The 142118-nt window shown below is 39.5% G+C and overlaps 4 protein-coding genes across 24 annotated transcripts in view; 3 read left to right on the top strand and 1 right to left on the bottom strand.

Moving 5' to 3' along the window:
- LDLRAD4 (low density lipoprotein receptor class A domain containing 4) overlaps positions 1-1979 on the top strand; it is a 433421-nt gene extending 431442 nt beyond the window's left edge. For all 21 annotated transcript variants that reach the window (XM_077778111.1, XM_077778113.1, XM_077778112.1 and 18 more), the window contains one exon: positions 1323-1979. In XM_077778111.1, coding sequence (XP_077634237.1) covers positions 1323-1853 — 531 coding nt within the window. In that variant the 3' untranslated portion in view covers positions 1854-1979. The remainder of the gene's footprint in view (positions 1-1322) is intronic.
- Positions 1980-20850: 18871 nt separating this feature from the next.
- On the bottom strand, positions 20851-47835 carry FAM210A (family with sequence similarity 210 member A). The gene is made up of 4 exons (XM_077778203.1): positions 47724-47835; positions 31716-32238; positions 25750-25861; positions 20851-22188 (listed from the first exon to the last, which is right to left on the bottom strand). Exons 2-4 carry the CDS (start codon positions 32189-32191, stop codon positions 21955-21957), a joined length of 822 nt encoding a protein of 273 aa, XP_077634329.1. The 5' UTR covers positions 32192-32238; positions 47724-47835; the 3' UTR covers positions 20851-21954.
- Positions 47836-47997: 162 nt separating this feature from the next.
- Positions 47998-81410, top strand: RNMT (RNA guanine-7 methyltransferase). Its single transcript, XM_077778088.1, has 12 exons — positions 47998-48044; positions 49786-49857; positions 50622-51076; positions 52638-52773; positions 56340-56465; positions 58701-58816; positions 59825-60006; positions 60573-60737; positions 63837-63954; positions 71735-71836; positions 73239-73272; positions 76821-81410. Exons 3-12 carry the CDS (start codon positions 50660-50662, stop codon positions 76856-76858), a joined length of 1434 nt encoding a protein of 477 aa, XP_077634214.1. The 5' UTR covers positions 47998-48044; positions 49786-49857; positions 50622-50659; the 3' UTR covers positions 76859-81410.
- A 39961-nt stretch (positions 81411-121371) lies between these two features.
- On the top strand, positions 121372-122349 carry MC5R (melanocortin 5 receptor). Its single transcript, XM_077778232.1, has one exon. The coding sequence runs from the start codon at positions 121372-121374 to the stop codon at positions 122347-122349; it is 978 nt and encodes a 325-aa protein (XP_077634358.1).
- Positions 122350-142118: the final 19769 nt, after the last annotated feature.

The following is a 142118-nucleotide window of genomic DNA, read 5'->3' as shown; positions in this document are numbered from 1 at the left end:
GGAATAAACCATTTAAACAAAATTGGTGGAAGGGCTAAGTGTATTACAGCATAGATTAAGAAAGAACACATTTCTCTTAAGGCACATGCTGGAACTTTGGTTAAAAAGGCGGAGAAGAGTTTTTCCTCTGGAATGGCCTAGGGATTATCTGTGCTCCTTAGAGAACCAGGTTGAGAATCACTGATCTTTACATGATCCCATAAGCTGCTAATAATGAGTCTTGGCAGATGTGGGCACAGTTTATACATACATCTCCCAGGTTAATAATATGACTGGCTCGGTCAGTTAAGCGTCTGAGCTCACGGTTTGTGAGTTTGAGCTCCCGGTCAGGCTTGCTGTCCCCCCTCTCTCTGCCCTTCCCCGTTTGTGCACTGTCTCTCTCAAAATAAATAAGTAAACCGCACGTTAAAAAAACTGATGTGGGTTTTAAAATAACATAGTTGTTTGCCTGTAAGTCAAAAATATGGTGTGAGAGAAATCAGTAGAGATGTGCATCTATATCTTTTCTCTAGAAGAAACTCGGATGGTGGAAGGAGCGAGAGGATTATGCGAGAAGTCCAGTACCTGGATTCATTTTGGGAAAACAGATCTGTTATCACATTTACTTTGGAGTACAGAATATTTTTCATGTTAATTACTAAAATATCAGGAAACTTTTATCTAGAATGAAACAACTGGAAAAGCCTAGAAATCAGAAAGAAAAAGAAGTCACGTGTTCTGTATTTTCTTAAATAATCGATAGAGCAACATGTTCTATAGTAATTCATAAATAGACCGAATGCCTTCTACCTGCTCCAAGAGCCATTGTGTGCAATTGAACTTACACCCCACTGCTCTGAATCACAGGTGAGAGAGCTGGCAGCCCGGTCCCCTCGCTCCAGGTGAAGGACTGGGGCCCAGACCCAGTCACCTGGCGGGCAGTCCCTCAGCGCCCCCAGCACAGTGCTTTTCCAATTTTTTACTGTTTACTGCACTCTGGAAACTGCTATCATATTCTAAAGGAACCAGCAGAACATGTATACACAGTAATTCCCATTAGCCCCAAATGCTCAGTGAACCGCGGTTCTCCATAGTGAAACAGTGCTAGATAAGCTATAGTTTAGTGAGTGAGTGCTGTTAAGTCACGAGGAATAAGGAAACTACTTTTTTTTTTTTTTTTTTGCCTGAAATAGTCTTTTCCTGTTGTTTCCTGTTTCAAGGACTGTTTGGAAGGTCTTCAGACTGCTGAGAACAAGACCAAGCATGACTTTCCTTGATACCATCCCGTTCGTGATCACTGTTGTGTCACGGATATCTTCAACCCTTTCCTTCTTCCCTTGCAGATCATGTACGCCCCGCGGTCCAGGGACAGGTTTACTGCCCCGTCCTTCATGCAGAGGGACCGATTCAGCCGCTTCCAGCCCACCTACCCCTACGTGCAGCATGAGATCGACCTTCCTCCCACCATCTCCCTGTCTGATGGGGAGGAGCCACCTCCTTACCAGGGGCCCTGCGCCCTGCAGCTCAGGGACCCTGAACAGCAGAGGGAACTCAACCGAGAATCTGTGAGGGCCCCGCCCAACCGAACCATATTCGACAGCGATTTGATAGACATTTCTGTGTACAGCGGGGGCCCGTGTCCGCCGAGTAGCAACTCGGGCATAAGTGCCAGCACCTGCAGCAGTAACGGGAGGATGGAGGGGCCGCCCCCAACCTACAGCGAGGTGATGGGCCACTACCCTGGCGCCTCTTTCTTCCATCACCAGCACAGCAGCGCACACAGGGGGAGCAGACTGCCGTTTCAGCAGGACAGCTCAGGGGGCACGGTGCTCCCCATCCAGGGCAAGGACAGGAAGCCCGGGAACCTCGTCTGACCCGCCGACGTGCACTGGCGAAGGCAGAAGCCGAGGAGGGACGAGGGCCGCACTGCCTCCGCTCCCAGGCACAGTGTTGTTCCGTTTCCCGTGCTACAGCGAAGTAAAACCAAATGTGCAAACGTGGTCTTTGTTTCTGATTCCTTTCAGGGGAATTGCATGCAGACTAGACTGAAATAATACAAACTTCCACCCGGTCTGACCACAAACAGTGTTTATTTGGGGACAGGCGCCAAGACGGGGGCTGGTTTTGGCAAAGGGCGGGCATGCATGGGAACACAGAGAAAGGGATGCTTTGAAGATATGAAATAAAACCCACAGAGGGATTTGATTTATTTAATTATGAAAGGAGACTTTGCAGAGAAAGAGGCCAGAATGGCCTGTTTTATAATTAGTTGATAAAGAAGGATGCGTTATTATATATTATCATGGGGAAGTATTGGCCAGTTTGCTTTTTCTCCCAAGGTGTGGAACTTTTATTTTGTTTTAAAAATATGATTCAAAATTCCCGTTTTGTGTGCCAAGGTATAAAGTGAAGAAGTTAGATGAGCGCAAGGAGTTCATTTGTGTCGTGATGATGTGTTTTTGAAAGTTGCACTATCTAAATGTTTATATACGAGGGGACTGTTCTGTGTGGAGTTCTGTATGTTGTCTTCTCACCTGTGGATTCCTATTAGGCCCAAGGAGCACCTGGAGTGTTCCCTGTACTCACGTGAGAAAAGGTGTTTGGGGGTGGAGCCCAACACATGCCAGCTTACAGAAACCAAGGCAGTGTGGCAAGAGTCTGTGGCACGTAGCAGCGCATCACTGAAGCGCTTGGAGACTTTTGGATGGGAGAGAGGAGATACTAAATCCCAGCGTTTCTGACTTGTTGAGTCTTCTGACTGCTAGTCTTAGGCTGCATACTTTATTACACGGAACCTGACACATGCATTTATGTACCCAGTATCATGCAGTGCTGCCCGTGTCCTCCAGCAGTGCAGTTTCTTCGGTAATTTAGGTGTTTTTTTTTTTCACTGTAGCATGAAATATACTCAGATACATACATTTTTTATGCAATAAATTGTTTAAAATGCAAGGTGGTTATTCTTAATACTGTTGAAATACGTGACTTTTCAGTGTATTCCCGTTGTCTCTCTCCTTTTCTAGATAGCAGATAGTTCAGTTCAGGCCTGGACAGCTGGTCAGTGCTCGAGAGGCTCTCGGCAGTGGTCCCCGCGTGGCCCGCCCAGCCGTGGTGTGCCAGGGACGCCACCGGTGGCTTCTCCACGCGCAGAAAGCCCCCGGAGAGTGGACGAGAGGACACCATGGTGCCGAGGACCCTAACAAGCCGTTGCACGTCACTCTTGGAGGAGTGCTGTGCTCAGGACCCGCCCCGGCTCCCAGGAGAGCTTCCTCTGCCCGTGCGGTGGCGGCTAGAACCCGACAGTCAGTTACTNTAAGAGCACAGGATTAAAAGCACAACACGCAGTTAAAATGCAACCCGAAAGCTAATTTTAAATACTGTTAGTCTTAGCTTTAATATTCCTGGTATTTACAAACATTTGCTCTCACGTGGAATTGATAACTTCCTTCTGCGGAAGCCGCCATCTGGTCTGTCTGGCAGCCACACGTAGCCCGTGGGTTCGAGGGCTTGTCCACCGAGGCCGGCGCTGGGCTGGCCGGGCCGTTTTGGCCTCTGCATGTAGAACAGTGAACGGACTGGGATGGTGGCTCGGTGACTCTGATCTCTGCGGTTTGAATGCTGAGCCGGGACATGTGTGTTCGTGTCTGTTTGTGGGTCTGTCCAGGGTGGTTTCTCAGGGAGGTGACTTTGTGATGTGGGCTGGGGGTCGGAGAGTGTTCTGAACTACGAGTCCTGTTGGCTGCTCCTTTCTGCTGCTTCTCCTGGTCAGTGACTGGCTGGTTTTTGTTTTGTCTTCAGGATTGGAATCCGTATTCGATTCCGCCATTTCACACAGTTAAGATCCACAAAACTAGTCAAACTCTTAAAAGGAGAGAGAGAAAAGGTGGGCAGCAGTTGCAACTGAGGCGTCAGACCCTGTTGGAAAGTGTGTGTGCCGGGCGTTGCCCCAGGGCATCCTGAGACCAGGCAGGGTGCTGGGAGCCTGGACTCGGACCTGGAGACTGCCTCCCCCCTTGCCTCAGCCGCTCCCGCAGCTCAGCCCACTGCCTGCTCGCAGGCCTGCACCTAAGGCAGCTTGGGCACCCCCTGGGCCTGAAGGCTCGCCTCACCCTGTAGAGGAATGTTAGTGCCCGGCTCAGGCTCGGTTATGGGTCAGATGTCCTGTCAGATGCAAAAGGAGGTTGGTCACCATTTCAAAAACCCTGCAATTTTGATAAAGGGTGAACACCCCCCATCGCTCTAGCTCAAAATGGTTTCACAATCCTTATTGTTCCATCTGCTACAAGAAATGAGCTGTGGTCGGGAACTGGTAAATGCCCTAGTCACTTTGCAAGTATATGAATGTTTTGCAGATGTCCACAGTATTGGCGAAGCAATTATTTGATTCAAGTAACTTTAATCATCCTTCAGAAGAGGTTCGTCCCATTCTTCCACCGTAGAGAATTGCCCTTTGAGTTAAATGGTTATTTAAAGACACAGACCTATCAAACCATGACTTAATGGTCCTTGAGGCTGGACCTCGGTAATGAATTAATTTAAAAGCCAAGGTCATGAATTGAATTAATAGTCAATTTCCTTCACCACAGGGAGAAGGTGACCCATAGCTTCTTGGAAAAGTGGCCTCTCTGCATTGCCCCTCACTGGCCATGTGTGGGCCAAGGGGTGCCGAGAGGAGGCAGCTTGTACGGAGGTGAATATTCAAGAAGCCCACATGCTTGGGGGACACACGGGTCTGGCTTGGGAACCAGAGTAGGCAATCTGTGGTAGGTTTATCATGTCAGTGGGGTGTTAAAGTAAAAGAATTGAATCATTCAAAGGAGCAGTGGGTGGGAAGGGGTGCCTCCGGGTATCCCGCTGTGACGTTCCTCCATTGTCTCGGGACTTCCAGGAGCATGAACCCCAAGGCATGTTGAACCCCATTTCTAGGAACACAGTTTTCAGGAGGATATTTGTTTTTTCAGAAAGTCTAGTGTTCTTCAGTCACCAAAGCAGTCCTTAGTACAAGAGAGATTTTGCTAAACAAATCGTGTACTTAAGTAAAAGTTGCTCCATTCTCTGTGGCCCTGAGGAAAATTGAGTGTTAAAGGAGCTTGGCAAGCATGCCCTTTGATCTTCCCTACCATGTATGCACATGGACACACAGCCCACAAGAAATTTCAAGATAGCCGAAGAGCATAGTTAATGAAACTTTACCAAGATTTGTCATGAGGACTATACTTGTACCTGCTGATTTCAGCTCAAATTCTTGGTAGCGCACGGGGTGAATGGCAGAGCGGGAGGCCTTCAGAAGCACCCGCATAGGAATGTGGCGCACAAGTGACAGCGATTTGGGCTTCTGAATATCTTCATTGATCTCCTTTGTCTGCACTTTGTAAGAATGGGACAGGCTCACATGCACGCGCTGCTAGCGAGCTCTTCTGACCTAGAAGCCGGGCAAATGGCAGTCTTCCCTTTGGAAGCAGACAGGATGCCCCTGTCAGGGGGCATCTTCCATCCAGTTGCTTTTCTGCCTACGAAGTGTCTGTAGGAGGGTCCTGGGGTTGGGGACTTGGAGGCAGGGCTGGGGGCTGCTCCCCAGCACGCTCCAGCTGTGTTTGCCGAGCTGGGGCCCCTGAGTGAGGTTTGCCGCTTAGAGTGGCAACATTAACTGCGTGTCGTCTGATATTCCTTTTTTCTTCGGATCCCAAAGCTCGGCAGTGTGCAAAGGGGAAAAAAAAAATGGGAAGGACACTTGGTTTTTGTTAACTTTTTGATTTTGTCTATGTGACTAAAGACATATGCCCATGCCTGGCACCAGCCCCCCCCCCCCAAAGCCCGCCTCCTCGCTCTGCCAGCGCCCCCGATCCTCGCTGAACGGCCGTGACGCAGGCTCTGTTCTGCTGATGTTCACCTTGGCCTTGGTGAATCTAAATAAAATGACATGATTGGGGGACAGGCTGGCGGGTGTCCCCTCCTTAGTGGGAGCAACACCGTAGGTACCAGTTGCCAACCCACGTCACAGACGAAGAAAGTGCTCTCACCCCAGATCCCAAAAGTTGGTCTCAGCAGCTTTGCTGCTCCCCAGAAGGCAGATGCCAGAGCCCGGGCCAGAGGTCAGTGACGGACTGTGTGAAATAGCTGCCATAGCCTACGTTTTTCAGGAACCAAGATTTCAGCTGAGGTTATTTTCCTACCCAAAGTACTGCATCTTTTGCGTAGCTCAAGTTTGTAATTTACTGCCAGGGCTAGACGGTTGTTTGCTGCTGCTGCTGCTGCTGCTGCTGCTGCTTCCCAGGCCGGCCGCGTCAGGAGGCTGGTGTGTGTGAGCCGAATGCCTTGCCAAGAAAGCGCTGCCTTCCTTTCGTCCTTTCCTTTTCCTCTGCGCGTGCTTGTCTGTGTGCAGTGTGCTGGGGGTCCCGACGCACTACTCGCATGTCGTGTCGCCCGTGGCGTTCCAAAGAGCTCCGCATGCCAGTCGCTTTGAAGCCCCCACGGGGTCTTGTGCTGACTTCAGCTGACCCAGGAACTGAGCCCCCACCGCCGCACTCCGCTCCCACCTTTGTTGTGCCTCACTTACAATGGTGCTTTTTCAGTTGTCTGTTCTTTGTAAGGTGCTGTATATAACTTGAATATATTATGCACATATCCTACCCAATGGGTAGAACAAAAAAAATTGTTAATAACTGTAATATAATGTATAGATACCGATTTTAACAGAAATGGCATAGAATTTGTGAATGCCTATGTGCTTTGTCCTCTTTTGTAAGGAGATTTGCAAATGGATGCATACAGATAAAAGTCTATGTAGTTTATTTTCCTATTAAATATCAATATTATAACACAAGGGAAAGAAGTCTGAACAAGCAAGCCACTGTTTATGACCAGCATATGTATAGCGATTGAGAGTTGCATCTTTGCTGTGAAAACCCTTTAAAAAACATCCTACAGCTTTTTGGTTGCCATTAGATGCTCCTCATCTTAATCTCTTCAGTAATGCTCAGTTGGACCAGTGTCATAGAAAATTTTCTGCAGCTTGTTTTATGAAAAGATGCTATGTTGTAGAATAATGAAGACGTCAGCCCCCAGATAAAAGTGCACATTTTGTTAAAATTGCAAAAAGTATGTCCACGTTAAGTAAATCAGCCTGCAGCAGAGGACTTTGTTCAGTACAGAGGCCTCTGTGGCCATCTGTGTCCCTAGTCTCTCTGTGCCTTTTTTTCTTTGACAAACCGAAGCTGTGGAGCCAACGAACTAATCCGTTTGTAGGGGAAAAGTATCTCAGGAAGAATAAATCCACTTAGGAGAAGACTCCGCTCCTAGAAAAACTGTTTCCGTTTGGGTTGTCATTCGCAGAGAATTAGCTATCAGCCAGCCAAGTGAAGAATCTTCTATCCATTCCTGTTGGCTTCTCGTGGTGACCTTGTCAAGCTAGGTTTTGCTGGTGGTCAGGGGTTACGTTTTCAGCTGCATGTTCCGTCACACTCTTGCGCAGCGTCTGTCCTGCCAGCTCAGTGTCGGTGTCTGTTAGGGCCTCTGCATTTATCTTCAGATATTCTGATATTAAGGAAAGAAAAAGAGAAGCCTAGCACGTGTTCACTAAAACCACTGTTGAACCACGGGTGTGCACCTCCTTTCCAGTGTTGTCCGTAAAGGCAGTCAGTGAAGTTTTGCCCATCTGATCGGCAGTTCCACTCGATTCTGTCACCAGAAGAACAAACTCCATGTTTTGATTTGCTCTGTGGTGTATGTTCTGATTTTGAAAATCACAAGCGAATCATGCCCTTATCCTCCAGAAAGCAAATTATTACCGATTATCCTTAAACTGAAAACACCTCTACAGTGCAGCTTTTGATGCTGAAGGACTAGAGACCAGCCCTTCTCTCACTGTCTGTTCTGGAAGGGGCATGACAAGATTGTTAACCTCGTGCGTGCTCTGTCCTGTCCGCCCCCCGCCGTCGTCTGCTCCCCCGTGTCCTGCAGGGGCCCCTGGTGCTTCTGGTTCGGCATCAGGAGCCAAGGCTCCCTGCTCTCAGGAGCAACACTTCCATCCTTCCAGGTTCCATCTCTTGGGAGAACTTCTGAGCGTGAGTGTCATCAGAGAATGTTCTAGACTCAGAGGTACTAAAGTGTGTTACCGCACCATTGCTTCCTTTCTACAGAACTGAGGCTTAAACTTTACTGTTAATGATACTGGTTTATTTTAATGTGCTTGTCAGTATATTGCTATTTTTCATTTCACGGCTTTCAAAAATCACGTTTTCTAATTGTATTTGTCTAGCTTAAAGCTATTTTAAAATGTGTACAACACTATTCACAGCATTTAGTTCATTTAATTTTTATTATAAAGCAGCCTACTTAAAAAGTACAAACTGTGTATGAACTTTTCAGTAGTTCATGGGAGCTCTGATAATCAGAAGTCGTTAAAGTGTTTAACAGCCATTTGTGCTTACTTTCAACATAATTTCCAGTTATATACAGAGAAATATTTCCAACTGTTGTGTATCTGCCTCTTTTAACTGAGCAATGGTGATGTAGTTCTTAGACCTAAGGTCTGTAATTGCAATACTTTTAAAGATGTTGCTCTAAGTGCTGTTAGTTATTAAATCAGCTTTTTCTGCTTGTTCTTAGTGCTGTGGTCAAACCATAGCACAAAACCATTAAAAATAATCAGTGATATACATGTGTCTCTTATTTTTCTTTCTTGTAATCTTTTAAAAACAAAGCACACACGTGGGGAGAGAAAAACCGCATGTGTTTTAAAACCTGGTCTCAGAGAAACATTCGGGGATTGTCCTCAAGTCTCATCATGGGAGAAGCCACTGAGAACTACTTCGCTTGAGCCCAGGTGCCCGAGGGGTGGCTGTCACCGAGAAGCCAACTGGGTTCATTAGCCAACTAATGAACAAGATTTCTAGTAACGGGAACTGTTCAACCAGGGGACAGATGCCTCAGGGGTTAAGGTTCTTGGCATTGGAAGTTGTCAGTCTGTGGTCATGTAGCAAAAGGACTCTAAAATTTCCTTCACTCAGAGATCATAAACTTTCTTCATGGACAAAGTTCTGCACAGGAAGAAGGGGGGTGGGGGCTTGAGATGCCTACTTGATCCCGTTCAGTAAACCCCCGAGGTGTGCCTGTCACAGCAGAGAAACAGCTCCCCCCAAATCTCCCCTCTGCCACAAGGAGTCTATACCGGGTGTCACCTGTGGGCATCCGTGGGGGTGCCCTGAAAGCAAAAGCTGAGGTGAGGCTCTCCACAGCGGTAACTCATCTGGGAGCTCTTCCCAGAGGATGAAGCAGGTAATGAGAGAAGGGAGACAAAGTGTGCGCCCTCATTTCCGCCGTAGGTGATTGGGGCTCAGGATGGTGCCAAGAAGCAGGGGGAGGTGGGGACACCATTCTCCACTCTTGAGACTTGCCCTTTGCGATGATCTTCCCAGCCAATCGCCCTGGGTGAAAACAACCCGAAGACTTCTGAAGAAGCCCTGAGGCAGAAAAATCCAGACAGCTGTGGTCTGGAAGCTGCCAGCAAGCGCAGGAGCTGTCCCTCCTGGCTGGAGCTGAAATGACAATGGCCACGGAGCACCGGCGCGGAGCGCTCATGCTTCGGCCACAGTCATACCACATGCAAGTGGGTCCTTAGAAGAGCCAGGCAGTGCTGGCTGGGGAGAGACACCCCCAGTTCTGGACCCACTGTTTTCCCAGCCAGGCCTACACTCAGCACCGGACGTGAACAGACCCCAACACCTCCTCTCTGGGACAACGGTCCCTCCTTCTGCCTGGGCTTCCCTGTGTCCCCACCTGGGAACCTGGGGGTTCTCTGCTGTACTTCAGTGCTGCCCGCAACTGCCTCCAATCACTGGCTTCCTTTGACTAACTCATTCTGTCCATTAGCTTATTTGTGACACAGTAGAGCTGCCGGCTGCCGCGCAGAGCACCGGCTAATCACACTCCTCAGGCCGCCCTCTCCCTGCCCCCTTTAGGGAACATTTGGAAACACAGGGCGTCCTCCTCCGGAGATCCACGCATAGCGAGCCCTGGAATAAAACACCGCATTTCTCTCCGTGATGACACTTGCACATAACAGTCTATAATGAGTCTGTTACTTAGAACATCATAATTAGATTGCTCATTATGCTGTTGTGCTTTGAATGGATTCTAATTTAAATGTTCATTTTAAAATAGCAGCCAAAAAGTAAAAACTTAGCGTTTGCGAAGTTCTTTGTTTGAACATCATGGTTCTGTTCAGACGTTAGCTTTCACAAACCTCACTCACCCTGCTTTATACACACACTTTTCTAAAAAATCAGAAGTGTCAAAGCTACAATTGTAATCATTTGAACATAGCACAGTATGACTGAAACGCAGACTTTCAAAATGCCTTATGAAGATGCATACATATTTCCATACAAGTCACATATAAATAACATAAAATCATATATATATTTACAGACAGTTGTATATAGGAGCTCCTGTATAACTTACCTGTTTACAAAGCCATTGGCATTTAGCGTTGTATCGTGGCCGCCGTTCCCCTACGTCTGTAAGCATGCGTTGAAGCCAGAGTACAAAGGTCAGTCTCCCCGATGTGGTGGGCCAGGGGACCCTGACCCCTCATCTGCTCTCTGCCCTGAGCTGCTGCCGGGGCGGGGGCACGATTTGTCACTCCCATCTTTGGCATGGGCTCTATGGTGATTTGGCATCTGTCTCACCTCTGAGGTTTCCCACTTAAAATTAAAGGGCAGCACAGGCTTTGGAGCCTACAGACCTGTAGGTCCAAGTATTAGCCTGATCTCAAATTAATGTCCCTGACGGGCAGTTGCTTTTAAGTGTTACCGGTCCACCAGGAACACCCATGGGAAGCCGGGGGGATGGAGAGTGCTTGCCATGCGGGGCTCTAGATGAAAAGAGCTGCTATTGTTATAACATCCATATTCTAGATTTAATTTAAAAACATTTTGCCCGATTACTATAGACCTACAGACAGCACTTTGCATTGGAATGCTGTCTACACTAAGCACTGTGGCTTAAAATGCCAGTGAAAGAAACAAGCACCAGAGTAAATTAAAGGAGAAATTTAAAAGTTTTTTTGAGGGACGTCTGGGCAGCTCAGTGGGTTAAGCATCCGACTCTTGGTTTCGGCTCAGGTCATGATCTCATGGTTCATGAGTTCGAGCCCTGTGTCAGACTCTGTGCTGCCCATGTGGGGACTGCTCAGGATTCTCTCTCCCTCTCTTTCTACCTCTTCCCCACTCTCTCTTGCTCTCACATTCTCTCTCAAAATAAGCTTTTCTTAAAAAATACAAGTTTCTGGAGACAAACAAAAATGGAAACACGAAATCCCAGAATCTACAGGATGCTGCAAAAGGAGTTCTAAGGACATTCATAGCAATAAACACCTACAGTAACAAGCAAGAAAGATACCAAATAAACAGCCTACACCTCTATGTCTTAAGGAACTAGAAAAAGAACACATTGAGCCCAAAGTTAGCTGAAAGAAGGAAATAAAAATCAGAGCAAAAATAGTGAAACAGAAACGATTAACCAAACTAAGAGTTGGCTCTTTGAAGAGATAAACAAAATTGAGAAATCAAGGAAAAAAGAGAAAGAACAAATCAACAAAGTTAGAAAATTATAAATGAAAAGGGAAACTGATACCACAGAAATTCAAACAATCCTAGGAGGCTACTAGGAGCAACCATATGCCAACAACTTGGACAACCTAGAAAAAAGGAAACATTCTAGGAAACATACAACCTACTAAGACTGAATCAGGAAGAAACAGAAGATCAGAACAGACCAATTACTAGTAAGGAGATTGAATCAGTAATCAAAAATGTCCCAACAGAGAAAAGCCTAAGGCCAGATGGCTTCACTGGTCAATTTTACCGAACATTGAAAGAATTAACCCCATTCTCCTCAAACTCTTCCAAAAAGCTGAAGAGGAGGGAATACTCCTAAACTCATTTTATAAGGCCAACATTACCCGGATACCAAAGCCAGATAAGGATACTAGTAGAAAATGAAACTACAGGCCAATATCCCCAATGAAGAGAGATGCAAAAATGCTCAACAAGATATTAGCAAGCCAATTCAACAACACTAAAAGGATCATTCACCATAATCAAGTGGCATTCACCCCTGAGATGCAAGGATGATTCAACAGAGGCAAATTCACCAAGGTGATACATCACATTAATAGAAGGAAAGAAAAGTGTATCATTATCTCAGGAGATGCAGAAAAGGCATCTGACAAAATTCAAAATCTGTTCATGGGGCGCCTGGGTGGCTTAGTCGGTTAAGTGTATGACTTGGGCTCAGGTCATGATCTCACACTTCGTGAGTTCGAGCTCTGTGTCAGGCTCTGTGTTGACAGCTCAGCTTCAGATTCTGTGTCTTCCTCTCTCTCTGCTCCTCCCCCGCTCATGCTCTGTCTCTTCCTCTCTCAACATACTACTGGGAAGTCCTAGTTAGAGCAATCAGGCAAGAAAAAGAAATAAAAGTTATCAGAATTGAAAAGGAAAAAATAAAATTGTCTCTATTTGCAGATGCCCTGATTTTATATAGAGAGAATTCTAAAGTCACAACCAAAAAACTTGTTAGAACCAATCAACAAATTGGGTAAAGTTACAGGATATAAAATTAACATATAAAACTGGTAGCATTTCTATATACTAATAATGAATTTTCTTCCTTCCTTCCTTCCTTCCTTCCTTCCTTTCTTCTTTCCTTTCTTTCTTTCAGTTATTTTGAGAGAGAGACAGAGAGAGTGAGCAGAGGAGGGCCATAGAAAGGGCCAGACTTTGAGCGATAAAGAGAATCCCAAGTAGACTCAATGCTGTCAGTACAGAGCCGGATGCAGGGCTCAAACTCACAAACTGTGAGATCTTGATCCGAGCTGAAACCAAGAGTCAGATGCTTAACCAGCTAGGTGCCCCTAACAACAATGAATTTTGAATTTTCTGATACTAATGATGAATTCTCTGAAAAGGCAATGAAGAAACCGATCCCATTTATAACAGCATCAAAAACAATAAAATACTTAGGAATAAATTTAACCAAGGAGGTAAAAGATCTCTACTCTGGAAACTATAAGACACTGGTAAATTTAAGAAGACACAAATAAATGGAATAGCATCCCATGTTGATGGACTGGGAGAATTAATATTATTAAAATGTCAATACTACCAAAAGCCATCTATAGATTTAATGCAGTCTTTATAAAAATTCCAATGGTATTTTTATAGAAATAGAAAAAAAACCTTCCTAAAATCTAGATGCAACCACAAAAAAAAAAAAAAAAATAGCCAAAAGAAATCCTGGGAAAGAAGAGCAAAGCAGGAGACACCACATCTGATTTCAAACTACACCATAAAGTTATACTCATTAAAACAGTATGGCGCTGACATAAAAACAGACCAATACAGCAATGGAACAGAATCAAGAGCCCAGAAATAAACCCAAACATATATGGTCAACTAATATTTGACAAGGGAGTCAAAGACACACAATGGAGAAAGGACAATCTTTTCAGCAAATGGTGCTGGGAAAACTGGATATTCACTGTGAAAGAATAAAACTTGACCACTATCTTTTTTTTCTTTTTTTTTTTAATTTTTTTTTTTTATGTTTTATTTATTTCTAGGAGAGCGACAGCATGAGCAGGGGAGGGTCAGAGAGAGAGGGAGTCACAGACCGAAACAGGCTCCAGGCTCTGAGCTGGCAGTCAGCACAGAGCCCGACGCGGGGCTCAAACCCACGAACCGCGAGATCATGACCCAAGCGAAAGTCGGACGCCCAACCGACTAAGCCACCCAGGCGCCCCAACTTGACCTCTATCTTATACCACACACAAAAATTAATTCTAAATGGATTAAAGACTTACAAACCAAAACCATGAAATTCTTAGAAGACACAAGAAAGAAGTTAATTGGCAGAGGACTTAGTAATGATTTTTTGGACACCATGCCTAAAGTGCAAGCAACAATATAAGATACAAACAAGTGGAACTACATCAAACTAAAAAGCTTCTGCACAGCAAAAGAAAACAATCAACAAACTGAAATAGCAGCCTACTGAATGGGAGAAAATATTTATAAACATATATCCAGTAAGAGGTTAATATCCAAAATATATAAAGAATTCCTACAACTCCTTAACAGAAAACAACCCAATTAGAAAATGGGCAAAGAACCCAAACATGTCTCAAAATATATATGAAAGGCCAACGAGCACATGAAAAGATGCTCAACATCACTAGTCATTAGGAAAATTCAAATTAAAACCACAATGAGATATCATTGTCACACCCGTTAGAATGGCCATCACCAAAAAGACAAGAGACGATAAGTACTGGCAAGGATGTAGAGAAAAGGGAACACTCGTGCACTGCTGATGCCACTGTGAATTGAAGCAGCCACTATGGAAAAATGTATGGAGGATCCTCAAAAAATTAAAAATAGAACTACCATATGACCTAGCAATCCCACTTCTGGGAATATATCCAAAGGAAATGAAAACACTAATTCAAAGATACGTGCCCTCCTATGTTCCTAGCAGCATTATTTACATTAGGCAAGACATAGAAACAACCTAAGTGTCCATCAATGGATGCATGAATAAAGATGGTGGGGTACTGGTATTATTCAGCCATTAAACAACAACAACAAAAAGGAAACCCTACCATATGTGACATGTGACAACATGGATGGATCTTGAAGGTATTTTGTTCATTGAAATAGGTCAGACATAGAAAAACAAACTATATGACCTTACTTACATGTAGAATGCTAAAAACAAACCAACCAACAAAATCCTACCAAAGTGATAGAAAAAGCGTATCAGGTTTGTAGGTTACGGGCGGAGGGGAAACGGGTCGTGTCGGGGAGGAGAATTGGAGGAAGCTGGTCAAAAGGCACAAATTTACAGGCACTAGGATATACTGCACAACCTGATGACTGTAGCTAACCCTGCCTTGTGATACAAAGTTTTTAAGAGAGTAACACTTTTTTTCTTTTCATTGTCTCTCATCACTTTTTTTTTCATTCTATCTATATAAGATGATGAAAGTTAACTAGACCTATTGTGGGGATCATTTCATAATATATTACAAATCAAATCATCATGCAGTACACCTGAAACTTATACAGTGATGCATGTCAATTATTTCTCAATAAAACTGGAAAAAAAAAATAGTCACTGATTTTAATGCTCTAGCAACTAGTACGATGTAGGGTTGAAGTATCCAATGTCAAGGTAAAAACTAAATCACCAGCCCTAAAATTTCCTTTCCATAGATTTTATGTAAAACACGTTTCTCCCCACACTATTATAGACATATACAGATTTGCTGGTTAATGAACCTCATTGCAGGGCAGGAGGCAGGCTCTGTGGGTGTCTCTTATAGTCTTAGAAACAAAATGTGGAAATCCAAGGAGAGAATAGATAGTTTGGGGTTCTCCGTCTCTCACTCTGATGCTTCCTTCTCCGTTGGCTGGTCTCTGCCCGCCAGTGTTTCAGCCAAGCACAGCAACAGGGGCGGCAAGCCCCGATCTGGCAACCTACCCAGCGCTCTGCATTCTGACGGAGGGACCACTCCCCGCCAAGAAGTGTGTATCTGGCTCCCACCACTTTTGCTGTTGAGCCGTGAAGGATGCATGCGTGCTATGGGAGTGACAGAGGGACACAAGGCAGGTGCAGCAGGGCAAGTTTTAGCCAATCAGGTCCACTAATGTCTCAACATGTCTCTCTGCACTGAACGTGTATAACAAGACCACACTGAAGAATACAGCTTTTCTCTGCGACACTGCACCATACTGCATAGCTGCTGCTCACTGGTGTACGCTTGGTCATTTTCCTGGGACTCAGTAAGCCCACCTCTGTCCTTTGGTGAAAGCTGTTCTTAATGAGGGATGCGCTGAACCTCTCAGTGCTAAAAACGTCTACAAATGCCAGCTTCTGATCACTTCAGATATTCCAGTGATTGGCCCCCAAGTAAATGGAAAGTTCCAATCTGAGCTGGCTCTAAGTATGCACAGATACAGGTTCAGACATCATGACCACTAATGCAACAGCCCCCACCCCCCAGGAACAAAAGGAAAAAGCACCTCCCTTTTACCAAGGGGGTAATGGGGAATTTCCTAAGGTCAAAGCCTCTTTGGATATACGAAATATTAAATGTGCAGATGTATAAAGACTAGATCTAATTACCAAAGTTTTGATTACTTGCTCTCCAGTATGGATTTAGGAGTTTGAAAATAGCTACTAACTGCTTTGCCAAGGTCAACCTGGATAGCAATAAGATGCCAGCATTGCCTGGCCCCGGGCAAACCTCCCTGTGTCACATGCTGCGGGAAATGAAGCTGGAGCACAAGAAATGAAGCAATGTTTCTTTTCTGTAGCCAAATATGAAATAATGGAATAGCTACTCTTTCCCCTTCCTGCCACTCTAAAGAGAGAAGGATGAAAATAGTAGACTGAGAAGGAATTAAAGAAAAATTATAAAGTTAAAAGCCAAAAGAAGATGGAAGGCATCAGCAGAAGAGAGGGTAACGAATGTTAATAAATGGCCTTTAGCTCCAAAAAATACAAAGAATTTCAAAAGACCCGGAGCATGGACTTACTTTATTTTCATGCCTGGTACAAGAGGAAAAATTAAATAAACTGGAAGTTGGGGTCTGATATTCCAGACCCAGCTCTTCCGTACCTTTTTTTAATTAAAAAAGCTGGTTTCAGTTCTAAAATGCCCCACTAAAGGCAAAATTCTATAAAAATTCGCTGCAAGCCTCAGGTACATGACTCAGAAAACTCCTATTAATCTAAAATGCTTCCAAAATAGTGCAGTTACTTAATGATCTAGATTTCTCAATGAAAGTTGCATTAGGACAAAAGTGTTCGATGATATTTCAACTTTTTGGGGAAACTATGAAACTTGTCCCTTATTTCTGAACCGAAAGAAGTAATAATGTAAATTATGGCACACCATATCTTGCATCCTCTTTAACAGCCGAATAAAAAGTGCCTGTTTATGGAACACCATGGCAACCAAGCCCTGTAATTCTATCTCCAGAGGTAACTGAAGGGCAGTCAGAGCCATTAGTATTTGAGGACTTCACAGACCTTGCTTTTAGCGCCCTTCGTATAAGGGAGAATGAAAGCAGCCACTATTCTTAGAAAAGTAAAAGCAACAGTGACAATTAAGTCACCACATTAAGCATCCAAAGAAAATATTGACTCATATTCAATAAAACACAAATTAATTAAAATATGCTTCAAACATTACAGAATTTCAAATCTAGTACTTAGAGGTTCGTGAAAGGAAATAGCTAAAATATTTGTGTACATTGAGAAAATGCTGTATGATCCTTTAAAAAATGTAATTTAATTTTAAGGAGCTAAAACACCTAACTGGCTAAAGGGAAGATACAGATTTGCCATAATTTCATATGTCACATGCTTAGAATAACATTTAAGGAACTATCAAAACAGAGTAAAAGCTTTCACCATGTATTTGATTGAAAGGTCAGGGAACTGGAAGTTTACTGTCCCACGCTTCCTGAAGCCTGGGCCATGTGGACAGACAGGGAAAACTGGCCTGCACCGCACAGAAAATCAGGCAAGCTCACGTGCACACTCGCTGTTTCCTTTTTCACTTCAAAGAGAGTTTTCTAACATTTAAACTGATCAAAACTCAAAAGATAAAGAGCTGGACAGAGAGAGTGAGAGGGAAGCTCTCCACAATCTGCACTTCTAGGAAGAATGAAGATACATTCTGGCAGCATGTGGAACATCTTCTAACAGTCCTGTACCTTCTGCCCTCATGGACCATGTTGTCCTAGAGAAAACACAATGTGAAAAGCGCTCTTCTGTCTTATTTTCCATGAGCACTCCCATCTGTGAAGAGAAACTACATGCTCTGAGAATGACTCTTTGGCTGCCTGTGCACTTCCGCATCATGGCTGTCCAATCAAGTCATCAAAATAAAGAACAGGCTCAACATTATACCCTGCCCTGAAGGTTTCCGAAATCAAGACGCATTCATTCTACTAAGAAGATCATACTTATCAAAATAGCCAGATAATTGCCACAAGATAATTATGATCTGTAATTATTATTGTTGGTGATTGTCAATGATGCATAGGGAAGAATACAGCTTGATTTTCAAAGCCTAACCCTGAAGAAGCAAGACAATCAAAAACTTGTTTTGACTAGTTAAAATGAACCAACATGACACAGAAGTCACAAAAGAAAAATCTCACAGAGGGAAAAATATATCCAATTGGCCTGACTCAGCTTTTCTCAAATATAAGTTACAAGCTCAAATTGTAGGAGGATCTTTCAAGTATCAGAAGCCTAGACCAAAACTCATGGCTGAAGATAGGTTCTGGAAAGGAGTGGGAAGCCTAGGCCATTCCAGTCTGTAAGTGAGAAGGATGAAGTCTGAACTCTGCTGTATCTTCAGGTACATACGGCAGAATCTTGTGGAATCGCACTGAATGCTAACTTGATACCACATGACATACGGATGGACAATAGAGACCGGACAAAATATTTGCAGTGAATAATTAAAAGTTCTCACCACTAGTTCTATAGATTTCTGGTTCAAGTTGTTCAATTCCAAGGTGGCAGAGAGGCTCATACTCTATTTGAAAGCTCCTGTGCTACTTCAGCTCTAGGCCAATATGATTTGGAGCATTTTAGACCATCGCATGGATAAAGTCAATGCAATAAGCTTGTAATATAGCAAAAGTTTTCAAACCAACTTTAGTAACATTTAGTCTGTTTTACTTTAGGCTCTATAGAGACCCAATTTTGAAAATCTCAGATAAACGAAGATCCCCATTTCAAAAGATGAACTATAGCCAAGAGAAGAAATGTGTGTCTACATTACCATGAAAAAAAAGTATTTTTCAGAAATGTAGATCTCACAGATATATTTTACAAAAATGAGTTTTCAAAAATATCAGGAAAGATGCACTCACTTTTTCTGCCTCATTTGTTAAAATCACTTTCTGTCCATTTCATCATCATCCCTATATTCTACCATACAGTGGCCTTTGTTTACAGTGTCTGAATGGATTAAGAAATCCTGAGGCTTCAGTGGAAAGAACACAGGATAAAGCTAGATGTGTCTAATACTTGCTTCTTTTCTCCCAAGACAACTTCTGCCCGAACTATTAAGATCTCTCAAATTGCTGCAATTACCTAAGATCACTGAAGTAGGACAGCCAAAAGCTCCATTTCATCCTGGAGCATAAGGACTACAGTGGGATCTTTCATTTATAAATAAACAGCGGTATACTCTGTAACAAAAAAACAAATCAAAGATTACATTTGAAGGCATAACTTTATTATGTTCACTACTGGGAGAAAGGTAATCTCAATATACGCATTCCTTTTCTACTCTGTTGAAATCTAAACAGTACACTGTTGTATGCAAAAGGTTGTTTCAGTGAAAGATATTTTTGGTACTTTAAAAGGCTGGTTTTGCTATTATTCCTGAAAAAACTAAGTTTTATTCTTAGAAAAAACTAAGTCTCTTGTCTATTTTTCATTTCTTTTATTAATTTGCTAGGCAAATCCTTTTCATCCACTTTATATATAAAGTATGTAAGTTAAATCTCAGTCATAGCTTCCTATTTGCCCTGACAACATATCTTACTTAAAGACAGATATGCGTATCAGACTTGGGGCACTGCTCTGCCTCACTGCTCACATAAGATAGGGACAAATTAATCCAAAGTACAAGGCTGACTGTAAATGAAATGGGGTTTACTATATATAAGCAAACTGTATACATTTACTGTGTGTGGTATACACACACACACACACACGTATCTTGGTAATTTATTTAACTTGATACACATTACTATATTCTGTTAGTCTGCTATTAATATTCCAAACATTTACAGGTATTCCCTTTTAAGCTATTTGTAGCTTCCCTTAAAGACTAGGTTAGCAATACGGAAGAAATAGCATTTGATAGGATACAAATATTCCTGATGCCAAAAATGACAAAAGAACTCATATCTTCAGAGAATATTTTGCTAAACAATTTCAAAGTACTCATCAGTGTCTCACTTTCTATAACTGGATAAACACAATACTGGAGGGCAACAAAAGTCAAATGGATTGAACAAAAAGTGGATGGTCAAGAAGAGCAAATTTTAGTCTCAGGATTATTAATGACCTTTAAGAACCCCAAATATTTTCCTATTGGAAAATATGCCTTATGCAGTGTGAAAAATAAAAGTAATTTGTTTTAGAAGAGTTTCATGTAAGATTTTAAAACACAGGCATAGTCTCAGGGGTTAAAAAGTAAGAAATTTGTTAATATCTTAGCATTTACTATCTATAAAACCGTGATTAATAAACAAGCTAAAACGTGTAAACGGTGTTTAGATTTGAAAATGTGCTGTCAATAAGGAATCGTGTGTTCAATTGTGTATCAGGAGACCACACTGTTCTGCCTGAGTAAGAGTGGGTGTGACAGAGCAACAGTGACCCCCCTCGCTGCTCCACCCTGCCCCCCCAAAGGAAAGATTCTAACCCAGCATATAACCTATAAAGTGTTCCAATAAAATGATTAGGTGTATCATATGTAAGTATTTTTTCCTTTAACTTATTCTCCAAATTTGGCCAAACTAAACATTTAATACAAAAATCCTGCTCAAGAGCAGTGATCCCCACAGGGTTGTGTCTTGCAATCACCCTGACATTCTCTTGTCTCATCACATCACTCAAAACCATGATAGTCTAGAAAGAGGCCATTCTCTCTTAGGAATGTCAGCTCAAGGGTTAGAGCTTAAGTAAAAGCAGTTAGAGCAAAAGAAAACAGACACACACATCCTCAAACACACTCACACAATCATGGCAACTCTACTGACAATGGCTGAATTTCATTTCAAGCAGATTAATTTAATGATTCTTTGCTATTAAAAAAAATTTCAAGTCAAATGCTCAAGCATATTTCAATATTAGGAAAAAAGGGTATAAGGGAAAAAGCAGCTACAATTTAAAATTGTACTCCACAATGAAATGAACATTAATTGTGAAACAAAGACACCGAGAGAGTGCTGGCCAGTAGACACAAAGGCCTGCAACGTGGCAGAGAGAATGACTCAGCTCTGGGACAACCTGACGGCACTTTCCTTACTCCCACACCTGCAGCTGCTTGACTGGAGTCACAAACTGGAGTCATGGCTTAAGAATATTTGATTTCAACAATAAACTGAAGGTAGAATATTATTTTCACTTTTCCTCTGAAAGATTAGTTGAAGAGAATACAAATGACTCACAATAGAGATTTATGCTCTAGTTGAAAACATACCATGGCCATATATATTTGCTTTAAAAATTTTGATTATGACAAGTTTCAGGTAAAAATCATTTTTAAAGGTCAATTTTTCATTTATATAGAACCAATACATCTTATTTACACATACGACTCAATTTTTATTCAACTTCCTTCATATAAAGTAATGGTATATAACTGTTCTATACCGTTTTTACAGAAATACTAAACATCCTCTTATTCATTAGCAGCTTGGGCGATAACAGTTTGTCTCCACATTGAGAAATGAATATAGTTAAAAGCTCAATGAATAACATAAAGATGAAAACCCAGTGTTAACATCCTGTCTAGGGCCACATCAGTTATTCAAGGAGTCAACTGCCCCATCTGCATAAATTATAGCTGCAACAAAACACAAAGCAAATATGATTCTGAAGACCCTGAAAAAGATCTCTGACTTATAAGACATTAACCATTGCTTGATGCTATTGATGTTCATTCTTAAACTGGGTTCATTTTTTCTTTTCAAAAAAAACACTGATTTTTCTAGTAATATTTAATCTTAAAAAGGTATCTTAGGTCTTTAACCCTCAGAGAACTTGTATATTTCGGCAATTAACCAAAAAGATAAGGAACATGTATCTTTGTGCACAGTCTCCAAAGGGTTAAAGTGCAGAAATTGTCTGTCACCTGTTATATAAGGCACCCTATTCCACTTTTTTCTTAAAAGAAACTTTTCCTTTGGTTTCTTGTAATTTTTCAGTGAGTCTATCCTTTGTTTCTTCCATTTTCTCTGTGAGAAGCTCCTTGGTCTCTTCCATCCTGTCTTGAAGATACTCCTTAACAGGAGGTGGCGTCGACATGTAGCCCCGACTACGCAAATACTTCACAGTAAAGGAGGTTCCTCCCAAAGTCACGGTATATCGAGCAGGGGTTGCAATCTGAGGAGAAAACACAGGCAGATCAATAGCTGATCATGATTACTGCCTTAGGCAAAAACAATTTGAAATTAAAATTCTTAGTAACAGCCAAATAGCACAAACTACTTTGTTGCTGACCAGGCCAAAACAGTTATGGCCTACATGGTTTTCCCTCCTAACAAGGGATGCTTCTTTTGTAAATGCATTTTACAAATATCTGTCACTTAGACACTGACCCCAGGATGACAGAATATTTCCAGTAGAAGCACTGGAGCCTATACCCATGTGCTAGTGAACCTGGGGACATGCTCATTGGGAAATGAGAAAGATGGCTCAGGACCACTACAAACAACAAACATGCAAATGCTTCTATTCCTTAAAAACCTGGCCAATCTACAGACAATGTGTATCTAGAACTAAACCAGAACCAAACTACTTCAAATGGGCAAGAGGAAAACATGGGCCAAATGTTTATTCTTTACTGAATTTAGTATAGTTTCACTTCCAAATCCCTTTGACTTTTCCAGGCCTTATGCTACTTTCTCATTATACCCTGGGTCTGAAATCCCAACTGGGAACATTGGGGAGGCCAAAAAAGTGATTGGTACATATGCTGCAGACATACACAGATTTAACTGTGACCAGAGATTTAAAGACTAAAGCTAAAAAGCAGACAAATTGGTCAAAGAGCAACACAAAAGCGGAGAGAATATGTATCACATTCTGAGGCTTATGTGTTAAAATTCAGTACCAAAACTCTTTGGAGGAGCCACCTCTGTTCTCTACCTCCAACTTCCCTCTTCATTCTCTCTTGAGCTTAACTCTAGCCAAGCGTTCACTCTCCACCTCTCATCATAGTCACTGTAGAGGCCTGTGAACCATTAAGCCATGGAGACAGCCACTGCCCCCACCCCCATCTACTCCTTGGAGCACATCCTCACCTGGTTGCTACACCCCACTTCCCTGGTTCCCTTCCACTTAAGAGGCTGCCCCTTTCCAGTCCCTCCTGCCCATTCCTCCTCCTGTTGCCTACTTCTGAGCGCTATGGGGCAGCAGCCAGTCACTGTACCCCATCTTTTCTCTGTCTAGCTCACTCCCTTGGCAGTCTTGTCCAGTTTAATGTCTGTAGTGCTATCTATACATTAATGATTCTTAGATTTCCAGACTGAGCCTTTTCCCTAAATTCCGGTATATTCAACCTCCTACTCATTTCTAATTGCATGACTAATAGGATCTCAAAATGTCATTTGTTCAAAACTGATCTCATAATGTTCAGTGGTCCCACCTCAAATCTGCTCCTCTTAAAGCTGTCTGCATCTCAGGAAACGGCAACTCAATTCTTAAGTTGCTCAGGCCAAACATCTATAAGAGAGCTTCCACTCCTTCCTCTTGCATAATTTACATTCATTCTATTAAAAAAAAACTCATCAGCTCCACCTTCAAAACATATCCAGAATCCACCTACTACTTACTGCCTCTCCTGCTACCACCTGGGTCCTAGCCTCTACCAGCTCTTACACACACAACTGCAATAACCCCTCCTCTGCCAGGTCTCTGGGCTCCTGCATTTGCCCTGCTATATATACAGACAATACAGCAGCCAAAATGATTTTGTTAAAACACAAGTCAGATGCTCAAAACTGCCCAGTGACTTTCCATCTCCTCTGAGTAAAAGCCAGAGTGCTCACAGCGGCCTGTAAGGCCACCCTGATCTGGCCTCTGCTGCTTCTCTACTACTCACTCATCCCAGCCACAACGGCTTCCTCCCTCATATACTCCAGGTATCCTACAGCCTCAGGACCTTGGACTTGGCTTTCTCCTCCTTAAATGCTCTTCTCGCATACAGCCACCTGATTAACTCACTCACCTTCTGGCAACCATTCCTCTGAAAAGAAACAAAACAAAACCAAAAACCAAAAATCCCCAAACACATCCTCTCTTGCTGGTTTGTTCTCTCTTCTTAGCACCACTTACCATCATCTAAACACCATGTGTGTTTGTGTGTGTGTTAACTTCACTTTCTTCACCTAACTGCCTCCCACCATTAGAATATAAGTTCCATGAGGGCATGTACTTTGTGCCGTTTTATTGAATTACAGTATTCCCAGTACCTAGTATGGCATTTGGCACACAGTAGGGGCTCAACAAATTTTTGTCAATTCAAAGAAAGGTGCAATTTCAAGACACTGCTAGGGAGCTGGAGGAGTGTGTCACAGTCAGGGCCAGAAGGTCACATGCAGGTTGTTCTTCTCCTCTTTGCCACACTCTTTTTGGGGCTTTGCCTTATTGAAGCAATAAATCTCAGTGTATGTTACTCTACCTAAGAAACTGTGGGTTACAGAAAATACCCAGGAGAATCCCCTGTGCATTTCCCACCTCACAGAGGAACAGTGAGAGGGAAGAAACACTGCAGATAATAACCTAACTACATTTACAAGTTCATGTTTCAATTCCCACCCTACAAACATGCACTGAGCATGGATGTGCCTACAAAGCACAATACAAGTCATAGTGAAAACAAAGAGAAAGATGAGATGGCTCTGAATTCCCATTCCTACACACTTAAAATTAAATACAAGAACCAAACATCAAAACAAACAAAAACTAACACCAGATCATGATATGAACACACATACTATGAGAGTATAGGATAAGGAGCTATTATAATTAAGGAAATGATAATCATACCCATTATAACTAAAAACTTGATAATTTATGAATTTAATAAGCTTCAATGTTGAAAAACTCAGCAATTAAGCTTTAGGCCTCTAGTCGAAATTACAATAAAAAAGGAAATCTCCCAAGATTTCAGAGGATTTTAATGAAGATGACAGAATAAAACAATGTTACTTATACTATAAAACCATGATTCTAATTATTCTTATACAATAGAATTAAAATAACATCTAGTTTCCAAATGTTTTCTACTTGTTTTCTTTCTTAGACTGAAGACATATAGAGCTTTATAACTATCAACTGAGAAAAACAAGATTAATATGGCTAAATTCCACAATTTACAATGAATCTCCTCTTCCAAAATAAAGACTCCTAGATGCAGAAACTCTATTTATAAAGATGTCATTGTCTCAAATCCAGAGAACAGTTATAAAAACTCTAAACTTCTAAAATTAAATATATGTAACAGCTACTGATCTAAGGCTTACACCATAAAACAATTTGAGCTAAACTTTACTATTTTACTTATTAAGAAGATAAGCTATTATAAACTGTAAAATAAATGTTAAATATCACTGAAAGTCAGGTGGCACGTGGGTCTGGAATAAGGAAAATTAATATACCATAAGTGGGAGAAATGTCAAAAAGATGACTTCTGGAAATCTGTCTCACATTTGTCTGATCATAGCCAGTTAGGAACGGTCTACCTGTTTTCAAGACCCTTGAAACCATCATTTTATTTATACTAAAAAATTTAAAACTTAAAATAATATTTTAAACTTTGCCCAACAGACATGCATGAAATTGGGTATTTTAAGTTACAAAAGAACTAATATGGAGTTTTATGAGAGTCCGAGCACATCATTGGTTAAGTGTGAAGAGCAACTGATTTATAACAGTACTTACCTTAAACAAGGCATATGCTGTTAGTGCATTTCCACTCTGGGAATTTTTCAGAATGTTTACTACACTGTCAGGTAACCCAATGAGTTCTAGAAAAGGAACGACATTCACTCCTCTAAGAAAGAAACAAAGTAATTTAGATATATATACACACAAACTTTAAGGGGTAAATATTTTCAAAAAATTTTCTGAAAACACCAAAACCAATTTTATTTAAAAGTCACTTCTGCAGTGAGCGCCTGAGTGGCCTCAGTTGGTTGGATGTCTGACTTTGGCTCATAATCTCATGGTTTGTGGGTTCGAGCCCCTCATAGGGCTCTGTTGACAGCTCAGAGCCTGGAGCCTGCTTGGGATTCTCTGTTTCCCTCTCTCTCTGCCCCTACCCCGCTCATGCTCTATTTCCGTCTCCCCGAAATAAATAAATGTTAAAAAAAAATTTTTTTTCAGTCACTTCTGAAATCACTGTGATTTCACTCTAGAAGAACATATACAGAACATCAATGTTGTACAGTATCTTGCTGTTTGAAGCTTCTGCTTTGCTTCTGCACATGGACATTCCTAATTACCGTATTTTTAAAAATAGAAGGATCTAGCAGAGTTAAATTAATTGCTTTCAATGACCTAAGAGGAAAGAAAGGATCAGAATCATTTACCTGGTCTTAGTTTCCTCAGTCAAATACCACTTTCTCAGAATGCTCCAATTCAAACTTCAAGACCTAAGCTTTTCACCTCTAAAATTGTATGTTAGGCTATACTGTTATTGTAAAAGCAATACTAAGTATCACTTATTGTGTTATTATGCAAAGAAGAAATAATTCTATGGGCTTGATAAAAACTTCAATTATTCTAAAAGGATGCCTAGCAGGCTTAAAAGGCAGGTGAAGAAGCAATTACCATAAATTGCAACAAATTTTTAGAGGGAGAGAAGGCAGAGAAAAGTCTCTAATATGAACTGTTAAGCCCTAATTTATTTTTAGTTTCCCTGATTATCAACATTTCGCATACTGGTGTGTGCTATTTCACGCTCTTGCTCTCTCACTGTGTGTTGTTTTACAGACACTGTGACCCTTCACCCCTAAATCAGGACAAGGTTCTTGTTCTGTGCTTTTCCTACATAAACATAAACATAACTATCATATTCAGGAAATGTAACATACAATAAGAGTATATAATTAATACACAATATATTATTTAATATTAAAATTTCCTGAATTGTCCCAGCATGTCCTTTATCAGTATCTTCTCATTTCTCTCTGGTCTCCTTTTCTCTAGAAGTACTCCCCAGAACTTTTTGTTGAAGAGGGCAAGACAGTCTTTGACACTGAGATTTTTGAAGCACCCAGGCCTGTTGCATGGGAGAATATCCCTCAATTTGGATTTGTCCACTTGTTTCCTCCTGGTCAGGTTCAGGTTAAACATTTTCCAACAGAAAAACCACACAGTTAATTCTGTCTGTCTTGGTGCATCGTAACAGAAGCCACATGATGTCACTTTGTCCCATCGCTGGTATTAAATGTGACTCTTGGTTAAGGTAGGGTCCAGAGGGTGTTCCACTATACAGGTATTCTTTCTTTTTGTAATTAAGAAGGGGAATTGCCTAGATCCATTATTATTACAGGTAGCTGTATCCTACATAACAGCTAGCAAACTCTTAATTTATTCTTAATATTAAAAAATAATTTGGGATGCTTAGGTGGTTCAGTTGGTTAAGTGTCCAACTTTGGCTTAGGTCATGATCTTGAAGTTCATGAGTTTGAGCCCCACATCAGGCTGTCTGCTGTCAGCACAGAGCCCGCTTGAGATCCTCTGTCTCCCTCTTTCTCTGCCCTTCCTTTGTTTGCACTTTCTCTCAAAAATAAACAAACATTTAAAAAAATAATTTAATTAATTGGGGGAAAGTTGTTATCCCTCTATGACTTCACTAAAATACTACAAAATCAGGGACTACTCTCAAGAACATATGGCTGATCATCATCAAAGAAAATTATGTATCATCTATAGGAGGAAAGCAGATAACTGAAGGAATCTTTAAAAAGTTTTATGAAGTCGACTCTAAGTCCAATCTGGTTTCTTCTTTCTCCACCATCAGTTCATTTTCAAATCTCTTTCTTAGATAACAAGAGAATCCCACTAAAGCAAGACTTAGTACTACAAGGACTTAGCTATTCTGTGAATCGAATCAAGTCACAATGTACTACAATATGCTAATTATATATTCTAGAACCAATACAATTATAAAATTATGTAATTAATCATTTCCTAGCCTGGTATGTAAAATCCACTTATTTAACAGCAACCATGAAGGGGAAAAAAGACAAACATTTGGCCAAAAATAAGACAAAATTGAGTGATAAAAAAAAAAAAACACTATCATAAAGATCAAACAATAATTACCCAAACACCTTGCACAAGTATCCTTTATAAAATAAAGAAGCAAATATTTGGTTCTATTTAATTCTAAAATATTGATTTGATGGTTTCATTATTTTAAGAATAAAAATAACTATAATTTCCTTTGAAACTGCTATATATGAAATACTAATGAGGGACTGATTTAAACAGTAATACCTACTTGTAGCTTTTTACTCGGAAGATTCCATGGCCTGACAGAAATCTGTGCTTCACAAACTGCCAGCTTTATGGATGTTTCAATTGATGAAGAAATACACAAGGGTACAAACACATTCACAGTACAGATAAAATGCAGTAAAAATTAGGCAGGATTTTGCTTCAGAATGGATCTATAACTTTAGAGACTTGAGGCCTAAAACACGAGGCCTTTGTCACTATATGGACAAAACCATCATCACAAAGCTACATTTGATCAGAGAACACTTCCGGTTGGAAGATATAAGATCTCTGCAAGTTTTGCCAGATAGAAGGGACACCAAAGCTTAGTTTAAAATAAAAATCTATTAACATGTACAATTTAGATCTTCCTGAAATAAAATGTTTCAAAAGTCTGAGATCTTTATCACTGAGTTAACTAAACACAAAATGGCATTTTGCACTATGATGTCTAGAAGGCAGTAAGGCTAGCTGTCAGAGTGACTAAAACAGACACTGGTCAGTAACATAGTGTGATGTCAAATGCCCATCTTCCAAGTTACAAACCATTTCTTCCCTTTCTTTTACTAGTTAAGTAGGTAATAAGCAAATAACAGAATTTGCCCCACTAAAACAAAATAAAATAAAGCCAATCTCTTGTCAGTTGAATTGAAAACCTGTATTTAATACAATCAACTTCAATCTAGTAATAAAACCACATTGCAGTGAAAGATACACTGGCATTAGAACATATCCTAAATCTTTATTTTGTAAGTATTACCCTTGATAAGATCTTTACTTAGAATAAATCAACTTTCTGAAGGGATAGGATTTAATAAAAACATTAGCAACTGTTCTGGGGAGCAACACATCCTACAAAATTGAAATTAACTGTGTGATGAACTGGACCAGTGCAGGGGTGGTAGGTCTGGCAACCACAGTCCCAAGCTGACAAACAGCCCAAAGGCAAATTGTGATGGATAAAGGGACATGACTTTAAAGTGGATGGTCTTAGGTGGGTGGCTCAGTCCGACCTCAGCTCAGGTCATGATCTCACAGTTCGTGGGTTCGAGCCCCGCGTCGGGCTCTGTGCTGACTGCCAGCTCAGAGCCTGGAGCCTGTTTCAGATTCTGTGTCTCCCTCTCTCTCTGACCCTCCCCTGCTCACGCTGTTTCTTTCTCACAGAAATAAATTTAAAAAACACTTAAAATTTAAAAAAATAAATAAAAAAATAAAGTGGATAGTCTTACCACCACATTTATACATAAGTATTCTGCAGAAAAAGCGGGGAAGGATAAAATAAGTGTGCATTCCACAGGAAACGACAGAATGTTACCACAACTGCCTCAGTGGCAGACAACATTGAAAAAGTCGTAAGGATAATTATTCATATCACTAGGTTACTTAGGGTCTGCTTTTTCAGTTATAGAACTCTTTTACATAAGAAGGTAAGGAAAAGTAAAAGGAACAAAAGTGCTCTTTTTTAACAGTCCAAACGAGAATCTCATATTCAATTAGTTAAAACCATAAATTTCTCCCTCCAAGGCCTCCTGGCCAAATGCTTATAAAGGGCAACCTAAAGTGAGCAGAACTATTACTCATATCATTTTCCAGAGTACTGCATCCAAAAACCATCAACGGCTCAAAAAAGAACTTTGACATGTACACAGCCATTAATTAGATACAGCTAAATCCTATAATAAATTTTATTCAAAATGGTACATGTTTTAAACCAAGGGCAATTTTGAAGACTTCTATAAATACTATACACATTCATAAAAATGTCACTAATGAAAAAGATACTTCCATAAAGTATACATACAAGGATCTTCTGTAAAGGATAATAATATATGATAAAGAAGGATATAACTAACTGAATATTAGGAAGATAATGGAAACATGTGAAGAGAATTAGAACAGCATCAACTATACAAGGTAAAAAATCCTTATAGAACTTTTGTAAATAAACACCTCTAATCCTGTGTTTTCCAAAAGTAAGTACAGTCTTCACTTCATTATCTTTTAATTTAATAAAAAATAACCTTGTCCCCAAAATGACATATTTTATTAATACCTTAATATTAAACCATTAAATAAAACAAAAAGTTTTAAATCAGTGGACTTTTAGAAAGAATAAAATAATTCTAGAGCCATAGGAGATTTTACTAAAACGTCAAAGTAGTATACATTGGGCCATTCCATTGCCCTCAGGATGGCGAGCTCCTTCAACTCTGTCACGCCCAGGCCACTACAAGAAAAGCCCACACAGTACGTTCAAAGAAACAGGCACACACACATCAGAACGCTTTCGTTGCCAGTGGCAGAAACAAACTGGAAATCATTGAGATCTGTCTGTTTCAACGTGTGCTCCTGCTCCTAAAATACCATAAATAATATAACTTACCTTAAAAGAAAGGAAGAATATTTGTACTTAACAAGAAAGGTACATTTAGAAATTCTGTGTATTACAATACCTGCATGCTAGGCCCGCCAAATTAACTATTTTTAAAAGTTAATTTTAGTTGTGGTAAGAACACCTAACATGAGATCTACACTCTTAATTTTTTAAGTATACAACAAAAATGGGGCGCCTGGGTGGCTTAGTCAGTTGAGCATCCGACTTTCGCTTAGGTCATGATCTCGCGGTTTGTGGGTTTAAGCCCCGCATCAGGCTCTGTGCTGACTGCCAGCTCAGAGTCTGGAGCTTGTTTCAGTCTGTGACTCCCTCTCTCCCTGACCCTCCCCTGCTCACACTGTCTCTCTCTCTCCTAGAAATAAATAAAAACATTAAAAAAAAATTTTTTTTAAGTATACAACAAATTAACTTCTGATTAGAACAAAAGACCTTACCTTGACATTTATCAGATGTGAATAACACTAAAACATAACTCTGCAATTTGCTTATTTTTGTATCTGCCAGGCTTTGGCAAAAATATCATCCTAACTTCCCACCAAAATCATACATATGGCAAAATAATAGGTATCTTTTTAAATTTGTGAACACTTCAAGAAATATAGAACTCATGGTGCTGCCAAATTTTTGCACTCTCTTATATCTGTGCTATGCTAAATGTTGACAGTTGAACATAGAGCAGGGACTTTGAAATAAGACTCCAAAATATTTTGGGAAAAGTTAAGTTATTTTGACTTACTCTTGCTTAATCTTATTAATAAAGTGGGAATAATTATACAACCTAGTTGTGAGAATTAAATAAAAGGATATAGTAAAATTTTAGTATGCCTGTTAAACTCACTAAGCAAATTTAGCTAAGAAAATATCAAAAACAGCTATGAACAGCAGTCACAGTCATCAGTTAAAGACATTAAAGCGTTGAAAAAATTATTTAAGGCTTTCATACTACAATTAAGAAGATTAATATTCTGATAAAACAGGGAAGGTGCTCAACCAAGCAAAAACTTACTTTATGGCTGCATAATAAAATGTTCCAAACCAAACACCAGAAGTTATTAGATGCACTGGAATCAAAACTTTTCCATATTGTCTAAATGTTTTCTTAAATCGTTGATAAAGACTAATAGATTTGTCTTGTAAAGGATCAGTCTCTTCCTTTTTTTCCGCAGGAGTTCCTGGGGATGTGGCATTGGATGATATAACCCTCTTGCATAAAATATCTTGCTCCCACTGTTTATGGTGAAGGACCCCCAGTTGGGGTGGATGAGCAGTGAATGGCTTCTTTTCCTTTGCAACACACTGGACAGCAGATAAGTGCAGCCATTGTTTTCGAGGGCCCTGTACCAAAACTACTCTGGATTCAGCTTTACACAAAAGTAATGGTCCCTTTATGTTTTGACAGTGTCCAAAAAGAACAGCTGTATGTGGTTCCATACATGTCCTATGTGCCAGTCGGAATACAGACCGTGGTATATTCCACTGCATTTTGAAGAACGGTGATTAGTGAATTTCAGCTTCTACAGAGACCAGATCTAAAAAAAAAAATTAGTATACATTGATTTCCATTTTAAACCAATCCACTTAAAAATAAATCATTAATTATTAGGAAATAAAAGACACTGTTACCAAATCTACAGAAATTAATGTTAAGGTATATAGTTCTAACATATCACAATTTTAAAACATTATACCAAAATACATCATTTAAATAGAATATAGTAAACTAGTCCAGCAGACATCACAGAGGATAATGTTTTGAGGTTATTTTATTGCTACACAAGGGATGTTTGTAGGGCTTCTGGTTTTCTACAAAGAAGCTGTGTAGTACATGGAAAAATCATAAGATCTAGAAACAAAAATCTAGGCCCTCATGTTTTGGGGACACAATTCCATGCAATCGCCTTTGAGACTTCAAGCCTAAGTCCACTAGTAAAATGAGGATTACTTCACAGGCTTGTTATAGAAACTACATGAAATTTCTGATGTCAAAGTACTTTTGTAAGCTAACAAGCATCACATAAGTTATTATTACAACTGTTAAGGTCTGAAAAATAGTTGATACAAGTATCATTAATTCTATAATACCTTTGGACTAAATCAATTCCTTTGGCCAGTGAGGAGATTATATAGTTTACCAGATATCTAAAACTTTTTGTCAGAATGACAGTATAATGTAATTTTAAAAGAATACAGATTTGGAATAAGATAGACACAACTGAGGTAACAGTGTTATTACTTCGAGCAAATTACCTAGCTTCTCTAGACATAGTTTCTCTCACTGGTTAAGTAGAATTACAATATGTATTACTATATAGCAAATTAGTTCCCTTCTCTTAATATCAGGCAGAGTCACCTGACCACTAATCTCCACTCCCAACCCACACCAGCAATCTTACTACTACTACATTGTGAATGATCTTATTTTTTTAAACTGTACACTAAATAAGTCAACAGTATTTGAGTTACCACCCCAATAAATCAACATTCCAATAAATACAGATATTCCATTTCACATGAATGTTATCTGGGGTACAAAGCTGTCTATCATTATATAAAAATATCTACTGATAAATTGTCCCGATATAAAATTAATCTCCTGACTCATCCCTCCCTAATTTAAAATTAACATCAGCTTCTGTTAGGCTCTTACAGATAATCCAACAACACAATGTAAATAAATTATGAAATGAAACTGCACATCTTGCAAATAGGCTCCCTGGAAACCTTTAAAGGGGATACTGAAGATTGCTGCAATGAAAAACAAGGTCAATGACAAGTAAGCTGAAGAATCAGACCAATTTAACAATTGGAAAAACTACAGGTATGATAACAGGTGCTTCAAATAATGACTTAAATATTAAATGACTAAGAAAGACCATAGAGAAAATGATTAAATCCTTAATTATTTTTACAAAATTGACTTATTATTTGCTGTGAAAGTACAACATTACGTAAAGGATGTCTTAGTGTGCTTTCTTACAGTCCATATCCTACACTGTTTTGTTTTCCATAAATCTATGCTGTACCTATTCAAAGGGTGAAAAACATCAACTGCTTATTTAGTCTGAATAGCTCAGGTGGAATTATAACCTAAAATTTGTCAAATAAAATGTTTCGCTTCATTTTTCACAAAAAAAAATCCTTTTGAATATTTTACTATATTTTTGGTCTCTATTTTTTTGTCGGATTTGAGGATTTTCTCCAGCACTACTATCTTTGAATTATTCCTGTCTGTGGCTTTATCGGTGTTTTCTGGACTCAAAGACTTTGTTTCTTTTTAAATCTACTTCCTTTACAAGGCAGTTTTCCAGGAGTCGAAGTTCCCAGAAGACTAACTTTCAGATAATTAATTATGTGTTTGTGAATAAAGTAGAAGAAAAAAAAAAGATTAAAAAAATTTATACAGTAGTTTTTAATTTTCTAAGTTTTATTTTATTTTATTTGAAGGAGACGGAAATAGAGTGGAGGAGGAACAGAGAGAGGGAGAGAAAGAATCTCAAGCCGACTGCATTATGCCAGCACAGAGCCCAATTCGGGGCTCCAACTCACAAAACCGTGACATCATGACCTGAGCCGAAACCAAGAGTTGGATGCTTAACTGACTGAGCTATCCCAGTGCCCCTAATTTTTTTTTAATGTTTATTTATTTTTGAGAGAGAGAGAGAGAAGGAGCACAAGTGGTAGAGGGGCAGAGAGAGAGGGAGACACAGAATCCAAAGCAGGCTCCAGGCTCTGAGCTGTCAGCATAGAGCCCGATGCAGGAGAGGACCCACAGACTGCAAGATCATGACCTGAGCTGAACTTGGATGCTTAACTAACTAAGCCACCCAGGAGCAGCCCCCCCCCCAATAAGATTTTTTTAACAGTCTCTTTCCACGCTTCCAGCTTTCAACCTTTCCCCTGGTTTCCCCAACTACTCCCTCCTTTTTAAGGAAAATATTTTTATCCTATCCCACTTCTTATTGCCTATTTTAAAAAACATCTTTATTGAGATACAATTCACATACTCATTTAAGGTATAGAATTCAATAACTTTTAGTATATTCACAATTGTGATGCCATCCCCACAATCTCAGTTTAGAACATTTCATCACCCCCAAAAAGAAACCCCATATCTATGAGGAGTCACTCACTATTTCCTCCCCATCCCAGCCCCCTGCAACCATTAATCTATTTTCTGTCTCTCTATATTTGTCTATTCTGGAGGTTTCGTATAAATGGAATTATATTACATGGTCTCTTGTGACTGGCTTCTTTCACTTAGCATACCACTTTCAAGAGTCACCTCTGTATTATCTTTGTTCCCTTAGAAACCAATCTTTAGGCTAGTGGTTTCCAAAACTGGCTACACATCAGAATCATAGCAGGTTGGGGATGTTGAGGGAAAGGAGAGGTAGTCTGAAAAACCAGATTCCTGGTCTCCATCTAGACCTAATAAATTGGAATCTCCTATTGCCAGGCCACACTTGACAATATGAATTAGGGGATCATTTCTCTAGGCCCAGCAAATGGCTTCAGTGCCAGAGGCAACATGGTGGCATTAAAATAAGTAAAAACAATAAAACCAAAACAAAGTAGGAGTCATCTTGTCTCACAGCAAGCACCTGTGTATAATGGCCTCAACCCACTGGCAGTTTCTATTTCTGGATTTTAGTAGCCTGTTCATCTTTTCAATTAAAGATAAAAGTTTTCAGTTATCGGTCAATGATGGAAGTGCTACTCCTCATAAACACTACTCAGATGAAATCAGATATATCTGGACAAGTGGATGAGTGGCCTGAAGAAACTGTGAACTAACAGGCCTCTAACTATTTCTGATACAAATGCAGAACCTGGAGGGATGAACAACTTAAACTTGAATTTCTTCCAATGAAATACAGTAATTTCAGTAACACATTCTTTAAATCATTAGACATAGCATATAACAAAAGTTACCTGTTATTTCCTACCCCTAGATATGAAATTCTAATATCTATAGATGAGGCAGTGTTCTAAACTGCTTATTGCTTCAGTTATGGAAATAAATGCATTACTGGACCCAAGAGAAGTGATACGATTAGAGTGCTTGTTATGACTATCCTTTTCCACTTTAGAACTATGTCATAAAAACTGATAACACTGCAAGTGGCTGGCATATGATTAATGGTGCCTAATTCTCAGTACACAATCCTACCCTGTATGGTAGGGACACTGATTCTATCGTGTCTTAATTTTCGCAAGCAGGCAATAGAGTTTAACAACTGATAGCCTGGAATCCAATTGGTCAGAATGCCCAAGTTCACATCCTGAAAACACTATAACTACAATCTATCTAATAATAAACAAGTTAATTAGCCCCCTTGTACCTTGTTTTCCAATTTGTAAAGTGGGGTTAATAACAGCACCTACTTCATAAGGTTATGAGATTAAAATAAATGCAAAATGTTCAGAAAATGACTAGCATGTAGCAAGTGCTCAGAAAATGTTACAAGTTATTCTGATAAGTAAACAAGGTAGGCGGTTGCTCTTATTCACAGTGAAACAGTCTAAGGATCAGTGCCTGAGTTGAATGGGGATTAGACAGAATAAAAAGTTGCTTAGGATGGCTCTGGCACAGAACTTGAAAAACTATATGAAACTTAACTAATCAATCCAATAATGTCCAGTCTCTTAGGACAGGATAGGCCCAAGACCAGTCATGAAGAAGCAGTAATATACATGTCTGAAGGTTGGGCTTCTCATGTAGCAATTCGGAGGCAAAGAGAAGATGAAGACATAGTGGTAAAGAGTAAAGGTATAAAGCTTCCAGTTACAGAATGAATAAATCATGAGAATAAAAGACACGGCATAAGGAATATAGTCAATGATATGGTAATAGTGTTGTATGGTGACAGATGGTAGCTACACTTATGGGAGCCTAGCATAATGTACAGAATTGTCAAATCGCTACCTTGTACACCTGAAACTAATGTAACATCCTATGTCAACAGAAAGAAAGAAAAGAAGAGAGAGAGAGAGAAAGGAGTAAAAGTATAAGGAAGCCGTGGGAACCAAAATAAGAGAAGCCAAGCTAAAGGAATGATGGAGAAGGATGAATGGATTGAAACAAATGCCAATGAGAAAGCACAAATGTTAGAATGTTATGGAATTCTAGAGAAGCTATATCCTCAAATTGCAGTTCCATGACGCAAATGAATCAGTTCATGACATTCCTTTACCCCTTCTGTATCCTAACTAAACCCACACTGTTTAAGATTTACATGAACGTGTTTCTGTTCCTCACAGCCTGGAACACTAAGACATTCAAGCAGCACTAGAAATACAATAACTAGAAATACAAAAGGAATTAAGTAATTTATATTCCATTCTTATATAAGAAAAGCAGCTAACTAAAAGGACAGTTGAGACAAATTCCAACAGCAAGATTTAGTGCTCTATTGGGCAAATTAAAAAAAACTCTTGTCATATAAAATCTTACTTAGAAGTTCAATCAACCAGTCAATCAATCAATCAATAAATGCAAAGTTGCTCAGGTTAAAGTGGGAGTGAGAGGAATGAAGTCTTCTGGCTTGTTTCAACTCCTCCAGCCCACGGGGCATTGTCACAGATGCCCTATGAAAACAAAATCACAAAGTAGACAAATCCTCTATAAACAATGGTCCTACTTTGGGGCTCCTGGGTGGCTCAGTCCAATTTCAGCACAGGTCTCGCAGTTCGTTGGTTTGAGCCCTGTGTCAGGGTCTGTACTGACAGCTCAGAGCCTGGAGCCTGCTTCAGATTCTGTGTCTCCCTCTCTCTCTGCCCCTCCCCTGCTTACATTGTGACTCTTTCTCTCTCAAAAATAAACAAACATTAAAAAAATGGTTTACTTCATCTAACTACCATTTTCCTGCAAGTCACAGCATAGCACTAATTCCTTCTGAAGTCCCTGAGCCCCGCAAACTGCACAGAAAACTGCACTGAAAATGTAGATATTAGAATCTTCTTTTTCTCTGTGGACTTTATGTTCCTGAGTGAGAGGTTTGTCTGGATTCCCAGTAGTTACAGGGACTAATGCAAAACCTGGCATCCAGTTTGTGTTCAATCTAATTCAGTTCCATGAATGTCAACGATCTGTCAGTGTTTAAAAGACTCAATTTATCTCTAATAAATGACTTCTAAAATCAATGCAGCAGCTTCAGCTTAGGAAGTTTTGAGTACTTAATAACTATAATATTTTAAGAGCTTGAATGGGAAAAGTAAACAACATACAATGTAAGCAAAGTGGAAATTCAAAGCATCAAAAGGAAATGCCACAAAACAAAAATATTGTAACAGAAATGAAGAATGTCTTTAATGCATCCACAAACCCAAGGAAAGAATCAGTGAAGTCAATAGAAACTTGCTAAACTGAAATGCAAAGTAGAAAAAAAAAAAGTACCCTCTCCCCACACCAACACACATATAAAAATACCAGAACAAAACATCCAAGCATATGAGACAACTTCAGAAATTGTTACACGATAGTAATGTTAGAAGAACAGAGAAAGAAGTAAAAGAAATATCTGAAGTAATAACATATAAGAATTTTCCAAAATTACTAACAAATACCAAACCACAGGTCGAAGAAGCCCTGAGAACCAAGTAGGATAAATATCTAAAATCCCTATCTGGGCATATCATATTCCAGTTGCAGAAAATCAAAGACAAAGAGAAAATCTTGAAAGAATCTGTAGGGAAGCGGGGAAACCTTACCTAGGGGAGAGCAGGAATAAAGTTAAGGTCAATGTCTCATCAGAAACCAGGCACAAAAAAGAGTAAAGTAAATATTTAAAGTGCATACAGAAAAACTGTCAAAGTAGAATTCTGTATGCAGCAAAATTATCCATCAAAATAGAAGAGAAATAAAAGTTTAAAACAATGGAGGGAATTCATTGCCAATAGACTTGACCTTCAAGAAGAAAACAACATGAAAATATAGATCTACATAAAAAAAGATTGACAGAGAAATCAACAAAGGCAAAATCTTTTTTTATTATTAATTGATGTAGAGGATAACAGTTTGAAGTCATAGTAGTGATGTGTTAGATGATTAATAGCACATAATAAGTGAAATGAAAGACAGCATTGTCACAAGGAATTGAGAATACTCTATGATAACATTCCAGAGTAAGGTACTTGCAACTACATGTGAAGTACTATAGTATCATTTGATGATGGACTTAGATGAGATAAAAATGTATCATGAACTCTAGAGGTAGAAATATACTATGTGATCTCACTTATGAGCAGAATCAAAGAAAGAAAGAAAGAAAAGAAAGAAAAGAAAGAAAAGAAAGAAAGAAAGAGAAAGAAAGAAAGAAAGAAAGAAAGAAAGAAAAGGAAATTTGAACTCACAGAGAAAACAAATTAGTGGCTGCCAGAGCCTGGGAAGGAAAACATATATGGTAATGGATGTTAAACAGATTTACTGTGGTGTTCATTTTGCAATATATACAAGTATTGAGTTATTACATTGTACAACTGAAATTAATATGTTATATTCCAATTATTTATCAATTAAAAATAGATGTTCAACATCATTTGTCACTAGGGAGTTACAAATTAAAACAATAATGACATACCACTACACACCTATTAGAATAACTAGTATTCAAAACACTAACAAACACCAAATGTTTGTGAGGATGTGGAGCAGCAGGAATTCTCATTCACTGCTGGTGGGAATGCAAAATGGCACAGGCATTTTAGAAGACAGTTTGGGAGTTTCAAAGAAAGCTAAACGTAGGCTTACCGTATGATCCAGCAATAGCACTCCTAGATACTTACCCAAATAAGTTGAAGTTAGGTCTACAGAAAAACTTCCCACACAAACATTAATAGCAGCTTTATCCATAAATGCCCCAAACTGGAAACAACCAAGAAGTCTTTGAGTAGGTGAATGGATAAGCAAGCTGAGTACCTCCATACAAGAGAATAATATTTACTTATAAAAAGAAATGAGCCATGAAGCCATGAAAAGACATTGAGGATTCATGTTGCTAAGTGAAAGAAGTCAGTCTGAAAAGGCTATATAGTGCATGATTCCAACTATAAGACATTCTGGAAAAAACAAAACTATAGAGACAGTAAAATCAGCAGTGGTTTCAGATGCTGCACAGTGAGAGACGGAAAAGATGATTAAGTGGAGCACAGGGCCTTTTTAGGCAGCAAAATATATGATCCTGTAATGGTGGATAAATGTCATTATACATTTGTCAAAACCTACACAACTAGCTGTACAACACAAAGAGTGAACCCTAATGCAAACTGTGGACTTTAGTTAGTACTTCAATTCTAACAAATGTACCACACTACCACAAGATGTTAATAATAGGGGAAGTTGTGGGGGGAGGGTTAGATAATATGGGAATTCTCTGTACTATCTGTGTTCCATGTTTCTATAAACCCATACTTCTCTAAAAAATAAAAACCACTAGCTTTTTTTAAAAAGTACACTATGCAGCCTTGCCAGATACAACTCCTATTTACTATAGCTTTAACCTGAAGCATAGGTATGAAGAAGGGATAAATTGTAGAACTCATCAGGCTGAAACATAATAAAAGAGATGGGAAAAGAATTGCTTCTAGTTATACAAGCTCTCTCAATTACCACCAAATAGGAGGACACTCAAATTTTCTTCTTTCAATAGATTAATATTCTAATTTATTCATTTCAATCTCTGGTCTTAATCACACCTTGACTAATGCTTAGAAAAGGTAAAAGCATACAAGTTCATTTGCAGTATTTTCTGGGCTGTTCTTCTACTCTTTAACGCATTTGATCCCTTCAATTCAATTTCTATTATAAAATCTACCTCTTTCAACCTATTCTGCTTTTGAGCTTTCTAATACAGGAGCTGAGCGACATACACAAGATGTGGTAATGATGGAGCCACTGTTAAATTCTTAATCTTCAAGAAAGGTTAAATTATGCCCCCTAGTGAATTCCCAAAGAATTGCCTTAATAATTCATTGATTTCCAGAGCAGTCTTAAATGTGAAATGTTATCATTTATATAGAAAATCAGTGATTTTTCCAAAATTACCATGTAAATATATTCATTTACATAAAATGTTTATATTTTTACGACTTTACAGAAGATCTAAATTTCACAAGGCAAACCATGGTGATCTGTAATCATAACATTCGTCCAGAATCCACATGGTTCCACTTCTACTCCCTTCTTTTCTGGGTCTGGCAGGTGTTATCCCATTGCAATGGGGAAAATGTAGACTTTGCAATCAGAAAGATCTGAGTTCCAACTTTTCTGGTATTACTTTACTTAGTTTTTTTCCTTATCCCTAAAATGGGGTTAATTACACTTTTATCATATGGTATTTATGACAATGAAATGAGATAAAGTATGTTAAGCCTCTAGCATTTAGCATGCTGTAACAATAATTAGTTCTAGTTTTCTTTCTTTACCTTCTATCGACCTACCTTCTATCTATCGACCCAGCCAAATCAAGTTCATATTCTTCCTTCATCTAAACTTTTACCATTATTCCATTTGGATGACCCATGCTAAATCCCAGCTTCTTTAGCTACGGCTTCCATCTTGAAATCATCTGATTTTGCTCCACAGCTGAAATCCTGAAACTACACTATCCCACTCTCTGCAGCCTCTACTTTGAGCCTTCACTCCCTGACCCTCTAGATTCTAGTTCCAAGGCCTAACGCCACCCTACCTCCGTTTTTCTTTCTAATCTAACAGCTCCTCCTGGTTTCACTCAGATGTCTTTATCCAGCCTTGACTCTATAGAGCATTACTTGAATTACTACTCAGTCCATCTGTAATACCAGCCCACAAAATCTAATCTGGAATTAGTCCAACTACTTGTTTTTCCTAAAACTACATCTCAGTAGCTGAGCACTAACAAAAATCACACAACTGAGTAAATTAGTATCGGCATACACTGAGGGTACATCACCTGATCTCAGAGAAAGGTTCTGAATGTCATGTGACAACCCACATGGTTCCTGATCTAATAAGCTTCCCTTCACTTTCCTCTCAGTGACTATTCCACACCTTTCCCAATCTCTTCAAGCCTCTTATACTTTATTTTCAGCCTGTAACATAAAAAAGATACATAAAATCATCTCTCTACTAAATTAAAACTCTGCAATTTCTCTTACAGGAAGGGCATAAGTACTTTTGCCTCACATAATCTCCTTCCTTTCCCTCTCTGAATGCATCGCCCACTCTCAGTCTTCTCACTCTGCTCCAGCCATGTTGGCCAGCCTTGCAGCTCTTCCAACATATTAAAAAGAGTGCTGTAGGAATTTCGCACGAGCTGTTCCTTCTGCTTGGAATAGTCTTTCTCCAGATGTCTGCATGGCTAATTCCTTCACTTCCTACAAGTCTTCTTTCTTTCTTTTTTTAATGTTTATTTATTTTTGAGAGAGAAAGCTTGCGTGTGCACAAGCAGGGGAGGAGCAGAGAGAGGGGGAGAGAATCCCAAGCAGAATCCACACTATCAGGCCAGAGCCAAGTGCAGGGCTTAAATTCACAAACTTTGAGATGATGACTAGAGTCAGATACTTAACCAACTGAGCTACCCAGGCACCCCAGTACAAGACTTTCTTCCACTCAATGGCATCCACTCAATGAGGTCTGTCTTAACCATCGTATTTAAAATTGCAATACCACTTCCAATCCTCCCCTCCTTCCCAATATCTCAATCTTCCTTATCTTGCTCTATTTGTTTCTTTTCTCATAGCACTAATCTTCTAACATCCTATATAATTTACTTATTTATTGTGTTTACTACCTAAGGGTCTCACAGGATAGACAGAACTATCCCCCCCCTTTCCTTTAAAAATTAGCCAGTTATTAGGAGTGAATTTTCTCAACTTCAGCCTTCCCCCTTCCAAAGTTAACTACATCAACACCCGTCTAAGAATCCATTAACTTCCTCAGAAAAGGAACTATCTCAGCCCTCCACCTGTGTTCCACATCTAACCTCTTCCTGTCTTTTCCAGGACTCCACTCAACCACATTTTCTTTCTATTTTTCTACTGCTATTCTCCTTCCTGTGTACTTCAACTGCCCTCTCCTCTGGCTTCTTTCCTTCAACATATAGAAATGCCATTAAAAAAAAAAAAAAATAGGTCTCTCTGTAATAGCTGCCCAATTTCCAATGACTTGCACTGTACTTAAGGATCCCTAGTTCAGTGGCAGCAGTTTCTGCTATAACTTCTGACCCACAGAGAAGAGCAATCCCACAGTTCTTCATGGATGCTGGGACTCCCCTCATCAATTTATTTCTCACTCTCATGGTGAAAGATATCTCCTTTAGACCCTCCCAGAGTGGGTGAGTTGGTCTTACATGATTGAGTCTGTCTACCATGCCAATCTCCCTAGGTCTTTGGATCCCTTCCTCTGTAATACAGCAAGACAGGTCTGGTATTTTAACTTCATTTTGGGGAGGTCACCTCTTGGTCCATGCTTCAGCCAACCAACCAACTAACCCCTAAGGTTATAACAGTGAACCCAGAATCACTGCTTAATCCTTCTCTCTATTATCAGTAAATTTGGCCTTGTCCAACTTTATGCGCCTTCCACCATTATCCCCCATCTTTAATATCCATTCGCACAAGAATTCCCCAGATTTCTACAAGTATAAATCAAACTAAATCATGTGGTTTTTAAAGTACAGCACACCTCCTCCTGGAAGGTACACACTTATACCTTCCCCTTGAAGGCCTGCTGGGACTTGGGTCTACTTATAGGTCTAGAAGCAAAGAAGGGGGGTAGGGGTAGTTCCTGAGGAATCAGTTGTTTTGCAAGGCAATTACCTCAGGGAAGGCCATTACAAGTACTTCACAGAAAGCAAGGTTAAATTCTTCAAAGAGGAGTAAAAGGACTGCTTCTAGTGGCAAAGACAATGGATTAAAATTTAGGGGTTCAGTATCCCATTCCAAATTTGAGGATTACATTCTTTCTCAATCAATGCCCTCATTTTAATAGCAGATACTCTGCTATACATTGTAAGTCAGCCACTTTGCAGGATGAGACTTTGGGTTTGATTTTCAGCAATCTCAGCTCTGCAATTACAGGAGATGAGTTTCTTTAAGGCAGATATAAAAAATTTCAGGTTATTTATGTAGAGCCTGAGCTGGGAATCTGAAGATCTGAGGTCATCCTTTTCTTTCCCCTTTCCCCAGCAGTTAGTAGCCAGCAGTCAGCAACCAGTCAGTCTCACTATACTTGTTAATTTGACAAAAATGTTTTACGTCATCAAATATGTGATCATCCCATCCTCAACTTGTATAAATATTGCAAAGGATGGTGACATTCTGGGTTTTGTATATCTCTGTTGCCACATCACGCTATGGGCTATCAGTCCCCTTTTCACTTATTAGTGCCTTTAAATCTAATCAGATCAGGGAAGCCATTCCAAGAAAATCATAACTAATTCAGAAAACTCATCTTTAATAATCTACTCCTCTAGGGGCTCCTGGGTGACTCAGTAGGTTAAGCGTCCAACCTCGGCTCAGGTCATGATCTCACAGTTCGTGGGTTCGAGCCCCGTGTCAGGCTCTGTGCTGACAGCTAGCTCAGAGCCTGGAGCCTGCTTCACATTCTGTATCTCCCTCTCTCTCTCTCTGACCCTCCCCTGCTCACACTCTCTCTCTCTCTCTCTCAGAAATAAATAAAAACATTACATAAATAAATAAATAAAAATAATCTACTTCTCTAGAACCACTCTCAGCACCAAAATCTTAATCAAAAGTTTCTCCAGAGATACAGAACCAAGAGAAAAAAAAATTATACATATATTTCTAGCTATCTGTCTTTAGACTTATCTGTATTTAGATAAACAGACATTTCTATCTATTAGAAACCTATTACTATTGGGGCGCCTGGGTGGCTCAGTCAGTTAAGCATCCCACTTTGGCTCAGGTCATGATCTCACGGTTCGCAGGTTCGAGCCCCGCATCAGGCTCTGTGCTGACAGCTAGCTCAGAGCCTGGAGCCTGTCTTTGGATTCTGTGTCTCCCTCTCTCTCTGACCCTCCCCTGCTCATGCTGTCTCTATCTCTCTCTCAAAAATAAATTAAAACATTAAAAAAATTTTTTTAAAAGAAACCTATTACTATTTATCTAAATATATAAATATTTATTTTAAGACTGGCTCACAAAATTGGGGGACTAGCAACTCTGAAATATGTTGGGTAGATATGCCAGGTTGGAAACTGGCAGAAATCAATGTTGTAGTCTTGAGGAAGAATGTTTTCTTCTTGAGACACTTCAGTTTAAAATTCAGGGCTTCAATTGATTGGATGAGGCCCATCCACGTTATCGAGGGTAATCTCTTTTACTTAAAGTAAATTGATTGCAGATGTTAACCATATCTTTAAAATACCATCATAATAACACAAAGATTAGTGTTTGATTAAATAACTAGGTGGCATAGCCTAGTCAAGGGGACATATAAAATTAACATCACACATAATAAACTTACATTTTTCAACCAAATCCTACTTTCAACTATACCAAAAACCTTGTTAACAAGAATATCTTACAGGATCCAAAAAGGCAGTAAAATTTCAGCAAGAACACTTTGGCAAGTGTACTGAAGGAACAGTCCTTCCTCCAAGATGGAAGAAACAAACCTTCCATAAACCAATTCTTTCCCACCTCGAAGAATACCATCATGCTTTAAAATTTTTTAATTTGTTTTTATGTTTCAAAAATGTGATCTTGAACTACACTACAGAAATCACACTTTTAAATTATACTTCTGAGTGCTGTTACTTGGGAAATTACTTTAAAAGAGGGATGGTACCTACTGAACCTGTTGCTTACCTTTACTTTGACCAGAAAACTTGGAAGTTACTACTCCATTTCCTTTCACTGACAAAAGTATAATTCAAACCAGGAGAAATCCAAAGCTGGCTGGATGAGTAATGAACCAAATAATCAAAACAGTGCATAAAGAAATCTTATAAATGGTTTAAAATAAACCTTGTATGTCGTTTAAAAAAAAAAGATTTGTACAAAACTTTTCTTGGCAATTCATCCATTCAATAAACAACCAAGTATGCCAGGCACTGTTCAAGGCACTTAGGTTAAATCACGAAACAAAATGATGATCCTTGCCTTGTTGGGAGCTCATAAATAACATCCTTATTAAGTTATTTTTTTTCTGAACATAATAACCCAAACATTAGGAGGAATCAAGAAATTTTCTGAAAATCCATTATGTGCCAGCCAACTTCTAGTTATGAGCCTGGCCTTCTAGCAAGCACGGCTTCATTATTAGCACAGCTTCTGGTCTCTGGAACCAGCTTGCCTGGGTCAAAATCCTACTTCATTACTTCCTAGCTTCATGACCTTGGCCAAGTTACTTAACCCTCATCTATAAAAATATAAAAAAATAAAAAATCATAGCAACTACCCCACTGGATTATGTAAGAATTAAATGAGTTCAAATATGTAAAGCACTTAGTCTGGCACACAGAAGGTATCAAAATATTTGCTATTATTATTTTAATTCAAATTTCAGGCAATAATGGGGGGGAATAACAACAATAGTAACTTTTAAAACATTTTTGTCAGGGCCATTCACTCTTTCCACTACTACTACATTCAAGCGTTCTTCTATTCTAACTCAATTTACATGATTTTCAGTTAGGTTTTATAAAATTCACAAAATGTGATCTCTATATATCTCATGCAGGACATCAGTTCACGGTGGAGTTTGCATCACACATATTTAAGAGGTTTTTAATCTTATGAAAAAATTTCTTAAAAAGTCAAAATTAGATTCATTTTCCCTAAAATTACAACAGCAATTATCTCAAGAAACTTTAGCATCAGAATCAGCAAAAATGGCCACATGATCACTTAGTTTTAATGCACAGATATGTACATAGTACATTCAATCCCTAGGACCTATACCTTCGCAGTTGTCAATATCATGAACTAGTTAATTCTCAAAACAGCTCACTGCATATAATTAAAAATACAAGCACAGTAATCTAAAATTGACAGCTCATCCTCATTTGTTAAAAATAGGCCTCATTCTTGGTCCAAAGTTTATAGAGGGTCAACAACCTCAGAAAGGTTAATGCCCACAATTTAGAAGGGACTACATTGTAAAGTACATGCTGCAAACGCTGCCACCCCCAACGCCGTCTCAATAGAACTCTACCTACTAGCAAGGTAGGCCAGTAAAACACGTTTTCATAGCTGCTTTTAAAGTGATCAATTTTGCTGAAGAATTCAAGATGAACTGTAAATCTCATCACGTTTTTACACCCTAAAGATGGAGAGGTGCTGAGGCACAACGTTCAAATGTGCACGCCATCAGTAACCTCAGTTCACAGATACAGTTTCCACCCTAAGTCCCTGGTTGAAGACCCGAAGTATGGAAATTCCAAGTTTCAGTACAGTAGGTGCCTTGGACTCTCCAGTGGAAACGTGAGAAGATGGACAAAGTGAGTTTTCTCCCCCAACTATCCCATGCCAAAGTGCAGCCAACACAGAATACGACCATAGCTATTCTAAAGAATAGGGATGGGTTGCCCCCTCTCCAGAATCTGACAGATGAGAATGGCCTCCCTGGCGGGTGGTATGGAAGGTCTTCCCAAATACAGCGGTAAGGAATGACCTGCCAGTTCCTAAGAAGTAAAATGTTGTTCATTTTTAAAACAACTCCAAGGGAGGGGGCTCCCAGGGCCCTCCCTCAGCCGTCTTCTGAGGAAAGGAAGAGCAGAGGGCGAAGGGTTAACAAAGCACAAAGCTGAAAAACTATCCCCAAACCGGATTTGCCAAGCCTGGGGCCTAACAGAGAAGGGCGGGGGTGACCTCTTTCGGCCGCCAGGGGCGGTGGGGAAGAGAATGTGCAGAACCCCGGCCCAGCAGGAGGATTCCCGGCATGGCCCGAGGAGCGGTGGGCACCGGGCAGGTGTTGGGTTCGCGCCCCAGGTCTTCTCTCTAACGTGCACCAAGTTGAAGGTGCCCTCTCGACCCCTCCCGCAGTTCCTTAAAGCTCTTGGGCCCAGGCTACCTCTTAGGACGTTGAGGCCACCGCCGTTTCCCGCCGCACAAGCCGAAAGACAGCTCCTCTGACGCCACGGCGGTGTCACTCAGGAGAGTGACCTGACCAAGCGTGGCTCAGGATGCCANGCCCGTGCCGTTCCGCGCGTCCCTCCGCAGGCCCTCGCGCGCTGCACGCCGGGACTCGTAGTTCCGGCGCAAAGGTCTTACGACGCTCCACTCTCCGCAGAGAGCGAGGTCACGTGACCGTCCACTCCCCGGAAATGGCGTGACAACACACGCGTGGCGCCGAAGGTCGCTTCCGCAAACAGAACCGTGGATGGTTGTGCAGGTGAGTGTGGCGGCTGGAACGCTGGCTCTTCTTTGACTTTAGGCCCTCTGCCGCCTTCGCTATTGAAGGAGCACTCTGACTCCTGACGTGCTCTCGCTTCTCGTTAGCCCTGTTCCTTCAGTACCAGTAGCAAGGGGTTTATTGTGCCCTCAGCCAGGAGCCAAGTGGGCATTACTTGTGGGAGTTGGCGGGCTCTGTTGCTTCTCCAGACCGAACGAGCCGGCATCTGGAAGAAGCCAGAAGTGGAGCCTCAGGCCGCACCTCAGTGGTGCCGAGAAGGCGGGTTGGAGAGGGTTTGTCAGATCCAAAGAAGTGTCTGTAATATCTTGAGCGGCAGTCGGTAAATATAAACCGGGGATTTAGTAAAAGCTAGGCCGCGCCAATGACGGAAGAGGGTGAAGTTGGCTGAAGATTTCTCTTCTCGCCTCTGTTGGGTCCTCCTAGGTCCCCGAGTTGACCCCCATCTAACTGGCGGGTCGGGGCGTAGAGCTTACCTGGTTGAGTTTAAGCCTGGCGGCCCTGGCTCCCTGTTCCGTCGTTCTTTGAGAAACTGAAATGACGGAGATATGGCCTGCCTCAGACTGGATTTCCAGTCACATCTATTTGGATAGTTAATAAACTTCCATCTCTATCTCAGTTTTATCATTACCCTAAGCTCTTCCTTGAGGATCCCGAGGGGCAGCCCTCTTTAGTTTGGAGTTTATTCATTATTGCACTTTGATGCTCGCTTTCTACTCTTATTACCCACCTCTGCGGTCCTTTGGAATTTTATATTGTTTATTCTGACCGATTTGATTTTTTTTTTTTGACATCCCTTTTGTGGTAATAGAGTTGCTTGTAAAATACAATCCACTCTTACTCCTAATACTAACTTTAGGCGATAATTGCAGCCGGCGATGTTAAATCACATTGGTTTGTTCGAATTTAAACCAATTTCTGTTCCCTTAATAGGAAATAAGTGGCAGGGTGGGAAAGATAAGCATTTGATAATTTTGTGACCAATATTGCTGCGTACTGATTTTAAGTGGTTATTCTGAAAATTACATTTCTGGGTGATTTTTTTTCTTTGATTCAGTTCTTCCTAGTTTGGCACATCTTGGTATTTTGTTACCTACACCTTCGGTATTGAAAGCTAATATCCCTTGAAACCTTTCCTGGTTTATAGTGACTTGTTTTTACCTATTCCCTTAAGCAACCTCATTTCCTACTGTTTCTTTACTCAAAAGACCTTTTCCCCCTTCTTCATAATTTTCAGGTTCTGAATTTGCTGAATCTCATGGGTTTTTTGGCATTTGCTCTCTCATATCCATTTGGTTTGAATAATACAGGGTAACATTTTGAAAGTGGTATACAGGCTGTAAGCTTCTTAAAGACTAAATAGTGCCTTATTAAGATCCTTTGTAGTAGGAGTATAGTGAAATTGTCAAATGACTTATATTAATTCCTGTCCCAAGGGTGCCTGAGTAGCTCAGTTGGTTAAGTGTCCAACTTTCTCTCAGGTCATGATCTCACTGCTGGTGGGTTTGTGCCCCTGGTGGGCTCTGTGCTAACAACTCAGAGCCTGAAGCCTGCTTTGGATTCTGTGTCTCTGTTTCTCTCTCTTCCCCTCCCCTGCTCGCGCGCGCTCTCTCTCTCTCTCTCTCTCTCAAAAATAAATAAACATTTTTTTAAAAACTCAAAAAAATAAATTCCTCTTCACTATAGTTCATGTATTTCTCTCCCTCTTCCATTTTACACATAGGTCTGTGGACATTTGAAGGAGACTTAATAGTCATTAAGTTGCACGTTGGGTCTTGAAACTTCTTTTCCAAAGGTATTTATACTGCTTTCCTTTCTAATTCTGACACCCATTATGAAGGATTTCAGAAGTTAACTGTAGGTTCCCAGACTTTCTTGTTCTTGGTGCCCTTAGTGTCTCTGATTATTTTTCTTAGTTAACCATGAAGGATTACTAATGGGCTGTACACACCTGTTGGGTACTGTACAAATTCTCAAGCTTTGAAATCAGATTTGACACTGCCACCTTCACTTCCTGATTCACATTGATTTCCACTGGTACCACCAAAACCTCAGCTTCACAAAGTTCTGATGTCATTGAAAGGAATGTAGTGCAATCTGCTCAGTTGAAACCACTCTGTTTGAAGCTATATTTGTGATATCTTCCAGATGTCAGATATCACAGTTTCTCTTAAAATTTTAAAATACCCTGTTGTGCCTGTACAGTTTACTATAGTGTCCAGCTCACAATTTGGGAGCCAAAGCTATGAAGTAAAGATAAAAGTAGAAATGGAACTAGTGCTTGTATAATACCCCCACTTCATCTGTCACTTTCAATGGCAGTAATGGCTTTTATGGATAAGATTGTGTAAGTATTTAGGGATTATAATTAGTACTTTCATATTAGCATATTCAGAGATTCATTTGTAATGTACATCAGTGTTTTTAATATTCTCTCTATAATGAGACTTCTTTAACTCCTAGTTGATAACTGAAATTAAATGGCTAGCTTGTGGTTAAAATTATTTTAAAGTTTCAGCCTTGGTGTTTACAACTAATACCAAACATTTGCCATTCTAGTATTAGTTCATGACGTTTTACCATCTAAGTAATCAAAAATGGAAAATTCTGCAAAAGCAGAGTGTGAAAAGATCTCTCTTGAAGAGGCAAAAGCATCAATACATTCAGAAACAGAGTCTTCATTCGATATTAATGAAAACACAACCACTCCTGGGACTGGGCCTTCTGAAAAGGCTCCTATCTGTGGACAAGTAGACACACCAAAAAAGAGAAAGATGGAATTTGAAGATGATATTGTAAAGGAAAGTTCTAGTTGTGGGGAAGACATTACGACCAAGAAAAGAAAACTTGATGCTGAAATTGTCCCCGAGGAGAAAGGTTCTGGTGATGATGAAGGCATTTCAAGGAAAAGAAGAATGGAAACTGATGATTTTCCAAAAGATGAACCTTCTACTGGAGATGGCACACAGAAAAAGAGAAAAATAGAACTTGAGGATGTTCCTGAAAAGCAAAAAGTATGTTGAATTTATTTTTTTTTTTTTTACTCACAATGAAATATGTAAAATTGGAATGTAGAGCAGCTGTGAAATAATACTGTTGTTTATATAGCCTTAAACCTTAAGACTGTAAGTTTATAACTATATTTTATCTGTTTATAATAAATAATGTCTTAAGATAGAGTAGACTTTTAACTCTTGTAGTTGCTTTTATTTAGGTGAAATTTGTGCTAATTGAGATAATTTCTGTTATTTAAGAACTCTTATTTGACTAGAAACTTGAAAACTAGTTTTTATAGTTTGCTTTATCTCCGTGTTTTAAAAAATGAGTTGATACATTCTTTTCCTTTTTTGTTACATATTCATCACTTTCTTGTGTCCAAAATATTAGAGATGATGACTTAAAATGTTAAATTTCAGTATTACACCCCCCAGCTTTACATTCCTTTCTTAATGTGATTCTTTAAATTGTTTCTAACTTCTCATTTGGGTAGTACATTGCAATTTTAAGCCTGATATTTAGCATGGATATTCTAGAACAAGGCACAGCAAGTTATTTTCTTCTGGGAATACCTTATTATAAGGGAGTCTGAGGCAGAATCTGGATTTGAATGGAAAGAGTACTTCAGTGAATGAGTAAAAATTCTGCCATCATCCTTGAAAAGTAAAGTGTCAGATAGGTCAGGCATTTGTCATTGGTAGAGTGTGAATTCTTTTAACAGAGGGGAGCTTGTATTATAACCACAGTTTTCAAACTTTATTAGCGGCAAAACCCTTTTTTCAAGTGAAAATCTTAAACCAGTGTAAGATAGGTAAAAGATGAAGCACTTTGGTTGAACAGGAAAATGTGGGAATTTGAAGCCCTTTACCTACCATGGAATTTTTGCAAAACGCCTAGTATCAGGTAAGGGCCGCACACTGAAACTTTGGGGTTAGATGAAGAGTGCAAAAAAACAAAAACAAAAACACAGAAACAAAACCATTGACATGAATATAACTTATTGAGTTCTAATTCCCTTGTATTATTTAATGCTTATGTGAGTTGAATAAATCAGAACTCTGGAAGAGTACTGGTTTTATTAACCAGCAATGACATTGACACCAAAATTATACACATGAAAGATCAAGATGAAAATTTTAAACCAAGAGATGTTTTAAATATAGGGAACAGAGGGGGCCCCTGGGTGGCTCAGTCGGTTAAGTGTCCGACTTCGGCTCAGGTCATGATCTCATGGTTCGTGGGTTCGAGCCCCACGTCGGGCTCTGTGCTGACAGCCAGCTCAGAGCCTGGAGCCTGTTTCAGATTCTGTGTCTCCCTCTCTCTCTGACCCTCCCCTGCTCACGCTGTGTCTGTCTGTCTCTCTCAGAAATAAATAAAATATTTAAAAATATATATACGGAGCAGAGGAGAACAAATCTTATGTATGATTATTATTAGTAGGATTATGTGGTCAATGCCATTGCTTATTGAAGTTTACCAATTTCATTAGTATTTTATCCTTATATAGGTCAGATGCTCTTTTAGACTGATTTCTGCCATGTTCTGATCCTTAATTTTATTCCATTCTCTTATTTTCAGAACTTAGAAGAGGGACACAGTTCAGCAGTGGCTGCCCACTACAATGAACTTCAGGAAGTTGGTTTGGAGAAGCGTAGCCAAAGTCGTATTTTTTACCTCAGAAACTTTAATAATTGGATGAAAAGCGTCCTCATTGGTATATTTGATTGATTTTTTTACTTATAGTTTGGAATTTCTTATTTCAATTTATGTATCATTTTTTTTTTCTTCTCAAATGGTTATACATTAAACTACTAGGTCTTTCATTCCTATTCGTTTAATTATCCAACCTTGACTTTGTAAAATTGGAGCAAAAATTAAAACTAGGCCTTTGAGATACATTTTTTTCATATTTACTTTTGGACTACATACAGTATTTCTGCGTGTTTAATTGATATTAAATTCATAAGTTAGGGGCGCCTGGGTGGCTTAGTCGGTTAAGCGTCCGACTTTCGCTTAGGTCATGATCTTGCGGTTCGTGGGTTCGAGCCCCGCGTCGGGCTCTGTGCTGACTGCCAGCTCAGAGCCTGGAGCCTGTTTCAGTCTGTGACTTCCTCTCTCTCTGACCCTCCCCTGCTCACGCTGTCTCTCTCTCTCCTAGAAATAAATTAAAAAGAAAAAAAATTTCATAAGTTAACCAGGCTTTCAAAAGTCAGTATGCTCCTTTTATACTAAGACTTAAGGTTACCTAGTGCTATTAAGTAATTATTTTATATTACTCTAATAGTTTTGGAGCAGTGACTCATTGTTAGATTAAGCATTCAGCTTCTATTAAGTCAAGAAAATGGACATTGTCATGATTTTTCATCTGTAGGCCTTTAATGAGTTGGTAAAGATGGTGATATCACCACATATGTGGTAGTTTTTCATTGAACTTGTATAGTGTCTGAGGAAAAATAAAGATTACTTTGAGGCTTGATAAAGACATTCAACTTTTTGGAGCCAGCATTTTATTTACGGAAACTCATCCTTAAAATGTGGGGCGCCTGGGTGGCTCAGGTGGTTAAGTGTCCCGACTCTTGATTTTGGCTCAGGTCGTAATCTCGTAGGGGCTCCAGGCCCTCATCAGGCTCTACCTGCTTGGGATTCTCTCTCTCCCTCTTTCTCCTCATGTGCATGCTCTCTCTCTCAAAATAAAAAACATTAAAAAAAAATTAAAATGCAAGTCAGTGGCAGAAATATGATTCAGAATATATTTATTGCTCTCTATATCTAGTATATTAAATAGTCAGATTCTTAGGTGAATTTAGGGAATTTTTTAAAGCCAGCGTGTTTTGAAGTTTTTCACAGTAAGATTTTGGTGTGGGGTTTTTTTTGTTTTTTTAAAAACCCGCCTCAGGAAAAGTGAGAATGCTTTCGTGATGACACTGGAAAAACATGAAGTGCTAATTATGGCTATTTCTAGTAGTTTTGATGATAATTTACTAATTTTTATTTTACTTATTTATTTTTAAAGATTTTATGTTTTTAGTACTCTAAATCCAATGTGAGGCTTGAACTCAACAACCCTTAGATCAAGAGTCACATGCTTTACTGACCGAGTCAGCGAGGCATCACGATAATTTACTAATTTTTATTTATTCTGATAGTTTTTAGGAGTGGGAGCTAGGCTTATTATTTTGAACACATTAATATTTTCTATCTCACTTTTGTTTTTAATGCTCATTTTATTACAGAAATATGATTTACTTGTCTCTGCTAGTTTCCAGCTAGGGTAATTAAATGTTGGCTCCCAATCCTCCCCCCTCCCACCTTTTTTTAAGGTTAGTGTTATGGCATTTTTAGTCTATACTTTTAAGATAATCTTTGGACCCTAGTTCTAATTTCTTTTCAGTTTTTCTTTTCCATTCCTCCTTATCATCAGTAATGTAGATATCTTCTTGGGTATTGTTTCTGATGTGTCATTTCTTCTTATATTTATTCACTGAATAAATATTTTTAAGTTCAACTGTATTTTTCACATCGTTGTATTATTTTTACAACCAGGGAAACAGGTTATTTTCAAAAAGTCATAAGTCAGACTAAACAAATTTCTTCTCCCCCATATTCATGCTATTCTTTCTTCCTTCAGCAACTCTCTCATTGGGTGTTTTGCTATCTGCACCTGTCTTTCTGATTCTGGTACAATCAGTATGGTCTGTGCCAAGCTCCCTCTCTGGCTTTTTCCTCTCTCTTCTCAACGCCCATTCTTTGTCATTTATTTTCTTGTTTATACTTGCAGCTTAGTAACTGGTTGAGTACTATTCTTGAATGTGATAAGATATCTTTGAATAGTATTTCATGATTTTTCCTCTTAGTAATTTTACTGTATGGAAATAAAGATTTTACCATTGTTTTTCACTCTTTCAATATTATTTGTTATGGTATTTAAGTTTTCTGGGAGTAAATTAAATATAGAACACTTGTGCTTCTGTCAAAATTAACATTCTATGGACAGTGAAAGGCAGAAGTATTTATACAGAATATTTTAGCAGTCACATTAGTATACACATGACATAGGAAGTGTTAAACTCAGTAATAAGGACAAGAAGAGTAGATCTAGAGTTCACATTGTATCAGAGGTTTTAGAATTGCTGAATATTTCAGTTGTTTAAAATATTAATAGGCCTTTAACTGATATTTGAACCATTTGGCTATTGATGTATGGGACCTTACTGGTATTATTTGTTGGTTATTGATGTGATTTGGTTGATTGGGATGAAAGATTATTTAAGAATGGTTTAAGAATTCTGATGACAGTGGGGTGCCTGGGTAGCTCAGTTTGTTAAGCATCTGACTTTGGCTCAGGTCATGATCTCACAGTACATCTGTTTGATCCCCACACCTGACTCTGTGCTGACAGCTCAAAGCCTGGAATCTGCTTCAGATTCTGTGTCTCCCTTTCTGTGTCCCCCATTTGTATTCTGTCTCTCCCAAAAATAAATAAAAATATTTTTAAAAATTAAAAAAAGGAACTCTGAAGATAGTAAATTTAAGAGGTATGTATAGTTTTTTGACTGGTTCTTATATTTGTTTTGGTGGTAAGCCTGACACCTTTTAGGAAAATCAAGCCCTCTTACGACCCCATAGTTACTTTGATTTACTTAAGTATATTATAAGCTAAACATTTAGCTTTTGGAAAGAGAAAACTATAAAAATTACGAGTAGGTTTTTTTCTTATTATGAATAAGTGTTGGATTTTCTTGTATTAATTAGAATTTAAAATGTCTGAGTAGGTGGGGCGCCTGGGTGGCTTAGTCGGTTAAGCGTCCGACTTTCACTCAGGTCATGATCTCGCGGTTCGTGGGTTCGAGCCCCGCACCGGGCTCTGTGCTGACTGCTAGCTCAGAGCCTGGAACCTGTTTCAGAGTCTGTGACTCCCTCTCTCTCTGACCCTCCCCTGCTCATGCTGTCTCTCTCTCTCTCTCCTAGAAATAAATAAAACATTTAAAAAAAAAATTTAGAATTTAAAATGTCTGCTATTCAGTGTTGAATCAAATTCTGAAAGTAACCTTCAAAAACCTGCCTTAACTTTTTAAAATACCAGACACATACTCTTTATGTTTAATTCTAGAAAATGAATTAATTTTTAAAATGTTTACCAAAAGTTATGAATTAATTATATAAGTGAATGTTTAATTGTTTATAGTAAATGTCAGGCAGGAGTTAGTAGATTAGTAGGGGTTGCAGTTTATGCTGTAGTAAAAATGGATTAAAGATCATTTCTTATGACATTTCTTTTAGGGGAATTTTTAGAAAAGGTACGACAGAAAAAAAAACGTGATATCACTGTTTTGGACCTGGGATGTGGCAAAGGTGGAGATTTGCTCAAGTGGAAAAAGGGAAGAATTAATAAGCTAGTTTGTACAGGTAAGGTAAATAATGGTATGGGGAAGAATAATTTGTGATCAGTCAGGTAAATGGAAAATAAGGAGAATCTCATTATTACATGATACTAAAATATCTTATAAGAAGATATCTGGGGCTATGTGTAGATGGGTATTTTGTTTTTTAATGAATTATGATACTTTACTGATGGTATTATGCAGTGAGCCTGGTATAACTTGTCCTTGTCCTCCCTGAAAGGAAGGAAGTAATCAAAGATAGAGTCCTGTCTAAAACACAAACATGGAAAGACTTCCTCTGGCCAAACATAGGACAATTTCGTCATCAAAAAGAATAATGATTATAGTGGATTAAAACACATCAAATAAAGGAGGGGGAAAGCCTCATTATTGACCCTTGGAGATTCCTATAGGAAACTTACTCGTCATTCTGAAATTCATAAATTAAGGAGTGGGGGCTGAGTATCTTCTTACCTCATGCGAACTGTATTTCAACGTAATGAAATGGTTGAAAAGGGACATCCCTCTCTACTACAAAATCCTAATGAATAAATGCAGGAGGAATGATGAAAATCACTATTTTCCACCCTTGATGAAATAATAGATCCAAGCAACAATCATACAAGGTGCTAAATCTATTAGGTGAAAGGTTGAGGAATTTAATAACTGAGTGAATCAAGCACCTGAACCCACTGGTCAGTCTTAACACTGAAGTAGGACAAGGAAATGTTCTGTTCTTCCAGTGCAATGAAGTGTACTGCACCATCTATAAAGTTACCTAAATTGACACTTCTCAAATTTTTGGTTTCATGAGCGTCATACATCTTTATTTTTAAGATTGAGGACCAGAAAGCTTTGGTGTATGTGACTATATCTATTGATTATAGAAATTAAAATTGAGAATTTAAAGAATGTTTCTTGTTCAGTAAAAAATAAAGTTTAGTGAGACTAGCACTTTAAAAATATTTTTCCAAATCCGTTTAGAGTCTGGAAAAATAGAAGACAGCTAGATTTTCACACCTTTTTCTGCATTCAGTGTGTTGTGATGTGTTATTTTATTTGATGTGTAATGAAGGAGTATTTTAATATTTTAGATAATTTAGCGTATTCATCTTTGATATTATATCAAAACTCAACAGATAGTAGTTCCTTACAGATAGTTATAATGTGGCATCTGAATCTGTGTCAGTGAACTTTCTGTATTCTGTTACATTTTAATCCATTGGTCTGTCTTGCGCTTTGAATGGATCTTTTCCCTGTAAGATTTTGTAATATTTGGAAACTAATGCTCACCAAAGTTATGCAGATCTTCTAAATGTTGACATCAAGCAATCACATTTTTTTAATGTTGCCATCAATCAGCAAAGTTTTATTGGGAAGATGCCCGGCCCATGGTGGTAGATAGAAGTATTTCAAATTGTAATTTTCACTTGAAATCTCAAGTTTTGGGTAACAAATACTGTCCTTTGTTTTCCTTGAAGTGTTCATTTTCAAGAAAATGTCTGCCAAATTACCACCAGTTTATCTGTCACATTCTTTCAACTGAAAACAATTTTCTATGAAAAAAGTGGCCAGTACTGCTCACAACAGTCAAACTGGTCCTTTTCAGACTTTGTTGGGTAGCACAGGTATTCTTTTACTTTCTATTTCAACACACAGAATATTGAAAAAGAGCCGAGCTTTAATCGAATCAAATTTTAGCTGCTTTATCAAGAGCATTCTTAAATGAAATTTGGTGTTTTGGGGTTTTTATGTCCATGCTAGTTTGTGGTGGTAAAGAAGATATTAAGTATTACATGTACCATTTGGTGTTGCTGCCTTGTATTCATGATAAGGTGCCAACATTTTACTTTTCATTGCTTTTGCACCATCAGTCCAAATCTCAACATGGAAAAAGCAAATAACATTCTATTAAAAAAAGTAAACTTGATCTTTTCAGAGCTGGGCACGTAGTTTAGGTTTTATAATTCAAATTGGAGTCTAAACTTTCTACTTTAACTTGGAATAAGCATTTAAAAATAATGATAGAACTTTTCTGTTATCAGTACCTATTGAGAAAGCTTTTAATCCTTTTGAAAAGTAATGGGATATTTTCATTTGAACAGAGACTTCCTTTTGTTTTGAAGGAAATAGAGCCTCCTTGCTTTTACTAAGGGTCAGTTTGGATTAATGTCTAGATTTGTGCCATCTTTGCATTTACATTTTATCTCTGTGGGTCTTTGTTGCCAGTTACTAATGTCTGTCCCTGTCTACGTTTCAGATATCGCTGATGTTTCTGTCAAACAGTGTCAGCAGCGATATGAGGACATGAAAAATCGTTGTCGTGATAACGAATATATTTTCAACGCAGAATTTATAACTGCTGATTGTTCAAAGGTACAGAATTTTTTTTTAATTTGTCAATTATTTTTTTTTAGACGGGAGAGAGAGAGAGAGCCCTTGTCAATTTATGTTTCATATTTTTCATTTGGGTAAATGATGTGTTTTTAAAATCAGCTCATTCTTTTAAAATGTGCTTTGAAACATTAAAAATCTCAAGACATGCATTTTCAGTTTCAACTAGAAATTTTATTAATGATAAATTTTCTTAAGTGACCCACTGAGTATTTCTGGAAACTTTTTGGTTTTAATAATTTGAACTTTTGAAATCACTTGTTGCTTTTCTGTTCAGACAAGATTTATTTTCCAGTATTTTGAAATAGAACTGAACTGATGTTTTGTTTACCTTGTAATTTATCAGGGTAGTTTCCCAACATATCAGATTTTGGTACTTTCCACCTTTTTCTGAATTTCTTAACAACTGTGAAGTTTAAGAACTACAGTGGCACTTGAATAGTCAAAGTCTCACCTTGACCTTTAATACTTTGTCTGACTCATTTGCTCATTAAACTATTATAGCTATCTTTAATCCTACACATTTTGTTTGCAGCTGTGAAAGTGAGAAGGAAAAATGGTAGTGTACTGCTAGAATGTTGGAAACCTTTAAAAACACTTTTGCACATTTATAAAATATCCCAAAGGCCAGCTTTATGTTTTTTTAAACGTACTCTTAAAGTTACTGTTCAGCATCATTTTACTTTCAAGTAAAGCCTGATAAAAGCATCAACTCTTTTAAATGTCATATTTGGTTGATAAATTTTTAAACATGATTTCAGAATCCCTAGTTTTTAATTACTGTGAGAATGGGAATCAAATTATATTGAACCAGAAGCAAAGGATCATTTTATAATGGACCTTATTGTACATATTGAGAGAAAAGATAAGTGGTTGGGGGGAGCATGTCTACTTTTATTTTAAGGACCCTAATTCTACAAATTATGTTACTAAAAATTTGTTGCAAAATCTTCAAAATCTTGGCCCATTTTAATTTTTAATTTGTTTCAGGAACTTTTGATTGACAAATTTCGTGACCCAGAAATGTGCTTTGATATCTGCAGTTGTCAATTTGTCTGCCATTACTCATTTGAGTCCTATGAGCAGGCTGACATGATGCTCAGAAATGCTTGTGAAAGACTGAACCCTGGAGGTTATTTTATTGGTACCACTCCCAATAGCTTTGAGCTGATGTAAGTACTTTTAACATATGCTTATAAGCTATTCAGAATTAAGCTTTTTTTTCACTAAGTTTATTTATTTTGAGAGGGAAAGAGAGTGAGAATATGTGCACAAATGGAGGAGGAGCAGAGAGAGAAGGAGGGCCCGATGGCAGGGCTCAATCTCACAAAACGTGATAAGGGCTGAGCACTTTGATAATGTATTTGAGTGGATAGTCAATATTTAAGGTCAAAGGATAGATTTACAGACGAATCTTTAAAACATTTTATGTATAAATTGGAGACTGATGCTATATCCAGCCAGAGGTTATATAGTGCTAGACAAACTCCAGATCAGATAAGCAAAGTCTTAACCAGCAGTCATGATGGTGAAAACAATTTCCAGCCTAATTTTATGAGTGAAATTGTCAATTATCTTTTACTGTATTGCTTCTTAAAAGTAGCTCAAATCCAATTAAAAGGCTGATCATGTATCTTTTAAAAATTATATCCTATAGTTTTTTCACATGCATCAAAATAACTCTAAGCTAATAACAACTTTAATCTTTTTATTTTGTTTTGGGGATAACCTTTAACAGAAGACGCCTTGAAGTTTCAGAAACAGAATCATTTGGAAATGAGATATATACTGTGAAATTTCAGAAGAAAGGAGATTATCCTTTATTTGGTTGCAAATATGACTTCAACTTGGAAGGAGTTGTGGATGTCCCTGAATTCTTGGTCTATTTTCCATTGCTAAATGAGTAAGAATGTTATTAATCTGCTGTTCTTCTCTTTTTGCCTTAAGAGTAAAAGAAAGGGGGGAAAAATCAGTATTTCTGTTCATTCCTTATTTTACATAGAACCCAAAGAAAAAGTATAGCCTTGTAAAGAAAAAGAAAAAAAAAAAAAAAAGAACCAACCTCATATCTAGGTTTGTGCCATTGGTCTCTAATAGCCTTGTATATTTAGGTTTTTTTCATCCTTAGAATTACTTTATCCTGTAGGTAAGAAAGGAATCTTTTGCCTTCAACTTACTGACAGAAAACACCTCACACTGCAAATAGAAAAAGATTTTTTTTCAAAAACTATTAGTAAGTTTGGTAATATAAAATGATCCTCTTTTGACAAGGATAGGTATTAAAAGTTGTTTTACATTTCACTATAGCTTTGAAATTGCCTGTGTCTCACAGACAGTGTTGATAATAATATCCTTATTCAAGAATATATTCACTCATGCACCTGGACTTGATCAACTACAGACACAGGGGAAGTTGGGCCTTAAGGCCTTATGAGACCCCTGGGTCTTGGATGTTTCCCTGAGAGGGAAAGTGGAAGAGTCAACTTAAATGTAATGCCATGTCACAGTTGACCAAACCTAAGTTGATTTCGTAATTTCAAAAACAAGTCTTTTATTGAAGAAAAAGCTTTATTTGCTGCTTGTTTTGAGTTGGTGACTATTTGAGTTGTGCCTCAGTCAAAATTATAGATGCAAGATTTTTAGGATTCTACAATATATAAAAATTTTATACAACATTATGAGAAAATTAAGTAGCATGGGATTGAATGTGAAAACAATGTTATATACAATATATATGTATGTAAACTGTAAAATTTAAAACTTTAAATCACCTTTTTCCCTCTTAACATTAGTAAACTCTTGTGAAATGTTTCTGCTCTTCCTAAAAGAAGAAATTAAATGCTTTTAGTATGTCATTTCATATGTTTAGTATGTTAGGTTGATGTTTTTGGTTAACAAAGTTGGTAATTTGAGTAGAACCAAAAAGATAAAGGCTATAATGAAAGGTTTTTTTAATGCTAAGGAAGAACTAGCCATCTTTTGTACTTAAATTGCTTAATGGTGATGCACAGATAGTGTCAAGTCATCCCTATAATAACCTAAATTTTTAAAAAATTACTAAAACAGAGGTATACATTCAGTGGGACAGTCTAAAAACGCACAGGATTTTGAGATGTCCTTTTGCCATTTTATTAAGACACTGATTAAAAAATGTAATTAGCTTTTATATGGCAAACCTATTCAGATTGGTCAAACTGAGTCTCAGTTCTTTGTAAATACAGTATTTCTCAGACATAAAACTTGGTTTTATTTCTAAAGGTTTATTTTATAGATTTAAGAGAGAAAATGAACTGCCTAGAATAGAAGAGACTCTTTTCTTTGCGCATGCTGTCTTTCCAAGGAGGGCTAATTCACATTATGGGGAGGCCTTGCATGTGCCTTTTACGTACAGATCCAGTGGCTCTCAAATGTTTCGTTTCACATTGTTCCCTCAACTGTTACCTCCCAAGCCTTCTCATGGACCCTCTCAGAGTTATTTTCCCTTCATCTCTTCCTTTGCTGCCTGAGATCATGTATAAATTTTGATATATAAACATAAATTTTAACAACTGCAGTGAGGGAAAAAACCAAGTATAACAGGGAGACCTAATGTAATTGAGGATTTAAGGAATCCACCTAGGAAGAAGTGATATTTAAGTCAACATCTAAAGGATGTATAGAAGTTGGCCAGTTGAAGACTAGAAGGGAAAATGTTCCAGGTATAAGGGATAATATGTATGAAGACCCTGAAATGGGAAAGGGCTTGGCTCTTTCAAGGAGCTAAAGGAAGCCCATTGTGTGGGTCATAAGGAATCAGGGCCCAAGTTGCTCAAGTTCCTTTTTTTTTTTTTTTTTTTCTTAAAGTAAGCTCTACACCCACTATGGGACTCGAACTCACAACCCCAAGACCAAGAGTTGTATGCTCTACTAACTGGACCAACCTGGTGCCCTGAGGCAGCATTCCTTTATAGATGAGTGCCTTAGTGGCCATGCTGAAGCCTTTTGAATTTTGTGCTGGAGATCCAGTGACAGGAATAAAGGGGGAAAGTGACAAGCATGTATTTTTGAAAGCTCAATCTGGCTATAGTTGGACTATTCATTGAGGGAGAGTAAGAATAGAAGCATGGAAACAAGTGAAGTAGTACAGCTGGGTGGTGGTGGTGGTTAAAGCAAGACTGTGGCCAATGAAGGGTTAAGAAGACCTATTTGAAGTACATTTTATAGGTAAACAGAGAGGATGTAGTGTTGTGTTGAACATAGCGGACATTGGCAAAAAGAGGCAGAGGCATGGAGAACTCTGAGGTTTCTGGCATGAATCATTAGATGGATTTACTGAAATAAAGATTGGCAGAATGGTCTAGTGAGGTTCAGCCTTGGATTTGAAAGTTAGGGAATTCCTCTGACACATCCTGGTGGAGATTTCTAGGAAGCAGTGAAATAAATGAATGACAAGAGAGAGCTGAACTACAGATAGCTGTTGGCATGCTGTGTAAAGTCAGGGAAGAGAAAATGAGTAAGGCTCTGGGCCAAACTCTTCAGAACATTAAAATTTTCAAGATGGGTAAAAGAAATATGTAAAACAAACTGTGAAGAAGCAGCTGAAGATGTAGTATAAAAATTAATAGTGTATCATGACAGAGAATCCAAGAGATGAAAGAGAATATTTTAAGAAGGAATGGCAACTATTTTCAATGCCACTGTGAGGGATTAAGTTAAATAAATGGAATTGATAGAAAAATGTTCCTTACAGCTTTCATCCCTGTTTCACAGCCTTTCTTTTTATTTCCTGACCCATTTATTACAGTAATAGAGTTACCTGTGACCCACTGAGATTGAGAATGCATGTTTTCTTACAGATGTAATTATTGGTATGTTGCTCTTTGTTTTTGATCATCCTATTGTGAATTTATAATGATAGCTTTTTTGGTGATGCCCAGAAGTTTTCACTGTTGTGTGAAAGTAGACTATCGAGGAATTATAAATATTGTGGAAGCATTTTCATTAAGTAATCTGTTTTGGACAGAATGGCAAAGAAGTACAATATGAAACTAGTCTACAAAAAAACATTTCTGGAATTCTATGAAGAAAAGATTAAGAACAATGAAAATAAAATGCTGTTAAAACGAATGCAGGCCCTGGAGGTAAGTATTTAGAAATGGTATAAATATTCTAGGTCATGATAAACTTGTTTGACTGTTTCTGAGGTTCCTTTCAAGGCCATATAGATGCTCAATATTTATATAAATCACACAGATTATTTTTAACTACTCTAGACGCTCCAGCACCCAGGACAGAGCTTATTACAGGAACTTTCCTTGAATGAATAAACGAATGGCTCTGTCATCAAATTCTGTTTTCTAGATAGACTGTTTTAAAATAGGGTTTCTTAACCTCAAGATTGTTGACATTTTGGACTGGGTAATTTCTTTGTTGTGAGAGGCTGTTCTATTCACAAGATGTTGAACATCATCTCTTGCATCTATGCACTAAATGTCAGTAGTACCCCAGCCCCCAGTTGTGAGCCAAAAATGACTCCAGACATTGCCAAATATCCCCTGAGATGCAGGATTACATTACATCTTCACAATAATGCCCTTTGGTTACATTAGTAATTTAAAATCTTCCTGGCCAGGTTCTAAGGTGAGCTCATACCATGCCTAATTTTGTTCTTTGGTGACTGTCTAGCAAGATTCAGGTCTTTTAGACAGTATTGTTGCTGAGACCTGCTTTAACCCCTGGATTCCTCTCTGCTTTCCCAAATTGCAGCAATGATAGCTTCTATACAAGTTTTAAATACAGTGTACAGCTATTGACTCATTAGTTTTTATTATGTCCTTTTTCAGTATTTAATGAGATCTGAAGTAGTCAGTGAACATTATTGTTAATATCAACAGGATCATATTACTCAAATGGTTATTAAAGTTCTTTAGAGAGTTCATTCAACTTAGAATATTTTTTAAAATCCTGCAAGCATACTCTTACTTACTTAGCTAATTACCCAAGGAAGTAGGCAAAATAATCCCCTTCCACATTTTAAAATGGGCCATCTTAGGCTCAGAGAGGATACATGACCTTTTCAAGGTCACAAAGCTATAAACCTTAAGATATTCTTTAGTCTTTATAGGTGGTTTTCAAACAAAAATCTCCTGCTGTAATTGCATCCATACAACTTTCCCAATTTTGAGTGTAAGAGTTCTCTTTAAATCCTAAGTTATAGTTTGAAACCACTAACCACTAAAATGCTACATTCTTCATTGGTTGTATTTCCTATATTTTAGAATTAAGAATATTTGTATTTGCTTTATATTAGCAGAAGTTTGTTTTTGTTTTGAGGGAAAAAAGTAGAATATATATGTGTACACAAATCACCACACGCACATGCCTGTAGTTTTTCATCCCTAACTGGGTGGTGTTTTGCATGTGCAATGATCAGTTATTTATACTGTTCTCTTAGCATGTAGGTAATGAGTTGATAAGTGTAATTTTTTTGAAATTATATGTGGAGAATGGAATATGAGATAGCAGGGTCCCCTTCCTTGAAGGATCTTATGGTATATTGAGGAGATAAACATTCAAGCAAATTATTCAGGACAACATGAGAATTGCAGTAATGAAATACTCAAGTGCAGTGCATATATGAAAGGGTCTTTTTGTGAAATCAGTAAACTAAGAGTGAAGGCAGAGAAGCAGGAAAGAGCAGGGGATGTTTGAAGAAGTATGAAAAACTTTGGCACAGTGATTCTCCAGTCTTCCTTCTCCACTGGTGTTGCCTTTAAGGATATGACCTATCCCTCTGAGGACATTCATGAATGTAATACCGTGTAGTTTAAAAAAGTCCTTTGGTTTTTCCTACTTCTTCACCAAGGCACTTCTGCAAGTCTATAAAGGACTTTGAGCAGGAGAGGACATGCCCCACAAGTGGGAACATGACTCAGGTGGCAGTATGGAGGATGGTTTGGAGGGATGTGAAGACCAGAGACAGAAAGAGCAATCAGGATGCTAATTGTTTTAGTCTCTGTCGGAGATTTAAATGGATATGTTTTCTGATGTTTGCTATAAAAAATTTTTTCCCTAAAGCCGTCAGGCTTGAGCTGACCTAGACTTTTAGCAAAAGTCTAGGTATATTGAGGAATAAACATTTTATCTCCTCAATCTACCCTAACTTTGCTCTCCTAGAGTCCTGTAGCAGAGGGAAGGAAGAATCAAAAGACTCAAGTCAGGGCACTATGGTTATAAAATCCTGACACCAGTTTTCTTTTCTCTCACCTGTTTTGAAAAAAGTAATCAGTTTTGCAGCTTTATAATCATATGTTGTTTGGCCTTTTAAAGTGATTGAGAGGGGAGAGAGATTATATGTCCACTGACAGGCAGATAATCACATGGAGGAATCTTATACTGATACGTTGAAGAGCAAATTTACAACAGAATAGTTTGCAGTCATTCACATTAAAGTTTTGAAGATTTGTAATATGATGAAACCACAAGATGTGGGATTAAAGTTTCAAAAACACTTAATAAGTGATGTTTTTTATATCCCTTGTATTAAGATACATATAAAGTAAGGTTGCAAATTATAGCAATATGGGACTCCAAAAAGCTAAGTACTTTTTTGATAGCAAACAACCAAATTTCTAATGTCTAAGCTTGCTGTGGGATGATTATACTTAGAAAGGGGAAAAAGGAAGATAGCAAAGTAGACATTCCTGGATCATTTTCTTTTCTTTTAATGTTTGTTTATTTTTGAGAGAGAGGGAGAGAGCTCATGTGTGCCAAGAACTGGGGAGGGGCAGAGAGAGGGAGACAAAGTATCTGCAGCAGGCTCTGTGCTGACAGCAGAGAGCCAGATGTGGTGTTCGAACTCATAAGCCCTGAGATCATGACCTGAGCTGAAGTCAGATGCTTAACTGAATGAACCACCCAGGCGCCCCTGGAGCATTTTCTTAAAAACTCATTAGGTAAGATGTAGGTCTGAAGTGATGCGTTGCTGGCTGGTTTCTTGTAAAAAGACAAAGGAATTATAATATATAACCTTTGTAGAGTAGGTGGTTGTTAAATATTATGTATTCTGTGTAGTTCATTATGGTTTCATTTACATTTTTTACAAAGCATCACACTTCATAGTATAAAAGGGTGTTACTTGAAATGGATTAAAAATAGCACTGAGGGACACCTGGGTGGCTCAGTCGGTTAAGCATCCGACTTTCGCTCAGGTCATGATCTCACGGTTCATGGGTTTGAGCCCTGTGTCGGGCTCTGTGCTGACTGCCAGCTCAGAGACTGGAGCCTGTTTCGGATTCTGTGTCTCCCTCTCTCTCTCTGACCCTCCCCTGCTCATGCTGTCTCTCTCCCTCTCTCAGAAATAAATAAAAAACATTTTAAAAAAATAACACTCGAAATAATTTGAATGAACATTTGGCCAGCATTGCCTTAAAAACAGCATTGTTGTGCATGGGTAGCCCTTCTTCAAATTCTCAGGGAAATATGTAAACTGCCTGTGTTTTGGAAGCTGGATTATTTTCCTTACTTTCTTGAACTCACAGGGTTTTCTGTTAATTTGAGTTTTTGATACGTATTTTTACGTTTTTATTTTAATCACCCGGTGTTCATCAGGACAAGTGCACTCCTTACCCATACCCTATTCCACCCATCTCCCCACTCCTCACCTCCCCTCAGGTAACCATCAGTTCTCTATATTGAGTCTTTTTCTTATTTTACTTCTTCCTTACTGATGCCTTTTAATCCTTTTTGTTTTCTGATTGCTGTGGGTAGGACTTCTCATTCTATGCTGAATAAAAATGGTGAGAGTAGACATCCTTCTCTTGTTCCTTGTTTCTTAGGGGAAAGGCTTTCAGTTTTCCCATTAAGAATGATGTTAACTGGATTTTTCATATATGGCCTTTACTATGTTGAGGTATGTTCCCTCTAAACTTACTTTGTTGAGGGTTTTTATCATGCATGGATGTTGTACTTTGTAAGATACTTTCCTGTGTCTCTGAAATGATCATATGGTTTTTATCCTTTCTCTTATGTGATGTATCATAATTGATTCATGAATATTGAGCCACCCTTGCAGCCCAGTAATAAATCCCACTTGATTCTGGTGAATGCTTTTTTTATACTCCCTGTTAGTTGGACTTGGTTTGCTAGTATTTTGTTGAGGATTTTTATATCTATGTTCATCAGAGATAGTGGCCTACAGTTCTCTCTTTTATGGTGTCTTTATCTGATTTTGGCATCAGGGCAGTGCTGGCCTCATAGAATGAATTTGGAAGTTTTCTTTTTTCTTTCCTTTCTTTTTTTGGTGGAGGGGAATAGTTTGAGAAGTATAGATTTTAACTCTTCTTTAAATGTTTGGTAGAATTCGCCTATGAGACTACCTGTCCTGCACTTTTGTTTGTTGGGAGTTTTTTGATTACTGATTCAGTTTCTTTGCAGATTATCAGTCTGTTCATACTTTCTATTTCTTCCTTTTTCAGTTTGGTAATTTATATGTTTCTGGAACTTTATCCATTTCTTCTAGGTTATCCCAATTTGTTGTCCCAATTTGTTGTTCCATAAGGTTCTCTTATATTTTATGTTTGTATTTATATCAATTTTACTGATTTTTTTCAAAGAACCAGCTCCTGGTTTCTTTGATCTATGTTTTTTTTAGCTTCTATATGATTTATTTCTGGTCTAATCTTTATTATTCCCTTCTTTCTGCTGATTTTAGATTTCATTTGTTGTTGTTTCTCTAGGTCCTTTAGGTGTAAAGTTAGGTTGTTTATTTGAGATTTTTCTGTATTGCTATAAACTTCCCTGTTAGAACCTCCTTTGTTGCATCCCAAAAGTTTTGAATCATTGCGTGTTCACTTTCATTTTTTCCATATACTGTTTTTATTCTTTTATTTACTGGTTGACCCATTGTTTAGTAGCATATTATTTAACATCTTTGTATTTGTGGTCTTTCCAGATCTTTTCTTGTGCTTGACTTCTGGTTTCATAGTGTTGTGTTCAGAAAAGGTACATGGTATGATTTCTGTTTTTTTGAATTTGTTGAGGCTTGTTCTGTGGCCTAAGTGTGATCTGTTCTAAAAGAATATTCCATGTGCACCTGAAAAGAATGTGCATTCTGCTGTTTTAGGATGGAATGTCCTGAATATATCTGTTAAATCCATCTGGTCCAGTGTGTCATTCAAAGTCATTGTTTCCTTGTTGATTTTCTGTTTAGATGATCTGTCCATTGATGGAGGTAGGATGTCGAAGTCCCTGACTATGATTGTATTATTACCAGTTAGTTCTTTTATATTTGTTATAGTTTCATGTATTTGGGTGCATTCATATTGGGGCTATAAATATTTACAATCGTTCTACCTTCATAATTGTCCCTTTTATTATCTAGTGTCCTTCTTGGCCTCTTGTCACAGTTTTTGTTTTAAAATATATTTTGTGTGTTGTAAGTATTGCTACCCCAGCAGTCTTTTGACCTCCATTTTCATGATAAATGTTTCTCCATCCCCTCATTCTCAGTCTGCATTCTTAGGTCTAAAATGAGTCTCCCATTTTTTGTTGTTGTTTATTTTAGAGAGTGTGAGTGGGGTAGGGGCAAAGGGTGAGAGAGAGAATCTCAAGCAGGCTCCCACTCACCATGGAGCCTGATGGCAGAGTTTGATCCCATGACCTTGGGATCATGACTTGAACCAAAATCAGGAGTTGGGCCCTCAACTGACTGAGCCACCCAGGCACCCTGGGTCCTGTTTTTTTATCCATTCTCTCACCCTGTGTCTTTTAACTGAAGTGTTTAGTCCATTTACAGATGGAGTACTTAGACCATTTACATTCAAATTATTGATAGATACGTATTTATTGCCATTTTATTACTTGTATTGTGGTTGTTTCTGGAGATTTTCCCTGATCTTTTCTTATCTTTTTCATGGCTTGCTGGTTTTCTTTAGTGATATATTTGGATTTCTTTGTCTTTATTCTTTGTTTATTTATTAGTAGTTTTTTATTTGTGCTTACCATTAGGTTTTTATATAACATCTTCTGTATGTAGCATTCTGTATTAAATTAATGGTCATTTGAGTTTGAACCCATTCTTTATTCCTCTCCTCCCCACGTTTTAGGTATATATCTTTACATCCTTTTATTTTGTGAGTTTCTTGACTGAGTTTTTACAGAAATACTAATAAATACTAATTTTCACTGCTTTTGTGTTTCCTACCTTCATACTCTCATTTTTGGTCTTTCCACTTTAGGAGTAGAGTCCCCTTGACTATTTCTTGGTGAGCTGGTTTAGTGATCATGAACTCCTTTAGTTTTCATCAGGAAACTATCTTTCCTTCTTTTTCCTTCTCCTTTTGTCTAAGTCTCTGTGTATTAGGAAAGTCAGCTGTATCTCCTGTTCTTGAGCATAATGGCTTTAGGAAGGACAAGTTCTGTAGTACCCCACTGTATAGTGTCCCCTGGGCCCCTGGCACTTCCAGGAATATCTCCATTGTGTGCTGTGTATGCTCTACTAATGTGTCCTGGTCTTTTTAACCTTCACACCAGTCATTTGCAGAGGTTTTCTTTTCCTGTTAAGAGCAAGGTTTGTTCCCTACCCTGAATGTGGGACATTTTATGTAGGTGTGCTCTGGTCTGCTTGTGAAATGGGACCTCTTGCCACTGCTGCTGGAACCAAGGCCTTGCAGAACTCATGGGTAGAGAGGTGCAGTGTGGGCAGGGGTTTGGGCTGCCCTTTCTGCGAAAGGGGTCCTGCCTCACTGGGACTAAAGCAAGCGTGACTGAGAAGGGTGGTTCCACTAGAGTGTAGGCAGGGCAAGACTTGGTGTAAGAAGTTAGGTAGTAAGTGTTGGAGTCCATTGGTTCCAGCAGATGGCTCTGTCTTTATGCTGAGGGATGGGGGAAGGAAATGGTGCCAGCCAGTTCCCTGTTCCCTTAAGAGTCTGTTTGTGAACACAGTCTCTTTGGGATACAACTAACCTCCCCTCTGTGTGCTCCAGGCAATTTTTAGATGATTGTTTCCATACTGTATGTCTGCATACAGTGCTGCTTTGCCCTGCCTTTTCTCCAGTAGCAGGTTCAGTGTCCTCTGAGCTCTCCCAGAGCCAAGCATGCTGACCTTTAAAACTCCAGGCTTTAAACCCCACTGGTTGTACTCATAAAATTCAGGCCCCATTTCCAAGCCAATTGCTATGGGCATTTGTTCTTCCTGTGCATTCCCTGTGTGTTGGTCTGTCCCTTGCCCTTTTCCACGACTACCGCTCCCTCCCCACCTGAGCAGCCACTGTTGGTTTCTCTCCCAGACCATGTCTCTGCACTTTTTACCTTCACTGTGGCCCCTTCTCTACTTTAGTTTTGCAGTTTGTTTTGCCAGTCTTCAGATTGATTTCTGGGGTATTTAGGATGATTTGATAGTTACTTAGTTGTATTCATGGGACAAGGCACACCTAAGGGCCTCTCTCTCTCCACCAGCATATTTCCTCCCGGCATTTTGAATTTTTCATCTGTATTCTAATTTCTGTTCATGCTTCTGATGGCTGTTATATCACCATAATGTTTAAATTAATATTTAGCTCTTTTGATCATAACTTCCTTCAGCTTTGTGTTATAACAGAAAAACTCTTTAAATGGGAGTCAGGGAGATGCAAGTGTTTGCTGCTAAGTGGATCTTGGAGGTAATTAAGTAAATGGTACCGTTTTGTCCAACTGTAAATATCCTATGATTATCACCAAAGTTGACCATAACAGCTGCTTTATTAGGAGAGGACTCCCTTCACCCATTTTTTTTTTCACATTTGAAAAGTATGTTTAGTTTGTATTCCTGAAATAATACGTAAGGATTTTCTTAAGTATTTTATTTTACTGATTTAGTGTTTTTAATTCCAAATTGTAAGTTTCATTTAATTGCCTAACTAGGAATCTCACTTGCTTCCCTAGCCATATCCTGCAAACGAGAATTCCAAACTTGCTTCTGAGAAGGTGGATGACTATGAACATGCAGCAGAGTACATGAAGAACAGTCAAGTAAGATTACCTTTGGTAAGTTTTCATTTGTAGCATGTTTTATAGAAAATGAAAAAAAAGCATATAGTATATGGAAACTTATGAAATTATTTCACTGGTTTACAAATCACATACATGTTAGTCTCTTTCCCCTTTTTATAGCCATGGAATATAAAATACAGTGTATTTCAGTTCTGAGAATTGAGTCCTATTTCTGAGGCAGTAAGGATGGGGAGAAAGTTACAAGCTTGATTGAAGAGTTCCTTGCTATATCATTATATCTTAACCTGGGCACTGCTGATTCAGTGTGTTCCATAGATAAAATTCAGGAGCCCATGAACTTTCATGGAGAAAAATTACATCTCCATTTTCAACAACTTCTGCATGCGAGTTCACATTTTCTTTCATTAAGAATGCAACAGTGCCATAGCGGTATTAGATATAGCTGTGACTGTCATCAATAGAAATTACAGATATTTGCATAACACGTTTCTGCAGAAATCTTAAGAGTGTTGTTTACATTTATCACTTCCTCAAAATCACATTAGTTACTGGAATGGCCACTCTATCTTGTTAGTCTAAGGTCGTGGGCAAAGTCATGGGCACATATGTTACTATATCAATGTGTCTTTTAGTATTTTTGTAACTTTAAAATATAATTTATTTCCTTTGTATGATATGTATTTTATGATTTCTTTGTAAAAACACAAAAATCTTATGTCCTCCTACAATGCTATTGGATGTTTTAAGAGAGGCTTTTTAATGTTTTTTTTTTCATTTTCCAAGTTAAAAATATAAAATTGATGCTTTTTCCAATTATACACACACACACACACACACACAAATACCCTCTTTACACGAATTTACCCTTTGGTTGAGAATCTGTAGTTTAGAGAATTAGGCAGAGGAGCAAAATTGAGAGGATAACATTAAAATCTCATTGACTTTTTTGATATATTTAGATCACAGTAATATTAACAGTAAATTATGTGTACAGTTGACCCTTGAACAATGTGGGTTTTGGGGTGCTGACTCCCCATGCAGTCAGAAGTAAGCCAATAACTTTTGATTCCCCAAAATGTAACTACTAATAGCCAACTGTTGACTAGAAGCCTTACCAATAACATGATCAGTTAATACATATTTTGTATGTTATATGTATTGTATACTATATTCTTATAGAAATGTAAACTAGAGAAAAGAAATATTATTTAAAAATCATAAGGAAGAGGAAAAACATTTACAGTATGGATTTATTGAAAAAAATCCACATATAAGTATACCTACACAGTTCAAACCTGTGTTGTTCAAGGGTCAACATATATTTATAGTGAAGGCAGGGTTGTTTGGGCACTTCTGCCCATTATTGAAAAATGTATTCATGTACTTCCATATTCAATCTAAAATGTTCTCTCTCTCTCTCTCTCTTTTTTCTTAGGGAACCTTAAGTAAGTCAGAGTGGGAAGCCACAAGTGAGTATACCGTCAGTGTAGATTTACAGATTTTCAAAGATTGTTTCAGAGTAATCATTAAAATTTGAAAACTTTGGAATTTTTTAACGTACATTAGGGGGTGTGTTTATGTTTACACAGAATCCCTATATGTCTACTCACTCTTTCTTGCACAGCTGTTTAGTGCCAAGAGAAAATATATGCAGGATGTTCCTTAACATAAATTTTCATGAGCATTCCTTTTTTTTTTTTTTTAAGTTTATTTATTTTGAGAGAGACAGACAGTGTGAGTGAGGAAGGGGCAGAGAAAGAGGAGAGAGATAATCCCAAGCAGGCTCTGCACTGCCTGTGCTGAGCCTGATGCAGGGCTCCAACCCGCAAAGCTGTGACATCATGACCTGAGCCGAAATCAAGAGTCAGTAGCTTAACCAACTGAGCCACCCAGGCACCCCTAACATTCTTAATTAAACATTTTCATTACCTGCTTGTTACTACTAGCCATCTGTATTTGCTGTTTTTACCTCAGACTTCTGTTGGAAATTTTGGCTAATGGAACACTTCCATGTATTTTGTTTCTAGCCACTCTGATGTCAACACTCTGATGTTGACAACAAAGGGCATGGTTAGTAAGTACAAGAACATTTAGTGAAGCAGCAACAAGCAGGATATTTTAGAAGGATGTGTGATTGGGAAGGGCCTGGTATAGAGACATTCTGAAGTGTGCCTGTCTTTGGAAGAGAAGTCAGAGGTCTGGCAAATCTGTGAAGTCTGTGGTTCTTCAGCAAATAGATGCTGAGGAAGGCAGCACCCAGGACCTCAGTGTTAAGATAATAAGACCCTTACGTTGCTGCTGCCCTGAGGACATCAAAGGTAGTTCCCACTGTTCATTTAAGTATTTGTTGATGATGTTGAAGGCATAAGTGGTAATCAGAGACAATCTATTTGATAAATGTTGAGTATTAACTTATATAAAGTTCTGTGAAAGGGGTTTGAGGAATAAACAGAGTAAGCAGTTGCAGTCTCTACTTTCCAGATGTTTACAATCTGATGGAAGAAACAGACACAAATAAATGCAGTGCTGGGCAAACTGGTTTAAGTGCTGAAGTTTCTTTAATAGGGAAAATAGCTGTAGGAGAGCCTAAGGAAAAGTAGTAAAATCTGAGAAATAATAATAGTTGGTATAACTGAATATTTAACATGTGCTCAAGCATGACTAGAGCCCTTTCCTGTGTTGTAACTCATTTAGTCCTCACAACTTTAAGGGTAGACTAGTCTTACTAATATCTCCTTTTCACAGATAAGATAGCACTTAAATAACTTGTCTGAGGTCACAGAACTAATCCAAATGATTCATACTTGTACCTATGGCTTCATGGAAGCCTCTGTGAAGGGATTTTTCTTAGGACTTGAGGAATTGGAGAGAGAAGAGAAGAAAAGAATACAAACAGAGCCAACACGTTGAGCCTATTCGTGTCAGAATATTGGTGCCCTTAGTGGAAATGGGATTAGAGGACCAGCAGACTGAGAAATGTGTGCCTAAACCTGTACTTTTCCTAGAGTTGAGACTTAGATATCTTGCCAGTCCTAAAGTTTGATGTAAGGAAAACAGCTTTGGTCACAGGGCATGATGGTGACTATAGCAAGTACTGCTATAGTTTAGAACTGTATTTCTGTACCTCAGTGCGGACTTTAGTGATAGCATGCAGATGAAGAATTAGATGCCCACAGACAGCGGAGGGAGAGATGGGTTAGAGACGTGAAAAGCAGTAGGAAAGGAGCATGGCCAAGATCTAGCATGTCAGGATCAGTGTGGCCTTTCATGAATTACACTCTAAACTAGAGGGCTTTGTGGGCTGGAGTCACAGTCTAATAAGTAGAAGAAGCTATACTTCAAACTCCTATTTTTCTAATTAAGCTCCTGTTACCAGAACCTGCTACTCCTCTAGAAGATTCTTTAAATGTGAAAGGAAAGTAGAGAATTGTTGCTTATTTGCTTTTAGAAGTGGTTCAAGATTTATTTCTTTAAATTCCAATTGAAATGCCTGCACAGAAGGCATGTTAGAGAGGGAAGAAAGTTATTGTCAATCTGAAGTCAGACACTGCATCTTAGTGGTTTTAGTGACCTAGATTTAGGGAAGGTCAAGGTACCAGTGTGTTTGGGGTGGGTTGGACTGCAGAAAGATCACTTGGGGCAAGCTAAGTAACGCTGCCTGCTCCTAAGTCTTGTGAAATATTTACGGATATCTTAGACTGCTTCCTTGTCATCTGGAAGAATCTGCTGTGTTGATATCACCCTGACTGTTCTCTGTCCATCTTTCTACTGTGTTGCCAGGAATATCTCATTTCTTTCTTTTTAAGTTTCTTTCTTTTGAAAGAGAGAATGAGCAAAGGAAGGGCAGAGAGAAAGGGGGACAGAGGATCCAAAGTGGGGCTTGAATTCACAAGCCGTGACATCATGACCTGGGCTGAAGTCAGATTCCTAACCAACTGAGCCATCCAGGTGCCCCAGTATTTCATTTCTCTTAAAAGAAATTAGGAACCAATAGATAAGAAACAGAGAATAGTAATGCCAAAGTAGCATTTTGGAAGGACTGGTGTGGTACTCCTGAACAGGTTGAGTAAAAAGCTAGAGGATCAGGGGTTCTTTCATGGTCTGTAGTTATTCATCTGTACCCCATTCAGAAGTTAATTCGTGAAGGGAGGACACCAAGGTACATGGCCTACTATCTTGACTCACTGGCTCAGTGTCCTAGCATATGCCCTGAGCATCCTTGCAATGTTTTGAGGATTTATCTTTTTTTAGATGTTTGCTCACCATAAAATCTATTGATATCTTAGAAGAGATAACAGATTTGAACTTCACTGTGATCCAGAATGAGGAGCCGTAGACACACTCAGGGTGTCTTTGAGTAAACACACAGCCAAAGCAGGAAACCATATTTAAAGGAGAGTATTATTGGGGCTGGAACATCACTGTTGGGGCCAGATAAATATCTCTAAGCATCAGTTATCAGGATCATAATTATCAGTTATGTAGCAAAAGCTACATAGCTTTTGGCTTCCTTGTCAGGCCCTACAACACAAAATTGGATAGGTGGATAGATTTTAACATGCACGTCATGTATGTTCCTTATAATTCTTAACTAGTGTTTTACTGAATAGAGAGCCACTACCAAAAGTCCTCAAGGTAGTGCGGCTATCCTACCCATCTCACTCCAGACAGAAAGAATTCAGTTATAAGATTTTTTTAATTTTAATTTTCTTTGTTTTATACTTTTAATTTTTCTTATCTCAAACTGGTTTTAGAACTGTTTAGAGCTGTTGAATTGGTTTTCTCAAGAGCTATAATGTCACTTAGTATTACAGTAAGTGGATATTTTCAGGTAAACAGATATAATCCCATAGCTACTTAAATATGACTCAAAATAATTGAGGACCCTTAGAAATAATGGGATTTTTCCCTTCAGAAGCTTGAAATTTTTCCCCAAATTATGAACAGGACTGAAATTGTACTGTTTAGCCTGACCATATGAGAAACCAAACTCTCATTTTTATTATTTTCTTTTTAGGTATTTACTTGGTCTTTGCATTTGAGAAGCAGCAGTGAGCACGTAATGCAGTAGCCCCAGGACAGCTGTGGCCCGTCCTGTACAGATTTGCGTGATCCGTCCTAGATCTGACAACTTTGTTTGTTTTAATTCTAAATGTGCAGGATGCTGCCGGAAACTCCAGTGTATAAATTCAACATTTGCTGTCTGTGACAGATGAACTTTGGTGTGTGTAAATAAGAATGAGTTGGGACCTTCGTCTTTAAAAATCTATTTTTAAGTAATGTTCTAAGAATTCCATTTGCCTCTCTTAGTGCATAAAAATTATAATATGACTTGTTAAAGCTGCTGGACCCTTTCCACAGTGCTCTGATTTGTTCAATGTTTGTTTATAGTATTAAATTTATTGTAGTTGTAGAATTGATGAGGGAGCATACTGGTTTGCAAGGGGGGGTGTGCTCATTTCTGTAGTTTTGTTATATAGTGTTTTTCAAGATTACATGGATTGTGTTCTGTACAACTGAATGTGTTCAATATACATCGCTAAAGTTACAAGTTTAAAACAAAATTGTAGATGACCATAAAGTTATTTACCTAGAATTTTAGCCAGTTATTACATTTCATTATAAATATTAACTATTTTATTTGCTAACACTATCTAATTCTGGAACTGTTCAGAACGTTTTAGATGCCAACATAAAATTGTTTTGGACATTAGGGGCTTTATCTTAAAAATCTCCTTCCATGGCAATTAATGCTTCTGTTATCAAGAACGTAATTAGACAGATTTCCCTTACTTCATAAAGCAAAAATGCCATAGTTGCTTTTCTCAAGATTTAATGAACCTGCCCCTAGTGCACCTGCTGCACATTTTCCTCAGATTTATGTATGGAACTGCAATAGGAGGATGTGACTAGAGGAAACTGACAAGCAGACTTGAGATGAATTCTCCCTAATGTCAGAGATTACGGCACCGTATGCTGTCCCCTTCAGCCCAGAGAGAAGCAGTACTGGTTCTTCTATTACAACGTACTTTGCACAGTAGGATACAGCATCTTACCGCCATTCAGAATTTGTATTTGCCATTTCAGAACTGTTACTGTTTTCAGCCCTGGCTTCTTGCTTGACTCCTCTCCCAACAGACACCTAGGTGAACAGTTGTCCTTTATGTAACTGTTGAAAAAACTTGCCAGTGTTTAGGTAGTGAAAACCTTACAGAGAACAAAGCAGAGCAATTATCGCATATTCTTTTAAAAATCGTTTATTTAATGGCACGGGTTTAAAAGTTACCACTTTCTGTAACTATCCAGAGTACTTGTTTAAAAGGTAAAGTTTCTTAATTTGTTTATATATATTGATTGTTAGAGTGTTAGAGTAATAGACCTTTTAACAAGAGAACACGGGTTCCCTAATTTCTGTTCCTTGTGCAATCTGTCAACCTCCAAACTATTACCAGTTTATAAAAATTAAGTCTTTTTGCCTTACGCAGTGGTTTGCCATAGTCGTTTGGAGACATAAATAATAGTACTTCTGACTGTGGTGGCTGCTGTTAGCTAACAGGTTTGGTAATGGTGCTGGGGACGTAGGGATGGTGAGCTCTTAGTGTGCTATATCCAGGTTCATTTCAGTTCTGGGGTAGGTATCAGAAAGCATTTTGATAGTTCAATAGAGGTGTAAAGCTTCTTTATCATTTCCTATCATCATTCTCATTTAATGGTCTTAGTTAATTTTAAGCAAGTAATAAAACATCTTTAGCCTCCTGCTCTTTTCATTCCATGATGATTTGTGGGAGAAAAGGATCCCGCTGAAGGATGGAGTGATTGGTGGTGATACAAAGCAGAAAAGGAAGGTGGAGTCCCTGGAGCTTTCACTGAAGGGGTAGAAAGGAGCAAAGAAAACCCAAGTGGATTGAGCAGATCTCTTCAGTCTGCACAAGCAAGCCGTTGTGTTTGCAGGAGGCACACAGAGCCATACCCAGAGGATGCAGAGTTCTAGCATTTCCCTTGCCCTTGAACTTTGTTGGTCTCATGGCCACCTCTGCTCTTCCCCCCACCCCACCCCCCTACTCCCTGATACGTTCCTGCTGCAGCTAAGTGTCTGGGCAGTGACTCAGGGATAACTGTTAGGAAAAGGTGGATCCTGACCATCATCTCCCATCACCAAGGTAAAAGCTGGGAGGACTTAGCACCGCCTCCACCCCCCCACCCACAGGTGGAATGTTTGGGGACTTTGCATTCAAGACTTGTTGTAACTGTTATGAAGGGGACATGGCTCTTCACTGGCAGGTCAGTGATGTGAGTAGTTGTGGGAATGACTACAGGTACTCCAGTTTGTCCTCCAAGGATGAAAGTGAAATGATCAACCATTTGTGGAGAGGACACAACCTAAGGTCTGGGAACATGGCTGGATTAGGGCATAACAAAGAATACTCAGGTTGAATTCTTTGGGCCTAGAATACACTAAAGGAGAGGTGCTGTGTAGCCACAGTGTTCAGGGAGACAAACCGGCCACTTCCAGCTGCATCCAAGGTCCTAACCTGTACACTATAGCCATCTGCAGGTAATGACTGCTCATCCAGTGCCCACCAACCCTCTGGTTCCAGTGTTACTCCCCAAAGAAATTTGCCTCCAGGGAGAGAAGGCATTGATGAGAAAGACCCTTTGACTTCTGTTAACTAATGTGCATGATGATTCTGAAAAGTAGATTACCAGTACAGAGTTTCCTAGCCTCCTCAGTCCCCAAACTTGGAAATTGAGGAAATGGGATTGCTGTTTAAATTATGGTAGCATCAATAGGGCATCAGAGCAGAGGTGAATAAAATGACAGGCTTTGAGACAGGGTCCAATGTTGGTCACCAGTGGAGACACAGAAAAAGCATTGTCCACTATCAGAGGTCCAGATTTTCATTGTCATTAGTTCTTCTGGGGATGTGTTCTTCAGCCTGTCTTAGCTTATCGCAGCTAGCTTATTTTTTGACAGATCTTCAAATATCCTTCTGGTGAAGATTTGGCGGCTTCTGTAGGTCTGCCTAGGAGAAAATGCCAGTGTGAATATTCTACGTACTAATTATTCTTTTTCATTGTTGGAAAACTGACTTTTTATTGTCTACCTCAGGCTTTGTATGTATTGTGAGCCAGTCACTGCCAAGGCCTCTGCATCTTCAAAGTAAAGGTCAGATCCAGGACCCGGGGCCCTAAATAAAAGTTGTACCAAAATGCCTGTGGTGTTTAATGGCCCTTTGGTCAATAGGAAGCATACATATATCATATTACCACCTCCCTAGATGCAGTTATGTCAAAACCAGTCACCTGATCAGCAATTTCTTCATTTCTCACCCTCTGACAGAACAACATTCCTGAGTCCTTGAAGGCAGTCAGTGGAGTAGCTCCTACAGCCAGTTCTTCACCTTCTCTATTTCTCCTCTGGTCCCACATAGCCCTGAAGCATGGGTGCCTGCTCCTCACTGCAATAATAAGCAAGTGTGGGACACCCAGGAGTACCCTCCTCAGTTTGGGGAGACTTTTGGGTTAGCCCCAAAGCCCTCCGCTCTCTAGATTAATCCTGAGTCATGCCTGGGGACAGCATACCTTGGATAAAGCCAGGTTGACAACTAACATTTATTAGGTCAGTTGTTTTTCTAAACCTTTTATATGTGTTAATTCATTTTGATCCTTATAATGATTTGAAGTAAGCACTAATCCCTATTTTAATAATGAAACTAAGGCACAGAGAGGGTACAGATTTGCCAAGTCAAGGCCAAGATTTGAACACCCATATTCCTCAAGTCTGGTCTGCAACCCAATCTCCTGTTATATATCTCCAGGGGTGTTAGAAAGACCCAGATGACTTCTCACCCATGCACTACCCACAACTTGAAATGTTAACTGGTTGGTGCTCCAACCATTTGGTTCAAACCTTTGATAAAAATGTTACCTGAAAGGAACTATTTATCCGGAGTAAGAGGCTTTGGGGCAGAGAGAGCAAAAGGGCATTTGAGTTCACTAGGGGAGGAGGGTAAGAGTGAATAGTCAACAGGCAGGAGGGCAAAGATCAACTTGGACTTCATATTTTGGTAGACCTGCTTCTTTAGCAACCAGTCCTGTAGCAAATCTAGTTTAGTCTGCATGTCAGAGGATGGGGGATCTTTTCCCACCCTCACCATTCTGAAGTGGCAGGAGGTGGTGGCATAAGTGTGAGAGAGGGTAGCCAAAGGGAGAGGCCAAGGGAGAAGGAATCATTTTTTTAGTCGGAGTTGATTATCTAAGCAGAGGCAAATAATTTTAAGTTTTAAGCAAAAAGTAACATACACTAGTCGATTTTTCACAAATGGAACACAAACACAATCAACAAACTGTTACCACCATCCCAGATTGTCCCTCATGTTCCTTTCCAGGTACTCACTCCCCAAGCATAACCACTATCTGACTTCTAAAAATATAGGTTAGTTTTGTCTGTTTTTGGACATCGTATAAGCGGAATCAAATAGTATGTATTCTCTTATATCTGGCTTATTTGCTCTATATTTGTAAGATTTTTGTTGCATGTATTTATATGTGGTTCCTTCTGTCTGTATAGTATTCCATTGTGTAAATAAACTACCTATTTATCTGATGGATGTTTGGTTCATTCCCAGTTTGGAAACTTTTGATAGTACCACCTCAAATATCCTAGTACATGAATTTTGATACACATAGGTATCATTTCTGCCTAGCAATGGAATTACAGGGTCATGGTATGTACATTACATTCAGTTTTACTGGATAACTGCCAAATAGTTTTCTAAAGTTCCAACTGCCCCACACTTGGTAGTGTCGGTCTTTTTCATTTTATTCTGGCAGGCATGTAGTGGTATCTCACTGTGGCTTTAGTTTTCATTTCACTGATTGTTAATCAGATTAAACACTTCACATAACCTTTTGATTATCCCCTTGTTAAATATCTGTTCAGGTTCTTGCCCACTTTTCTATTGGTTGGACTGTCTTTTGTGGTTTTCAAAAATATATCAATTCTGGATACGTGTCATTTGTTGAATGTATTGTGTTGTCAGACTATATGAAATATATGTATAATACATATGAAAAGAAACTTAATATACTAGTATTTAAATTTAGTATACTGGTGTACTTTTTCATAGTTGGTATATTTTGCTTAAGAAAGGTTTGTCTCTTCTGAAATCATGAAGATGTTAATTGTTTTCTTCAGAATCTTTTTTGTTTTACCTTTTAAATCTGAATCATACTGATTCTTTTGTTAATAGTGTGAGGTCGGGTTTAAGGTAGAAGTTTTCCTTTATGGATTTCCAGCACCGTTTATTGATTTAAAAAAAATATCTTGTTTCTCCTATACCACTGTTTTTCACCTTTTTGATGTATAAGGTGGTCACACATGTGTGGGTTTGTTTCTGAACTCTGTTCTGTTCCACTGGTCAGCTTATTTATCCATGCACCAATACCACACTATCTTAATTATATCTTTGTAATAGGTCTTGATACCAATAAAGAAGATAAAGGTAGTTTTAGCTTATTAATTAAGTTGAGCAAAGTGAAGAGTGGTACATGATAAATGCATAGAGATAGGCAAAGGTGGGAAGAAACCTGGATATTATTCTAAAGTCACTGGAAAGCCACAAGAGGATTATATCAGTGTGGTAATCTATTTTATGTTTTTAGAAGATAGCCCTGATCAATAAAGATGGAAAAGATTTAAACAACCCTATTACCAACTTACCCTAAATGTCATCTATAGAAGACTTCAACAACAGCAAAATAGACATTCTTTCTAGGCATAAATGAAATACTCTTCAGGTTAGACCATAGACCAAATGTCCATAAAATTAAAAGGATTAAAATCATACAAAACATTTTTCCTACCACAATAGAATTAGAAATCAAAAGCAGAAGGAAATTTGAGAAATCTACAAATATTTGGAATTAAACCAAAGTACTTCCTAAATGGCCCATAGGTCAAAAAAGGAATAGCAAGGAAAATCAGAAAACATTTTGAGCTAAATGAAAATAAAAACATCAGGATGTATGGGTTGAAGCTAAAGCAGTACTTAGCTATAAAAACCTATATTGGGAAGAAAAAATATAGGGGATCTCCAGTCAATAACCTAAGATTCCACTTATGTAACTAGAGGGGCTTAGGGACTGGAGAAGAATAAGCCTATTAAACCCAAAGCAAGAAGAAAAAAGGAAATAAGAATGAAAAAGAAATAGAAGACAGAAGCCATAGAGAAAAAATAAAAAACTGACCCTTTGAAAAGATCAACAAAGCTGATAAACAGACAATGAAAAAAATAAGACAAGTTACCAAAATGAGGAATGAAAGCAAGGAACTCCTTTACAAACAAACAAAAATTATAGGGATTGTAAAGGAATAATATGAACAATTTTATGTTGAGACCATTTGTATTAAGACAAAAAGGACACAAAATACTGAAACTGACTTTCAAAAATAGGGAATCTGAATAGTAAAAAAAAATTTGAATAATTGTTTAAAAATCTACCACGAAGAAAAACTCAGCCCCAAATGGCTTCACTGGTGATTTCTCTGAAAAATATTTAAGAATGAAACAATACCAATCCTTCATAAACTCTTCTACAAAATAGAAGAGGAGGGAGTGTTTCCCATCTCCTTCTATGAGGCCTTGATACCAAAGCCAGGAAAAGACATCTATGTGCCACAGTTAGGTAGGATTTATTCCAGTAATGCAAAGATGGTTTAACATCTGAAAAGAAAATTAATATAACTCACCATATTAATAGAGTAAAAGAAAAGCCACATGACCACTGCAATAGAAAAGTATTTTATAAAATTCTAACATGCCTGATGATAAAACACAACAAACCTGGAACAGAAGGGAACCTCTTCAGGCTGATCAAAGGCATCTACAAAGACCAAGAGCTAACATCATGCTTAATGAAGACATAAAATCAGGAATAAGACAAAGATATTCACTCTCACCACTTCACCACATTATACTAGAGGTTCTAACCAGTGTAATTAGGCAAGAAAAAGGAACAAAAAGCACCCACATTGAAAAAGAATGAATGAAACGGTCTTTTATTTGCAGACTATGTATAGAAAATCCTAAAGTATTAGCACACATAAAAAATTATGAGTTCAGCAGTTACATGATGCAAGATCAATATACAAAAAGTAAGTTGTATTCCTATATACCAGCAATGAACAATTCAAAAATGAGATTAAGAAAAAAATCAGCTCACAATAATAAAATACTTAGGAATAAGTTTAACAACAGAAAACCCCTAAGGTTTGTACATTGAAAACTACAAAAAATTGCTGAGAAAAATTAAATACCTAAGTAAAGAGGCATTTCAAGTTGATATACGCAATATTGTTAAGATCACAACTTACCCCAAAATGGTCTATAGATTCAACGCAATCCCGATAGAAATTTCAGTAAGCTTTCTTTGCAGAAATTGACAAACTGATCGTAAAATGTATATATTAATGCAAAGGACCCCACAGCAATTTTTTGTTCTTAAATATTTTATTGTCAAGTTGATTTCCATATAACACCCTGTGCTCAACCCAACAAGTGCCCTCCTCCATGCCCAACACCCCCCTTCCCCCTCCGCCACCGCCATCAGCCCTCAGTTTGTTCTGAGCATTCAAGAGTCTCATGGTTTGCCTCCCTCCCTCTCTCCAACTATTTTCCCCCTTCTTCTCCCCCATGGTCCTCCGTTAAGTTCCTCCTAATCCTCCTGTACGTGCGAACATATGGTATCTGTCCTTCTCTGCCTGACTTATTTCGCTCAGCATAACACCCTCAAGTTCCATCCATGTTGCTACACATGGCCAGATTTCATTCTTTCTTTTTGCCATGTAGTATTCCATTGTGTAGATGAACCACATCTTCTTGATCCATTCATCAGTTGATGGACACTTAGGCTCTTTCCATGTTTTCGCTATTGTTTTTTTGTTTGTTTGTTTCTTTAATACTTTATTGTCAAGTTGGTTTCCATATAACACCCAGTTTTCATCCCCACAAGTGCCCTCCATGCCCACCACCCCCTTCCCCTCGCCCCCCCACCCCCNATGGCTGATGCTAGGACTTCCAGCACTATGTTAAACAACAGTGGTGAGAGTGGACATCCCTGTCGTGTTCCTGATCTCAGGGGGAAAGCTCTCAGTTTTTCCCCATTGAGGACGATAGTAGCTGAGGGCATCTTATAGATGGCTTTTATGATATTTTAAGTTCCTTCTATCCCGACTTTCTCGAGGGTCTTTATTAAGAAGGGATGCTGTATTTTGTAAAATGCTTTTTTTGCACCTATTGACAGGATCATGACAGGATCATATGATTTTTTTCTTTTCTTTTGTTAATGTGATGTATCACATTGATTGATTTGCATATATTGGACCAGCCCTGTAACCCAGAAATGAATCCCTCTTGATCATGGTGGATAATTCTTATATGCTGTTGAATTCGATTTGCAAGTATCTTGTTGAGGATTTTTGCATATGTATTCATCAAGGATATTGGCCTGTAGTTCTCTTTTTTTGCTGGGTCTCTGTCTGGCTTGGGAATCAAAGTGATGCTGGCTTCATAAAATGAGTCCGGAAGTTTTCCTTCGATTTCTATTTTTTGGAATAGCTTGAGAAGAATTGGGATTAATTCTGTTTTAAATGTCTGGTAGAATTCCCCAGGGAAACCATCAGGTCCAGGGCTCTTATTTGTTGGGAGATTTTTGATTACTGATTCGATTTCTTCACTCGTTATGGGTCTGTTCAGGTTTTCTATTTCTTCCCGTGTGAATTTTGGTAGTGAGTGTGTGTTTAGGAATTTGTCCATTTCTTCTAAGTAGTCCAGCTTGTTGGTATATAATTTTTCATAGTATTCCCTGATAATTGCTTGTATTTCTGAGGGGTTGGTTGTAATAAGTCCATTTTCATTCATGATATTGTCTGTTTGGGTGCTCTCTCTTTTCTTTTTTGAAGTCTGTCTGTAGGTTTGTCAATTTTGTTTATTTTTTCAAGAAACTAACTTTTGGTTTTATTGATCTGTTCATCTGCTTTTTTGGATTCTATATTGTTTATCTCTGCCCTGATTTTTATTATGTCTCTTCTCCTTCTGGGCTTGGGGTGCTCTTGCTGCTCTCCCTCTAGTTCCTTTAGGTGCACTGTTAGGTTTTGTACTTGTGCTTTTTCTAATTTCTTGAAATAGGCCTGGAGTGCAATGTACTTTCCTCTTAGGACTGCCTTTGCCCCATCTCATAGAGTTTGGATTGTTGTATTCTCATTGTCATTTGTTTCCAAATATTTTTTAATTTCTTCTCTAATTGCCTGGTTAGCCCATTCGTTCCTTAGTAGGGTGTTCTTTAACCTCCATGTTTTTGGAGGTTTTCCAGACTTCTTCCTGTGGTTGATTTCAAGTTTCATAGCATTGTGATAGGAAAGCATGCATGGTATGATCTTAATTCTTTTATATTTATTGAGGGCTGCTTTATGTTCCAGAATATGATCTATCTTGGAGAATGGGCCATATGCACTTGAGAAGAAAGTGAATTACATGGCCTCAGGATGTAGAGTTCTAAATATACCTGTCAGATCAATCTGGTCCAATGTGTCATTCAAGCCCATTATTTCTTTAGTGATTTTCTGTCTAGCTGATCTATCCATTGCTGTAAGTGGAGTATTAAAGTCCCCTGCTATTAGCACATTCTTGTTCATAAGATTGTTTCTGTTTGTGATAGTTTTATGATTTTGGGTGCTCCCATATTCAGTACATAGACATTAATAATTGTTAGCTCTTCCTGATAGATATACCCTGTAATTATTATATAATGCCCTTCTTCATCTCTTGTTACTGCCTTTACTTTAAAGTCCAGCTTGTCTGATATAAATATAGCTACTCCAGTTTTCTTTTGACTTCCAGTAGCATGATATATATTTCTCCACCCCCTTACTTTCAATCTGAAGGTGTTCCTCAGGTCTAACATGAGTTTCTTGTAGACAGCAAATAGATGGGTTTTGGTTTTTTATCCATTCTGATACCCTATGTCTTTTGATTGGAGCATTTAGTCCATTTACATTCAATGTTACTATTGAAAAATATGGGTTTAGAGTCATTGTGTTCTTTGTAGGATTCATGCTTGTGGTGGTGTCTCTGGTATCTTGCGTTCCTTGCAACATTTCCCTCAGAGAGTCCCCCTCAGGATTTCTTGTAGGGCTGGTTTAGTGGTGACGAATTCTTTCAATTTTTGTTTATTTGGAAAGACTTTTATCTCTCCTTCTATTCTGAATGACAGGCTTGCTGGATAGAGGATTCTTGGCTGCATATTTTTTCTGTTCATCACATTGAAGATTTCCTGCCGTTCCTTTCTGGCCTGCCAAGTTTCAGTAGATAGGTCTGTCACCACTCTGATAGGTTTCCCTTTGTATGTTGGCGTTTTATCCCTAGGTGCTATCAGAATTCTCTCTTTGTCCTTATAGTTTGCCAGTTTCACTTTGATATGCTGTGCAGAAGATTGATTCAAGTTACGTGAAGGGAGTTCTCTGTGCCTCTTGGATTTCAATGTCTGTTTCCTTCCCCAGGTTGGGGAAGTTCTCTGCTATAATTTGTTCAAGGACTCCTTCAGCACCTTTCCCTCTCTCTTCCTCTTCTGGAATTCCTATGATATAAATATTGTTCCGTTTGATTGTATCATTCAGTTCTCGAACTCTCCTTTCGTGTTCCTGGATCTGTTTATCTCTCTTACTCAGCTTCCTCTTTTTCTATAATTGTGTCTTCTAATTCACCTATTCTCCTCTCTGCCTCTTCAATCCGTGCTTTGGACGCCTCCATTTTATTATGCATCTCACTTAAAGCATTTTTTAATTCATCACAACTATTTATAGNCTGCTATAATTTGTTCAAGGACTCCTTCAGCACCTTTCCCTCTCTCTTCCTCTTCTGGAATTCCTATGATATAAATATTGTTCCGTTTGATTGTATCATTCAGTTCTCGAACTCTCCTTTCGTGTTCCTGGATCTGTTTATCTCTCTTACTCAGCTTTCTCTTTTTCTATAATTGTGTCTTCTAATTCACCTATTCTCCTCTCTGCCTCTTCAATCCGTGCTTTGGACGCCTCCATTTTATTATGCATCTCACTTAAAGCATTTTTTAATTCATCACAACTATTTATAGGCTCCATAGTCTTTGTAGCAATAGTTTCTCTGATGTTTTCCATGCCTTTTTCAAGTCCAGCGATTAATTTTATGACTATTGTTCTATATTCTTATTCAGTTATGTTGCTTATAGCTGTTTTGAGCAGTTCTTTAGCTGTCATTTCTTCCTGGAATTTCTTTAGAGGAGAGTCCTTCGGTTTCATCATTCTAGCTAGCTTTCTGTCTCTTGTTAGTTTTAAAAGCTTGTTATGCACTCTGCACCTGCAAGTACTGCTGTATTAAAGAAGGCTCTTTGACTGTTCAGGGCCTGTCCATTCAGGAAGTGTTCTTTGAATGGTGTCTCTTGGTCTCTCTTGTTGAGACTTCGGTTATTTTATTTCCCTACACGTGGGACTATTCGGGACTCTCCACCATGTGTACGTTGGTTTGTTTCTTGAAGTAGCCCTGTAAAAGAAAACAGACAAACACACAGGGAACAAAGGCACACAAACACACCGACAAATCCAACAAACACTCAAACTGAAAGGGAAAAAAAAAAAGAAAGAAGGGAAAAAAAAGAGGAAGGAGGAAAAACAAATAATAAAAAGAAAAAGAAAAAAGTAGAAAAGANCCATTCAGGAAGTGTTCTTTGAATGGTGTCTCTTGGTCTCTCTTGTTGAGACTTCGGTTATTTTATTTCCCTACACGTGGGACTATTCGGGACTCTCCACCATGTGTACGTTGGTTTGTTTCTTGAAGTAGCCCTGTAAAAGAAAACAGACAAACACACAGGGAACAAAGGCACACAAACACACCGACAAATCCAACAAAGACTCAAACTGAAAGGGGAAAAAAAAAAGAAAGAAGGGAAACAAAAGAGAAAGGAGGAAAAACAAATAATAAAAAGAAAAAGAAAAAAGTAGAAAAGAAAAAAGAAAAAACCCAAAAAACAAAGAACAGTCTAAAAGCATAAAACCAGAATTCCCAGCTACAAATAAAGAGCAGGGTGTATGTAGTGCTGATGGAAGAGCATGTACAGCGAGCGAAATGACATGGCGGGGAGGAAGCAAAACTGGACAATGACCAGGCAGAGAGACTAAGAGGCTTAATTCAGAGAGAGAAGAAGGAAAATATGGTTAAGAGGCAAGGAGAAAGAAACGAAGATAATGTTACTCAGAGAAACTATACAGCCTGATTACTCCAGACAGAGAGAGAGATAGAAAGGTCGTGGTGGAGATGTAGAATGTACATTAAGAGAATGAATTAAATGTGACTGTTTAAGCAAACCAGAATGCCCAGTCCATCAGAGGGGAGGGATACAAATGAGACAAGGGAAAATATATCTGATTAGAAAGAATTGATCTAGAATTAATCAAGGCAGTGCATCCATGTTGGTATTGCCCAGGCTCCAGTAAAAAAAAAAAAAAAAAGCAACTCTCTAGGGGGGATGGGCGTGGTTTGGTGTAGGGGGTTCTTAGCCTCCACTGCAACTGCTGGGCCTCTCCCTGAGGTCCCACGTTGGTGGTTGTGGGGAGAAAAATGGCAGCGCCCCAGTCCCCTCTCAAACCAAGTGTTGCAAATCACTCTTTAGGGTCTGGTTTCCCTGTGCCACAGGCGTAGCCAAGGTGGGCCATGCTCTATGGTCCCAAGCCTCGCCTCATTTCCAGATCTTAGTCCACGTGCCCCATTGATACCACCTGAACTATAAACCCGAAGGCCGAGTCCCTTTGAACAGTTTCAAGCTGGAGCTGAGCCAGAAGAGCGGCAGAGCTGCTTCAGGAGCGCTGCTTCCCCTCCAGGTCGAGCTGGCGAGCAGATGAGCAGTTTCTCCCGTTGTCGCCTGGGACCAGTGCGTCCTGCTCAAGGTCAGCTGCATGGCTGGAAACTGGATCCTTCTGTGTCCCAAGCTGAGGTTTTTCTCTTCTCCAGGGACAGAAACAGTTCCTTGAGCAGTTTCAGCTGCTCTTTCTATTCCTCTTGACTCACCACAGCTCCCTGGAAAGGGGGCTCCCTCCCTTCCCTTTGTGTCTCCGGTCCCAGCCCGATTTTATCTTCCCCAGTTGGCACTCACGCTATAAAGTTTTCTCAGCGGACTCTGTCTCCATTTCCTCCCAAACGCCTGGATTCTGTAAGGCTTCCTATGGCTTCAGGCCTTCTCTGTTTGAGAGATGGGGGCAAGTGAAATGTACAGAGCTCCCTACCTCTCCGCCATTTGCCTCCTCCTTTCTCACATGTTTCATTCTTTTACTTTCAACCTTCCTGTGTCCTTACATTTAAGGTATGTCTCTTCTAAGCAGTATATCATATCATATTTTTTAAAAACTTGTCTGACAATCTTAGCTTTTAACTGGAGCATTTGCTCTATTTACATTTAACATATTTTGTGTGTAAGTCTGTCTGATAACTCCACTATTGGATCCCATCTGACTGTTTCTATTATGTGCTGATTATTTTTGATTGAATGGTGGACATTTTATATGAAAATTATAGAGATAATTTAAGGCACCTGCTGATGTTATCTTCCTCCAAGGGGGCTTTATTTTTACCTCTAGTAGTCCATTTCACTGGAGGCAATAAGAATTCAAAATCACCCTTATTTGATTAGGATTTGAGATAATTCATGTCTGAGTTTAAGATCTTGCTGTTCTATTTTTTTCTAGTTTACCTGTTTTCCTAGAATCCTTTGGGATCCTCATACAAAGTGGGAAGTAGTTGGTTACATAATCCTCATTTTTGGCTGGCCCTAAACTCCAGTTTTCCCCAAGCCCTGTGACACTTTGAAAGTTCTACTCACACTTTCAGCCTCTCAGTGGCCTGTTCCAGAATCACCAAGTGCTCTGGGGTAAAAGCTATTCCAAATGCAAGATTTACTTCTCAGAGTTGTCTTCTTCTCTCAGATCTTGGACTCTTAACTTTCCCATGACTTCATAAAAAAAAAATATTTTGTCTAGCTTTTCTAGTTCTCTGTAGGTGAATTGTTCTGAAGCTCTTAGTCTGGCATGGTACACATAGAACTCTTCCCATATATTTTATGTGAGACAACAAATCCCTTATTGTTTATATCTCTTTGGCTTGTCTGTGACTTACTACCAAACACATCCCAGTAAGTACCAATGCCCTGTGAAGAAAGCATTTTCAGCCTAGTAAGTTTGAGAAAACATCATGTATTAAATTCTCCATGTAGAAATTCATAATATACATCACATATTAAATGTCAATGAAATATTACATAAAGTGTTTCAATCCTCTGCCTAAGGACATTATATGAAGAAACATCCTTTTAAATAAAATCACCTATTAAATCCTGTGGAATTAAGATTGTCTTCTTTTTTCTTTGGTTTTTTTTTTGTTTTTTTTTTGTTTTTGTTTTTTTACAAATAGTTTATTGTATTAAGATTGTCTTCTGTTGGCTTGTCAACTACCTTTCTGTTTTGTTTTGTTCTTTCCAGCATGAACGTTAAGTCTTCCTGGGGAATTAATCTGACTTCCCATTCAGAGACTAAACTTCATCTTAGTACTCATGAAACTACATTATAATTTTTTGTGTTTGTGTTTGTATTTTGTGTTTGTTTGTTTATTTGTCTTTCTCATTAGACTGTGTGCCCTTGAGGTAGTTGGTGGGGTGCACCTTATTTGGTGTTACTCCAGTGCCTGGCATTTTAATTTGACATTTAATAATTCTTTTTTTAAAAGTTTATTTATTTATTTATTTGTTTTTGAGAGAGAGACAGACCATGAGTGGGTGAGGGGCAGCGAGAGAGGGGTACAAAGGATCCAAAGCAGGCTGATGTGGGGCTCAAACTCATGACCCATGAGATCATGACCTGCAGTGAAGTTGGACACTCAATCAATTGAGCCACCCAGCCACCTCTAAGTTTATTCATTTATTTTGAGAGAGAGACAGAGACAGGGAGGAAGAGGGAGCACTAGGAGGGGAGGGGTAGAGAGAGAGGAAGACAGAGAATTCAAAGCAGGCTCCATGCTTAGTATGAAGCCCCAGTTAGGGCTCAATCCCACCAACCGTGGGATCATGACCTGAGCCAAAATCAAGAGTCGGCGCTTAACTGACTGAGCCACCCAGGCACTCTAACATTTAATAATTCTTGACAAATAAATGAATAAGGATAGTTATGGGACAGGGGCACCTGGGTGGCTCAGTCAGTTAAGCACCCAACTCTTGATTTTGCCTCAGGTCATGATCCCACAATTCATGGGATCAAGACCTGCCTCAGGCTCTGCACTGACAGTTTGGGATTCTCTCTCTCTCTCTCCCCTCTCTCTCTCTCCCCTCCCTCCCTTCATCTCTGTCTCAAAATAAATAAATGAACATGTTTTAAAAAGAACAGTTATGGGACACAATAGCTCTTTGGACAGATGAACTACAAGGAAATGTTTGGGGTTAATCCAAAAGAGAGGTTCTTTTTTTTTTTTTTTTTTAACTGGAAACAAAATTTTTATTACCCAAGTGTTGTCACACAATTTAATATTTCTCTACTCTGTACACAATTATTGTTATTCTTCACAGAAAGGCTATTTCTTAACTTCTCATCTCGTGATGGCAAGTATTAAAATCCTGGTTTTAACAGAATAGTTAAACGTGGTAAAAATGTCTCAGTTATTTAAGCTGAAAGTAGTACATTGGAACGCAGCTCTCATACTCAGTTATCAGGAGTATACAGATGTCTTTTTATTTAAAACTGCAAAATAAATTATTTGTCAGCATGGACAATGACAGTCATAGACCATTATTTACTGCCAACTGAAATCAATAGCTCATGATTATAGTGATTTTCTTAAACATCAGCCAGCCTTTTCTTCAGTCATTTCCTTCAATTGACTTCTCTGAAGTTATTGGTGAGGAGCACTATCTTGAGCTTTATTACTTCATTACAAATGGTAAAGCACTATTCCAGGTATTAGAACATTCCACTTGCCATTCCACCCATTCTGCCTATTACAGAGTCCTCTTCAAAAGAGACGTTCTTAACCTATGAATCCATGGAGAAGCTTCCCCCGGTCTATGAACCTCCTCAAATTGCAAGCAGAATTTCTTGCGACTAGGCTATTTGGTCTACAGCACTCTTACCCTCCCACATGGCTTTTCCTTACTTTTTTCATTCAGATTTCTATAAAGTGGAACCTACCTCCACTCTCCAGCCCCATTATCTTACTCCTGCTTCAGCTTTTTTCTGAGATTTATCACCATATAGCATTGATAATGGTCTTCCCACCAGCACGAGAGTTTCACAGGGATAGATACTCCTATTTATTTTACTGCTATGCCTATAACAGTGTCCTGAATGTTCTAGTGCCACTTTTGATGTGTATAATCATGTGCTATTTTCTCCCCCAGAGGAGAGGCCTGCCTGGACCTGACCTTATGCTGAGTTGACTATGCAGACCTTAACCTGCAGTAGAAATGAATTAATCTGGAAAATAACAGTTGGGGGTGGGGAGAAAAGCATAATTTTCTATACCAAATTTTTTACCAATTCTATGGAGACCTCTAAGCTGTATAAATCTATTTATTTCTGTTTTGAACATAAAAATATGTTTGGAATGTTTGAACAGAGAAGACTTGGTGCACACATTTTTTTTTTAGGAATTTTGGAAATTTTTCCCTCCAACAGGAGAAATACGTATTTTATACATAGTCAAATGAAAAATAAATACAAACTATCCAGGTGTCTCTTTTTTGCCCACTTTCTCTCTCACCTTCATGGAATACTCTAGTCAGCATGCAGCTTATTGGGTCTTTGGAAGGCAAGAAATACTCTACATGGTTAAACCATTACACATGTCCAAAAGGAGAGGAATGGGGGAATATTTACATCAGTTACTTGGACACAGTCCAATTAACTAGCAGAAACTACATTTTGAAGCACTATTCCCTTGAAGCTGAATAAATATGTTTTTAATAATATAGAGAGGCAAGCAGATAGCATCGGAGTTGCAGACAGGAGAATTTTAGTCTTTTTGCAGTGATTTATTTTGAAACAGGCAGGGGACCACAAAGGAAAGGGAAGATATTTCCCCACACAGGAAAAGAGAGGGTTCTATCAACACATCAGACAATAGCCAGAGATGAGGGACCTGTCCTTTTCCAGTCACAGAACACACATGCTCTTATGGAGGCAGAGCTATGGGCTGGGACCAATGAAGCAGAGGGAAAAGTATAAGTGACACAAACCCAGGATTCCTGAGTTCACAGGGGATTCACGAAGGAGCTCTGAAACTGAACAGGCACAGCAAGGGCTGACAAAAGTATTATTTAGCTAACAATGGTCCGAGAACACTGCATCCATATAGGGGCTCTTTGGTGGCAAAAGATGTTTTATTCACGGGTAGCATGATTCATCTTATTTTCGGGAAAAGAAAGTCATTTACACCAGGTTGGTAGAAACACCCACGCAGCATTTGTTATTTCTCCAGATAGGTTTTTTAGTAGGTAAGTCTGTCAACCTTAATTCCTCAAGTCTCCTCCATCCCAAAACAATGAGCCCAAACAGACAGTCTCTTGTCACTGTGCCACCACCGCAGCAATTCATCTTGGCCACACATATGGACCTTGCTCCCATTCAGTGGCTTTCCTTTATCACCAAGGTTGTTGGACAGAGCTATTCTGTATGAATAAAACAGGAGGTCTGATAATAAAGAAGAAACAAAAAACAAGTGTGGAATTTGGCCACTTGCAGGGTCTGCCACACTTCTGTCCACTTCTCAACCACAGCAATCTGGTTTCCACCAAGCATGACACAGAAACTGCTCTGTCAAAACTGCCAGTGCTTTCTTTATTGCAACTCTTTGAACTTTTGGGGGGCACTGGTCTATTGAGCCTTCCCTCCTCCATGACACCTCCTTTTCCCTTGGCTATTGTGGGGCCACTTTCTCCTCATTTCTCTCTCCTGTTTACTCCACACACACAGTAAGTTTCAGTGTTCCTGAGGTGCTGGCCTGAGGTTTCTGCTCTTCCTCCAGATACCTCTTCCAAGTTACCTCATTCAAGCCTTTGGCTTCAGGGGCCACCTCCTGCTGATACTCACTCTCTCTCCGTCCTTCATCTCTCTGTTCAGATCTCTATGCCCAGTGGCCTTCTGGACATCCCCACAGTAATAGCTCACAAGCACCTCAGACTTAACACATACAGAACAAGTTCCTTATTTTTTATGGTAAGCTTGCAATTCCTTCTATAGTTCTTCTTGGAGTGAATGGATCCATAATCTCCCACATTTCCAGGGTAGAAAACCAGGGCACCATTCCTTTCACTTAACCCCACATCCGCTGTAAGAGATGCTATTATGCCCACACTATGGGGCTGGTGCACATGTTAATCAGCTGCTTGCTGCAGTGGTCGGTTGCTGGTGATCCCACACTTGTACTCTTTTCTGGAGGACCACTTAGCTGTCAACTGTAAGGTTCCTAGGGGATTACATTTCCTCATCCTGCATGGCCCTAGCCAATACTGACTGAGGGCTGGCAGCCCAGCCCTCTCACCCCTGGACAGGACAACCTCTGGTGCAACTTAACTCCATATTGCATCTGCATCTACCCTGAGAGCTGGCTGAAACCATACTTACCCTAAAACCACATTTGTGCCCAGATTCTTCTGCCTTCACTTGCTTTCCTGACTCCTGCCTGGGTTGTGCTGAGACTCCCCCATAAACTGATTTTGTAAGGATTCCCATCTCAGGCTCTGCCTGAGGTACCCTGGCCAAGGGTCTCAGATTCCATTTCCTGGTTCCCTACATCTGTGTACCTGTTGTCTCTCTTCCACGATCTTAGTCCAGACTGTTCTGGTTTCCACCTACCCCAATGCCATCAAGAGAAACAGAAAGCTAGCCAATGCAGCATTTAGCTTTTTCTAGCAGCTACATTAAAAAATCCAGAAGAGTTGGGTGAATTTAATTCTGGAAATATATGTTATTGAACCCAAGATATCCAAACTAGTATCATTTTAACATGTAATCAATGTAAACATTAAGTAAAAATTATTAATGAAGTAGTTTTATTTATACTAAGTCTTCAAAATGTAGCATGTGTTGTACTCTTGCAAGCACAATTCAAATGTTAAATTTTCAAAGAAAATACTTAATCTTCAGATTTCATAAAATTCTGTTGGAAAAAGATTCACATGCCCAAATTGTTTTTCGAGGATATATCAGTCTTGAAATCACTGAGTTATGTGTCAGTCTTATAAAATTTAAGTTAATTACGACGTGATGATTTTAAGAATTCAAGTGCTACGTAGCCAGTGGCTACTATATGGGGCAGCGTAGACCTGGACTGTCAAGCCTGCATTCCTTAACTTCCTTGTTCCGGGTACCAATCTGTCTTCCATACTGCCGTCACTGTGCTATTTTAACTATGCATCTTACAAAGGTAAAATCAGTAGCACTTATCCTGCCTTTATTCAGATGTTGATAATTTATCCCATCATGTACTTTTGGCATTAACATACTAAGCTATCTCAATTACAGAGGTTTGGCACTCAGATTTTGTGTCTGAGTGAATGCCTCATTTGCCTCTCTCTAGTCCTGCATGGTNTGGGGGGGGGGGGGGGGGGGGGAGCGGGGGGGGGCTTCCTTCCTGCTCCCTTACACTTTTCACCAATGGCAGGTGAAAACTGAACTGGAACATGCTACTTTCTTACCTTCATTCACTCTGCTTACTTTGCTCAGAGACTCACCTTTCTGTTTTCCTTATCTAATTCCCACTCAGTCTTCAAACCTCCTCCCTGGGAGCAGGTTGGGGGCTGTGCCGCAGTAGGTTCCCCCACGGTCTTCACCTTCTAGGCTGCACTGGGTAGTCACACGTGCCCAACCTCACAGATCCCTCTTCCTGGAGGGACTCCTGGGGAGGAGCAGGCAGGAGGTGAGATGGGAAGAGAGAGTGGCTGCCTGGATCCCTGCTCTCTCCCTGGATTCTGACAGAGCCACACCTGGCCCCAGCTCCTGCTGGCCTGAGTGCTGGTCTCTCTCTGGGCTGGCCTCCCCTGTCCCCCCCAAACCCTCATGGCCTTTCCCCTGTAAGTGGTCCCTCCTGACTGTCACCCACCCTAGTCTAGTCATCTTCACAGAACTCCAGATTCTCCTGGGATTTTGCCAGGACCTTAGACACACACCAGTACTCCCCACCCCCCCCCCACCAACTCCTATAATTGCTAGTTTTTCTTCTGATTCTTCTCCCCCTCCTCGTTTTTCTTTTCCTCTTCCTCCTCTTCCTCTACTTCTTTTTCCTTCCTCTTTTCTCTTCTTCTTTCTCCTTCCCCTCCCCCTTCCCCCTCCTCCTCCTCCTTCTTCCTTCCTCATTCTGCCTTTCCCTTTTTTCCTTCTTCCTTCTCCTTTCGTCTTCCTTCTTACATCCTGGGTTATATAATCATCACTCCGGGCTTACATCTTTCTGCTTCACTTGAGTATAACCTCCCTGAGCATGAAATGGGGCTTCCTAATCCTGGTGTCCTTCGTGAAACCCAGCACTGACCCGTTTGGCAGAGACCCTGGCATTCGTGAAGAAAGGGCAAACATTGAGTGGCTTAATTCATAGATGTTTGTAGTTTATGTGCTCGCTTCGGCAGCACATATACATAGATGTTTGTAGTTTTTTTTTTAATTTTTTTAATGTTTTATTTATTTCTAGGAGAGAGAGAGAGACAGCGTGAGCAGGGGAGGGTCAGAGAGAGAGGGAGTCACAGACTGAAACAGGCTCCGGGCTCTGAGCTGGCAGTCAGCACAGAGCCCAACGCGGGGCTCGAACCCACGAACCGCGAGATCATGACCCAAGTGAAAGTCGGACGCTTAACCAACTAAGCCACCCAGGCGCCCCAGATGTTTGTCGTTTTAAATAGATCATCCATGAGACCAATACTCTGAAATTATTCTCAAAGAGGTTTTAATATGAGTAAATACTTTCTGAATATTACTTCTTTTTTTCTTTTCTCTGGAAATAGCCTCCCCTTGATTTATACTTTCTGAAAATAGAAATTCATGTCAAGATGCTACGTTACTTAACTGATCTATCCCAAGATCATTTTACTCCACAAAAGTCTCAGAATGGCCATGTCATTTAACTCCTGCCCACATGGATTAGAACCTATTTATACATGGATATGGCTTCTTAGAGTTACACAGTGTATCATTTAAAAACAGACTGTTCCAAGTAACATAAAATGAAAAAATGAGTGGTGAAAAGGAAAGTGTTTTTAGAGTTCCAATTCATCCCCTTTCAATTTTTCTTTATTAGAAATTTGTTTTTACATTAAGAAATATTGGAGTTAGGGGGCGCCTGGGTGGCTTAGTTGGTTAAGCGTCCGACTTTCGCTTGGGTCATGATCTCGCGGTTCGTGGGTTCGAGCCCCGCGTCGGGCTCTGTGCTGACTGCCAGCTCAGAGCCTGGAGCCTGTTTCAATCTGTGATTCCCTCTCTCTCTGACCCTCCCCTGCTCATGCTGTCTCTCTCTCTCTCCTAGAAATAAATAAAAAATATTTAAAAAAAAAACTTAAAAAAAAAAAGAAATATTGGAGTTAGACTTGTAAAATCCTAGAGCCACCACTTCCTAGCTGTGTGACCTTGAGCATATTAATCGTATTGAACCTCAGTTTCAAGATCTATGAAATGAGGATAGCACCTTCCTTGTATATGTACAAATGTATATATATGATGCACATGCCTTATACTATGTACTCAGTATACAGTAAATTTTACTGTGCCTAAGACTAGGAGCTAATTAAAGCCTCAGAATCCTACACCCAGTCTCCCAGAGTTTCTGATTCAGAGGCCTGAAAGATTCTCTGAAATCTGTATTTGTAATAAGCTTCACCGGTAAATCTAATGCAGATGGTTCATGGTCTGCACTTTAAGAAATGCTGCCATAGATCCCAAGTTTCTTAGATGATAAACATAATACTAGGAGTTTTGAACTTTCATGGCCTGCTCAAGACATGTGTGCTGTAATACAGCCTTGTCACATCAAGGGCCATGCGCATCCTTTCCATGCTGCTTTGTGATCTAGCTACCTTGACATTCATGCCTCTCCTGGCTGTACGAGCATAGTTGGAAGCTGGACACATTCAAAGCCCTAGTGAGAGAAACCATTGGCCATCTTATGTCATGAGCTGACCTCCTCCAAGAAGAGAAGGAAGGTCTGGATTGCAGGTAGGCATTTCTTCTCTTTTCATTCATTTAAATTTGATTATTCTCCACATTCTCCATTATGAGAATAAAACATTGGGTAGTACAGCACCAATTCAGGGAACTGGGAGGAAGGGTAGAGCCCATGTCTTCCAGGTAATGGAAACCTTAGAAAATACATTCTCAACACCTTATGGTTGACATATTGTCACTCTTCAAATGTTCAACCTTTTTTCTCCCTTAGTTGGCAAGCTTCTCTGCCCACTCCCTTACCACATCATATTTCTAAGGATTATTTCTTCATATAAATGCTTTTTTCATTTCCCTCACTATTTCCTAAACTAGATTTCTTTGAGTTTAGAAAGGGATAAAGACGAAATGTCAGGGTGGTGTCTCCAGTATTTAGATTATAAAGAAGAGGAAAATTTGACCTGTAATTAGCAGCTAAAATTGGATACAATTATGCCTGATTTTTTTCAGATTCTGGAGTTTTCTGAAAAAGGATTTTTCAGATTCTGGAGTTTTCTGAAAAAGGAATTATGAATCACTTAAAAATTATTTTTTTTAATGTGTGACTGAGCTGATATATGGAGTACTCATGGTCTAGAGGGTCCCAATAACCTGATACTTTCCTCTAATTGCTCATCTCATACCCTAACACACACATGGAAAGAGAGAGAAAATCTTGATTATTTCTCTTCTCCCTACCAAGTGACTACCAAGTGACTCCCTACCAAGTTAAGTCAATCTTTGGAAAGAATATTTTGATAGTTGTCTCTGAGGTATTGGCAACCAGGAAAGATAGTCAATTATTGATAGAGTCTCAACAAGACTTTTTTTTTGGGGGGGGAGGGCAATATTACACAGAATAGAAAATTGAAGGAACTGACTTCTGGTTTTCAGTTTGACATGTAAAACCTTGGAAGTTGTCACTCTCATCCTCAAAACAAGAACAAAGCTGAATAACACAATTCATGACAAAAACCGTCAGAAAACTAGGAATAGACAATATTACACTATATGTTAACTAATTAGAATTTAAATAAAAATTAAAAAAAAAGAAAACTGAGAAGAGAGGGCAACTTCCTTAGCTTGATAAAGAACATCTATAAGAAACTTATGGCTGACATTATATATAATGGTGAGAGACTGGGTACTTTTCTGTTAAGATCAAGAACAAGACAAGGATATTCCTTTTCATCACTCTTATAAACAACATACTGGAAGTCCTAGATAGTGAAATAAGACAAGGAAATGTAAGGTTTACAGATTGGAAAGGAAGAAATAAAACTATCTTTGTTCCCAAGTGATATGACTGTGTAGAAAATCCCAAAGATTTGGCAAAAAATACTTCTGGAACTGATAAACAATTATAGCAAAAAAAGTAAGGTTAATATACAAAGATAAATCGCTTTCCTCTATACTGGCAATGAACAATTGGAATTTGAAATGAGAAACACAACACCATTTACATTAGCACCAGGGAAAAACATAAACCTAACAAAATGCGTATAATATGAACTGAGTTATGTCTTCATGTTGAAGCCCTACCCCCCAATGTGACTGTATTTGGAGATAGGTCTTTAGGAAGTAACTAAGGTTAAAAAAAGGTCATAAAGATGGGGCTCTAATGCACAAAGGATAGGACTGTGGCCTTAAGGAAGAGGAAGAGAGAAATATCTCTCACCACTGTGTAAGGACACAGCAAGAAGGCAGCTTTCTACAAGGCAAGAAGAAGATTCTCACCAGAAACCAGATCAGCCAGAACCTTGATCTTGGATTTCCAGCCTCTAGAACTTTAAGAAATAAATTTTTTGTTGTAAGCCATTCAGACTGTCATATTTGGTTATGGCAACCTGAGCATCTAGGACAATGTACAAGATCTATATGAGTAAAACTACACAGCTTTGATGATGGAAGTCAGAGATGATTTAAATAAGTTGGAGAAGTTCTGTTTTCATTAATATAGTTAAGATGCCAGGTCTCCCCAATCTGATCTATAGATTTAATGCAATTCCAATCAACATCTTAACAGGTTATTTTGTAGATCTCATCAAATTGATTCTAAAGTTCTTACAGAAAGGCAATATGCCCAGAATAGCCAACACACTATTGAAGAAGAACAAAGTCAGAAGACTGATTTTACCTGACCTCAAAATTTAACTATAAAGCTACAGCGATCACATCATGGTGTTAGTGAAAGAATAGACGTATTAGTCAGGGTTCGCCAAAGAAACAGAACCAAGAAATAAACCTACACAAAATAAACTCAACTGATCTTTGACAACAGAGGAAAGGCAAATCAATGGAGAAAGGATCATCTTTTCAAAGGATACTGCTGGACCAACTGGACATCCATATGCAGAAAAAAAAAAATCAAGATATTGAGTTTATACCTTTCAAAACATTAGCTCTAAAAGTATCGTGTGTGTGTGTGTGTGTTCTGTACATATAGATATAGATTTTATGGAGGAGGAGAAATCCCATGATCTACCAATTTCAAAGTGGTGGCTCAGGGAAGCCAGGGTGTAGTTGCTGTCCAAATTCAAGAACCTGAGAACCAGGAGAGACAAGAGGCAAATCCCAATCTGTTTCTGGGGGCCCAAGAACTAGGAATGTTGATGTTCAGGGGCAGGAGGAAGTTGATGTTCCAATTCATACAAGACAGCAAATACACCCTTCCTCTAAATTTTTTTATTCTAGTCAGGCCCTCAATGAATGGGTGATGCCCACCTTTATTGGTCAGAGTGGATTTTCTTTACACAGTTTAGGATTCAATGTTAATCTCTCTGGAAACACCCTTATGGACACAGCCAGAAATAATGTTATACTAGCTATCTTGGCATCCCTTAAATTGACACATAAAATTAATCATCACAATAAACAAATAGATCAATGTAACAGAAAAAAGAGGCCAGAAATAAATCTACACAAAATATACTCAACTGATTTTTGACAACAGAGGAAAGGCAAGACCATGGAGAAAGGATTGTCTTTTCAACTTTTCAAAGGACATCCATATGCAAAAAAACCAAAATGAAACAAAGAAAGAAGAAATGAAAGAAAGAAAGAAAGAAAGAAAGAAAGGAAAGAAAGAAAGAAAGAAAGAAAGAAAGAAAGAAAGAAAGAAAGAAAGAAAGAAAGAACTTCTTCAGAGGAGAGTTCTTCTGTTTCGTCATTTTGGCTAGCTTTCTGTCTCGTAGGGTTTTTTTTGTTGTTGTTGTTTAATGTTTTATTTATTTCTGAGAGAGAGATAGCGTGAGCAGGAAAGGGTCGGAGAGAGAGGGAGATACAAAATCTGAAACAGGCTCCAGGCTCTGAGCTAGGCTAGCTGTCAGCACAGAGCCCGATGTGGGGCTCAAACCCACAAACCACGAGATCATGACCTGAGCCAAAGCCAGACACTTAAATGACTGAGCCACCCAGGCATCCCTGTCCCTTGTACGTTTTAAAAGCTTGTTATGCACTCTGTACCTGCAAGTTCTGCTATATTAAAGGAGGCCCATTGACTGTCCAAGGCCTGTCGGTTCAGGCAGTGTTCTTTTAATGGTGTCCCTTGGTCTGTCTTTTTGTGCCTTTGGTTATTTTATTTCCCTACTTGTAGTGTTATTTGAGACTCCATCATGTGTACTTTGGCTTGTTTCTTGAGGTAGCTCTGAAAAGGAAAACAGACAGACAAACAGACAGGGAACAAAAGCATGCAAATGCACAGATAAACCAAACAAACAAGCAAACCAAAAGGAGGGAAAACGACAAAGGAGAGTCTAAAAGCATAAAACCAGAAATCCCAGCTACAAATAAAGAGCAGGGTGGAGGCAGTGCTGATGGTAGGGGCATAAACAAAGAGAGGAAATGGCAAGGGTGGGGAAAAGCAAAATTGAACCTTGACCAGGCAGAGAGACTAAAAGGCTTAATTCAGAGAGAGAAAGAGGAGAATATGGTAGGAGGTGAGGAGAAAGAAATGAAGATAATGTTACCCAGAGAGATTATATAGTCTCATTATTCCAGAGAGAGAGAGAGAGAGAGAAAGGACGGAAACGACAGAGGCGTAGAATATGCATCAAAAGAATGGATTAATTGTGACTGTTTAAGCAAACCAATGACCAGAGTGCCCAGTCCAGTGGAGGGGAGAAATAAGAATGAGATAAGGGAAAATACTGCAAGAATTGATCTAGAGTTAATCATGGCAATGCATCAATGTTGGTCTTGCCCGGGGCTCCGGTAAAAACAAACAGACAAACAAAAAACGCAAGGGTGCCTGGGTGGCTCAGTTGGTTAAGCCTCCAACTTTGGCTCAGGTCATGATCTCATGGTTCGTGGGTTCGAGCCCCGCGTCGGGCTCTGTGCTGACAGCTAGCTCAGAGCCTGGAGCCTCTTTTAGATTCTGTATCTCCCTCTCTCTCTGACCCTCCCTTGCTCATGTGCCCTCTCTCTCTCTCTCAGAAATAAAATAAAAACATTAAAAAAAAAAAAACCACAATTCTCCAGCGCGGATGGGCATGGATTGGTGTAGGCAGGTCTCACCTCCACTGTGGTCCCGCGGGATGCTCCCTGAGGCCCCACCTTGGTGTTTGTGGGGGAAAAAAATGTGGCGCCCCAGTCTCTTCTTGAACCAAGCATTGCAAATCACTCTTTTGGGTCCTATTTCCCTGTGCCGTGAGGGTAGCCAAGGTGGGCCGTGCTCTACGTCCCCCACCCTGCCTCGTTTCCAGATCTTAGTCTGCGTGTTTTAATGATGCCCCCCGAAATGTAATGCCATGGGCCTGGCCGCTTCCTAGCCAGGGATCGAGTAGGGCGAGTACCAGAGCAGTTTCTCCTGGCGCCGCCTGGGACCAGGGCACCCAGCTCGAAGAAACCGCCACAGCTAGAGATAGGATCACTCTCCGAATGCCCTGCGGTTAGAGATGGGATGACAAGATCCCTTTCCTCCGGGCTGAGGTTTTTCTCTTCTCCAGGGACAGTTCTATGAGCAGTTTCAGCAGCTTATTCTCTTCCCCTCATCTCTCCGCAGCTCTCCGAGGAGGGGGCTCCTTCCCCTCCGCCTCCAGGTCCTGGCCCGTTTTTATCTTTCCCAGTTCACAATCACGCACCTAAGAGGCTGTCTTCGTAGTGGACTCTGTCTCTTTTCCTCCCAGACTCTTGCAGTTCAGTGTTCTATGGCTTCAGCTCTCCTATGTTTGAGAGATGCATGCGGCAAAAAATACAGAGCTCCCTACTTCTCAGCCATCTTGCCTCGGAAGGAAGGAAGGAAGGAAGGAAGGAAGGAAGGAGGGAGGGAGGGAGGGAGGGAGGGAAGGAATCAAGATACTGAGTATACACCTTTCAAAAAATCAACTCTAAAGGTATCATAGGCCTAAAGGTAAAATGATACAACTTGTAGGAGATAATATAGTAGATGATCTAAATGAGTTGGGGTTTGGCAATAAGTTTATAGATTTAAGCATGACCCATGAAAGAAAAAAAAATAAGCTAGACTTCATTAAAATTAAAAACTTCTGCTTTGCAAATGACACTGTTAAATGATACCGCCTGAAATCTAATCCCACGGGCCACAGGTTGGTAGAAAATATTTGCAAAACTTGTATCTGATAAAGGACTTGTATACAAAGTATCTGAAATATACAAAGAACTTCGCATTAAAAAATATACAAAGAACTCTTAAAATTCAATAATAAAACAAACATCCCAACTACATAATGGGCAAAATATCTGAAGAGACATTTCATCTCTTATTTGATACAGAGATCAAATAAGTATATAAAAAAGATGCTTAACATCACATTTTATGGCAAATGCCATTAGGGAATTGCAAATGAAAACAACAATAAGATGCCACTACATACCTATTAGAATGACTAAAATCTAAAATACCAACAACACCAAGAACTGATGAGGATGTGAAGCTACATGAACTTTCATTTATTGCTGATGGGAATGCAAAATAGTACAGCCACTTTAGAAGACAGTTTGATGGTTTCTTACAAAATTAAGCATACTCTTGAATCCAGCAATAACACTCCTAGGTGTTTACCCAAATGAATGGAAAACTTATGTCCACACAAAACCCTGCACGCAAATGTTTATTTTTTATTTTTTAAGTTTTTATTTAAATTCTAGTTAGTTAACATACCATGTAATGTTAGTTTCAGGTCTACAATATAGTGATTCAACACTTCCTTACAACGCCTGACGCTCATCACAACAACCCACACAAAAGTTTATAACAGTTTTATTCATAGCTGACAAAATCTGGAAACAACCAAGATACCCTTCAATAGGTGAATGGATAAACAATTGTGGTATATTTATACAATGAAATATTACTTAGTGATTAAAAAAATGAGCTATCAAGCCATGGAAAGACATGGAGGAAACAAATGCATATTGTTAAGTCAAAGGAGCCAATCTGAAAAGGCTATGTACTGTATGATTCCAATTCTATGACATTCCGGAAAAGGCAAAAGTATAGAGATATAAAAAGATCAGTAGTTACTAGAGGTGTAGGAGTGGGGAGTGAGGAATACATGGAGCACAGGACATTTATAGGGCAGTAAAACTATTCTGTATGATACTATAATGGAGGGTAAATGACATCTTACATTTGTCAAAACCCGCAGAATATACAACACCAAGAGTTAAGCAGTGGTGGGAGCCCAATAAGCTCTCTGTGCCTCTAGTGAGCCCCTTTTAAGGCATTGACAAGAAATAAGTAAATGAGTTTCTGCTACTTTTAAAGGTTGCACATCCATACTTCTGTGCTTCAAAGACACCCTTGATTGAGCAAGTCATCGACACATGAGCTATCTGCCACTTGGATTTGGGATCACACAGGCCTTGGGACTTCAATTGCAATAGCAGGAACCTATCTAGGTTCTGTTACATAACATTTAATAATGACATTTTGGGGGTCACAAATGATTAAGGGGCATGTGCTATTAGACCAGTATCTAGAATTTGTTAATTTGTGTTGGAAATTCAGTCAAAAAATGTCTGGTGAGTAATATTAGAAACAATATCTATTTGTCCTTGGCACATCAAATTTGGTTCTCTCCCAACCTAAGCTCTTCTAAAAGAAATAAACTTTTTCCAGTTTCTCCAATAAAAAGAACCCAAAGAAGCTATACCTGGTACCATGTTTCTCCATCTACCAAATTGCCACTTCCTTTATCAGTTTAGTATCCCACCCATTTTCCAGCCAGGAAGACCTAAGGCCAATTGTTGGACTTTTCCCGAATTCCTGGTATTTGAATCCTTGTGCTAAATATTCAATTACTTGACATACTTCAGACAATTTCTTGTTACAAAAAGAAGCTTATCAGAGAGCATCTATGACAAACATTGTACCGCACGAGTTGAGAAAGTAGATGGGAGTTGAAGTCAATCTGCTTTTCAAGCTGTCTATCAGTGTTGGTGGGGGTAGGGGGCTGTCTTCCTAGAAGAAGGGATAGCTTTTTCCAATTTCCACAAAGCCACTGTCCAATAACCAAGCTATATGCCATTGTGGCTGTCTGCCCAGAAGAGACTCCTTTTTCTAATTTGCACCACGCCATCATATAGACTAGCTATGATTTAGTGACATATTTAGGGATGGGAATTTGATATGGCACCCTGTTCAATATATTACAAAATTCTGACTCAGTATATATCTTTATTAGACTGCACTATCTTTTCAGCTTTTGTTTGAAAATATTGGGTGATGAAGGTGCTGGCTTAGACAAGTAAGTTTCTTCCCCCCAAGTTCTTCAATGATATGGCAGAGAAAGAAAACCATTGTTAGAAGCTGCAATGGTTAACAATCTCTGAACTGAAAATGACTGACACAGATGTACTTCTAGTGAGACTGGACCTAGGAGTGTTGTTGAGCCATTCTAAACAGTGCACTCAGAAAGTTCTCCTTCTGAAGCAGTCTTGTATTTCAGAGACTCCAGGAGATTCCAGAAGTTGGAGCAATTTTCTGGGATTTTTAATGGCCAACATCATAGATATCTGCAGAGAGGATGCTTTTTCCTAGCTTTATAGGTAAGTGGGCACTTTGAAGCACTGAACAAAACTAACAGCCTATGGGTGCTGTGGATGCTGATTGAGACAGTGGGAATCAGCTCTTCCCAGGGCCTTTTGCATGGCAACTTTTTTATGAATGAGTGTCTTTGCTCATTCACAACATAGTCATGCACTGTCACAATGGTAAAAATCATGCACATCTTGAAGAACACAGAAACATTAGCAACTTGGGAAAAGAGCTATGCCATTTATGATGAATTCCACTGCAAGCCAAAGGAACCTTGGCTCAGATTAGCTTAAGAACAAAGAATTAATGATCTCCTATATAAGTGGTCCAGTAGTAGAATGGGTTCAGAGTCGGTTGATTCAGAAGCTAATCAAATTTCCAGGTTGTTTCTCTCTCTCTGTTCTGCCATAGCCAACGAAGACCTCACCTTCATGCTGACTAGAAGTTGCTTCAGCAGTCCCAGAGGTTCATGCACACTTGATCTCCTAAAGAAAGAAAGAAGAACACTGTTGGGTTTTGTTTTTTTGGTTTTGTTTGTTTGTTTGTTTTTTGTTGTTGTTGTTGTTTTTAATAGCTCTCTTAGAAGCCCTTCAGCAGATTCTTCTCTTATTTTATTGACTAGAATTTGCAAAACCATGAGGCCCACTCCTGGGACTGGGTATGGTAGGGGCACAGTCAGCTTCCTCTGAGGAATGTGGTAGGCAGTTGGTGATGGGGAGGGGGACCGGGGAGAGATGGATCCCTGAATACATTCCAGAATCTATAGGGAAGGAAAAAGGATGAAAATACCCAAATCCCTGGGCAGGAAAATTGAGGTTGTGCTGTGGAAGCTTCCTATACCAAAGCTAATGCATCAGTGGATTTGATTTCCATCTCATTCTCTAGCCTTTACAAACCACACTGGAAAAGACTGGACAAGATAGTGCCTGTGAGAGCTTAAGATCTCCTGGTGTCACACATTCAGAGTTTTAAAAATAGTTCCTGAGCTTTACTTATAGCAGAATCTTCTCTTAACATTCTTACATCTGCAGATAGACTTCAAATATTTAGATTTCAGGATTAGGAGAGAGACTATTAAATTCATACCTGATTCAATTTGTGAAATTTAACTCTTAGAACAGTTATTGGATACTGAAAGTTGCCTTCCACTAATCCCTAAAGTTCTGAATATACCAGTCTTGGGTGAAATAGTGATGATGAATAATTTTATTAGGGCAAATTAGACTCCCAATTTGCCAGGAATACAGCATGTTTTTTGCTCAGCTACTTTGTTTTCTACTTTGTTTAAGATAGATAGAAGGTTTTCGGAATATGAATTCTAGAACTATTCTCCCGAACTGTCAGGTTTTGTCTGAATATTGGGAGTTTTAGACTTCCCGGGGCAGCCTAAGTAGTGCCATCTGTGATCGGGAGGGGGCAGCAAAGAGTCATCTGAGTCAGGCCTCTGTGGGCTAGGTCCGCCTAGGAATCAATTAAGGAACCAAGGGAAAATCCCAGCCTCAGTTGATACCAACAGAAATTAAGGAAGATCTAAAGCTGAAGCAGAGTCCAAAGCATGTGTATTGCAACAGTGTTGAGGTTAAATGGTGCTACAATCCAGGAGGAATAATCACATCAGCAGAACAAAAACTGGTGTGAGCAAAGTGAAAACTGGCAAATTTGAGTCAGATAGAAGTCAGGCCGGAGGGATTGGGGTGGGTCAGAGAGTTATAAAAGGTTAATTATATTGATGGTTTGAGGAGAGATGCAGCATTTTTACTTTAAAAATACTGTGGTGTCTGGATGACTCAGTGGGTTATGGGTCTGACTTAATTTTGGCTCAGGTCATGATTCCACGGTCATGGGATGGAGCTCTACATTGGGCTCTGCGTTGAGCATGGAGCCTGCTTAAGATCCTGTCTCTCTCCTCCTCTCTGTCCTGTTCCCATGCTCACACACACACTCTCTCTCTGTCTCTCAAATAAAAGTAAATAAATAAAAATAACATTTATAGTTTATAATTACAAATATAGAATATCTCCACTCTGAAAACCTGGAAACTAGAGATAAAGACACAGAAGAAAATAAAACTCATTTGGAATTGTTAACTCATCAGAGATAACAGTGCTGGTATATATTCCAGCAACCGTATCTATCAATCAGTCAATCATGTTATTTGCCTAAATAAAATTGAGATCATGTGTTTAACCACATGCTATCAACATTTCTCTCTGTTATTACGTATTTTTCCAAATCATTTAAAAAACTATCTTCATAGCATTCCACCATATGGACGTGTCATGAAGCATTTCGTATGTGCTGTCGAGTCTTCCGGAGGTCATCCTGGAACTGCTTTGCACTGATTGATGTCAAACCTCATTATGCTCCAGATCAGGCATGATAAGATTAATAAATTCAAAGGTTGGGAAAGTAAGAAAAAACAAATAACCGCTGAGCCCAGCACCCTGGGTCATTTGTATTTTGTATACATCCTCCTAGTCTTTGTCCAAGTGCATAAATATTTTAACAAGATTATAATCTAATGTACCTTTGAATCTTAATATATCATAAACGTTAAAGCTGATTAATGATTTTCTGAACTTTTAATAACTGGGTAATATTCCTCTCAGTGGAAACACAATGATTCAGTTAGTCATCCTATCGCTTCTTTTTGGTATTATGAATAGTTCTTCAATGAACATCTTTATGATATTGCCCTTATCTTTTATTTTTTCTTTTTTTTAATTTTTTTTAAATGTTTTATTTATTTCTAGGAGAGAGACAGAGAGAGAGACAGCGTGAGCAGGGGAGGGTCAGAGAGAGAGGGAGTCACAGACTCTGAAACAGGCTCCAGGCTCTGAGCTGGCAGTCAGCACAGAGCCCCACGCGGGGCTCGAACCCACGAACCGCGAGATCATGACCTAAGCGAAAGTCGGACGCTTAACCGACTAAGCCACCCAGGCGCCCCTGCCCTTAACTTTTATTATTTGTAATATATTCTTAGGTAAAGTCTTTCAAGGAGGTGATAGAGTCTGCTTAAATTCTAACAGTAATGTAAAATCTCTTAGAAATTTTTTGAGAGTGGATCCACTTCTTCAAGAGTGGATTTGCATTGATTTTGCTACTCAGTTAGTTTTAAAATTGAATTTGAATTTTATTCCTAGAAAACATGTCAATTGGATAGAGGCACAATTTTGAAAAGAAAAAAAGCTGATTTTAAGTGACACAGTGATTGATTTTTACAGAGGTATTTTTGAGTAGATGCTCCTTTCCTTCCATATGCAGCCATAGAGACTTGAGAGGACTAAGACATACTCACAAAAAAAAATCACTAACGATATACTTGGCAAAGTCTTTTCTCATTAGATTTTCCTCATGTGTAAATTTTTATTTTTATTTATTTTTAATTTTTTAAATATTTATTTTTGAGAGAGAGAGAGAGTGTGTGAGTGGGGGAGAGCCAGAGAGAGACAATCAGAGACACAGAATCCCAGCAGCCTCCAGTCTCTGAGCTGTCAGCACAGAGCCCCACATGGGGCCCAAACCCACGAGCCGTGAGATAATGACTTGAGCTAAAGTCAGATGCTTAACAGATTGAGCCACCCAAGCGCTCCCCTTATGTGTAATGTGTAAGTGTTTAGTATATGTGCTGCTGAAGTGAGCACAATGTATAAGGTTTTTAAAGGCCAAGACCAGTTTCATGTGTGTACTAGATTATATGTGATAAATAAGGAAATTCAAGAAGTAAATAGAAAGCCATGAAAACTCTTCCTTAGTTTTATATATCTCTCCTTGTATTAATTTATGTTCAGTACAGTATTTAGTAAATGACATTTGATGGCATGGTCCAAAAGCTAAGATCCTAACAAATCTTTTTCCAGTAAGAATTCCCACAAAAATGGAAGGCACAAGCTACAGAATGGATCCAGAATGCTTTCAGCTCATTGCCATTGCTCACATTATCTATTGCAGTAGCAATTGTAAGAGAGTTCATGGCTAAAACTTACCAAATTAGTAAACATAGTTTCTAAAAAATTATAAAATACATAAAAACAAACACCAACAGGTAAAATATTTTTTCTGTTTTTTAATTTTAACTTACTTTGAGAGAGAGCATATATGAAGAGGGAGCAGCAGAAGAGGGAGAGAAGGAATCCCGAGCAGGTTCCACACCCAGTGTGGAGCCCTGTGTGAGATATTGACCTGAGCTGAAATCAAGAGTCTGATACCTAACTGATTGAGCCACCCAGGTGCCCCACCAAGAAGTAAAATCTTAATAACAGTTATCACGTTGCTGTAAAAACTGAGGAAAGGTATTCTTAGCATCATCCCACATAATTGTACCTCACTTTTATTAGCATATATTCAATAAATACTTATTGTGGTTGTCATTACATTATACACTTTTACTTACCCATTGTGGACATATAAGAAATATATCCTGATTTTTCTCTGTTTCATCACTTACCTCCTCTTTACACCTTTCCATGCTCAGAGGAGGAAAGCTGGATGCTAAATTTGTCTTATATTTATTCTTCAAATCATTGGTTTCTTAGAAATTAAACATATTTTCAAACATCTTTTAATTATTCTCCAGGTTACAACCAAAGTAATACCGACAAGTGTACTGAAATTTCAATGTGTGGCTTTCAAAGGTCAAAACCTTTCCCTCCTTTTCAGATGTGATCAAAAGTGTGAATGAAACACTTCCTGGCCATTGCCTACAGTATATCCTCCTTCTGAGTACTGCATGCCCCCTCCAATCCTAGTGGGAGGGAGCGGGTCCCTACTGCCAAGGGACCTTGTATCAAGGAAAACCTACCTGGCCAAGGCTGATTGGCTCATACCTAGATCAATGATCTATATGCTGGGTCAACCTGATGAGGTCTTGAATTTGATTAGAGAGACTAGATGTGACATTCTACATCACTGCTCAGCAAATGCTTACTCCATTTCTCTTTCCCCTACATACTGATGATGCTGGGCATGGCCATGCAATTTACTTTGGCAAATGGAATATTAGCAGATGGGTTACAATCATAAGCATTAATTATGTTTGCATGTCTTGACTTGTTAATGTTTGCATGTCTTGACTTGTTTCTTGTGCTTTCTGGTGGTCTAGTAGGAGGTTATTATTGAGGCAATAAATGACTCATAAACCAGGAATTATTTGGTTTTGTTTCTTGGAGATGGCAGGTCATTCAGCCTGGACTTGAGGTAGCCATTTTGGGATACTATAAGCTAATGAACAAGTAGAGAAAACTGCAGCTATCTCTTGTTCCTTTCTCCGTTGGAATGTAGTCCTTGTTTCTTGGGGACAGATTTTTAAATGGTTGAGAAAGAGAGAACTGGCTCTTAGTCAAATGTGTGACATGTATTTTTTTCCCCCAAAGTCTTTTAAACATTATTTTTTGCAGATTGGAATTTTGTAATGCAGGAGACCAATATCTTGAGTATGCTTTGTTGGTAAACGTAGGGGAGGAATATATAGTGATTGAAGGGAAAGTGGTACTGGATTTAAATGTCCATAATAAATTCAAATTGGTTTCCTTTCAAAGTAGTCACAATGTAAAATGAGAACGAAGTGAAAACTCTTCAACTTGAAAGTTGTTGAAGTTGTTAAATGCTCAGAGAATATTGTAAAAAGTGCATTGTTCTGGCTGCAGATGTACAAAAGGACTTTCTGGAGGTTCATGAAAACAGAACAGCCTACACTGATTAGTGGGCTTATTGGTTAGTTGAAAGCATAGTCAATGAGCTAGATGGAATCCCAGTCTTCTTGATGTGAGGAAAAGATTTTTTCCATAAATGAGTTTGTATCACTGTATTGATGATCCACTCGATGTACTTACACCTTTTATAAAATGTCAAAACAGAAATATCATTGTGTTGCTCTGTAAGAATTTAGATGTTCTGTGATACAGTAGGATAGTCAAGAGAAAACAGTGTTGTGCAATAGAATTTTAAGAATGGTAGGATCCTTTTAGTTGTAAGGGTAAGAAAGCCAAATCAAACTTGTTTAATTTGATTAATACGAAGATAATGTATTAACTCATCTAACTGAAAGTCCTGAAAAGGTTGGTCTTGAAGAAGGGCTGGACCTGGTCAGTCAACATCAATCAGATCCTGGTTTGGCTCCTACTATTAGACTCAGTCATGAGGCTGGCTGTCCTTGGGTTGGGGACTACAGAATAAGACTACATAGTTAGAGCTCTAAATCATACTTAGCAAGGGAGATAGAATGCACCTTTTGTGGTAGCTACCACCAATAGAAATAAAATTCCTTCTCAGAAGTCTCTGAGAAATGTCTGCTTTCCTCTTGTTTTCCTGAATTGGATCACGTGGTTAGCCTCCAACTCATCCTGTGTCTAATGGTTAATTAAGGCCACACTGGGTTCACCTGAATGGGAAGAAGAAAGGGAAATGTCAGGCTAATGCTGGCTACTGGGACCATCCGAGGAGAGTCCAGCAACCAGGAAGCCTACAGTCTGCTAGGGAAGAGGTCAGACAGATAATTATAATAATAATGCAGGGAGATCAGAAGGGGGCAGCCACTCACACAGTAGGGATGTCTTCCCAAAGACTCCCAGCAGGAGGTACTGGCCTGGATCTAAAAGAATGAATAGAATTTAGTGGACAAAGGAGGAGAGAAAAAAAGAATTTCGGGTAGAGAGAACATCATGTTATAAAAAAGCAGTTTTACTGGGAAGCCTGAAGTAACAAGCAGTATAGAAGAAAATTCTTGAATAAAAATTGGCAAGGTAGCCACAAGAGCAATAAGAAAAGATTTAAAAACTGGCAAAGAGACCTTCCTCCCAGATCTTGTGGCTAACTTCCAAAGGATTATCTGAATGTCGGGCTAAGAAATCTCAATATGCCCTTCCAGTAAGCAATACAGTATCCTACACACACACATGGAGTGAGTTGTTTGCTCATTAGGATTTATATGCTTCTGAAAGGAAAGACCTTTCTTTCTCTGTCGGAGGCCGGCTCCGGCTGGGGTCCAGGGGTCCCTGAAAGATGGACGGTGTCGGCGAGGGAGGGATGAGAGAGAGCCAGGAGATTCTTTCTGATCACCAGGCAGGCATCTCTGCTCTGACGGGGGCTCAACTTTTTTTATAATTAAGTGTTTGGAGGATGGCACAGAAGTGGCATTTGCCTTAGACAATGATTTCTGATAATAAACTTCTTTGATATGTAAGAATTTCCCAGAACATAGATTTGTAGAAGATATGCAGAAGATGAAGATTCTGCATAACCTTTATCAATAGTGATTAAGGTAGGTGATTTAGATGCTTATCCTATGGGGAAAGAAAGGTAACTTTAGCATACAAGACAAAGTTTTTAGCATAAAAAGGGTGAAGTTACTTCTTTGTGAGCAGGGGTCAAACAGGTCTTTCAAGAAACACCTCTGCTCCCATAATCACAAAAGAAGAAGTTCCTCAACAGGTTCCTTCACAGGGAGCAATCAGCATATTCAAAGCCAGAATAAGTCACTCCAAATACTGATAACAAATGCCTTGGGGGAGGGGGGCAGTGCTCCAAGCAGAAAAATTGGGTAGGGGTGGATATCAGTCCTTAACTCTAAATTAGGCTCTTTGTCTCAGGGCCAGACTCAGTTGTAACTCTTGTGTTCTTAGCCTCCTTTATTATGTAAGTCTTGGATCTGTGAGGCCCATAGGAAGAGTCTTTTGACAATCATCCACAATGATTTCATCTGAAGTCTCTTTTGAAAAGGCAGGAATATGCTTTTCCTTATGAGCAATCTGTGTGGGGAATACCGGTCTGATCTGGAATAATGTGAGGCCTGGTCAATACCAGCAGGCTCATTTCCAACATGAGCCAGTAGTAGCAGAAGGAGGTACCAGTTTTCGTTTCTCATGGCAGGAGCTGTGTAAACGCTACCATTTCCTCGCTGTGACTGTCATCCAGTGAGGCAGGTGTGGCTCCCGGCATTTCTCTATTCAGTTTTTTTCTCTAAGATCCTTAGCTTTATGCTGTTGTGCCCGAATCACGAGTTCCCAGAGACCTCCAAGGAGCCAGCACCGATGCAAGTACAAAAGGGTCTTTATTACAAGCTCGAGCAGGGGCTCACCAGCCTACCGGTGTCATGGCAGCAAGGTGAAGCCAAGAACAATAGTGAACAGGGTTTTTAAGGAGTAAGGGATGGGGGTGTTACAGTACATGTAGCATCATCACATAAGCACCAATTACAATTACAGCTCTGACCATTCAGCATCTGTGAGGTGTTCATTACTTTTGGTGGGACCCAATCATGACTTTTGAGAATCCTTTGAAAATGACCAATTGTGAGGTGAGTTCAAAGGGCCCACGTGGGGTTCAGACAAGCGGTGAGAAATTGGCTAGTTTGTATCTGCAGTTCCCAGCCTTGACTCAGACCATAGGAATGTTTCTTTTTCTTTTTCTTTTTTTTTTTCTTTTTGATTAACTGAACTGAGGGCGGTCTGAGGATGGCTTTAGCCTTGAACAGTCTGAGGCTTTTCCTGGGACTGGGACTGGGGCTACGTGCAGCCCGAGGTTTCTCTTAATGGAAGACTTAATTTTTGGCTCTTTAATACCAAATACAAAAGACAGTCATTGAATGCAGTTTAAAGTTGAGAGGTACATAGGATGTTAAAACTTACCCTACTCAGGGTCTTACAGAATCTTGACTTACATAGCTAGATATGACATGGCATTACAGAGACCATGTCTTTCTGGTGGTCAGAACAGAACAAACTTGAAAACAATAAAAATAAACAAAAAATAATTTAAAAACCCAAGCTCCACACCAAACCCCAAACTCCATGTTCTCCCTTTCTTACCTAAAGGAATGTGGTAGTGTTGGTGTGATGGTAAGCATTGTACTGTCCAGTACAATACGTTCCGGGCCATCTTTGGTTTTCAGTCTTGATGTGCAGGTGTGTCCACAGGATGGCTTTATAATTTTGCTGCTACTGCAAAGAATTTGGTCCAAGCAGAATCAGCCCAATCACTGCATACTGGGTGGATAAAGAGATTCAGCCCAGGAATCTATCTGTCTTATTGTGCGGCATTGCCACTGCCTTCTTCACTCTTGAGCTCCTCTGTTTCCATCTTATGGCTGCAATGATCTGCCTAGGACCTTGCAAGGCTTCCTGTTGATCTTAGAATGAGGTCCTAAGCTTTCACCATAACCTACAAAGCAGTGTATGGTCTGACCCTGCCCCCTTCCCAGTACCTCAAGCTGTAGTCACCTGGCATTCCCCTCAATCCTCAAAAAACACAGCTCCTCCCACCTCAGTGCATTCATGCCCCTTGAAGTGCTTCCTTGCACACTCTGCTCCCACCTGTGGCCGTCCTTACCTACCTCTGCCCATTTGCGTCTCATCCACTTTGCTCAAGTATTCCTCTTCTCTTCTCTGACTGGCCTCTGGAGTCCTGAGGCCTCTATAGCATGTGACTGAGTCACAAGATTGAAGACCCTAGACTCTGTGTTAAGCATAGTTGTGGTTAAAAGCTGGATTCAGGTCCTGGTTTTATCATCAGTTAAGGAGTCAGTCACACATCTGCTCTGAGCCTCAGTTTCCTCATCTGTAAGCCAGTGCTAACCATATTGACTCCCAGGTTGCTGGGAGAATTTGCTGAGAATCTGGACATGCAGAACATGGTAAGCTTCCAGTAAATGTTTCAATAAATGTAGGAAATCTGGTGCATATTTAGGACTCCACTGTTTATTGCTCATACAAGAACAGGAACATGTGTGTATATGTAGACATGAGCTTGGGAGCAAGAAGACCTGGTCTCAGCAGCTGGCACCACCACTTATCAGCCACGTGATGTCAGAAAATTCATTCAGCTTTTCTGAGCCTCAAAGTCCCCAACTATGAAAGTAATGAAAATAATACCTCCTAAGGATTGCTATGAGGATCAAGTGAGTTAATACAGGAAAATGTTGTGTAAATCTTGGAGTTAAAAACATTGTAATCTACCTTTCTGCAGTTATTCTTTGTTTTATCAGTGTTTCATAAGGTAAGCTTTGTCTCTGCAGCAGGACTCTGAGTCCCATGGGCTGGACCCATGATGACATTTAACATGGGCCTCAGCACTGCGATCACATACAATAAGAGCCTGCTGAAAATCAAACCCACAATGTGATATCACCTCATATCTGTTAGGATGACTATTACCAAAAAGACAAGAGGTAGTAAGTGTCAGCAAGGATGTGGAGAGAAAGGAACCCCTTGTGCACTGTTGGTGGGGAAGTAAATTGGTGCAGCCACTCTGGAAAACAGTGTGAAAGACTGTCCCCCAGTTTATTTAACAAAGCCAGGGTAACCTAAATAGCAAAATCTGATAAAGATGGGACAAAGATTAAAAAAAAAAAAAACACAACTGCAAAGCAAATTCAACAGCATTTTAAAAGATTAAGCCTGGTGATAGCCAGGGTTCCTTGCACAGGGCATCAACCTGGGAAAGTGCTTGGACTCTGGACTCAGACTGCCAGGATTCTAACCCAACTGTGCTTCCTGCCAGTGTCAGGAACTTGGGTTTGCCATGTAACCTCTCTATGCATTGTGAAATGAGAATGGTAATAGGACCCACTTCCTAGGGCTTCTATAAATATTAAGGTAATTCATGTACAGAGTATCTGCACATAGGGCCTAGAGATACACACCATATTACTAGCATCAAAGACAGCCATGCCATGTAGGTCAGACAATTCTCTTTAATAGAAACCTCTAGTTTTACTATTTTGTTGGGAACCCAGGATCTTTTGCAGAGCCATCTGTGATCTGGAATATGAGGAACAAATAGAGAATGCTTGAATCTAATGTTCTGTCAGCCATTCCCTTTGCGGATAACAAGCAGTACTATTCTCAGCAAAATAAATCTCTTCACAAAATTCCATCCTATGGCTCTCAAAATAGCACCAGTGTTATGGAATCTGGTCTGGATCACTGGTGGAAGAACCAAGTGGCACTTGGAGCTCTTGGAAGGGAGGAGGTTTATTTTACACTGTGGGCTCAGAGGAGATCATTCTCCAGAAGTCTGAGCTCAGAGCATCAATAGAGGGAATAATTTATAGCCCGTTACTTCTGCATTCCTCATTAATGTGTGTGACAAACAGGGTGGGAAGAAGAACCTGGAAGCGGGAGTCTTTGATCAGGGACAGGCATTTCCTTATCAGTCCTGTTGGCCATCTTATAACAGATTTATCCTTATCACTAGGACACCAGCCAGTATCACTGGACCTCCTAGTTTGTGGCCTTGTATACTTGTTGAAAAGGTTGTCTGATCATGTGTGAAGCTCTAGACACATTTCTAGTAGTAAAGCAGCCCTGCACATCTTACTACCTGGCTTGCCCTGGCAGTATTTGTACATCTATCTCTTGGGTTGTGTGATAAAGATTCTTTGGAGAGCAGAGGTCAGTGTTTTAGGTAGCCGAAGTCTTGAAACTATTGCCAAAAGCCAGGCAATATTTGACCAAAGGAAAGCCTATTTTCTCCTTTGCTCTAGTGGCAGACAGCCTTGGGCCAACAAGAGGGTGTGTATCAGGGTCACAGTTGAGGGCTTCCTAGGCTCTAATTTCTCAGTAATGAGGGAGCCTGGGGCAGGCTGAAGACAAAGGGCAAGCTAGTCCCACACCCACTCCTTGCAGCTAAGTGGGATAAGTGGGATATTCCTCAGGCACTCCTGGTTGCCCAAGGCAACAAATGGCCAACTGATAGAGATCACAGTCCTACGGGACATGGGTCTCAATCAGTTTACAAATATCTTAGTAAATTACAAGAAGAAAGCAATCTTATCAATAGCCTAATCTTCAGAAACCTATAAACTCAGTTTCCTGGAACTCCAACGTCACTCCTCCATAATGATAAGGGGGAGAAAAGGCAAGAAGGGGGCACCTGGGTGGCTCAGTCGGTTAAGTGTCCGGCTTTGGCTCAGGTCATGATCTCACGGTTCGTAGGTTCAAGCCCTGCATCGGGCTCTGTGCTGACAGCTGGCTCAGAGCCTGGAGCCTGCTTCAGATTCTGTGTCTCCCTCTCCTGGAACTCCAACGTCACTCCTCCATAATGATAAGGGGGAGAAAAGGCAAGAAGGAAACGGCAGGTAAAATTAAATTTCCTCATAATCTGTAGCCCATTTGACAGATGCTTGAGGCTGGCTTGAGGCTGGCTGAGTAAAACATGTCTCCAGCATTCTAATGTTAATACTTTGCTACAGGGAAAAACAATCTTAGCTTGACAATAGCAGAACTCTCGTATTCTGTGAATCTTCTTTAGCATTTAAAAATCTCATTGAAAATTTTCCCTCCCTCAACTCCCAAACACATAACCACAGGGTCTGGGGCAGCTGTTTCTGCCCACGGATCCTGTCCCCGTGCTTTAATAAAATCACCCTTTGCACCAAAGATATCTTCAAGAATTCTTTCTTGGTCAGACTCCCCACCATCACTGCAAAAATCTCATCATTGGGGACCAGTGACTGGCTGTCCCAGATAGAAGGACTTAACGGGGTTGGGAGAAGTTGAGCTGTCACACTTTCTGACAGCATTTTCATCAGTGCATAAGAAAGAGAAAAACAAGCAACGTCGAAAAAAAAAATACAACTAGCTAGAAAACACATCTGAATGCAGTTTGGGGGAAGGATTTTCCACAAACAGAAGAACACTGTTCTATGCAAGTGTTACCAGAGCCCCAAAGGCCAATGGGCAGAGAAGCCAGGGAGGGCATGCTCTCCGTCTCTGACCACTAGGTGGTAGCTCAGCCCGTGTCTGAGAAGACAGAAGCACAGACTCCCTTGGAGAAGAGGCGGTGACAGGGAGGCGGGCCTGCTAGTAGACTGCATAAAGGCAAGGGAACAATGACTGAGACTCAAGCTGCCTTAGCACTTGGTTCAAAGGATCCTGTCCTGGGGTGATGGCATTTAGCCTGTGGATGCCAGGTACCCAGGCTGAGCTAGCGTCCCCATTGAGAAGCCCAAGGGCTGCTGTGCAAGAGAAGAGGCGCGAGGGAGCACTGGTAAATAGCCACACTTTGTATTAAAATTGCCTTGAAAAGAATGCAAAATCATGCCTAATCTGTACATGAAGGAGAGAGCTAACTGGATACTTAAACAACCTGATACGATGTTTACTATAATAATACAATTGGTCATTATCTCTGAGATAGAATTAGACATAAGTAACAAATGATTACAGTTCAATGCATACTTTGTACTGATGATGAGAATGCTGACAGAAATTAGAACTCTCTCCCTAGATGTGCTCTGAGTTCGGAGGGCAAAGGCATTTGTGAATATAAATCATGGGAGAGAAACTGAGCAACAAGAGTGAAGTATCTTGCTCTAGAATTTGGCAAATTTAAATCCCTTGTTTCTTTGTACTGTGTTTTTCTGGAATTTTAAGACTATCTGTTAATCACACTTTATGGAATTTCAAATGCAGAAGTCAGGGAAAATATAAAGTGAAAAACCGCATTCTGTGAGCTCCAATTTTCACACATGTGTAACCTAAATTTACATATTAAAGACAGTAAATTTTTATATGCAGTTATGCTCAAATTAACAGATGACAGTAGTCTTAGTTACAACTAGGGAGACTGAGTCCTAGTAGATTTTAGAAGTGTGTGGGGGCAAATATTGAGAAGACACCTGTCTTTCTCTCTTAAGAGAACGTGGGCCTGTATATCATTTAGAAATCTGTGCTCACTTGAAACAATGCAGTGCATAGCCTCAGAAATGTAAAAATCAGATGGGAAGGGACTTTGTAGGTTATGAGTTTGGGACACTTTTGAGAGCAAACTTGGGTGCCAGGACAATGAACATAAAAAGTGAAACCGTTCTGGGCATGCTGAAAAGTATGGTCATTCCAGTAAGAGGTGTGCGAAAGAACGGGAGCCCAAAGGCAGAGGAGGATGGCAAAAACTCTAATCCTGCATGCATGTTGGAGGTACACTATTCCAGGGTCCCAGGCAGACTGGGACACATTAGCCTCAATTAATGTGTGGAGCCCATTCAACTTCGTCCTTAGGTTGTGCTTGCTTTTGGCATGCTGTTGTGCTTCTTTGGTAGACTGTTAATCTCTCTGAATCACGAATTAAAACCTGTTTTACAGGGGCACCTGGGTGGCTCAGTGGGTTAAGCATCCGACAGCTCAGGTCATGATCTTGCAGTCAGTGAGTTGGAGCCCCAAGCTGGGCTCTGTGCTGACAGCTCAGAGCCTGGAACCTGCTTCAGATTCTGTGTCTCCCTCTCTCACTGCCCCTCTGACTCACTCTCTGTCTCTCAAAAATGAATAAACATTTAAAAAAATTTTTAAAACCTGTTTTACAGTAATTTTGTTGCCAAGAAGAAGAGCAATGAATTCCTCATTTCATGTGCTTTTCTTGGATCTCAACCTGAATGCCACAGAAGGTAACTTTTCAGGACCAAATGTCAAGAACAAATCTTCACCGTGTGAAGAGATGGGCATCGCTGTGGAAGTGTTTCTGACTCTGGGTCTCATCAGCCTTTTGGAGAACATCTTGGTCATAGGTGCCATAGTGAAGAACAAGAACTTGCACTCCCCCATGTATTTCTTTGTGTGCAGTTTAGCAGTAGCTGACATGCTGGTAAGCATGTCTAACACCTGGGAGACCATTACCATATACTTAATAAATAATAAGCACCTGGTGATAGCAGATGCCTTTGTGCGTCACATTGACAATGTGTTTGACTCCATGATCTGCATTTCTGTGGTGGCCTCCATGTGTAGTTTGCTGGCCATTGCCGTGGATAGATATGTCACCATCTTCTATGCTCTGCGCTACCACCACATCATGACAGTGAAGCGTTCTGGGGTAATTATTGCGTGTATCTGGACCTTTTGCACAGGCTGTGGCATTGTTTTCATCATTTACTATGAATCCACTTATGTCATCATTTGCCTCATCTCCATGTTCTTTACCATGTTGTTCCTCATGACATCTCTGTATATACACATGTTCCTCCTGGCAAGGGCTCATGTCAAGCGGATAACAGCTCTGCGTGGGTACAGCTCTGTGCGACAAATGACCAGCATGAAAGGAGCTGTCACCCTGACCATGCTGCTGGGCATTTTTATCGTATGCTGGGCTCCATTCTTTCTCCATCTCATTTTGATGATTTCTTGCCCCCAGAACCTCTACTGTTCCTGCTTTATGTCTTACTTTAATATGTACCTCATACTCATCATGTGTAATTCTGTGATCGATCCTCTGATATATGCCTTCCGCAGCCAGGAGATGAGGAAGTCCTTTAAAGAGATTATTTGTTGCCATGCCTTGAGAATACCCTGTAGGTTCCTTGGCAGATATTAAACAAAAAGTTTTTCTCTCTGTGGCTCTCTTTTATCCTTCATTTACCTTATGACAAATTCAGTTGGTATAGCCAAGGAGTAAGCCAGAAAACTAGAAATCAAAACTGTCCAGAACTGTTTCTCTTTTTTTCTGTGGAATTTGTGCTGCACTTTTTTCCCCTGTGGCAGTTGTTAGGTCAGACATGCAAATGTTGCTTAAACGACTTCAAAATGGAGTGTGACAATTTCTTACTATACTGTTTTTCTCCGATGTTTTCTCCTGCGCCCACCCATTTCTGGTGGTCTACTCTATCCTCCATCTAGTAAGTGTGTGCTCAGGGAAGATAAAACATCCCGGGTGCAGGTTTCAGTGTGAGGAACAGCTATAACTGAAACCATAATTATAACTGAAAGAAGAGCTGTGTGATTGCTTTCTTTCCCCAAAAGCAGTTTCATAATTTTGCCTGATGCTTGTGGGAGTCATGCATGCTTATCACGGCAGAACTGAGTGGTCAAATTCTTTGCATTTGAAATTTCCAGCTCATTAGTTATAGGATGTCCCTACAGCTCTCTTTTCCTGAACTTTTGATTTTTATGTTCATAACTGTCCAGGGATGGAATTTCCTTAACTACACTCTGTCAATCATGTTTTTGCACTTACCGGGACATAAACCTTCATGCTACAAAACTTGCTTCATGCAATGTGAAAGTCTCTGTGACTTCCATAATTGTCTTGTTCTGAGTCGGTCCAAGGTTTCCAAATGAGTGTTTTGGGGTCATGTCAGGAACTCTAGGTACCCCCACCCTGCAGGTACCACATGCCCATACCCAAGTTATCTTTGAACTTCTCAGAATCTGTCTTGGAGTCTGAAACCCCCTCACCGTATTCTTTGCACATTGCAATCTAACTCCAGCAGCTGAGGTCGGGTGCCTATCTTTAACCCAGGGAGTCCTGTCTTCTGCAATGTAGAATGGAGGGAGAAAATTCGAGTTCAGGTCTTAACTTTGCCACCAACAGGCAATGTTACCTTAATCATCTCATTTCAGGTTCCACATCTGTGCAAACCTCATAGGATGGTCATGAGATCTGCATGAAAAAATGTGAGAACACTTCAAAAACTTGTGAAGCACCATAAAGATTGACTACTTATTTTAAAGAAATGTTGCAGATTGAATAAATACTAGGGAAAGATGCAGAGGACAATGGCCACTGGTCAGTAGTTGGAGGAGTGGCCCAGAAACCAGGCGGCCTGTTTTGCCATAGAGCAGTTCTGTTACTTGGACAAGTCTCTAACCACTTTGTCTCAGTGTTCTTATCTGACTTGTAGGGCTTGGTCCTTACAGTTCTCATATTTTTGGTATTAATATCTTCTCTTTTAAATATTCATGTCTAGACTGTTCCCAATGAAAGAAATAGGATAAATAAAGTCGGGGACCATTAGGGTCATATAATAATGAGCTGTCAACAGCTCAGGGGGCAGAGGAACTTCCTGGGTATGGTTTACATAAATAACTTGTAGACATGATCCCCACCCTTGACAGCTCAGAGTCTAGGAAAACAAAACAAAACAGTGCTGGCACAAGCAGGAAAGTGCATAAAACATCCAGTTCTTTAGAAAATGGCAAAGTAGCAGGTTGTTGACAACAGAGGTGTGAAGGAACAGCTAACTCTTCAAATGTTTCTTGTCCTTTTAACTGAACAATCCTTTGTGTATCCATGAATGTAAGTAATTACAATATACTTATGATGGGAAACCGCAGTCCATGTTTACATAGGACATCTCAGGAACCTACATTCTATGCAAGCTGGCATCTCGGCCCATCTGCTCATCTCTGTGGCCCTGTGGTCTGCAGCGGTTTCTGATACAAAGTAGGCCCTCAGGCAATGTTTGTTATTGCTGCTAAACAAATGTGTACTTAATCTGCTGCTCAATAGCAGATAGCCTGGTAGCACTCACTAAGTGCTAATTGAGGTCACTAGGTCTCTCTGATCCTTGGGTAGAATCAAACTTTGGCTCTAGAGGTTTACATTGGCTCCACCTGGGAACCCACTACTTGTTAGGTTAACTCTGCTCTGGTGCTTCATGACCTTTTCTATAAAAGCTTCTAAGGAAATGTTCAAATGTTTTACTATCTTTATAAATGAGGCAGAAATAACCAGTGTTGAGATGTGTCTTCAGTTGGAAGGAATACATGTATATAGTGACAGGGTAAAATATCTGTAAATGAGCCAATCCCTAGAATCCCAACACAAAGCCCCTCCCCCCCAATAATCTGTGTAACTGTTGTATGGTATTATATATTAACTTTTTCTGTTTATGCAGGGACTTTATTTGATGTAAAAATATGTGTTCAAAGAAATGGTTAATAAAATGAGAGGACCAGACCACTCATTTTAACTGGTCATTCTGATGTGTGATACTGAGTGTTTTTGGTCTTCCTGCCAAATTGTCGGCACCTGCTGCAAAATGAGAAGGTACATTCATTGGTGATGAAGTTTCCTGGACAGTATTTATCATCTGTAGGATGGGCATTTCTCAGTTTCAAATGATTTAGCTCCTGAAAATAAAATAAAATTGTACACTTGATATTATATACTGTCCCCAAATCTGTTTTTTAGTAAACAAATATTTAGTAAACAAATACTTGTTTAGTAAACAAGTATTTTGGGGATATCACCTTTTAGTACTCAAGATGGGGCAAAAACCAGTGGCCATTAGATAATGTGTGCCTCTGCTTATGGGGCATAAATTATTTCAAGGTGTGAATATTTCAAGATACATAGAAGTATTGTCCATAATTCAAGATGCTGCACATAAGTAAATGTGAATTTATGAGGCCCAGTCTCTTCTATGCTGTAATGGCAATTTTCACTGGTGGAATGTGGGGTGAATATCAGAGTTTTGGGGTGCAGGAATAATTTTGAAAAGGTAAAAAGAGTCTCTATATCAGGTCCAGATGTGGCTCCTCTTTATTTGGAAACCAGTAAACCAAAAGGACAACTTATGTGATACCTTCCCTCAAGCCAATGAATTATGGTGGAACAGGGGACCACACAGACATTCCCATTCAAGAATGGGAAGAAGAGGAGACAGGCATTACACTTCCAGGACTCACCAGTACCCTGTGGCTACTGCTACCATATTGGACAGTTCAGATCTAGACCTATTTGTTAGGCTTGTTATGTTTCTCCTTTATGCCTCATGACTTTCTTTCAATCTACTTTCTTTCTTCCTTCCATCCTTCCTTCCATCCTTCCTTCCATCCTTCCTTCCATCCTTCCTTCCTCTTTCTTTTTTTTTTTTAATATTTTTTATTTATTTCTAGGAGAGAGAGAGAGACAGCGTGAGCAGGGGAGGGTCAGAGAGAGAGGGAGATACAGACTCTGAAACTGGCTCCAGGCTCTGAGCTGGCAGTCAGCACAAAGCCCGAAGCGAGGTTGGAACCCACGAACCGCGAGATCATGACCTAAGCGAAAGTCCGACGCTTAGCCGACTAAGCCACCCAGGCGCCCCCTTCCTTCCTTCCTTCCTTCTTTCTTTCCTTCTTTCTTTCTTTCTTTTTCTTTCTTTCTTTCTTTCTTTCTTTCTTTCTTTCTTTCTTTCTTTCCTTCTTTCTTTCCTTCTTTCTTTCCTTCTTTCCTTCTTTCCTTCTTTTCTTAATCATGTATCCTTTGAGCCTAACAGGCTTTGGAGGAGACTCATGCATTTAGTTTCTTTTCCTTAGATATTTTGTCCATTTGAAGTCTATGACTCTGGATTTTCTTGAATCCTTTCTTTTTCTTTTTCTTTTTTTTATGTTTGTTTGTTTGTTGAGAGAGAGAGAGAATGTGAGCAGGGAACAGGCAGAGAAGGAGAATTCCCAGCATGGAGGCTGAGGTGGGGTTTGAACTAATGACTGTGAGATCACGACCTGAGCAGAAACTACCAGTTGGACACTCAACCAACTGAGCCACCCAGGTGCCCCAAATCTTTTTTTCCTTTAATGACGGGTTCAAATATGTCACTAAAGAAACTTATTTATTTCTAATGTGATAAAATACATATAACATAAAATTTATCATTTTAATTTTTAAGTCTACAGTTCAGTGACATTAAGTGCACTCACATTGTTGCATTGTCCTTTTGAATCCCTTTGATTCGTGCTTGTATTCAGTCATTTCTTTCTGTAGCTCATCTCTTTCTTGTACTATCTCATTAAATCCAGCCAACAGTAACCAACACACACTACTGATGTCCTGTTTTCCAATGTGTCCCTGTATAATTATATTATTTTCCATCGGTCAAGCTCCTTTTTTCCACCACATAGCATGCATTGCCATCCTTCCTTGCTCTCTGTGTACCATTTTAGGTTTTGATTCAACCACTTTTAAGCAACAATTTCCGTACTTGTCAAGATAGTCTAGGTCAGTACTTCTTGAGCTTCAATAACCATACGAAACATGAGGAGAGCTTCTTAGAATCGAATATGGATATAGTGGGTCTTGGGTAGGAAATGAGATTTTCCATTTTGAACAAGCTCTCAGGTGCTGTTGGTCCAAAGGCCACACTTTGAGAAGCAAGGATATCCTGTAGAAACAAACAGCTCCCAAGTCTCAGTGACTTAACATAACAAAAGTTTATATTTTCATCATGTTAGATGCTTAACACAAATTAGCAATGGATCTCATTGTAGTTACTCAGGAACACAGGATGATGGAAGCTCCACCCTGACATATAAATTTCTATTTCCACTCACATTTGATTGCCAAAATACGTTCCATGATCTAACATCAAAGTGAGCTGGAGAAATCAATGTATCTGGAAGGTACATAGACATTGGTGAATAGCACCTATCATACGCTGAGCCATAACGCCAGGAGTGTGGCCATTCAGTGTTTTTGTCCTCAAGTATCTAACAGCCCAAGGCCAATTATAATAGGCATATGTATAGGAAAGTACATTCCATGCAATTAAAAATGAACTTGGGGCGCCTGGGTGGCTCAGCTGGTTAAGCATCCGACTTCGGCTCAGGTCATGATCTCACGGTTCGTGGGTTTGGGCCCTGCATCGGGCTCTGTGCTGACAGCTAGCTCAGAGCCTGGAGCCTGCTTCAGATTCTGTATCTCCTTTTCCCTCTGATCCTCCCTTGCTCACACTGTCTCTCTCTCAGAAATAAATAAAATATTTTTTTAAAAATGAACTTATGTAGCATAGTGTGTTATTGTGATGTATAATAAAAGCATATATATTTGGTCTCTATCCCTATTCCTGGTACAGAGCTCCTCAAAACCTTTGGAATTTCCTAAGCAATGAGAGCAATGAAGTTGTTTTTTGTTACTTTAATAGGATGGCTTTTAGAATGCCCCTAAAGGATTTGTAATCACCTAGGGCTGTCATCAGAGGAACTGACCACATGATTAGAGGGTCAGAATCTTCAGTCCCACCCCCATGATCACCTCACTCCCTGACTTCCAGGAAGTGGGGGTTGCTGGAGATTGAGTTCAGTTGCCACTTGTCAATGATTTTATCAGTCATGCCTATGTAATGGAGCCTCTATAAATACCCAAAAGGATGAGCTTAGGAGAGTTTCCAGGTTGACGAACATAGGGAGATCTGGGGAGAGCAGTTTGCCAAAAGAGCATGGAAACCCACACCCCTTTCTCTGTACCTTGCCCTGAGCATCTCTTCCAACAGCCTGTCCCTGATTTTTTATAATAAACCAATAATCTAGTAAGTAAAATGTTTTTCTGAGTTCTGTGAGCCTTTCTAGCAAATCAGTCAATCTCCTATCTACAGCCAGTGGTTCAGAAGCACAGATGACAAGTGGACTTGCCATTGACGTCTGAAGTGAGGTGGAGGCAGTCTTGTAGAAACTGGGCTCTTGCCTTGTGAGACCTGATGCTAAGTCCAGTTTGGTAGTGTCAGAATTGAGTTCAATTGTAGGAACCCTGCTGGTGTCAGAGAATTACTTAGAGGTGTGTGAAAAACATACACGCATTGTAACTGGTTTCAGAATCAGAATAATAGCTAGCTTATTTATAGCAATGAGGAATGAGGGATATGGTGAATTCCCATATCATTAGCACTAAAACTCACAGATGATTGTGGGGCACAAAGCAGAATTTTGGGATGGGAGTAAGGGGATAAGTTTGGAAAAGGCCCTAAAGTGATTAGAATATATTTGGCTCTTTCCTTCGTCACCAGGGAGAATCATTATGTGAAATTTGAGAGAGGAAATATTAGATTTAAAATTAGTAAAATCAAGGGAAATTAATACATGAGAATGTTTATAAATCTTTGAAGGGTGGATGAAAGGGGAACATAGGATGTAAGAAAGCATCAGCTTTTACTTGAGTACTAGTTAGTGGCAAAATAGTCTGACTACAGCCAAGAGTATATGTTGGGGCAAGAGTGGAAAATCCCTGATACATACTGGCAATGATAGAAAGTCAAGGAGAAGAATCTATTTCACAGTTTTTTGGTGGAAACTAGGGGAACCACTGAAAGTTTCTCTTTCTTTCTTTTTTTTTTCTTTCTTTTAATAAACATGGCCATGATCTAGTAAAATCTGTGCTTGTAAATTAACTTGATGGAAAACTTGCATTTATGTTGGGAGAGATGAGATGGAGGCTATCACAGTCAGGCAGGATGCAGGCCCGAGGCCTGGATCAGGTGTGCAATGGAATGTAGAGAACAGAAGTCATCTACAGGAAAGATCCCTTTGCTTGATGTCCAATTAACCAAGGACTACCAGTTAACTACCTACAAAAAAGGACTCAGATTCTAGTTTGCCAATTATTGCAATTGTCTTCTGACATTATGTTGGTTCCTCTCTCAGTGTCCAGTAAGATTATGTTTAGAGTTTTTGGCCTCTAGATTGAGGGCTAACTCTTATTGTCCCTGTCCTGATAGCTTTCAGATCACAATTTACTCTGTGTCTGTTCCATCCCTCCTTCCTCAACCCCTCTTCCCGGTTTTTGTTTGTTTGTTTTTGTTCATTTGTTTGTTTGTTTGTTGGCATCACTACCCTTACTCAAAGGCCAAATACACTTTTAAAGCCTTTTACATCAGGTTCTAAAAGAAAAAAAAAGGACTTGACTACATGTTTTCCACATATTGGCTTTGTCCTTACGTGTAATATGCATTTTAAACAGAGAATAATGAGATTCTCATGTGTTGATGTATGAAGAAGGGAGGCTTGAACCTTCTCTGCATTATACTAGAACATGCCTCAATCATATCAGCAGAGTTGAAAGCAGGGACATATAAAAAGACCCTTAGAAATCTCTCCAAGAAACGTGATAGCTTCTTAAGCTAGTTCTCTATTTTTGTCCCTTCCTCTTTACCACAAAACTGCTTGCCTACTTTTCCTTTATTTTTCTTTTCTTTTTTTTTAATTTTTTTAATGTTTTATTTATTTCTAGGAGAGAGAGAGAGAGAGAGAGAGCGTGAGCAGGGGAGGGTCAGAGAGAGAGGGAGTCCCAGACTCCGAAACAGGCTCCAGGCTCTGAGCTGGAAGTCAGCACAGAGCCCGACGCGGGGCTCGAACCCACGAACCGCGAGATCATGACCTAAGCGAAAGTCGGACGCTTAACCGACTAAGCCACCCTGGCGCCCCATTTATTTTTCTTTTCTTTTTCTTTTTTAAAGCATGGGCTATTTTTTAATTCTTTTTCTTTTTAAGTTTATTTATTTATTTTGAGAGAGGGAGGGAGGGAGGGAGAGAGAGAGAGATTGGTAGTGAGAGAGAATCCCAAGCAAGCTGCCAGCATGAAGTCTGATGCTGGGCTCGAACTCACAAATTGTAAGATCATTATCTGAGCCAAAATCAAGACTGAGCCACCCAGGCACCCCAGCCTACTTTTCCTTTCTATCTGAGGACTGCTGAGCCTAACAGTGTGTTGTTCACCTCACAGCACCCTGCTGAAGTACTGCTCACCAATTTCAAACTTTTCTCAGTCTCCACCCTCTTTGCCTCCTTTGCAATCTTTGAACGTATCTTCTGCTTCTTAACGCTTCCTCCATTAGCCTCCCTAATAGTGCTCTCTGTCCTGTTCTGGGCCACTTCTTCATGCCAATGTCCTTCATTCTTTGTGATCTCTTTCATCTTCCATAGTTAGGCCTCCCTTGAGATTGTATTGTTAGAATTTTTTTCCTTTTATCTTATACTTTTTTCTCTCAGTAGTCTCATCAACTTTTGTGGTTTTCACTTTTATCTCTGTGCATATGGCCCCCAAATCCTTTATCTCTAGGCTTAACTTCTCTTCTAAGCTTCTGCAGGTTTGGGGGGAAATGCACACTAGGCATCTCAACATCTGCCTCATAAGCTCCTCTTCCCACCTTTCCCCCATATTGGCAAAATCATTTCCTTGGCCCCTAAGACTAGAGACCTTGGCATCATCTTTGGCTCTTTTCTCTCCCTTGACCTCTCTATATAGTAATTTGGAAAATCCTGCAGAATCTACTGATGAAACATGAATTCCTTAATTCCTTCTTTCCATCCCCACTGCCATAAAAATGGGCCTATGTTTTTGCCTTTAAGTTTGGATTTTTGTGTTAACACCTAAATTACCTCTAGTTTCTTCCTGTGCTGACCTATTCTAAAGTGCTGACCTCTCATAAAGTGCTCCTAAAGTTAGTATAATTCCTTCTATTCAGAAACCTTCAAAAACCCAGTGCTTGCCTTATTAAGTACCCAATCCTCACCTTAACCTTCAGTGAACTCCAAAATATTATCTAATCTTTCTATCATCTTATACATTAATAAAATGAGACTCCTCTGAATATGACTTGTGGTTTTCTGCTTCCAGATTTTGTTAAAGCTGCTCAGTATGCTTGGAACACCCTCTCTACATCCATGTGAGCTTTATTTAATGTGCATCTCAAATGCCTCTTCTTCCATGGATCCATTTTGATCACTGTCATACTATGGCACACATAGTGTGACATTCTGCCAGGAACTTAAGAAGTAGACAGGATTTATGTTTTTTACCAGAACACAAGAATCTCTGTGGGAAGGGACTTGTATCAGTTAGGGCAGCACTGTCCAATAGAACTTTCCACAATGATGGAAATGTTTTATATCTCCTCTGTCCGCTATAGTAGCCATTAGCTACATGTGGCAGTTGAGAATTTAAAATATGGCTGGTGTGAATGAGGGCTTAATTCTTCATTTAATTTATATTTACATCTAAAAACCACATGTGGTTAGTGACTACCATGTTGGACAGTACAGAATTGAAATTTGGTTCATTGCATCCAACAGAAAATCTGCAAACAGCAGTGACTTAGTCAAGATGAAAATTTATTAGAATAAAAGGCTGAGGTAGGCATTTCAGACCTACAATGAAGCTATAGGGGGCCATTAAGAATCAAGTCATCTATCATCCTCAAGGTCAATCTATGGTCCAAGATGGCTGCTGGAGCTCTAGCTGTCATGTTCAAATTAGACATGAAGGAAAGATAGTAAGGAAAGCCAGCTTTCCATTACAAATGTTTTCATTCAACTCTGGGAAATTGTCTTCTATTATTTCTAGTTCATTTTGTCTTTTCCCTATTTCTCTGTAACTCTTTTTGTAGCTCTTATTAGTCAGATGCTGGTCTATCTGGATTAATCCTTTATGTGTCTTAATCTTTCTTTTCATATTGTCGTCCTCCTTTTTTCTTTCTGTTATGCATTCCAGAAGACTTCTCCAACTTTTTCTTTTTTCCTCCATGTCTTCTATTGAATTTTTAATTTGGCAATTATATATTTTATTTCTATGACCTCTTATTTATCTTTCCATTGGCTTGCTTTCATAGCAAACTGTTTTTGAAGTCATGGATCCATACCTTGTTTAATCTCTATAAAGACAAATTCAATTTTTAAAAAATCTGCCCTATTACTTGAATCATTTGTTTTTTCAGAAGTCAATGATTCTGTTGATCTTGCTCCTTTCCATTTGTATGGCTCATTCCTATCCAATGCTAAGTGAACTTACATTTTCCATTCACACATGTAAGTGAAAGAGTGGGTGTGATTGGTTTAGTTCTTGTGAAAGAGTGGGTGTGATTGGTTTAGTTCTTGTGAAAGAGTGGGTGTGATTGGTTTAGTTCTTGGATAGGAGTCCTTGATGTTTTCCTAAATGAAAAAGTTTCATTAGCTGGCTCTGTGGGGGGTCGGGCAGGGGGAGGGAGGCACATAGTCAGAAGTTACTTGAAAGTTGTGAGAGGGCAAATAGCCTTGGCACATCCCCCACCTAGCTGAGCTAAAATGGGAGAGGATTGTACTGGAATTCTGATCCCCAGTCTGAGAAACTAGCTCCCCCTGGGTGACCTCCTGGGTGCTTTAAGGAGTATTACTTTACATTCATTTTGAAGGCACTCTTCAGTGGTGCTGTTTGTACGCCATGCCATAAATCTATAGATCTCATATGGATCATCTCAATTTTTTCCTTTCTTCTAGCCTAGCTTCCATCCTGCTGACTCTGGTGGACCCTTCTGTGAAAAACTGGAGGGCTCCATTCCAGCTTTCTCTCCAGTGTGCCTTAGGCTACAGTACTCCTTAGTCTGTCAATATGACTCATCCACCTTCCAGCTGCCTAAATTCATCACAAATTTTAGTTCTCTGACGTCTCCCATCCTATTCTCAGTGCTCTTATGACTTCATTACCTTTTATACTTTTTTTTAAACTGTCATTTCTGTGGATTTGGGGGAAGAAGTGGTGATAGATACTTGAATGAGCTATCTATTTGAGCTACAGACTAGCAGGATCTGCCCTCTAGGCAAAGTAGAAAGGCAAGAGATTGCCCAGAATCCAGCATCTGGATCCAACTGTGGTTCTACTTACAAGGACGTGGCCACACTCAAGACAAGAGCCTTTGCAACATTAAGGAGGCAAAGGAGTCTTACTTCACCCTGGCACCTTGATCACTGTTCTATTGTCGTTCTTATCTTCACTCTTAACTAGAGAGTGCAAAGCCATTGGTCAAAACCATAACCTAAGTGAGAGAACATGAGCAGAGTCCCTGAGGCATTTGGCGGCTTTTCAAAGTTATTGGTCAAACTTTTTTTCTGCCAATAGGTGGCAGTGAACATACCTCAAATTTTTGTTCTGTCTTCCATCTAACGCTCTAACTAGCCAGTTAATGAGTTAAAGTAACCCCAGGTCAGAATTCTTCCCCAAGTCTCATTGCTTAAAAACTACTCAAAAATATCTTGAATGCAAACCGCAATGTTCTATGTATTTTGAAAGGATTATTTCATTTAATCCTCCAACCATCATCAAAAATAATTAAATATTACCATTCGCAATTTAGCCACAAGGAGATTGAAGCTCAAAAAATTAAGTAAATTATCTAAGATTGTACACCTAATATGTAAATATTAGTAAAATATAAGTAAAAAATAAGTAAAAATAGGGGCTTCAAAAAAATTGCTGCATTTCTTTGTTGTTGTAAGTCCTGGAATGCCTTTGCTTGCTTTGAGTTCCTGCTGCACTTTACATGGGCCCAGTTTGGCTCCATGCTCCTTCGTGGGACTCTGCCTTCCTGCACCATGCCACCCTCTGTGTGTGAGAGGCATGGTGGGATAGGATGAGAGGTGATAAGAGTGACTGGTAAGTACAGATGCTGGAGGTGATAAGAGTGACTGGTAAGTACAGATGCTGGAGGTAAAATTTTGGTTTAGACCCATGGTTCTTCATAAGCTGATACGGCTTCAGGCACCTAAGAGTTTTACATTCAAAAGGGGCACCTTGTGACTAATTGTTGGGCATTGCTATGTTATGGTTTGTAGCCTAGAAGCATCAGCCTCTTATCAGCAGGGTCATATGGGAGAGTGGCACTGGGTCTACTCCAAACCCTCCTTCTGGTAGCAGAATGGCACAGACTCCTCAAGCCCTTCACTGCCCCGATATGAATAATAGGAAGAAGGCCCTGCATGAACTTGTGGGCCACTCCATCCTCCATCATGTCAAGGGTGGCTGCTGGAGGCACTAGTGGCTTAAAAGGAGCACCTCTTTCAAGACTTCCTTTATGAGCCTGTGTGAAGCACCTTTAAAGACTGCTAGCACCTCATCCAAATATTCTCCCAGTGTTCTTTTGGAGTGCCTGGACTTCCTGCATTAATGTCACTTCTTTTGGATGTCATTGTTTTCTTTTTTATTTTATTTTATTTTTTTTAATTTTTTAATGTTTTATTTATTTCTGAGAGAGAGCTAGCATGAGCAGGGGAAGATCAGAGAGAGAGGGAGACACAGAATCTGAAGCAGGCTCCAGGCTCTGAGCTGTCAACACAGAGCCCTACACGGGGCTCGAACCCACGAACCGCGAGATCATGACCTGAGTTGAAGTCGGACGCTTAACCAACTTAACTGGGCACCACCCAGGTGCCCCAGGATGTCATTGTTTTCTAAGGCCCCACATTCATTCATTTATGCACCAAGCAATTATCGGAGCCCCCAACATTGGGAACATAATAGTGAATAAGAGGCAGTTCTTTCCCTAACAGCTCTCACGGTCTTTTGCGACTCTAGTAAAAAGTGGAATTGGGAGAGTCAAAGCCAAAGGGAAAGGGCCAGCATGCAGGACACATCTGTCATAGCCTGAGCTCCCACCAGCCCGAACCAGGAGCTGGGGAGAGCTGATAACTGGGATAAAAGGACAAAGGGGGGATAGAAGAGTTTGTAGTTCTGCCTAACAAACATTTTATTCTTGTTCATAAGTGTTTTTGTCTCTCCTTTATCTCTTCTTTCTTAGAATTCAAGGCTGAGAAGGTATATGTGTGAGTGTGTGAGAGGGCTTCGGTTGCCAGGGGTATGTTGTTGTATTCCCTCCAGAGGTACTTGGCTAGATGGTGCTTTGGGAAATTCACAACTGCCCTCTGACTTGATTTTCTCTTGTCAGACAGTGGTGTGCTGTCCTGAGGTCCCAGAACCACTGAGGAGCAGGAGGCGAGATTGGAGGCATTCTGGGATTAGACCCAGCAGACAGAGCATCTAATGTCTAATGAGACCTATGATTTTTCAGCATATCCATCTGCTTCTGCCTTTCCACTAGTACTGAAAGCCAATTCCGTCTCCAGTAAAATTTGCCTTTCTGCCTCCAAACCACTCACTCTTGTGGCCACATACCAGCCAATTCCAGAAACTTTGTAAAGTCTGTCCAAACCTCAGAATTCTATAAATGACTGTCAATGCTCTTCACTATTTAGTTTTTGCTTATCTCTTGACCTTCATGTCTTTCCAATCTTCCCTGTGCTTTGTGTTCTTGTTGCATGGCCCTATTTTTTTCCCTCAGTTGGAACTGTGTTTTCAGTTTCTTCCTTCCAGAACTTTGCCTGTCTAGAACATCTTTTTTTTTTTTAATCATTTTTATTTCTTTTCTTATTTATTTCTAGGAGAGAGAGAGACAGAGAGACAGCACGAGCAGGGGAGGGTCAGAGAGAGAAGGAGTCACAGACTGAAACAGGCTCCAGGCTCTGAGCTGGCAGTCAGCACAGAGCCCGACGCGGGGCTTGAACCCACGAACCGCGAGATCATGACCTAAGCGAAAGTCGGACGCTTAACCGACTAAGCCACCCAGGTGCCCCTAACCTAATATTCTTGTTGACTTCATAAAATTCAGAGACAGGTGTCTGTCACTTAGGCAGTCCTCTGCCCCTTCATCTCCTTGCAGGTGCTCATGCCTCAGGGTAAGGAGATGGAAAGAAAAAAGCAAATCAAACCCAAGAGCTCCTTCCTCCAGGGTAGACTAGGCATTGGTAACATTGGGCTGATGATGCTTGCGGAGAGAAGCGGTGGGACCGGAGGTGGTGTCACCTTCAGACTTCAGTCTCAGAAAGCCAGTGACTTCAGTGGCACCCACTGGATGTCACTGGTGTGTGAACATCATGGGCACCAATGGCAGAATTCCCAGCAGCAGGGCCTAGAGCCGAGGAGCCTGAGGCAGCAGGCAGGTTTGGGCAAATGTCAATGCCAGTACCAGGCCTGCAGGACTCTAGAGCTCCAGGCAAGGTCTGCTGTCTCTCAGGGTGGCAGCTGGGAGTAAGCTGGCTGGTGTTCCTAATGGAATCTGGCAAGAGCCAGAGTACTATTTTCCGGTTATTTATGGTGATTTAAAACCTTCAGGACTGGTCTGACCTGGAAAGCACAGTTTACATGTTTGGTCGTTCTCAGCTTCCAACAGTCTTGGAATCCCAGCTGGGAATTTCCTACTCTTTTAGATAAATTAAATTAGAAGTCACCGTTCTGTGACTCACGAGCTATCTCTGCAAGTGTTTGCTTTTCCTCTGTTTGCTTCAATTTCTTGCTTTTTATGAGCTCTACTAGAGTTGAAAATAGGGAGAGAGAGGTTTCAAAATACTGATTTTTTCCCTTTTTATTTCATTTATATATTTANTTATGGATTGTTTCCTTTGTGGTGCAGAAGCTTTTAATCTTGATGAAGTTCCAACAGTTTATTTTTGCTCTTGATCCTCTTGCTTTTGANTCCATTTCTTTGTGTCTTCTTCAATTTCCTTCATAAGTTTTCTATAGTTTTCATCATACAGGTCTCTTATATCTTTGGTTAGGTTTATTCCTAGGTATCTTATGGTTTTTGATGCTATTGTAAATTGGATTGATTCTTTGATTTCTTTTACCGCTGCTTCATTATTGGTGTATAGAAATGCAACAGATTTCTGTGTGTTGATTTTATATTCTGTGAGTTTGTTGAATGCATGTATCAGTTCTAGCAATTTTTTGGTGGAGTCTTTGGTTTTCCACATGGAGTATCATGTCATCTAGGAAGAGTGAAAGTTTGACTTCTTTCTTGCTGATTTGATGCCTTTTATTTCTTTTTATTGTCTCGTTGCTGAGGCTAAGACTTCCAGTACTATGTTGAATAGTAATGGTGAGAATGAGTATCCTTGTCTTGTTCCTGACCATAGGGGAAAGGCTCTCAGCTTTTCCCTATTGAAGGTGATATTACTTGTGGGTCTTTCCTTATATGGCCTTTAAGATGTTGAGATATGTTTCATCTATATATACTTTTGTTGAGCATTTTTGTCAAGAATGGATGCTGTATTTTGTAAAATGCTTTTTCTGCATCTATTGACCGGATCATATGGTTCTTATCCTTTCTTCTATTAATGTAGTGTATCACACTTATTGGTTTGTGAATACTGAACCAGCCCTGCATCCCAGGAATAAATATCACTTTATCTTGGTGAATATTCTTTTAATGTACTATTGATTTGATTTGCTAGTATCTTGAAAAATTTTCCAACCATGTTCATCAAGGATATTGGTCTCTTATTCTCCTTTTCAGTGGGGCTTTGTATGGTTTTGGAATAGAGGTAATACTGCCTTCATAGAATGAGTTTGGAAGTTTTCCTTCCATTTCTATTTTTTGAAACAGCTTGAGAAGAATAAGTATTAACTTTCTTTAAATTTTAGGTAGAATTCCCCTGGAAAGCCATCTGGCCTGGGACTTTTGTTTGTTGGGAGATTTTTGATTACTGATTCAATTTCTTTGCTAGTAATCTGTTCAAATTTTCTATCTCTTCATGTGTGAGTTTTGGTAGTTTTATTTTTGTAGGAATTTATCCATTTTTTTCCAGATTGCCCAATTCATTGGCATATAATTTTTCATAATATTCTCTTATTGTTTGTATTTCTGTAGCACTGATTTTGATCCCTCCACTTCATTTGTGATTTATTTATTTGCATTCTTTATCTTTGCTTTTTGATAAGTCTAACTAGATGGTTATAAATTTTATTAATTCTTTTGAAGAGCCAGATTTAGTTTCATTGATCTGCTCTACTGCTTTTTTGTTGTTGTTCTATAGTATTTATTTCTGCTGTAATATTTATTATTTTCATTCTTTGGCTAGCTTTAGGTTTTATTTGCTCTTCCTTTTCTATCTCCTTTTAGTGTAATGTTAGGTTGTGTGTTTGAGACTTTTCTTGCTTTGTGAGGTAGGCCTGTATTGCTATATACTCTTCTCTTATGATTGCCTTTACTGTATCCCAAAAGTTTTTGACTATCTTGTGTTCATTTTCATTTACTTCTATGTAATTTTTAATTTTAACTTTAATTTCCTGGTTAACACATTCATTTTTTAGTAAGATGTTATTTAACCTCATGGATTTGTGGTCTTTCCAAATTTTTTCATATGGTTGACTTCAAGTTTCATAATGTTGTGGCCTGAAAATATGCATGGTGCGATCTCAATCTTTTTGCACAGCCCTCAGGCTGATGTGTGACCCAGGATGTGATCTATTCTGGAGAATGCTTTATGTACATTTGAAAGGAATGTGTATTCTAGAGGAGTTAAGATGGCAGAGAAGTAAGGGGACCCTGGGTTTTTCTTGTCTCTTAATCACAGCTATATGGAGGTCAGATCACTTGAAACACCCAGGAAATCTATTTGCAGACTGGCACAAGGATCTCCATGGTGTGCTCCTGTGTGGCAGGAGCAAGGTGTGTAGAAGTGAATTGGGGTGAGAAAAACGGGGGTGCTGTGGAGGGAAGGGAACCATTTCCATGGAGAGACAAAAAGAGAGAAAGAGAGAGACATTGAGAGAGTGCAGCATCAGGTTCACACAAGAGGAAAATCTCTCATAGGCTAGAGAGAGAAGTACTGACGTGTGTGTGTGTGTGTGTGTGTGTGTGTGTGTGTTCTTTTTTCAAACCAAGTATGGAGTTCAAGCACTGAGGTTTTTGAAGTGTGTGACTTTCTCTGGAGCAGAGCTGTGACACTTGTTCCTGGGAAAGAGGGAGATGGCACCAGAGTCCATAGCATGTTGTAGGGACCTCTGGGAGCAAATTGGGAGAGAACATTTCCCTTCCTGGAGTACTTTTGGAAGAGGATATATTGCCTCTACAAAAACAAAACACCCTGTAGGCGCCAGGAAAACACCTTTCAGTGGCAGGGGACAGAGACATGCCCAAGGGGCATATAATCTTGTTGCTGCTTTTAGTGGTGGTGCTGCACCATAGATTCCATGCACTGTGCAGGTATGGGACTCTTCTGGGACAAAGAACATCAGAAACAGCGTAGAGAAGCTCTACTCCAGAGGAGAAGGGCAGGTTTATGCATTGCCAGGTCCTTTAAGATTTCAAGTTTTGAATCCCAGCCACATGCCAAAAAAAACACCCCAAAAACAAACAAACAAAACAAAACAAAACAATGCAGGAGAGCTGTGGCACAAGGGTGAGCTGATTGTCCTTGCTATTCTGTGAGACCTCCTTTAACAATGAGGAGATTCCCGTGTCCAGGGATGAGAGATTGGGGTGGCACCATTCCCCTCTCCCAACTCCAACAGAGCAGGACTTCAGAGAGCAACACAGTGGCCCCCAGTGGAGGTCAGACCCGCTTAAACCAAATCTCACTCCCTGTGCCTGACCACTGCTTCTGAACCAATGCAGTGGTCCTCTCCTCCAGAAGACCAGCACAGACAGCACCTCACATGCACCAGTGTACTGAAAATCAAGCACTTCAAAGTGACATCTGCACTTCTGGTCGAAACAGAACCAGGCTTACTTTTTTTTTCTTCCTTTTTTCATCTTTTGGAATCAGGTTCATAGTTTTTTGTTTGTTTTTTAGTTTTTTCATTTGCTTTCCACTGTATTTTGGGGGAGCAGTCTTCTTTCTTTTCCTTTTTCTTCTGTTTTCTCTTTCTTTTTCTTTGGAATCAGGCTTATAATTTTTGTCTGTTTGTTTGTTTGTTTGTTTGTTTTTGTTTTCCCTTTCCTTTTCTCTCTTTTTTGGGATCTTCTTTTTTTTCCAGGCTTATTTTAACAAACAAATCAAAGCGGAATGGAAAAAATATGCAGACAAGAATTTTTTATCCAGCAAGGCTGTCATTCAGAATAGAAAGAGAAATAGAGTTTCCCAGACAAACAAAGACTAAAGGAGTTCGTGATTGCTAAACCAACCCTGCAAGAAATTTTAAGGGGGACTGAGTGGGCAGAAAAAAAAGACCAAAGCATCAAAGACTAGAAAGGACCAGAGAAGATCCATCAGAAAAGCCAAGTCTACAGGTAACACAATGGCACTAAATTCATATCTTTGAATAATCAGTCTGAATCTAAATAGACTAACTACTCCAATCAAAAGACATAGTGTATCAGAATGGATTAAAAAAAAAACCCAATATCCATCTATATGCTGCTGACAAGTGACTCATTTTAGATCTAAAGAAACCTGCAGATTAAATGTGAAGACATGGATGGATCATCTATCATCCTAATGGCTGTCAAAGGAGAGTACTTATATGAGACAAACTAGGTTTTAAAACAAAGACTGTAACAAGAGATAAAGAAGGGCATTATAAAATAATTAAGGTATTCTATCCGTCAAGAAGATCTAACAATTGTAAATATTTATTAACAATTATAAATATTTATGCCCCCAACGTGGACACCCAAATGTATAGATCAATTAATAACAAACATAAAAAAATTCATGGATAATAATACAATAATAGTAAGGGACTTCAACACCCCACTTACAGCAGTGGACAGGTCATCGAGGCAGAAAATCAACAAGGAAACAATGACTTTAAACGACACACTGGACCAGATGTACTTAATAGATATATTCAGAACAGTTCATCCTAAAGCAGCAGATTGCATTCTCTAGTGCACACAGAACATTCTCCAGAATATATCACATACTTGGTCACAAATCAGCCCTCAACAAGTACAAAAAGATCGAGATCATTCCATGCATATTTTCAGATCACGTCATTAGAAAACTTGAAGTTAACCACAAGAAAAAATTTGGGAAGCCCACAAACACATGGAGGCTAAAGAATATCTTACTAAAGAACGAATGAGTTAACCAGGAAATTAAAGAAGAAATAAAAAATAAACATGAAAACTGTGGGAGCCCGACAGTGACCACAAGAAAGCGTGGTTAGGGACGCAGAGATGTGCCTGCACACGGGAGTCTCTGCCTAGGCAGATCATGCCTGCAAACAGGATGTTCTGCCAAGGGGCCTGCACACAATATCCAAGGTTAATGATCCTCTCGCACACGAGGGAACGTGCCCTCCTTAGAAATAAGGGGGAGGCTGGAATTGTGAGCAGGCCTCTTAGTAAACATGTTGTGGTCGCTTCCTCCCTTTGCTCCCCCCTGTCCTTGAAATGTGTTTGCCTACTTGCCCTTATTTGGTAAAGGAATGCATCTTGTAGATTTCAGTTTGTATCCAGTTACCGGGGTATAAAATAAACCGCAAGAGGGGCTTGCGTAGAATTGTTCCTCCGGCCGGAGTTGTGTCTGTGTCTGTCTTTTGTGTGTGTCTTGTCTTTGTGTCATTTTGTCCGCAACAAAAACAAATGAAAATGAAAACATGACAGTCCAAACCTTTTAGGATGCAGCAAAGGAAGTCTTAAGAAGAAAGTATACCACAACTTAGGTCTGTCTCAAGAAGCAAGAATGGTCTCAAATACACAATGTAACCTTACAACTAAAGGAGCTAGAAAAAGGAACACCAAATAAAGCCTAAAGCTACCAAAAGAAGGAAAATAATAAAGATCAGAGCAAAAAATAAATAATAAAGATCAGAGCAAAAAAAAAAAAAACTCAGTGAAACATATCAACAAAACTAAGAGCTGGTTCTTTGAAAGAATAAACAAATTTGGTAAACCCCAGCAGGAGTTACCAAAAAGAAAAGAGAAGGGACCCAAATAGAGAAAATCATGAATGAAAGAGGAGAAATCACAACAAACACCACAGAAATAGAAACAATTATAAGAGAATATTATGAAAAATCATATGCTATCAAACTGGGCAATCTGGAAGAAATAGACAAATTCCTACAAATATACAAACTACCAAAAC

Source organism: Crocuta crocuta, unplaced genomic scaffold (genome assembly GCF_008692635.1).
Source record: "Crocuta crocuta isolate KB4526 unplaced genomic scaffold, BGI_CrCroc_1.0 scaffold26, whole genome shotgun sequence".
Classification (NCBI taxonomy): domain Eukaryota; kingdom Metazoa; phylum Chordata; class Mammalia; order Carnivora; family Hyaenidae; genus Crocuta; species Crocuta crocuta.
Note: the sequence above shows the minus strand (reverse complement) of the source record. Positions and strands in the feature narration are given on the sequence as shown.

Coding starts and splice junctions, on each gene's coding strand:
- MC5R (XM_077778232.1), top strand. CDS start 121,372: ATGAATTCCTCATTTCATGTGCTTTTCTTGGATCTCAACCTGAATGCC.
- FAM210A (XM_077778203.1), bottom strand. CDS start 32,191: ATGCAGTGGAATATACCACGGTCTGTATTCCGACTGGCACATAGGACA. Junction 25,862..31,715: donor TTTTATTATGCAGCCATAAA/GTAAGTTTTTGC, acceptor TTTCTTTCTTAG/AGGAGTGAATGTCGTTCCTT. Junction 22,189..25,749: donor CAGCATATGCCTTGTTTAAG/GTAAGTACTGTT, acceptor TTTTCTCCTCAG/ATTGCAACCCCTGCTCGATA.
- RNMT (XM_077778088.1), top strand. CDS start 50,660: ATGGAAAATTCTGCAAAAGCAGAGTGTGAAAAGATCTCTCTTGAAGAG. Junction 51,077..52,637: donor ATGTTCCTGAAAAGCAAAAA/GTATGTTGAATT, acceptor TCTTATTTTCAG/AACTTAGAAGAGGGACACAG. Junction 56,466..58,700: donor TAATAAGCTAGTTTGTACAG/GTAAGGTAAATA, acceptor TCTACGTTTCAG/ATATCGCTGATGTTTCTGTC.